We start from the raw sequence: 117,183 nt of genomic DNA on the forward strand, positions 1-117,183 counted from the left end.
AGAAGATGCTCAACATTTCTGGGTAACTCTGCCCTGCAGTGATCAGGTTTTTTCACATATCTGTGGAGCTCACCCCTGGTGTTCTTGGGTTTTTCCATCTTTACTAAATTCCTGCAGTGGCTGAGGGATGCAGTCCTGTGGGGCACATGTGGGAGCAGGGGGAGTAGGACGGAGCACATCAGTGTCCAGGGAAGCGGGGCATGTGGGGAAGACCCCATGACACCAGTGAGGAGGTGAACTCAGTCTCATCTGTGGCACCAGCCATATGAATCACAGAATCAGTGTTTGGAAAAGATCTCTAAGATCATCAAGTCCAACTGTCAGCCCAATACCACCATGTCCCCAGGGGCCACATTTACACGTTTTTTTGAACACCTACGGGGATGGTGCGCCGGGCAGCCTATTCCAATGCTTCACTGCTCTTTCAGTAAATATATTTTTCCTAATATCCAGTCTAAACCTCCCCTGACGCGACTTGAGGCCATTTCGTCCCATCCTATTGCAAGTTACTTGGGAGAAGAGACCAACACCCACCTCACTACAACCCCCTTTAGGTAGTTATAGAGTGATAAAGTCTCCCATCAGCCTCTTCTTTTCCAGACTGAATAACTCCTGTTCCTTTACCCATTCCTCAAAAGAACTGTGCTCCAGACCCTTCACCAGCTTTGTTGCCCTCCTCTGAATACACTCTAGAAATCCAACGTGCATCTTTTACCAAGGGACCCAAAACTGAACACAGTATTTTAGGTACAGCTTCACCTGCACTGAGTACAGGGACACAATTACCTCCCTACCCCTGCTGGCCCCACCATTTCTGATACAAGACAGATGCTGTTGGCCTTCATAGAATCATAGAATCATAGAATCACCAGGTTGGAAGAGACCCACCGGATCATCGAGTCCAACCATTCCTATCAAACATGAAACCATTCCCCTTAGCACCTCGTCCACCCATGCCTTAAACACCTCCAGGGAAGGTGAATCAACCACCTCCCTGGGCAGCCTCTGCCAGTGCCCAATGACCCTTTCCGTGAAATTTTTTTTCCTAATGTCCAGCCTAAACCTCCCCTGGTGGAGCTTGAGGCCATTCCCTCTTGTCCTGTCCCCTGTCACTTGGGAGAAGAGGCCATCACCCTCCTCTCTACAACCTCCTTTCAGGTAGTTGTAGAGAGCAATGAGGTCTCCCCTCAGCCTCCTCTTCTCCAGGCTAAACAACCCCAGCTCTCTCAGCCGTTCCTCATAAGGCCTGTTCTCCAGCCCCTTCACCAGCTTTGTTGCTCTTCTCTGGACTCTCTCCAGAGCCTCAACATCCTTCTTGTGGTGAGGGGCCCAGAACTGAACACAGGATTCGAGGAGCGGTCTCACCTGAGCACACTGTTAGCTTGTGTTCAGCTGTCTGTCTGCCAGCACCTCCAGGTCCAAGCAGAAGCTCTTATATTCTGGTGAGCTGGCATCTGTGTGTCAGTGGGTGGAAAGCAACGTCTCCAGGTAGTAAGAGATATCTCCTACACTTCCCTTAGCTGTGGCACATCCAGGACAAAAACACAGGTAGTCTCACACCCCAAAGCCACATTCTTTGGAGTACGAATGGCCCTCAAAGACCTCAGCAAAAAAAGAGTTGCTTCAAGCCTCAACACAGGCTTTAAAGCAATGAATCCCAGTTTTTGCTGCAGTATGGGGAATTCATGCAGTGTTTACAAACATTTGCAGGCATAGCACGGTGAAGCAAGCGCCACCAGTCCTCCAGCAAAAAGAATTATTTATTTTCTATTTCACACAGACACACTTGTGCTGTTCTGTCTTTGAGAGCTGCTGAATGACAGCAGTGAAGCAGCCTCTCCACCTGGCTCAGCCCAGGAGTTCTGGCTGTGCGTGGTGCCTCCAGCTCTGCGCAAGCACAGAGATAATGCCGGTGGCCAAATTGGGATCCAGCCTGCCTACTGCAGTGACAAATCATCCTGTAAAAAATCATTTTGTACAGGCTGTTATCTTTCTGAATGAGAGGGAGGTTGTAGTTATACTAGATAAAACCCAAACAGGCTTTTTTTTTTTTGCTGAGAAATACTAAGGTCAAGTTTACAGTTCATCCCTTTACTGTGACGGACAGAACTAGGGGTAGATATACAAGGAAAAAAATAATGAAAAGCTTGTATCTGTTCTGAGAATATGAGGATCTCCCCAAATGGTCCCATCCTTTCCTTCTCCCACCTCTGCAGCTGCCCTTGGCATTGCTCATAGGGCTGCCTGAGCAGCAGGACCACAAGGAGGATGCCGGGTCACCCTGCCCCACAGCGTGCTGGCTTTCAGCGTGAGGCAGGAGCACCAGCGAGGGAGCAGTTCATCTCCTCTCCAACCCTCTCAGCATGGAAGCAGATCCCTGAGGATTGCTGGGGGAAACAGCCCATGAAGCCACCAGCTGAAAATACTGCAGATAAATGCGGAAGCGTCTGCCTTCCCATCCACAGCATCAGTAAGAGGTTTTCGTAGCAAGCGAACAGGATAGGGATATAAATACACTAACAGCTCAGGGGAATCTGCTGCATCACCTCCGCTGCTGCAAGTGTCTCTTCAGGCTCCTGTTTTAGGGAGATCATCTCATTTCTCCCAGACAGCAGGGAGGCCAGCTGCCCTTGCCAGGGTCGGATTAGTTAAGGATGCGGACGCAGGTCAGTTTTGGCAGGGACTTACATCTTCACCCCAAAAAAGCAGCAGGGAAGACAGGCTAGCGGGATACCAGCACTGAACAGGGCTGATGCAGCTGAATGTAGCACCTGCAGGGAGACCCCAGACACAGGGAGGGCTCAGGTCCACCAGCCAGGGGCAGCTCCTAGGGTTTCTTGGGATTTGTGGAAGCAACAAGGAGTTGGGCTCTATTTTTCCCCTAAAGCATATTTCCACTCATCATCACTCCTGTATCCACACTGCCTTTGTTTGGATTGACAGGACTATCCATGTCTGAGTGGTAACTGCTCACCTGACCAGGTCAGGCTCAGCTAGGGAAAGAATATAACCCTGCAGGTCTCTGCTGCCCACCAGGCACACTGGTCCTGCCCTCCCTCCCCCAGACAGACCCAGGCAGCTCTTCCCTCCATCTAGAGACTATTGGGAGGATTAGTTAGTGAACATGACATGGTTACCTGAGACAGCCCAGGTCTGGATTCAGTGACTCTGGAGCTCCCTCTATTCCTAATGTCTGCACAAACTTTTAAGACAGAATTGCTAAACGCTACACCTAACACGTTTGCTGAGGGCCAGATGCTTCCAGCAAACAGGGTTGCAGGTGGGGAGTGCTGTCAATGCATACGATGAGCAGTTGTGAGGAAAAGGCTGGAGCCTGGCCGTCAGAAAACACAACAGTACATGTACATCTTCTCATTACTTCCCCCTGTGGAAGGTGCACGTGGTCAGGTTTGCACCCCAGGGGCTCTCCACAGCACCTCACTACGCTGGAGCTGGATGCACCAGACATTTGACCTGGTGACCCCTTCCAGGGACCTCCCCAAGGCTACCTTCACCCTGCCACCCTCTCTGTGCCCTGCAGGTGATGAGATGTGGAGCCTGTTGAAGGGCAGGCAGAAGGAAAGAGGAGACAACAGGGGCAGTGGCAAGAGGATGGGATGCCTGGGGGTTGTGGCAGCCCTGCACCCCAACACCAACTCCAGACAGGGGTTGTTTGCGATGAAGATTGGGTCACATTTGTCAGACACAGATGATTTTTATTTCTTTTCCTGCCTGAGCAGTGCCTAACTGCATGCCCATCTGTTGGCTTGCTGGCAGCTCTGAGCCCCTGGGGTACGCTGTGCCTGTGGTCAGATGGCAAGTGGCTTCATTCATGCAGGGAGCTGGCTTCAAGCTGCATCCTTAGCTGTTGGCTCTCCTTTCCCATCTCCTATGTCACCAGCTTTCACCACAAGCCAGCCCTGACCATGGCATTACGCCCTAGTGAGTGTTGCTGAGGAGCCCTACTACAGCTTACAGACCTGGTAGTATTCAGGTATTGGCCTCTTTGGGATGCTTAGAAAGAACAGCAAAGCCAGTCCCATTTTACGGAGTACTGCTGTCCTGAGTCCCAGTCCTGCTCTCACACTTAACTGGGACTTTGCCTTTTTAATGTGATAGCTTCTTTTCTATTTCCATGCCCTGCTCCTAACCTCCCAGCTCAAAGATGCAAATATCTGCAAAAAAAAGCAACCCCTGTGCAAGCATCATTTCCACGGTGTCTTATAAACCTGAATGATATTGAAATTGCCGAACCCAGGATTGCTTTGTGGTCATTGTCCAGCTGCAACTTCAAGGGGGCTGAAAGGGACGCTGTGCTAAAAGCCTTCCTCAGGAAGAAAAGAAGGAGAACAACCAGCCCTGATTAAAAGCTTTTTTTTTTTTTCTAAAGCAGTCTCTGCATGCAAAGATTTGGTTCAAGGAGCATTAAAATCACTGCTGTCAATTCAGAAAGAAGGGGCTGAAAGAAATCTGGGCCATTGGCATTGTGCGAGGGTTGCTATGGCAATCCCTGCAGAAAGGCAGCTTAATAGGCTTTCTTCCCAGGAAACTCAAAACTGCAGCTCACAGGCTGCAAAGCGGCGCGTGCAAAAATATTTTCATGAATACCATCTCTATGGAAAATTTTGTTGGCTGTTTACGTCCTCTCTTAGGAAGCAGGGTGGCAAAGAAGGTGTTTGAAGATCACCTAGCGGTGGCTGGTGACATAAAGAGGGCACAGACCACGTTGCACAGCATGGCAGCAGCAATGCAAAGGGAATGGCAGATTTCTCTGCACAAGACAGGCGTTGTGAGCAACTTAAACACACATACTGTGGGGATCTGGCTTCAGACACCAAGAGATGCTTTAGTAAACAGACAGAGCCAATGAGCTCTTTGCCCTGAATCCTTTGACTCTGCACAATGTAATTCCTGAATGTAGCAAAAGGCAAAATGATGCTGTCTCTCATCTTTTCCTCATAATATTTTAAAAAATAATGACATTACCTAAAATATTCATGAATGCTCATTGATCACGCTCTATTTTTTTCAGTGGGAACTTCAGAGAATACCAGAGAGTCAGGGCTTACCTGACAAAACCTTCAAAACTGTAGACTAGGAAAACACATTTTGCCTTAATGGAAAGGGAAAGAAAGACCAGAAACATGACACTGCAAGAGAGGGTGTCTCTGGGCTCTGGTAGACTTTCATTTCATGACATCTGGTGAGTTACATAAATCAGTCTGTGCTTTTGTTCCTCCACATCACCTGTAAGCTAGAAATACAAAGAGCAATTATTTACTTTCCTGCATGATACAGTATTAATTATTTTGGCATTCTTGAGTGCACATCAGTAATACAATGATTGTCACATATGTACATAAATGTCTTACTGGGAAAATAAAAACAGCACATTGGCTTGGCTTACAAGGATGATTTTCCTTTTTCTTCAGAGATGGATGCTTTATGCTTTGGAGCAAAGAGATCTGAATATCTCTCTGCTAAAGCCAAGGAATTCCATGTTGTCACAGTACGTAGCAGAGCTAACCAACAAGTCTGAAAAAGTCATGAGTTAGGTTTAACCTGCTATACTTTTTGCTGTAGCTCTAATTTCCATTCCTTCTGCAATTCTAGTGCTGCTCTCTCTAGATGCAGGGATAATTACTGCATGGGTTGAATCAAACCTGCACTTATTATAGCAGCTGTGTGGCTGGGAGACTGTGTGACTTAAATCATAATTACATTATATTTAAAAATTAGAAGAAACCATAGAAAAAATTACTTGGGATGAGTCAGGATAGGAAGACAATAGATAAGGGTCTGAACGTTTCACTCCCTGCTGTGTTTGCATCCATCTGGCAGAATCATGCCATTTTCCCGTGTTACATAAAGAGATTACTGACCTCAACATTAAGAGGAGAGTCTGAGCTCCTAATTTGTAGATTCAAAGTCAGGCTTACCTTATGAAACTGAAACCAGAGTAGCGTGAAGACCATGGTACATGTGCCATTTTTTTGTGGGCTTGTCTCAGTTATAGGGAAGTTTTAAAGACTAATTACAAAGAAAGGGAAATATTATGTACACACCCATAACTTCTGTCATTTAACCAAGACAAGTCAGCTGTAGGAAGTCAGAAATAAGCTGTAGCAGTCCTTCCTCTGTTACTAACAGACTGTGGTGCCAATCTTCAGTAACAATTGTAACAACACATTAATTCTTAAGAGCTGGGAAAAATTATGTATAGAGGAGTGAAGTGAGTCCCCTAAGGTTCCACAGCACATCACAAGCAAACTTGTGAGAGTAGATTTAGATGAGATATGAGGAAGAAATTTTTTCCTATTAGGGTGGTGAGGGACTGGAATAGGTTGCCCAGAGAAGTTTTGGATGCCCCATCCCCAGAGATGTTCAAGGCTAGGCTGGATGAGGCTTTGAGCAACGTGATCCAGTGGAAGGTGTCTCCGCTTATGGCAGGGAGGGTTGGAACTGGATGATCTTTAAGGTCCCTTCTGACTCAAACCATTCTTTGATTCTTGAACTTCAACACCGACCTGTTTTCTTAACTTGAATATATAACTTAGACAAACTATGAAATACTGAAAATTCAGAAGTTAGTCTGTTCTTTAAAAGAAAAGATAATGAAAAGATGATATGGCGGCAAAACTACAGCTGCTTCATTGTACCCAGGTGTGCAGTGAGAAAACTCCTACAGGCTGGTTAATTCTGCTCTTGGTAGTGATTGACTACAGGACAGAGCCTTCCATTTATGTTTCTAGCTCTTTTGGCTAATTGATACACAAAAGGCCTCAGTTTCTTGATTTTCAGGAGCCAGGCAGCATGCATCGTGCTTTGGGGCCACAGCTGGAGAAGAGACTGTAGACCTTTAGGGACATCAAGGAGGTCTCTAAATTGAAAGCTAGAGTGAATCCAATTTAAAAAAATGCAATTTACATGTGATTATAAATCATCTCTATAAAATACAGTTGTTTTACTGCCATCTTTGGCAAGCTTAAGCTTCAACAAATCCTATTCCTTGCACTTTCAAAACTTCTCATTTGCATTTCTCATTTTCTCACCTTTATTCTCCTGAAGCCCTGAATATCAGAAGAACAAAGGATTTCTGGGTTACCCAGCTTCACAGGAGCCTGAAGACTAACCTGGGACCTTGCCTTGTGTGTCTGAGAGGTTCAGTATTTGGAGCTGAAACACAGCTGTATTATCTGAATAACCAGGGCTTCAAAAAACCTAATCTTAGAGCAGATACAAGGACTTAATCCACTCTGGTTTGCTCCCTGAAGATTCAACCAAAGTTTATCCAGCGCTGGCGTGTCTGAAAGCATTCAGAAATTGCCACAAAACCTCCTTTGGAGCAGCAGCTAAAGCAGTCGGGTGATTACAATGGATGAGCTCATGCTTTTCCTTGTAACAAGCATGGCTTTGTTCAGAGCTCTGGGGATGGGAGTCGTGAATGGCAGGGAATACACCAGCTATCAGGGTCAGATGATGCAGGAGTCAGAACTCAAATTGTTTTCAGTGGTGGTTTAGTTAGGAAGGTTAAAGAATAGGTTTTACAAGTACGTTTGGCAGGAGGAGACAGTTTTGTGCAAAAACTATTCAGCTCCTTTCTTTTCCGTGGGTGAGTAGTATTTGCCCGTGCACTACAGAGCCCGTGATCTCTCCCATTGATGCCTGTTACGAAAATCTGGCTTCAAGAAGCAGAACAGCGATTTTATAGTCTGCAGTGCTGTTCTGTGGTGCAAACCAGAAGTCCTTTAATTTCACCCCTCAATTACCGTAACTACAATTTTTCCTGTAGAAGCAGTAATGTAGAACCAACACACTAATAATAAACTACTGTTTGTATATCAAAGTAGAAGATACTCTACTGCAAAATAGAAAATAAATCAAGGGATTAGCTTTAAAGACATTTAAAATATTATCTTTTATCTAGATGTGTAATCCTAAATAAAAAAAAAACGCTCTCAGGTGAAATTCTTCCCAAGAAAAACCTCATGCAGAACAATAGTGGAGACTGCAAATACCATTAAATGGCTGAAAAGGTTAAGAAGGGATTTACATGAAAACCCTATGAGACTATTAATTCAGGTTCCTATTTTGAGATCAGTTTGATGGTAGGAGATTAAGGTAAAGACAGAAATAAATTCAGAACAGATGCCAAGAGACACTAATTTACTACAGAGAATAAATATTGGAATTATTCTGCTTCAACAAAAATATTAAGCCGCATAATAAATATTTAGATAAAGGAGTATTAAGAAAGCATGGAGTTGCTGTACTTCTCCTAGGACTCCCATGTTTCAAAACAATGCAATAAATATAGCTGGATGATTAATTCTGCAGAAGTAAAGAGAGGGTGTTAACCTGAAATGAATCACGGCTCACAAACTTTATGTCATATTATTGAATTGAAGGAATTTCCTCCAGCCCAGGAACATTTTGAGTGACACCTCTGCTGAACAGCATGCTTAGAGTGCCACCTGATGGCCAAGCCTTGCAGTTTTCTCTCTCAGATGACATCAAAATGTAATAGAGCTGTCCATGATCTCATCACTGTTTTCCTAAGCTATGAGAAAAAGCTTCTGCTTGAATTACAAATGCTCGTTTGCTCAGGAAGGAGTCTCTTTGGTGTTATATTCCTACTGGCTATCATCAGTTAGATCAAGTAAACTGGCCTGCACTGGATCTTCATTTCAGTGGCTGCATTTAGGGGGCACACTATGATCTCAGGGAGTTGGGGGAGTGACTCAAATGTCACCACGCCATCTGGGGAGGCCAAGCCTGAGAGATCATCCACAGCTCCAGGTCACTCTCACATGAAATTGAGTCAGGTCAAAACTTCAGAGACCAGAGGTCAATTGATTTCAAAAGACACCTCTGCATTTTGCGGATTAAATAAAGCCACTCTCTGTAAATGCTTTATTCTGCCTTACAAAAATTACCCAGATTCAGAAATGAGGATGACTCCTTCTGGGAAAGTATTCTGGGTGAGGCAGGTAACGTCTACCAAGCTGCAGCCCGGATCTGACTGCTCCTTATTGATGCTGCAGAGAAAACGTGAGATATTTGCCTGATCTCTGCCAAGACAGCAAAAGCAGCCTCTTCCTTCAGCTCTCCACGTAGGAGTCAGACGTGATCACATCCTTGAATGCTTCACACGCACTGGTGGAAACGGGGCAACGGTCCCACCCTTTCTAGCACTGCTCTGCAGGTTTTGACAGAAGGGAAGGAGAACATTTGCTCTTCCCAGTTGTGGATTGCTTTCTGGGAGGCGATCTCCAGGTCCTCTTCCAAACAGCGGCACAATTTCAGATTAATCCTACAGAAACAGGATCTCAGTTTGTTTCATACGTAGTTTTCCTGTAGAAGGGCTCCACTTTTCCACATGCATTGGCTTGTACCTGATAAGGCATAATGCAGCCTGAGACTTCGCTTTCTAGCTGGAGTAGGCGATCGCAGAACAGCTTCAGAGGCTGTTTAAGGTGCCAGAATATAAATTAAGTATTGGTTTGGGATCCTACATAACTCTGGCTCTCGAGAGAAACTACAGGTAATCTTTGTATACACCAAGTCGTGGTTTTATCTTTCCCAGGAGGAAACAAGAAAGCAGCTCAACGTTATTTTTTTTAAATAACTATGTTTAGTCTTTAAAACAGCGTATTTCATTCCTCTGCTAGGGCAAAAAGCTGATAAGAATCCAGAGTAAGTATTTGTTATGGTACTGTTTGGAGGAAACCAATATCAAGGACAGTCTCACTTTGTTTAAGGATCCCTAGGGGCAAAACAAAAATCCCTCTAGAATCTCATATTCTCTGCAGAAAAAAATGGAAGAGGTATCATTCTTACAAGCCAGGCATAACAGAGGAAGGTGGATATCCAAGCAGTACATCACCCTGACAGTAGTAAGACACTGGAGCAGAAGCCCAGAAACAGGTGGGCTCTCCATCTCTGGAGATACTGAAAACTCAACTGCAAAAATGCCTTAAATGACTTTCCTAACTGCGAAGTCAGGCCTATTTTGAGCAGGAGGTTGGACTAGATGACCTCCTGGGATCCCTTCCAACCCAGATTATTCCCTGACTCCATGACGCAGACAAGGTTTTGTGTTCTTTCATGACAGGAAGACCAGCCCACCCTTCCACTCAGAATAGCAGGTAATGAATTTAATGTTGCCTCTCTCTCTATGGGAAGGCTGCCCCAACCTGGAGCTAACAAGTCGCTGATTCACCCAGCAGTCATGTCAGGCCAAATCCTTCAGCATCACCACTTACGAAGCTCCTCTAGCTGAGGCTGACCAGCATGAGTGCATATTGTCCCACTTTACAATGAACTCCCAGTGATCATTACCTTTAAGCAAACACAAAATTTAAAATCCAGCTGGCAAAACAATGTTTGGGGACCATACAGGACCCCCTTTACTTTTGGAAAATACTCATTAAGTGTAGGCACAATTCTTACTCATCATAACTTTCAACAAAACTTTCTTCGAACTGTGTATTAGAGCTGAGCTCTCTTTCATCAGCCAAAAGCAAGGTTTCACTAGTGGCAGCTCTCAGTTCATCCATGTGGGCCAAGCTGCTGCTCTTACCGAGCCTCCGTGGACCTTTCCTCTGCCCAAACAGCAGTTTGGTTTGGTTGCTTCCGTAAAGTCCATTTAAGACAGACAAAATATGTGTTTTTAGGAGAATTCTTCCTTCTGTTCTCTTACAGAACATTCTCTTACAGAATATTCTCTTAAGTTTTTCCTTGGGTCAACGTTACATTTACTATCAAAACTGTTTCCAATTTGTCATTGCATCCTATGGACACATGGTCCTATGAATACAATTACATTTGCAAAGTAGATCTCGGCTACACATTCTAACCAGTTTTGAATGGATAAATTTCTGATGTAACGCCTTTTTCTGCTCCATTTTCACTGTAAACTTGCCTGCATTTACAGCTACTCAGAGGTAACTGCTATGCAACATTCATGGTCTGGAAACCTCTGAGACAGACTGTGAAGGGACTCTCAGACATACCTGAGAGGACACTTGGTGTCCCCTTAGGGATGATGATTAATTAACCGCACAGATTTCAACACACTGGTACAAGTGGGAGTGAGCAACTACTCTGCAGCGCACAGCCTGTGTCCGGGCACGTGAGGAAGACAGGGCAGACTGGACCACTCCCCAAATCTGCTGCCACCGAGTCCCCCTCGGCAAGGTCCTAGAGGAACAGGGTAGATCAGTACTAACACCATCCACTGCCTACCCTCCTGATCCTGTTTTAATTACTCCTGTGCTGCCAGTCATGTTTCACGGGCTGTGAAAACTGGAGGGACCATTGCTGGTGTGACTCCTGCACAGGACAAACCAGAGTCTTTGCCACTAACACCTGCAGCAAAGGGAACTATTTTTCCCTTATTAAGTGAATATTTATCCGCTGGGACTCAAGCTTGTGACATGCTGCATCACGTAGTGTTACCAGCAAAGAAAATAAATGTGCTGTGTGTCATGTTCAGAGATTAATTAAATGGCCATTGAGTAGCCCAGCTTCCTCAGCTAGTAAAAATCCTCAGGAGGTACTGGGATACATCAACCTCCAGCAATGTGTCATGGTATCATTGGTCACCATGCTCCCTCACCAGGTTCACCGAAACATTTGGTGTCACACCCGCACTTTCATCTCCCCTCTGAGAAGTATGTGACTAGCAGAGCCACCGGCTGACACTTCATAGAATCATAGAATCATAGAATCATAGAATCATAGAATAACCAGGTTGGAAAAGACCCAGCAGATCACAGAGTCCAACCATTCCTATCAAACACTAAACCATGCCCCTCAGTGCCTCGTCCACCCATGCCTTAAACACCTCCAGGGAAGGTGAATCAACCCCCTCCCTGGGCAGCCTCTGCCAGTGCCCAATGACCCTTTCTGTGAAAATTTTTTTCCTAATGTCCAGCCTAAACCTCCCCTGGCGGAGCTTGAGGTCATTCCCTCTTGTCCTGTCCCGTGTCACTTGGGAGAAGAGGCCAGCACCCTCCTCTCCACAACCTCCTTTCAGGTAGTTGTAGAGAGCAATGAGGTCTCCCCTCAGCCTCCTCTTCTCCAGGCTAAACAACCCCAGCTCTCTCAGCCATTCCTCATAAGGCCTGTTCTCCAGCCCCTTCACCAGCTTTGTTGCTCTTCTCTGGACTCGCTCCAGAGCCTCAACATCCTTCTTGTGGTGAGGGGCCCAGAACTGAACACAGGATTCGAGGAGCGGTCTCACCAGTGCTGAGTTCATTAATCTTCAAAAAATCTTGAGGTTTTAATAGGGCCTGGAGGCAAAGGAAGCGGGGAGATGAGCCCGTCATGGTGTGTCCTGGCATTTATGGAGGAACATTCACTCAGACACAACCTCACTCAGGGCTTGTATTAACTGATATCCTGTCCTCATCAAAGGCACCGTCAGAAACAAAACTTCCAGCTGAAACACCGTGTCCTTCATGCAAGCCAAAACACATACCAGCCCTGCGAGGACTGATTTTGTAACTGACTCCACTTTTTTCCATTTGCTAAGGCAAGCAGTCTCAAGGTGTCTCAGAAAGTCTTCTGAGAAGCCTGTGGATGAGCTGGTAACCTGTACAAAGCGTACATGGACAGGAGGCATGGTCAGAGCCTGTGCTCCTTCTTCAAGCACCCCAAGGGCCCCATGGGACCCTCCATCCATTACGCCAGTAGCACAGGCTTGAGCCTACTCAGTGCCAGGGACACAGACTCCCATCTGGGGCCGTGGGGGCACATGTAAATCCTGGAGCTGCTCTGCTCATCCAGCCCCAGGCTGGCCAAAAGGGCTGTGAGAGGAGAGGGAAATATTGCAGGGGGCAAAGGTTTGTATTGGAGTGGCTGAGGGGACCAGGTTTACATTGGAGTGTTGGCTTACTTGGGTGAGAGTCTCAAGAACCTAAATAGCTCAGTTAAATGCTACTGAAAAGCATCTGTCCTGTCTGCCACTGATTTTGCTGCTTCATTCAGGACTCCTGAGCGGTTCCTGGGGACTGTCTCAACACCAGAGGAAACATTGCACTGGTTGTATATATTGTTAAGGAATTGCTGCCAACATTTCTCAAAGGGGCTTAGGAGATAGAAAGGTCTTAGGATGGAAAATACAGTGGATTGAAAGTGGAATTAACTGGAAGGACATAAGTCTGCACTGCCTCACGTGCAGTATAACGCAAAAAAATACAGCAGCAGGGTTCAGTGAAACACAAATGTATTGGTGCAGCTCCAGGCTTTGGAACAAACTTTTACTTTGCGCAGAGCTGCAGTTCCTTTTTCATTGCAGGGAACAATAAAAAAAGTCACCTGGTGGAGGTGCCTCTGTGGATAATGCAGCCCCAGGAGAGCCAGGGCCCCGTGTTCCAAGTCACTGGAAGCTCCAGTCCCCTCCATCTCCTGCGGGCTGAAGGGTCATGGAGCTAACACCACATTGGCTCGCACCCGTCACTGTCCCTGCTTGTACTGTGGCTTCCTCCTTGGAAAAGAGAAGTGAGGGCAGTGCCTTCTTTGCAAAACATGATTTGAGATCCGTGATTGCAGAAGTGCAAGTGAAAGCTAGTAGCTGCTTCCTGCTACAGCTGCCACCACCGCTGTCCTGGGGAAGGGAGACAGGGCTGCAAGACTTGACCTGTTGATTTGTTAGCAGGTGAATTTGAAAAGAATAGTTAAACACACATACAGCAGAAGTCAGGTGCCAATTTCCTTTAGTTTACTCCTCAAAATAGGCACACAAAAAATCTTTCAGATTTTGGCCGCTGGGAAAAAGCCAGGAAGAGTCTGTTTTTCCTGCCCAACCTCATCTGGTTGCACACCAGAAGGAGGAGGTGAAGACGCACCATTCTTCAGTGACATAAACCAGGTCTAATCTGTTTTATCCCAACAACGCAAATGATGTCTGCTCTCTCTCCATTCATCCACTCTCCCTTACCTGGCACTCAAAGGTGCAAATACACAGAGTGGTTACTCAGAGAAGGAAAACCCAGAGCAGAAAGACCATGACATTGCAGAGAGCATTCGTGGAAACAAGGGGACCAGCAGTTATCTGTCAGACCATCAGTGCTCACTCCCAGGCTGCTTTGAGCCTCTAACACCATAGCTCTAAAAAGCTTTGTGGCTACACAGTGAATTTGGACATCCCTCTTGAACCCTGAGCCACAATTGCACTGATGCCCACAGCAGGAGCATGAATGTCCTGCTCTTTCCTTGCAGGTGGTGTGACCATACTAAAGGATCTTAGAACACAGAATCATAGAATGCTTTGGCTTGAAAGGGACATCGAATACCATCCAGTTCCAACCCTCCTGCCATGAGCAGGGACACCTCCCATTGGATCAGGTTGCTCAAAGCCTCATCCAGCCTTGCCTTGAACACCTCCAGGGATGGGTCACCCATGACTGATCCCTGCACTCCCTGGCCAAGAGCCCTTCTCTGGACCTTCTACCATCTCCTGTTGCTTTGCAGACAGAGGGCTGCCAGGCCTGGCTGTCACTTGATCTGCTTTATCCCGGAGGCAGATCAGCATTGGCAGGGAGATGGAAAAGTATCGCCTCCCCTCTTCACTTTGGTTCAGGGAGGTTAAAATAAAAATGATTAGTGGCAAAATTTGTAGAGTTAGCTACAAGAAATCGATAGCTGCCATGTTTTTGTATTGTTTGAGACTACTCAGCAGAAGGGCAACAGCCGCTTTTTGCTTCTGAGAAATGTCTAGAAAGAAATCACCACTCAGCTATTTGGCTAGGTGCTTTTTATCGAGTGAAAAGCCATTTGCTTCACAAAGAAATGCTCCTAGATTTGCATTCACCTCATCAAGGGGGAACTGGGTACCTGAATTGCATACTGTAAAGAAAGCCAGAAGAAAAATCCAGTCCTCATACATTAAGTACTGCTGTGGGGAGACTGTGCACCAATGGGGTAAAAAAACTAGCTGATACAATATTAACAAGGGGAAATGAATGCTGAACAGTACGGGGTGGGGGGGCAGTACATGTTTGACACCAGCACATCCTCTGCGGTAAGCGCTGCACAACCCTATTTTTATCACTCTTTGACCCAAATACAGCAAACACAACACCCGGGAGCTGTCTCGACACAGCAGGGTTGGTTCTTGAGACAACGTCCCTGTGAGAGTACCTGCACCCCTCGCACCTGCCAGCTTGTGTTCAGCATCTCCGGAGACAGCGGGCAGTTTTCCAGCCTCCTGTGTCAGGAGAGACAGGATTTACCTTTCTCAGTGCCCTGGGCGACAGTAGCCAAATGCAGGCAGGTCGGTGCCTCAGAGGGCTGAGCAAGAGGCAAGGCTCAGGCTCTCTACAGTGCAGTGGGGATGCAGCAGAAAGCAGGGACACCTCCCTGAGAATTTTAAATAACGTGGCTTGGCTGGCTGGTATGACATGGCCTGAACTCACAGAGAAAGATCAGAGATCATAGTAGGCAGAGCAGCCAGGAATGAATGAACGCAAGGATAAAACACTTGATGAGGAAACATGAGAGACATTTGGAGAAGCAGTGAGAAATTTATTTATTGAGGAACAGCCTTGGCACATCCAGACCGATGAAATGTGTCTGCATGGCTGAAGACAGAAACCCCAGGGAAACCCTGCATGAACCGTGCCAGGGAGGGCTGCTGTGTAAATTCAAACCTGCCCAGGGGAGGACGTGGTTTTGAAGCTAAAGGGCAAAGCTGGCACAAGGACAGAGGGTTATAAAGCACTCATCAGCAACCTTAGATGGGATACCATGAGACTGCAGCTAGCTGGGGTGAAGGAGAACAGGGCATCAGGAGCATAAATAATCCATGTCAGGAGGAGGAGTGATGAGTTTAAGGAAAGGTTTTTTACAAACTGATGTTTGCAATAGCCAGGATCAGCAGAAAGCAGTCCACAAAGTGCCAGCCAGTGCTGGTGCTGCTGTGTGTTTGCTCTGGTCCCTACAAGGGCACAAAACAGTGCCTACCCCGTGACTAACCTGGGTATGAGCCCATACTCTGCAGCCAGTGATTTTGTGTGAAGTGGCTGCGCTGATGCCTGGCAGCTGTAGAGCTGTTTGTCCGCGATAGAGCATTGGAGGAGCTGGAAGGGTGCCCAGGGTGTGGCCAATCCCCTATCACAGGCGGCCAAGGGTCTGAAATTGCCTTCATCTGCTTAACCTGCTATAAAAACAAGATGGAAAGCAATTCTTGGCAGTGCTGCCTTTCTTGATATGCTATACTGGTAGAAGAGCAAGGCCTCCAGGTCAGTGTTTGGACTTCACAGGTGCACATCAAGCAGAAACTTGGTATCAAATTTTTCATTGTAGCTTCCTGTGGTCCGTGGCTGTTCTGGTTGTGGTAATGTTTATTTTTGTTGTGTTGAAAGATAAATCTATAATTCTATTGTCAGCGTGGAATGCTCTCACCCAGTCGGAGCTGGCTTAGGTTGGGGTTTTCAGGTCATGGGAACTATGAGGTAAAACCTCTTAGTGTCAGGCAGTGTTGATTCTTCCAAGCAAGTTGTAATGCAGTTTGCATCTTGCTTTTTTTGTTATCTCCTGCGCATGGGTTTGCACATACAAGTGACTTTGCTGGCTGAAGTAGCTGAGTTTGTGCTTCTGTGACCAGAAACAACTGAGAGACAAAAAAAAGCTACCTAAGCATTAGTCTCATGCTATTTCTTAAAGGAACTCTGTTAACCTAAACCTCTTGTTACTTGCTGAGCCTCTCAGTGCTTCTTCTACTATTTACCTTTGTGAAGGGCCTTTAAAAACTCCTTTACATCCCAGCACTTATGTTGATAAGCTATGTTTAAGAAATCTACTCAGTCTGAAAAACTCAGATACATTCCTCTACTTCCATATCATGGTTTCATTTTTGCAAATCACAATCTTTTCTTCACTAAGAGTAGCTGCAGTGTCCTGTATAAGCAATTTATCAGACATCTCACAGCCTCACATCTTCAGGAATTTAACACCAGTGGCTGAAGACCTCAACATTCTATAAGCATTTGCCAGTGTTTTCTTGGTGCTGTTAGCAGCCAGGTTGCCCTCTCCCTGTCCAGTGGCTAAGCTACTTGAAGTGAGCAGGGCTTGAAAAGCTTGAAAAACTGCAACCCCAGTAGCTTTGGAGGACCATATGTTGTAAGATGGAAGTCAGAGCTAAATTCTCAAGCTGAATAATGGAACAGAATCCTGCTAGTTCCAAATGCAGGGGTGATAATCCCTCCGACTTCCTGCACTGCCAAAATGCCATTAAGGTAGAGCTAATAAAGACAAAAGCCCTGCTGCTTTCAGTTAGAAAAGTGACAAGTCAGGTTAGAGATAAAACCCCTTAAGAAAGCTGAGACGCTCTGTTCCCTGTGCTTCACTCTGTGACAATACAGCAGCTGCTAAGTAGTGCAGCTTATTTGGGAGGTGTGTCATGCACTTCAGTTATATATAGAAAACTGCAGATTAGGTGGTGCCCTCTTTCTTTCAAGACCCTCATGAGGTTTAGGGGACCAGGAACTAGTCTGGCATCCAAGTGCAGGAGCGTGTCAGACAATAATGAGTAAGCAGAGAGGAGAAGAAATTTAATTTCTCACATTCTGCAAGGCAGCAGCCATCCACTGCGGAGAGCGAGGATCTGGAGCAATGTGCAGGAATAGAAAGCTGGTAGCATCCCTCCCCCTTCTTTCTCAAATGAAACCTGCTTCCATTAAACTGCAATTACACTGCAACTAAGAGAGCATGTGGCTTTGTGCTTCATAGCAGAACCATCCTGGTGAGATTAAGAAGTCACAGCAAGTATTAAATCAGAAAGAAAATCAAGGAGCAGCTCAAGGCACTGCTAGGTGTTGCCAAAGGTGTTTTTTTCCACCCACCAGAGGAGGAGAGATGAGACAACCTGCAGCAGAATGATCTGTTGCATTGAATGAAAGAACAATGATCACTCCCAACACACCCAGCATCTCATACTGGAAGTATCCAAGTGCCTATTGCGAAGAAATTAAGTGTTTAACCCTTTGATATGAAGAAAAGGGTAGCTTTCATCCATATCAGTTGTACGATAGGTTGCAGTTGCCTTGTTCTTGTGTATTAGCTAGTTTCTCCAAGTGGGCTGGCAGTGGGGACCTGCTAAGGAAGGAACTTCAGCCTAAAGGATGGCTTGATCTGAGGGAGAGGCAGAGTTTAAGCTAAGGTTGGCAGTCACAAGTAGGGATTATTGTGCAGGTGTTTGTACAGGAGAGTGTTTATCTCACAGAAAGGCTTTGGAGTAAGTGAAGCTAACATCTCAATATTTACATTTTAAAATTATGTTGAAAACAGAGTCAGTAATCCGTGAACTGCTTTACTCCTGGGAAATGTTGCCCTGCTATTGGTTGTGGTGTCTTATCTTCACAGTGTCTCCATCCAGATGCATCCAGGGTTGGAGTCAAAGCAGGCCACTGAAGCCAGGCTGGAAACTCCAGTTCATGGGTTTAGACTGAGACAGGTATTCAAGTCACACACGGCCACCTACCCTACTCCCCAGTGTCACCAGTCAAACTCCTCACTGTGCTGGGTATTGAACCAATACATGGAAATATTTAATTGCTAACACAGGAACCAGCAACTCAAGGGCCAGATATTGAACAAGATTTTCCCAGCCCTGTGGCAATGACTGCTACACACATCTATCTTCTGACTTTGAACTGTTATTGCCTTCCAAGCTAGAACACAGATCAGAAATATAGAGTACACAGAGAAACCTCCACCTTAATAAACAGCCTCACAATCACTAACATAGGTGATGCAGTGCACTTTCTACCTTAATCCAGATTATGAGGAAGCATCCCTACCATTGAGCTGTACAAGCCCATAAAACTCCAGAAAATGAGTGCCGGTTATTGCATGAGAAGATTAGCGTGTCACAAAGGGAAAGGCACTCCCACTTTTGCAGCTGAACATGTAAAAGTAAGGAAGGGTGTGGGAATCGGCAGAAGGCTCAGCAACAAGAAAAGAACAGAGATTTTAATGGGTTTCTAGTGAGTATAGAGCTTTGTTAGAGCTCTCTGAGCAGTACTTTGTCTTTATAAAATGTTTGGGGACTATCTCTGAATGAAGCTTCCTATAGAGGTTTCAGATTGAGTAGCTGAAATACACCTCCTCCCCAGTTAAAGACCTTCCCTCCAGTTGCCATCCTTGATAATTCAGGAAAGAGGCGTTTCCATCTGCATCCTTTCTGACTGTTGAACTTTCAGAAGATCACAGGGTCAAAAGGGAAACAAGAAAGCATCTGGGTGTTGCGGGCTTTTTGAGCGTTCACTTAGATCAATAATGCATTAGGATGCCTGGTTGGGCAGGAGCCATCTGGCATCTCTATTTACGTGATGGTGCAACAGGCACAACTCCAGTGAGCAACGGGAGCGGTTGACTTCTCGGGGGGTCTAGTTGGCACTTGGCACAGCCTTGGTCTGCGTATCACAGATGGTGGCAACCAGCTGTAGGTGGCAGGCAGAACCATGGTGCAGGCAGGAGGTTTTGCCCAGCACAACAATTAGACACTCTCACCCTAGCTGCAGGCAGACAAGAGGCAAAAGCCAGTGGCGTGAGTCCTTCACTTGATGTGTAAGATCAGACAGGTACAGGCTTATGCAGGATCATACTCTGAACATCAGTCACCTGGGTGATGTTCTTGCAAGCAAGGTATTCTTGGCTGTATTTACAGGACTGTAACAGCAAAAATATGAGAGGCAATTATGCCATGCTATTAATTGCTAATAACTCCTCAGCTTCAGTCTTGTGTCCATTTTTGGCAATAGTACTTTGAGAAGCAGGCCCACAGTGAGTGTCTATGGGAGAGCCACCTAAAAAACATTTAAAAAACACCTGATGTTACTCTGCAATGGAAGACTGAAACTGTTTGTGTGCTTAATTTATAATAGCAAATGCTAAAAGTGAAGCTGGGGAAACAGCTATGGCCTGTGAATAATAAGGAATTGGTTATTTATTACTAAAAATTACTTAACTTTCCAAATTCATGGGGATAGACTTAGAAGGAAAAAAATATCAGTAGATGGAAAGAGGAGTCAAGCTGTTAGGAAAAACTTTCAAACAATAAAAGCAGGAAAGGCAAAGAATAGGCTGCTTTCAGAGGACATGGATGCTCTGAGAAGGTTACATAGATATTGCTCACTCGTCTGTTGATATTAATTCCCTCTTTATGTAAAGGTTTTCATAAGATGATCTCTTCAGGTCCCTCCCAAGCTGATTGTGTGATTCAGTGCGTACCAGACATCTGTTTTCTGTGCTTCCTATTAAAAAAATGCCTTCGTTCGATGGCTGTGAGCTCCTGAAAAGTATGCTCCCATATAGGCAGTGAAGGTATTTCAGAGGTGCCCATCTCAATTTTCACACCCTGTGTACCAATTACACTGTAGCCTCTCTCATCACTCGTCTCCAAAGCCAGATAGGAGCAAGAAATAGTAACACAACCTGAGCTCTTGGGAGTGTTCTGAAATCAAACTCAGAAATGTCAGTGAAATCTGCTTAGGCTGTGATGACATTAGTAATGGGATAGTCAGAGTAGGAGTTTATATTATTTGCAGGGAGCAATATAAATGTGAACCCAGATATTGAATAAGGAGCTTCAAAAGAAATATCGAATAATTTTTCAGACATTCTTAAAAAAGAGTAATTGCTATGTGTGTGCATTCGGCAGCTGAATTAAAGTGAATTTCCTAAGTTAAAGTACACTTCTTAAGTTCTGAGAGCACTTAAAGAGCTTTACTTAGCCAAGTGGCTGTCATAAAATGGCTTCTTACCTGTAAAGATTCAGCAGACTCTTATAGGTACTCTAAAGTGGATGATGCATTCACTTCCAAAGAAGGGAAGGCTAAATAGAAAACACTATATGTACTAGTACATCCACAGAAGACTTAAGAATGAAGATGCTCAAGGCCTCAAAGGAGTCTTTGGGGTAATCAAGTCAAAGTAGCAGCTCATATAGCTTCCTTCAGAAATTTCTATCCATTTGTATTTCTGCCCACACCACCCATTAGCTTAAGCAATTGCTTTTTCATCTTTGATAGTCACGCCACTATTTAGAGATAGCAGTCTTATGGGGTTTTTTATCAGCTTTCATTTTGCTAGTCTACAAAATTCAGCTTTTTTAATGCTTTCCACTAAGGCAGGCTCTTCATTCTCCTCATCCGTTTTGCACCTTTTGTAGTCATTATGCTTCCCTCAGTGGGAGTGACCGCAAGTCCGTATGGTACTTCAAAGAGGGTTTCCCTACTGTCCCATATAATGACATTAATACTTCCCCTTCTGTACTGGAGACATCACCTCTGGTGCATCGTAGGAACATCTTCATCTTTATGGCCACACCACAGGGTCAGCTGTGTAGAAATACTCCAGAAAGCCCTCTGTGAGGTAGTGCTGAAAGCAATATTGTAGTCACCACTCAAATTTCCATGTGAAGTTCTATGCAGCTTCTGTGAGTCAAGATCAATTTGCCTTGCATTACACATAAATAATGCATCTGGTGGCTTCCAGTCATATAGCATCATTCTATATAGCACCATCCCGTAGTAAGCAAGTGGGAATGCAATTGCATCTTGAAATGGTGGCTATGCTGGTGTGTGGCTATTTGCTATATCTCGTGATCACAAATGGCATAGTTAATCAAAGTCCAGACCTTTTCTGTGCTCAGGTCCTTGAGATATTCAGCAACTGACTTAAAAGCTGAGATCAAGAACAGGGTTCCCATGGTTTATGCTCGTGCTGACTCAACTCCTGATTATTTCTATTTCCAGTTCTTCAGTGATGCCCGAACTGCTTAGCAAAATGTGTCTAAAACATTGTCATCTTTGACTTACGATCCTTGATTATTTGAACTCATTGATTGGGGGCCTGACCCCAACCTGCTCGCTGACTTCACAACTCAACCTCAGACCTAATTCATCACCAGACTTGTTAGGTAGTCTGGACTCCTGGTGGAGCCTGGATATTGTCACTGGACCTGCCCTCCCCTGCTCTGCTGTCATGCTGGCTCTTGGCATCTCATCCCATTCTCCATCTTGTCCCCCAGCTCCTTCATATATCCTCATGCGTATATCAGCAGTAGTATTTTTTAGTCACTGTGTTGGCTTGTTCTTCTATCTTCTTATGTTTTCTTAGCTGTTGTTATAAAAAAAAAAAAGAGTGAATCTCATAAAAGCCTTTGCAGCTCTCTTGTATCTTAAACAATTTCTTAATAATTATCAGAGCCTTGGTTCCAAAGGATGTGCCAGGGGAGATTTAGGTTGGATATTAGGAGGAATTTCTTTACTGAAAGGGTTGCCAAGCCTTGGAATAGGCTGCTCAGGGAGCTGGCTGAGTCACCGTTCCTGGAGGCGTTTAGAAGATGAGTAGCTGTCATGCTTGGGGACACGGTTTAGTGGCAGACTTTGCAGGACTGGATCACTGGTTGGGCTCCATCTTAAAGGTCTTTTCCAACTGAAACCATTCTATGGTTCTGTGAAAGATCCATGACACAGGAGTGCATGTAGCATGCATGTATTTTTTTGAGGTCTCCAGATCTGACCAAGTGAGTAAAATTGATCTTTGCCAGGGACTTCAATTAATAAATGCATCCTGAATGTAAGCTCTAAGGTTTTTACCAGGACAGAGAAAGAATTCAGCCATTGCTGAAGTGGTGGAAACAGTGTCCATGAAAGAATTAGTAACTTGGGAAGCAGCTTGTGCTTGGGAAGAACAAGATGGGCCAGAAACAGAAATGAAGAAATTTGCCACAAAACTGAATTAAAGGGTTATAATGAAAGACACAGAAAAAATAAATCAGAAACACAACAGTTCTGTAGAAATAAAAGAGAGAATAAATTGGCTTCAGCTCTGAATACAGGAATGCTGAGAAATGTCCCAAAACACTGACTTGGAATGAGGGCGTTTCAAGGCTTCCCAAAGCAGCCACTGGCTTTACTGCATTTCAGTTAATTATATATTTTTTTTAAAAATATTGTTTTCCCTCATTGTTGTAAAATTATTCTGACCTTGAACGGAGCCACATTACAACCAGTATTCTGCAGGCTCCCAGTGATCCCTGGCATACTTTAGAGGCTTCCAAAAGGCAACCGTTGTCAGTAGATTTTAATATGCCATGTGTACTTTTTCTGAGTTTACAGTCTGAAGAAGGTTGGAAATCATAGCGCATACATCATATGAGTGTTCACTTGTGTATATGTTCAGAGTTACGTAAATATTTTTTTTAGGGTTTAGTACTCCAAATAATTCAAATTTGAAAGCACATATACACAATATATCAATGTAAATAGTCCTACACTGAGGCCATGCTTCATAAGCAGTCTCCTATTTTAACTGATGATTTCGAAGATCTTTGTCATGAATTTGAGTTGATTCTCCCTGCAAAAGCTTTTAAATCTAGTTTGGATACTATTAGACCTGTCTGAATAAACTCGTGCATCCAGCCATGTGATATGATCAGCAATAGCTTCTGATCTAAAAACCACACACATGTGATTCCTTCAAACAACAATGCACGTCCTGTTAAAGGCAAAAAGAAAACTAGCAGAACTTGAAAATGTTTCCACTCCCTTTGGGCAGGTCACTCAAAACTATTGATTTTTAGAATACCCGAGCAGCATAACAGGCCAGGCATGAAGATGGTGCCATGAAGAAAGCACTGAAAATACATAGTTCAGTTTTTTTCAACTGCACTGCTACAGAAATGATGTTTATTTTTTTAGGCTTCCTTTGAAAAAAAGGCATTAAATAACGTGCCTGTACTGACTCCTGTTTCAGGTTGGACGTTTTAGCCTTGGATATGTTTGGAACTGGAAAAACTACTGACAAAAAAAAAAAAGAAAAATACTATTAAGAATTTGCTTTGGATTCAGAGAGTAGAGATTTTCAAAGGAGCTCAGCCTGTTTGGGTGTATTTGCTTGGTAGCCAAGAAAAACAGAAGCTAAGAGGCAATTTAGCTGTGGCCTATAAATATATTCAAGACTGCTTGCTAGGGGAGAAGAAAAGCTTCTCACAAGTATGTTTATGCTGGAAATTATAAGGTTACTTAATCCTCACAGCAATGATGCTTTGGAACAGCCTTTCACTGGAGGAATGAGGCAAAGCCTTTTTAAATTGTGGCTTAATTACCTGCAGGGATGACCCAGTGGTTGTCTGTGACAAGAAATGACGGAGTGTGGGGGTCTATGGGTGGGCTCCTTTTCATATAATGGCCTTACTTGACATTGTAGAAACTTTGGGATGCTGAGTATTCTGAAAAATTTGGCTTTTGCTAGGTGTCTGAAGGTGAGCAGAGTCCATTCATTAATATCCATAGACAGCGGAGCACTTCAAGGCTCCTTTTGATGTGTTATTATCTTGAGGCACCTGGATGGTAAGAAGTAGGTGTTCCATCACAGGCTACAGGTTGACTTGGATAAAAGAAGTCATGAAGAATTTTCTTTTAAAAAATGAGAAATTAATCTTGAACACACAAATGATACCTTACTCAGACTTGCTACCAATTCTTGTACTCTCCCTTCCAATTTTCCAGGCTACAACCTTCATGTTGCACAGCCTCCTGCAAGCCATGCTGATATTCCAAGCACATGCTTGGAGCTGCCATGGCCAGACACCTCAGAGAGAATCACAGAATCATAGAATAACCAGGTTGGAAGACACCCACCGGATCATCGAGTCCAACCATTCCTATCAAACACTAAACTGTGCCCCTTAGCACCTCGTCCACCCAAGCATCCCCAGGGAAGGGGACTCAACCACCTCCCTGGGCAGCCTCTGCTAGTGCCCAATGACCCTTTCTGTGAAGAATTTTCTCCTAATGTCCAGCCTAAATCTCCCCTGGCGGAGCTTGAGGCCATTCCCTCTTGTCCTGTCCCCTGTCACTTGGCCAGCACCCTCCTCTCTACAACCTCCTTTCAGGTAGTTGTAGAGAGCAATGAGGTCTCCCCTCAGCCTCCTCTTCTCCAGGCTAAACAACCCCGGCTCTCTCAGCAGCTCCATCCCTAGAGATGGGCGGCTCCATCTGGCCCAAGGGCGCACCAAGGATTACCCCAATCAGCTAGAGGTTGGATTGTGTCTGGGAGGATCGTTTAGGGTGACCCGGGATGAAAAACAATGTTGAGCTGCAGGGTGTAGACTAGGCGTAACCTCAGCAAGGCAAAAGGGAGCTTTGTAAAACTGAAATAACTCAGTCAAACAACAGCCTGACAACTTTACTAGGTTTTTGTTTTGTTTTCCTCCAGCCTTTCTTGTCTCTCTGCTTCTTCGGGTTTTTCATTTGGCCTATGGACCTCACGGTGGTCATGACCACAGATTTGGAGTTGGGTGTCTGTTCCAGAGTCGATACAATGGGGAAGATAAATAAGAAAGGATCTGATTAAGGACATTGTACTGCAGCATTGTGTTTCTTCCCTCATGAGATGCTTTTGATTAGTGGCCTGAAATACAGGTTTCACAAGGAACTCCTCTGGCAGAAGTCTGTCTGGCAAAACTAATTGTGGAGAAATGGCCCAATTAAGAAACTCATGGTACTTTTCCATTTCTAATGGTGAACTCTGCTACAATTTATGTCCTGTAGGAAGAGTTTGCACGCTCTGAGAGAGTCCTCATTATTTTTGAACTGACAAGCTATGCAGCATTCATCTGTGTTTGGCAGTCCCCCGAACCAAATGCTGCAGAGAGAAAGGGTAAGCATTGTGCAAAGCCCTCAACAAAAGCACGTTTCATCCCTAGCTTCTTCAGTTAGCAACCAGGTTTCAGCTGACATGTACATGCCTACTAATATAACTTAAAGAACCATGTACATTTTTTTTTTGTAGCAAAACAGAATGACATCCAGACCAGCCAACAACTTGTACATGCCCCACTGTGGCTCAGCAAAAGATTTCAATGTGATTTCTCAGCTTCATCTCAAACAAAGCTTAACAGTATTTCAGGGAATGTTCCCCTTAAAATCAACTTTCTCAATGAAAGCTCTCACTCAACAGAGGATCAGGCACAGAGCTCGCTAAAAAAATGTTGGCTCTGAACATTTGGTCATGTCTCTGCTGCTGGCAGCTGGTTTATACCCCCAGGCCTTCTATCCATGAACTCAGTATTGAAGTCCTTCTGCTCCTTCAAGTTCTCAGCTGAGAATTCTCCAAAGAGGAGGATACATCTATATGGAAATAAAATACAGAGATTTTCCAGCTAAACCATTTCAGGAACCAAAATTTGCCTGTCCCAAACTCTCACAGAAAAATTCTCAGCCAGGCAAATTCTCTTGTCAAGTAAACAGCTGATGAAGACAAACAGGTCAGCAGCTGGCTGAGCAACATCTAGGGCCACTGCCCAGATGATTTACTGGTCTTCGAAGAATACGTTTCCTTGAAATAAGTTATATCGTTAAAAGTGACAGAAAGAAGATGCAGGGAACTTGTTGCCTATAGGAACATTCAACTTTTATAAACCTTATTCTTATCCAATGTTTTCTGGGCAAGACTTTTCCAGATTCTCTGTAGTGCTTTGACATGACCACTTGTCCTTTTTATTGCATGGAAACTTACTATATAACACAAGTGAGCACCTGAAAGCAACCGGTTTATTTCCCGTACACGAGTCATTTGTATTGCCTTCATCATATTCCATTATTAGAGAAGCAAATGCTGGTCTATAGGAGTTGACAATGCCATCTTCTCTCCTTCCTTCTCCTCCAGAAATTTAACTATGCAGAAGATGGATCTAATAACTTAACTGCTATTAAAGGTCTTAATGTTCGCTTCCCTAATCCACGGGTGCATGACCCACACGTTCATTCTGCAGTAGCGCTAGCCCTCATGCAGTTTTTCTACAAGCTGATTTTGACTCACTAACCCCACAGAGAACTCCTTCCTCCACTTTTGTTAAAGTTTCTATTCTTCTGTTTTATTGGATTTAGCTCATAGGAGTTGGCCAAGCAGCATAAACTGCACAAAGCCAGCAGCATTCTGGGCAGAAACACAATTCCCAATTTCCATCAGCCGATACCTTAGTTCACTGCATCTTGACAAAACATACTGAGCCATCAGAACAATCATGTCAACGTGCCTCATCTACAGTTTAAAACCAGACTAGTTTAGCCCCTACTAAAGACTCTTTAACCCACGTTGACTTTCCACACAGAGAGACTTCATCCCATCCATTTTGCAAGCTCATCTGTTAAGGCAGCATCCTTCAACAGAAAAGTGTCGAGATCTTTAAACAGCCACAAGCATTTTTGCAGCCACCACCCAGCTGAAGCCCAGGAGTATGCAAAGTTATTGCTGAAGAACGCAAGCAACGCCTGATGTAGTTATAATAATGCAAGGCCAAAGGCAGAGAAAACCAAAAGGCACCAGATTTAGCAAGTAGAGGTAGGAGTGGTTTCCACACAAAGAACTTTATTTTCATAAATACAGCAGTGAAAAAGCAAAGTTTTAAAGGAGGAAAAGAAAAGAGAGAGCTTTATCTCTATATGTTTAATAGAAACCATTTTTCTAAAACAAAAATAATTCACATTCTGTTAACTCACATTCAAAAATAAACAGAGAAAGGCATCAGGGCGCAACATTCAAATGAATACCTAGTAAAAGGTAGTAATGTATTTTTATTAATAATCAAGAATATAACACTGCAATAATTAATCTTGAATTTATATATACAAATATAATATTCTACACAGCAATAAACCAAGACAAACACACCATAAGGAGCACAGACTTAATTTCTGTTAGATTGAAAAAATAGGAACCATACTTGACAAAAGTCTCCCCCAAACTGGCAACACAGAAAATCCAATTTGAGTGGTAAACAACAAAAATAAACAGTGGAATAACTAAAGAACAACTACTTTTAAAAGAAACACAATTAGCAAATAGGAATCACAATATATGATTACTTCTCCCCCAAATATCCAATCATTTATTTTGCTCTAAGGTAGATTATGCAGCACACAGAAAAGTTATGTTTCAATATAGTACTAAAACGCAGGCTTCTGCAGTTTGGTCCATTTACATTTTGCTGATTGTTTTAGCCTGCCATATCAGAACAACAAGTTGTGTCCCCCTCAATCTTTGGATATAAAAAAACAGAGAAATTACATTCTTCAGGCCAAAAGCAAGATTTTTGGAAATATGTGCATTATTTTTTTGGTTAAGCATATTTAGTTCATTACTTTCATTCATGCAAAAACTGTGAATTAATCTCCCATTCCAGATGAGGATTTTGCCATAAAATTTAAGTAGTTTATTTACTAGATTACAGAACAATGGATAAAAGCTTAATCCACATTATATCTTGCTTTACTGAACTCTACTCACTCAAAATTACATTAACTTTACACACCTGCCTTCTTAGAGACACAGGCATAACAATTCATTCAGAAAAGCTAAAAGATAAACAAATTTAAAATAGATCAGATCTGAAAACTATGCCTACTCATTTTTATGCAAGAGGTTCAAACATTTATAAAGCTACAAGTAATCTCCAAAGAACATGAACACTCAATTGTTAAACAATCTACAAGTAACCACTGCAGACCTGACAGGAATACTAAAGAAAAATGGACAATATAATTATGCTATTAAATTCTTACATTTCCTCAAAATCTAAGTGCAAATCAGCAGCTGCAGCTCAAATATGTAGAAAGCCTGAAATGAGTAAAATAATTCAGGTGTATAATGTGATAAATATTGTGTTAGCAACATAAAATATAAGTATAGATTGGAATTTCAACTAGGGGAAATTATTATTTTGAGGTAAGAAGAGACAAATTCAACAGGGCTGTATCTCTGAAGGAGCAGAGAGAATCCTCCAACAAACATTGCCACATTGTGCCTTAGGCACTGCACTTAATTGAAAAAATAGATTGTTTTTGGCAAGTAAAATTGCAAAGCAATCACCCGCATGACCTCAAACAAAATATATTCACACCCTGAAGTTACACAGCCTTTCATCAACGTCTCAAAGCATGTTATGGAGCTAATGTATTCTCTTATAGCAACAGGCACAGAAGACATGCCTGAAGTCCTCCATCTCCACATCACTATCTTCGTTTTAAAGCAGAATCCATATTTCCCAAATTGCATACTCATTTGCAGGACTCTATAGAACAATTGTCACCTATCCAATTATGTTAATTTAACATATATTATAGTAGAATTATATATATATGTCAGAAATCCAGTTTGCAAAGATTACAAATGTCTTAAGCTGCCAGTAAACAGGCCCTATATCTACAAATGACCGTGCAAGTTAGTGGTGTCAAAAAGGCACTTGTCTCTCATAGACAGTACTGTCTTCTCTCATCAGCAAAAATAAAGCTAAAAAATATTTATTTTAACATCCAAAATGGTTTTTACTCCTTAAAGGGGTGCAAATCATCATCTATAGAACAATAATTCACTAATTCAACATGAAAGAGCTAAGTGCAAAGTATCCACAATTAAATATACCTTTATAATTAATTCATTTTAATGCCATGCTCTCAAAAAAATGTCAAAAACATGCTACAGTAGAAATGTGATTGGCACTAGCAGCCATAAAAATAAGGTAGGTGCATACAAGCAAGCTTATTTATGAAGTTACTAAAACAATCAAGTGTTCCAAGGAGAGACACATTTTCCAAGACATGCCTGAAGCCACACCTGCCCAGTATGAAGTACATAATGCACATTTACATCATTAGGGACATCTCTATAGCCAGCTACGTAATTTTACAAAAATAATTTCAAGATGCTCACTCACTTCGAAGTGAATTCTGGTTTCACCAAATGTGAAAAGACGAGTTAAAAGCTAGATCTAACAGCAGAGTTTGAAAAGACACCTAAGCAACTACTAATTAAAGTTCAGTGCAGTTTTCAGGGGTTTATGGATGGCAGTGTGAAATCTTCAAAATCCCACAGTCAGTATATATGCACAGATTTTCCTCCTGAGTCTCAGTACCTTAAAGCAATTATTTGAAAGAGTTACCACCTCTGTATGTGCAAATCAGAGGGCTTGGGTATTACAAAAAAAAACCAACCCAGACATAATTGGCTTTGCCTATGTCAATGCTGATTTGCAGCTGGCATTATAGCTCCATTAAGTGAGAAATCTAAACACCCAGAAAGGTGTGATGGGTGGAATAAATCAAGTACAACCCAAAACCCAGCAGGTTTTTTGCACTTAATACTTTCTGGCAAAACAGCACATTAAGCATATACCCAGACTGCTATGAAGTTGCTGGATGGAGCCTCATACTTGAATAGTAATTTTCACGTCCAGTCTTTTTTAGACAGTTTTTCCAGTACTGTGCCATAAGGAAGTTTCAGCATCTTTGAAAAGTCTGCATTCACTGAACATTGCACAAGGTTATTAAAACAAAAAAACAGGAAAAAAAAAAAGAAAGAAGCTGTTTGATCAAGTATTAAGCTATTCCTTCAGAGAAGCACATTTCTTTGCTTACAGCAATGACCAGAATTGCTGATGGTGTACTGACAGTTGCCATGGCAAGTGGATGACTGCGTGGGATAGCAGACACATAGCCAAGTCAACTGCTTATGCAATCCCTGTGATTTAAGCAAGCACAGAACACACTACATCTATTATGTGCTGCCAACGATCTGCATAAAGTGCCAAAGGTAAAAGTATCCTTCTACGTCAGGCCATGGCTGTTTCAGTACTCCCATTCATCTGTTTTCATGTCCAGATAGTAGAGAATATTCTGTGCGAGCTTTACTGCTTGCTTTCTGGCAGCCTTACACCGCTCGTCACCTTGTGGATCAACAGCATCAAGTGCTAGAAGTTGTTTCGTGAGAAGTTCTTCCAATCTCATGTAATTTTTATCCGTTCTGTTTCCAGCAAATGAAAGCACCTCCTGCTGAATTTGAGACAGGTTTCCAAGAACAGTCCAAACTGCTTTATGAGACTGATGTTCGGCAGCAGTTTGCTCAGGATACATCTGCCTTTTTTCAAGTGCTTCCTTCAAATCAATATAGGTTATAAGAGCTTGAACTTCTACAACTGCTCTTCTCCGGGCTTCTCTAATACAGGGATTTTTTCCTGGACTTACCTCATCTAAGTGGGCAATTAATCCCTGCAGTTCTGCTTTGGATCCCAAATATAAATCAGAAGCATTCTCTGTTTTTAAAAGTAAAGAATTAACTTCCTTCATTTTCTTGCGGATGTCTTCTATTTTTATAATGGACTGATTTTGTGCCAAATCATAAGCATGAGTAGAATCTGCTTCTTCTTCCAAGTCCAGGTATTTCTGCAATTTATTGATCTCTTCCACTACTTCCTTTCTGTAATTTCTTATTTCCGTGCGACCACAGACATCTAAAGCATCCAAATCAGCAATGAGGCCTGTGAGCACACACGACAGATGCCTGCAGGTATCATTACTATTCACTCCCATTAGAAGAGCAATCACAGTCCCTCTTGCTTTGTTCACATCACACATTACAGAGTTAATTTTGGAGACAGAAGGATGCGCATCATTAGAGAGTGGCAGGGACAGCTGTTGCTTTACGCAGCTTTCTATAATCTCCTGAACAGCACACACTTTTGTCAGAGTGTGGTATCTTGCTTTGCGTAAAGAAACTTTTCCTCCAGTTTTCACCTGGGTAAGCCTCAATATAATGTCCTGAATACCTTCTTCAAATTCGTCACTTATACAGTTACCTCCTTTGTAGAAAGGTGTAATCTCACGTTCCACAAGGGACTGTGCCTCCTTGAATATAGCCTCTATTTCCAGTCTGCGCGGATGGTTTGCATTTTGTTCCAGTTCCTTGAGCAGCCTCTCTGTTTCCTGAGCAGCTCGCTTCCTGGCTTGCTGAATATCTCCCTTTCCTTCGGCATCTACAGAATCTATTTCAAAAAGCTGTTTAGTAAGACTCCTTTCTAATTTCTTGTAATCCCGATCAGTAGACAGACCACTGAAGACAACCACTTGCTGTTCAATCTCCTTGACTTCTTTCTGTATTTCATGCAACCGTTTTATGGATGGGTGTTGGTTACCCATATCCATGCTCTGCTGTTGTCCAGTTTCAGATGAACTAAAAGGGAAGTAAGAATGAGACTCGTGATTAATAAAGTGCTACGCAAGTACTTCATTCTGCCACACATAACAACTTTTCACTGAATCACTTCAGCATAATGGCTAATTTAAATATTGCCAGCAGTAGGAACAAACCGCTTGGCTGGTGTTTCACTTTGGAATCACAGAATCGTTAAGGTTGGAAAAGACATTTAGGATCATGAGTCCAACCATCAGCAGAACACCAACACACCTACTAGACCACGTCACAAAGCACCACATCTATACTTTCCCTGAACACTTCTAGGGATGGTGACTCCACCACTTCCCTGGGCAGCCTGTTCCAATGCTTCACCACTCTTTTAGTAAGTCCTGAAGCACTTCAGCGTTTGCAGCTATTTTAAATGTCTCCAGCAGTAGGAACAAAATGTTTGGCTGATGTTTCACAGCCATTCCCTGGCCGTCACACATCTTTTTCCCACTTGGGCTGTGGGGGTGATGCTTTAGAATCATAGAATCGTTAAGATTGGAAAAGACCTCTAAGCTCAAGTGCAACCATCATCCCAACACCACCATGCCAATTAAACTGTGTCCTGAAGCATCACATCTTCATGTTTCCTGAACACCTCCAGGGATGGTGACTCCACCACTTCCCTGGGCAGCTTGTTCCAATGCTTCACCACTCTTTTTCAGTAAAGAAATTATTCCTACTTAGATTCTCCAGCTACTACAGCACTGGCTCTCAGCCAGTGTCACTCAAAGCAGTGTCACCCCCAGGGCCAGAGCCACCCACTCGAAACAGTGTGACCCCCAGTGGCACAACCACCCTTTCAAAGCAGTGCCACCCCCTCCAAGCAGTGTCACCCCCGCCAGGGGCAGAGCCACTCCTAATGGCAGCGTCCCCTCCCCCATGGGCACCGTCCCCCCCCGCCCCCCAGGGTCAGAGCCACCCCCGAAGCACCGTCCTCCCCCCCATCACGGGCAGTGTCGCCCCCCCAGGGCCAGAGCCCCCCCCCCCCCCAAGCACTGGGCCCCCATGTCCCGCTCACCCGCCGCGCTGCCGGCGCTGCGCGCGCCCCGGCCCGAGCGGCAGCGAAGCGCAGCGGCCCCGCCCCGCGCGGAGGGGGCGGAGGGTGGGGCCGGGGCGGGCGCGCTCGGCTTTTGCGACACCGCCGTAAAGCACCCGACGATGGCGGCGGCGGCGGCGGGGGGGTTGGGGGTGTTGCGGTCGGGCGACGGCTGCTGCTGCACCCACCGTGTCCTCCGCCTCGCGTCCTCTTCATCCTCGTCCTCCTCTGTTGGTGGGGAGCGGCAGGAGAGCGCGGTAACTGCGGGCGGGAGCCCCGAGCCGGGTGATCGCACCTCTGTTATGCGGACAGGCTGAGAGCTGGGGTTGTTAGGCCTGAGGAAGAGAAGGCTCTGGGGACACCTGAGAGCAGCTTCCAGTGCTGAAAAGGGACACGGGAAAGCTGGGGAGGGGCTGTTTATAAGGACACGTAGCACCCATACGAGGAGAGGCTGAGAGAGCTGGACTGCTTCAGCCTGCAGAAGAAAAGGTTCCGAGGAGACCTTATAGCAACCAATAGCTGAAAGGGGCTGCAAGGTAGCTGGGGAGGGGCTGTTCCCAAGGGCTTGTAGTGATAGGATGAGGGGCAATGGATATCAACTGGAGAGGAGCAGATTTAGACTAGGTGTTATGAAGAATTTGTTCACCATGAGGGTGGTGAGGCACTTGCACAGGTTGCCCAGGGAAGTTGTGGTTGCCCCATCCCTGGAGGTGCTCAAGGCCAGGTTGGATGGGCCTTGATCTGTTGGGAGGCCTCCTTGCCTGTGGCCGAGGATTTGGAACTGGATGTTAAGGTCCCTTTCAACCCAAACCATTCTACGATTTCCCACAGCCCCTGTGGGGTGTCTGCCCATTCCCCGTTTGGAAAGGAGAGGTGAAAGCTGTCTGTCAAGAGGATAGGAGACTCCTTTTTTTGTTTTTTTAACCAGGGGTTATGTAGAAAAGGCAAGCGGTAGTGGTTATAAGTTGCTCTTGGGAAGATTCTGTCTGGATTCCGTAAGGATATTTTTCACCATGAGAACAGTTAAAACATTGGAATAATCTCCCCAGGGAAGTGGTATATTCCTCCACACTGGACACTTCTAAGGCTCAGCTTGACAGGTGCTGGGCCATGTCATTTAAACTATACATCACCTAAGAAGGTTGGACCAGATGATCCTTGAGGTCACTTCCAACCTGGCATTCTGTGACATGCCAGGTCAGCCTGCTGGGGTGGGGGAACATAGTTACAGGGAGCAGTAGGACACGGCTGTGGGAGCCAGCACTTGCTGACCCAGCCTGGAAGGACACATGGCTCTGCATGTCTGCAGGGATGCATGGAGAGCGCAGCGCTTGGGAAGACTTCCATACTGGATAGTTCCTGCCGTCAAATATTTTAATGAAATGGAGTATCAGTGATACAAAAAATCGTAGACTCATGGCATGGTTTGGGTTAGAAGGAGCCTTAAAGATCATCCAGTTCCAACCCTGCTTCTGTGGGCAGGGACGCCTCCCACCATATCAGTTGTTAAATGAAAAAAGAGAAGTTGCTTTTAAAAGCAAAATAATCATGATTTCTGCCTGTTGGGAAAGAGTCCAAGCAAATTCCCCTGTACTGCATTTCTAAATAAAAGTACGTTTTAATGTATCACCATTTTCGGTCAAGGTAAATGAATGTCCGTAATTATGGTTTCATGTTTTAAGGGTGTGTGGAGTTTTGGAATTTATTTCAAATCAGGATGTTCTTCACCACTTTAGCATCAGTTTTGGTAATGAGTTCTGCCTGTATTTTCAAGGGTCTGGGTTTCCGCCCCCCTGCACACTCCTGTAATGACTGGATCGGCCCTCCGGACAAGCACTCTAACCTGCGTCCAGTCATCTTCTACGTGCCCCCTGAGGAGTCACCCCTGGAGCGGCGGCTGCGAGAAGCACGGCAGGAGGCCCAGGAATGCAACCAGCACTTCTGGGCACGGCAGAACCGTGCCTTCCGCCAGGTGAGCCCACCACAACGCCTGGGGCTGCTTGGTGCCTGCCTGCCCGCCCAACTGAAATCAGGGCATTTGCTCCCTGTGCGGTAGGGTTCAGTTCTGCCAGCTGTTACTGGCTGGTAATTGATACCGTTTCTTTTTGTATGCACAGTTTCTTTGTGGGAATTACTTTTTTGTCATTCGTGTCTTTAAAATGACGTACAAAACTGAAGAGCTTGTATATTTTATTGCTAGTTTGTGGCATATGATTTGCCCTTTTCCTCCCTCGCGCTGGAAATATAAGGTTGTAGTTGCTCTACATACGATATCTGTTTGTGACAAGGGTGGAAGTTGAAAATGATTCTGCAGCTTTTCTTGTTTTGTCTTAAGTGAGAGAAACTATGTGTAATCACCAAGAGTAAGTGAGGAACATGCCCATTGCACTGGCACTGTACCCCAACAAGGCTAACAGCAGGAGCTTCTTAGTCATGGTCTGCCTTCTTTCTGGATTGCAGCATTCATTTTGAGACACTGACTATTCTTGGAAGAATAATAACAGTTCAGTAATTCACCATCATTTGTGATGATCTTTGGTCATCATATCCTCCCAAAACTTGCAAAGATCTCGTAGAAAAAAAAAAAAGTTGTTTTTGAATTCCATAGGATGGCTTTTTAAAGTTTGTACTTATGTACAAATACTTATTCTGTTTCCATCTAAGTAATTTCAGTTTTTTTAAGGCTTCATTTTTTTTTATGCTCAGATTCTCAGTTATGCAGTACAGCAAATCTTCATAGCTTGTCTTACAAACTTCAGGCTTGGATCCTGCCAAACAACTGTACAAACTGAAACTCACCTGTAGCTTTACTCCATAAATAAGTTGCACATGTTTCAGTAGAACACTTGCATGAATTACTTGATGCATGCAGGTAACAGGATCCAAATGACAAAGTTACCAGTTTAACTAATTCACTGGATTCAGGAAAACGTTTTGTTGGCATTTCCAGATAGTATGAGTATTGCTTATTATTTCAGAGGGTATTAAGCACTATGCTGCTGTGTGACTGAACACAATAGTTAACTTCAAGGGCTGAGTACATCAGATTCTAATATGGAAAAACGTGTTTTAGGAAAAAGAAGAATTTATTTATTCAAGACTGAAAGCCAAGGGTCTGGAAATGAGAGACAAAACAGGTTAGTGAGATCTTTTTTTATAGTTTAGGATGCATTCTGAATTCTGTTCAGCTTTGAATTTTGTTAAGGTTTTGTGCTCCATCACACATAAATCTTGAGGGTAGGATTTTGAAGTGTTTTCAGGAGAAAGATAAAAGAGGGGAGGAGCTCTTCAGAGAGATTGCATGTGGGGCTCAGATCATCTGTTGCACTGTTCTCCCTCTAATTCCTTCCCTCCAGCTGGATGGAATGCACTGAGTTCCTAGCCAAGCAATACAATCGTTCTGTAGTCTTAAGGAGGGAGGGGCTTTTTCTTTTCACACCTCTAACCCAGCAAGCTAGCTGACCTAAACACACAGAGCATTTGCCTCAAGTGCATGTTGCGGTTGGGTGGATAAATTCACACTGTTTGCTTCGGGTCCCTAGTGTGTGCAATGAATATGATATTTTTCCTTGAGGGAGAAGGAGGCAGTTTCTGAGGAGACAGCAGCTGCTATCTGCCTGTCTTTGCCTGAGCACAGTTGCTGTAAAATAGTTGCTTCTCTAAGTCATTATGTGAAACTGAAAACAAGATGCCTTTGAAACAAAAGTGAATTGGCCATTGTAGTATGGAGTTGAACATTTTATTCGTAGGATAATCTGTTTGAGTTTAGTAAAGCATCTGCTCTGATGTTTTGCTATTATTTTTCTCTTCTATTTCTATCCTGGTGATCAGTGTCTGGTTGAAAGATAATTAAGTCCTGTACTGTTTAAAAAACCACTTCTTATATGTTGCCATTTTAGTTTTGGCTTGTGGGTTTTCTTGTTTTGTTTTTTGTTGTTGTTGCTCTAATAGTGAGCATGTGCATGTCTTGGATATAGAACTATATTGGCTGCATGTGTGGATTAACTCTGTTCTGCGATACAGCTGTTTGTGTATGTATGAATATGTATGTTTGTGTATGTACTAGCAACAAACATGAACAGTTGGAACAAAACATTTTTATGTAAGCAAATCTACAATCAGTTCTGCTGATACCGGTGTGAAAAAACACATTAACTACAGGTGCTATGTAGGCAGCCTTCAAATAGTCCTAGAGTGAATTTGTCCCGTGGTATCTTTATCGATGACAAATAGAACTGATAGATTATATTTCCGTGATAAGTCTCAGGAGCTTAAAAACACATTTTGGAATAGTAACAAGTTGAACATTTGCCATTCCAGCTCCCTGTTCATCAAATTTGAATTCTCATTTTGGAAACACTGGAAGTGCCAGAAAGTTTGTATGGGAATTATCTGGTAGAGTTGAGGATATCTGCTGGTTCTCACCTGTGCTGTAGCCAGAGGTTTTAATCTTCTTTGGGAATAATCCATCTCCTCTTATATTCTACTTATGAGAGTGGCTTGTTCAAAGTCATCTCTTGTACTGCATTCTTCACAAAGTAATTGTCTACTACATTGTTAATACATCTGGTAGAACAGACACTTTATACTCTTTGCTATAAGTTACCTGAAATTTATCAACAGCAACAGGAAAAACAAGTGTGTCTGAAAACATCATGGCAGTCATGGGTAGTGTTCCTTCTGTGTTTATTGACTTGCTTTAGGGACAAATTTAAGTTGCTAATTGTTATTACTGGTGCAGTTTAGACCTCAGCCCCCATGAAAGTTTTATTTTACTCAAAGGATAGGTATTTCTCAATCTACAGACTTTTTCTCTAACTAATCTTAGACCTCATAAACATCATCACTTTCAGAAATAATAAGGGCCTAAGACTTACGTCAGCTTGAAGATGATCAGTGTTTTTAATCTGCTCCCTTGGTATATGTTAAAAAGTTGGAAGATAAAAGCATATTATCTTGTTTAAGGTTACACAGGAGGCTTGTAGGAGCAAGAAGTCAGACCTAGCTCTCCTGCATCTCAACCCAATGTTTTAATCTAAAGAATTATCTTGACATTGTTATGCCAAAACTTATTTTCAGGTCAAAAAGCAACACTGAATGCAGAAGAAATGGCTGACTTTTACAAGGACTTTCTAAGTAAAAATTTTAGAAAGCATATGCAGTATAACAGGTATGTAGAAGGTATTTATGTTGACTGTTAAACATTATATTCTAAGTGAAAGGTATAAGATCAAATTTAAAATTAGAAGTTCCCCCCCCAATTGGTAAAAGAGACCCTAAAACTATCCCTTTAGAAAAGGGTTTTTTTCAAGTGCTATTACTAGTATTTGACAGAAATTTGCATTACCGTTTCAGTCCTGCTGCTGTTTCTTGATTTAGGGGAGAGATGAATCTTATGCCTGAGATTCAGGGAGAGAAGCTCAGGCACTCAGTATTTTCTCTTGTGACATGGGTCTTTTCATGCTGCTAATTTAAACTGATAAATATGCTAATAAAACAGTTGAAATTTCTATGTAAGATTTAGTTGAATGTTAAATAAGGACTAGTAAACGTGGTTCATCTCGAAGGAAAACTCTTTATTAAGAGTAATAGTTAGTACTCTTGGGTTTTTGATTTTGCAAGCATATAGTGAAAGTGAAAGCAATTAGCCTTGAATTTGAGGGGGTTTGTGTGGTGAAGCATTATCCTGTGTAGAACATCTGCTACAGATGGGCAAGCCCACATCCACCCTGCCTCTTCCTGGCATCTGTGACATTGTTTCAGTGTAACTGTTTGCAAAACAGCTTGATGAACTGGATTTGGGATCTGAAACAACTGGAAAAGGACTTGCAAACACACATTACCCTGGCAAACAGTTGTGCACATGTGGTAGTGGGTTAGAAAGGAGAAAGGAATGAGGAGCTGGAGGAGGATAGTACTTAATCCAGCCATAGCAGTACTGCTGACTGAACATGAAACCACAGCTTCAGTTTCTTCTTTGTATTGGTTTGAAAGGTTATTTGGCTCAAAGGTGTCAGGTGCTACTGGGCTCCTAATGGTATAATGCTAGTGAGAATTCTGCTATCTCTACAACTGATCTATAACACATTGTGGTTTAGGGTTCTTTGTACATATGGTGCATATACTGTAAGATGCTACACTAAGAACAATTTTACTCTTACAAATATTTAAAATAAATGTGCACGTCTTGTCTTGCCCAGGAGTGGGGTAGTGGGTGCGACCGTAAAGCTAACAAACAGTATGAAAAGATGGAAAGTAAATAATCCTTTTCAATATGATGATTGTTGTTGAAATTGCGTATAACTGATGAGTGAGAAAGTGCATAGTTTATTTTAGAACTAGTCATCAGATGCCATTGTTGTAGTGACCTCAGGATACTATCCGGTCTTTAAGAGTTCAGGCTTTGTGCCTAAATGTGACCTTCCTTGTTGCTTCCTTCTAAAATCAGGTAGTGTCAGCTGCATCACTTCCTTCAAAGTGGACCCACACCACCCTGAAAGCAGTAGACCTTTTCACAGGCATTTGGGTTTTGAGGGGTCATATTTAAAAAAATTCTGTTTATGCATTCAGCTGTAGGTTCTTCTGCAGTGTTGCCAGGTGGTCTGGCAACTGTGGCCATTGAAGTGTTAAAACTTCCAAAATGTAGTTAAAATTTAATCAATGACTATGAATAGACACCATGAAGATTTAGTTCAGAGTACTTAGATGGGGAAATACAGTTTAGGAAATACAGTTTAGGGAAAAAAATCAAGGACATAGGAAAGACGATATGAAAGGGGAAAAGAAACAGTTGCAGTGTTAGCATGTTATTTTGATTTAACATGACATGTGAGGGGGTAGTTCAGCACTGCTTGTCAGCATGATTTTGGCTACTGTCCTTGCTGAGAGGTTAGTGTCTTGGGCTTATGTTAGCTGTGTACGTGCAAGGCTTCCCACAGAGATCTTGAGAGAAGACCAAAACACCCTGTTTAACATTCATTCCTAGTTCTACAGTAAGTGTATTTTGTTGCTTCTTGTGCAGCATTTTACAAAATGTGGGAGGGATCTTTGCTGGAAACTAGAAAGAAATTATATTGCTTTAGTTTAGTAACAGGCAAGAATTTCAAGCAACTTCTCAGAGGCTAAAAAGGGCTGATACAGTCAATCCTGTCTGTGTATTGAATTGGTTCCAGAAGTCATGCAGGCTTCTAAAAACTGTTTAAAGACATAAAGACTAATGGGCAATATTAAAGGCAACATCTTTAAAAGGTACTGCATTAGAAACATTGTTTCCTGTATTGGGTTATACAATTAGTCTTTGAAGTGTGATTTTTATTTTATTTTTTCCCACCCTTATAAGTGACCAACTGTGCCCTCTCCAACACACACATCTTCACACATGCACAAACAAATCTTACCCATAGCACAGCACTGGCAGAAAATTCTCCTAGGTAGCTTGATGATCAGCTTTACTTCTGAAACATTATTTATGTTTAGAATGATTCCATCTTTCCTGATTTCACATACAATTGGTCATAAAATGACACGTCCCTAAGCAGTACTTACAGTTAAGCTCCCAGTGGTTGTAGCCCTGTAGTCCTGAGTAATTTGTTTGTGGATGTGGATATTCACGTAGAGCTTTTCATAGGTTATTTAACTCTAATTTAGCTAATTGGGCAGGAAAATTTTTGCCACAAAGAATGGAAAATGCAGGTCATCACTGAATTGTCATCTGTGAATGCCAAAGTATATTTTAATGTAATTCTGTATATTTCTCCTGTTCTTGTTGTGTGTGCTGATGATTTTCCTGGTGTTGAAATCCTAGAGATTGGTATAAACGTAACTTTGCTATCACATTCCTCATGGGACAAGTAGCACTGGTGAGAGCTCTGAGGTGGCTTCGTTGGAAAAAGAAAAATATTGGAAATTAGTGATCACATCTCCATGAAGAATGCAACACTGGATAGGCTTGCTATAAGCAATCTGTTTATAGTGATGTTCAGAATGTGAATGACTAATGTAATCATTGCTTGAATTTGTTTGTTAAACTATGTAAATAAAAGTTGCCATTGGTCTTAATTTAAAACACTGCGTAGATTTCTTTTATCTTTTACTCCAAGAATATCTAAAATATTTCCCAACCAGAACACTACTGAGAACTATCAAAAGCTGTTCCTCATTTACATTAAATGGAATGGATCAGAGCTGTTGTGTTTTTACCACAGAGTTGTAACTCACAAAGAGCTTTGTACTGGTTTGTTTCTTTCAAAAAATGTGCTATTCTCGCCAGCTTCTCCAAGGCATTCAAACCAACTCACCTGAGGGGGATTTTTCTAGCTTCAAGGTATATAACATCAATTGGAATGAGGTTGGTTTAAGTGAATTCTTAAAATGTTAGGCCATGTATCTGTAATCTAAAACAAGTTCCATTTGTCAGAATGGTCTCCCTGTCCACATTTATACAGTTAAATATTTTGATACAGTACCTACCAAGAGGATTCTGTTAAAAACGCATGTTGTCAAATGAAGCGTGTTTTCCTTAAGCTATGCTGTAGGGGAAGTTCTGTTTGGAAATGTCAGCTCAGCGGCTGTTGACCTGTTTTTCATATCTTAAGTATGACATGATTTATTCACAGGCTTTTTCAGCTGGAGCAAAAAGAGGTTTGTCAGTATCAACTATGGTAATTCCATTGCAAGATTAAATAAATATTAATGCTATGGTAGTGGATCACGCTGTTCTATACAATGATGATATCATTGGGACTAAAACGGCCACTGAATTTTAACTGTTGTCTTATTAATATATGAAAATGGCAATTATTAGCATTTGCTGAGATGATAACCAATACTTCTAGAAAAAAATATTTGTAAATGTTATTTACTTCATCAGCAATGTAAAAGGTATGTATTTGTTAAAAAGTTACCAAATACCATGTTTCTTTAGGAAAACAAAATTTTTAAGTAGACTACTATGGATATGTACTGTAATTCTTCAGGGTTTTACAGTAAGTTATATTTTACAGTATACAACCTTTGACCAGAATGCAAATGCATGCTTAAATAAATAGTTCCAGTGTGAAAGAATGATTGGATAACATAAGAAAATATCCCTGAAAGGCAGAGAGCAGGACCCCAATGGACTGGTGGTTGATAGCCATTCATTCTGACAGCCTGCACATACGGTCCCTAAGGTAGTTTTGCATATGCGTGAAGTGGGTAAAGGTCAATCAAAGGAAGCATTTTCATCTTCTGAGCTGCTCACTTCTATTAACACAGACGTTTTTGTGTCTGCCTGCTGAACCAGGTCAGGAAATTGATTTGTGGCTAGAATTAATCCAAAGAAATGTGTGTCATGCATCAGTTGAATTAGAAAGTCTCATCATGCAGATATAAGTGGTCTGCTGTTGGCATTGGGGAGATGTGAGAATTCAGATGGAAGGTTGGATTGCACATCAGCTAATTCACAGTTAAAGCTGTTTTCTGAACATGTAATTTGAGTGTTGGTCACCCCAAATAATATAATCTGCATACAGTGGATCATACTAGGGTTCTGCTCTGAACTGCTTGTGTGTAAAGCTCATGCCTGTATGGCACTGCCTTTGTTAAGATTCTGTGGGGGGTGCTGGGTCCCTTCCTCTTAAAGTCTGTTGAAGGAGTGAGGTATTTATCTATTAGCCAAGTACTGAGCTGTGATTTAAAATATCTAATAAAGCTCTGTGTTATTAAAAATAAGCCATCTGAAATTTTGAGTCTCGTTACCAAAGTCACATACATTACTGAGGTAATTACTTTTCTGAAGCAGCCAAAAGCCCTATCATTTTTGCCAGTGTTGCATTACTTCTTTTATTTTTCTTGGAGCAGCTGTGATAATGCCAGCTGCTTTCAGATATTATTGATCATAAATCCTTTATACATCAAAGGAAGAAGAAGGAGCTGCCACAGACCACTAAAAATAAATTTTTAATGTATAAAAAGGCCTGCTACAGGAATTGAAACTAGTGAAATAGATCAAAGAGGGACTTTTCTGAGCACAGGAATAATATAGGGGGGTGTTCTTACCATTTAGGTATTTAACTCATCCTGTCAGAAGGAACAGCAGTATTTCATATCTGGTAGCGTCAGCCTGTGCCTTTTTAATCTGTCGCATGCACTCAGTAAGTGCCTAATAAAGCAACAGTATTTTGGTAGTATTAAGATAATTTTAGATAGTTTGCATTGCCTTGGGCTGGTTATGTTCTGATAGTCTGTGTAGGATTTTGCTATTCATGAAATTTCTCTACTGGAGCATTGATTTCAATAGGATACGAAAGGAGTAAGAGGAAGTGCCAAATGGGCGTTGAGAGGCAACCAACTAATGGCTGAGTTGAAGTGATCATAGCACCTTTATGTATGATTAATATCAAACTGTACATATTAAAGAAAAATGCATTTCTCGATTTCTTTGGGAGCTTTAGAAGTAATGGTAGCAGCTAGTGAGAAGATACTTTGTGTTAACTGAACATTCTTAGGGATAAAATTTAAATCAGTTCGAAAGTGGGATTTGTTATTTAGAAGCTGACCATTCCTGGCCCTGTTTTAAGGAGACTGTACTGCTTATAATTTTTAGCTTCCACTATCACTAAGCAAGATTGGTATCCTACAACATAATCGGATTTAGGCAAATAAGAACTTAATTTACATCCTGCACAGAGCCCACGGGCCAGTCCTTTGCATAAAGACTGAGAGACTGAAGTGTTTTCAGGAAAAGATAATATATACCTAAAACTGAATATGCATGAATAATATTTTCATATTAAAAATTGTATCCATTGATTGCTGTAAAGTAATTCACAGAATAATAACCTTATAACTGAGTATTCAGGTTCATTTATCAAAAAAAACAACAATAAGGGAAACACAAGTTGCTTTATTTGTTATGAGTTTATCTCTTAAAGAAGAGTTTATAAGTACATGGAATGTAATAATCCTGAAATGTTATTAATATTCACTATTATATGAACCACTTCTTTGTGCCTCGACTTTCCATTCATTAATGGATTAAGATTTACCTAATTATTGTGAGATTTAGTTGACTGATAACATTCAGATAGCAGATGCTGTGGAATCACAAAAGCAACACTTCTGGCTAGAAATACTAAAGGCAAAAAAATGCATTATTGCTTTTGAAGTGTGATCTTGCTCAAAAGAAATACTATTTTATAGTACTACCGACAGTCAAAGTGCATTTTAGAAGCCATATAGATGCTCTGAAGACACGGTTCCTGTTTCATACAGATCCTTGTGTTTTACTAGTTCATGCCAGATACCCATTTAATCCCGTTCCTTGCATTTTGCAGGCAGTCACAGTGGTTTAGCGATCTGGTGCATGCAGGTTCTCATCCTTAGGGGTGGCCCCAGGTGCTTTGTGAGCAGTGCCCGAGAGGGCAGGAGGCAGCAGGAATGACTTTGCATCTCCTGAGACTGCCAGGAGGCAGCTGGCACTCAGCCTGTGCTTAAGTAGCCCTGAAGCCGCTTTGACGAACCACAAGTTTCCAGCAGTTTCATGCCAGTTAAGAAATGGTGGCAGCCAGCAGTGCTCTGTTCACACCACTGCCTCCAAAGAACCCACTGATATGATTCAGCTGCAGAACTGGCAGTGATAACCAAAACCTATCAAGAAGCAGAAGGGAAGTTTCAGAATCATAAGAAATTCAGGTCACTATTTGTATCTCATGATTAAAAAACTTCCTGTTGACGAATGTTAGCTCTGTCTTTGTAATAAATCTCTGCTGTGGGATTTTTTTTCATATGATGATCAGTGGGTAGCACACATTGGCTGCTTTTAAAGCAAAAGTTGCATATCTTCATTTCTAGAATGATTTGAATAATTAGAAATCTAGATTGTTTGTAGGTATGTGGAGTAAGTTTTGTAAAACACATTTTGTGGACAAAGGTACATTAGAAGGCAAAATCCATGAACTGCAGATTTCAAGAGAGATCAATTACCTGTCTTGATTGCTTTTCAAGTGAATTTATTATTCTGGGGTGTCATACAGAAAATAGATTATATGAAACAGCATGCATATTCTGTAATAAACCAAGTCGAGGCTGTTCTGACTTTAGTAGCTGTAGAAGCTAAATGCTTAGGTAGAAAACTATTTATTTGTCCAAAACTGTAAGAGAATGAAAGACAAAATGGGAACTAAATTCCAATGAAGATGTAAGAAAGTATCTTCTGGATTTACCAATGTTTTCACACTTACCAAAATAATATTTCACATTTAATGTCATATCTGAAAAATCTCCAGTTTCCTCAGTCCTAAGGTAATATTCCACCACAAAAAAACAAAAAAAAAAACAAAAAAAAACCCAGAACAAAATACTAAGCTGACACATGAGTAAACAGCCACAGGTACTCGCTTGTGACAAAGGAGATTTCAAGCTCACTTCAAAGAAAAAATGAGCTCTGCCGTAGGATATTATGGAGGAATTCTAATCGACGAGATGCACAGAATTAATTCATTTGCCATGCTCCTCTGCTGGCGCTGCTTTTGTGGTGAAAAGAGGGGTCTGTTCAGTGTGACACCTAGAGATGTGCTGGGCTTGCCTAACAGTAACCACCGTATCGCAGCTGTAAATCCGATTACAGTAGGACTGAGTAAAACAGGCTGATGCTGGAAGAACGTGGCTGAGGAGCTGCCACTGGACAGGGCCTGTTTCCATCTTAGGGAGATTTTTCTCAGATTTTTGAATCATGGGGTTCACACTTTTTCTAAAAGCAGCAAAGCAGCTTATTGCTTACTGTCTTGAGTCTAGATTCAAGACAGTATAGGACTTTATAGGTATTATCTAAAAGCCACATAGCGTTGAGTGTTCAATTCTGATGTAATTAACAATGTAATCTCAACTTTTATTTCTATTATACCTTTACACATCAATGAGAAAAGCAGTCTCACTTATTTACAGTATGAATTTTGGTTTGGGGCACCACCCAACAGAGTCCACAACCAAAAATTCAAAGAAAAAGTAGGTAAGTGAAATTAATGACAGTGGTGGTAGCACAGCATTCCAGCCTCCTTTGGCTGCAAAATGGGTGGGGTAAGAACCCTCCTTTAAAGATATTTAGAGTGCTTTCTGCATTGGTGCATGATAAACCTGGCAGTATCATTTTTACGGTTATGTAGTTAATTATAAGGATGTGGGACATGTTAATTTGCTGCCCACATCAGAACCATTTACTGGGGAGACTTCTGGTCAGTGTTATCCACTGATCAAGGAAAGCCCTATTATTCCTCAGCCCGTTCCCTGTGACTCATGGCAGTTTTCAAACATATGGTGATGGTGCACTTTGTGGCCCTTCAGCATGTAATAACAAGTGTAACGGTGTGTAGGCAGAACATTTCACTTTCATGGCTAATTTATGCATATCAGTTCCCAGCTTTCTCCTAATGTTTATTGAGGCATGTTTCAGTTCCCGTTTACCGTTACATTATTTTAAATACATAGGGTTTGATAAACAGTGTAAAACTGCACTATATATCTCTTAGAAACAATTTCAATGCTTTCAGCTTTCATTAAAACCTTATTTTAAATATTAAGGAATAATTTTATCTTAGAATACTCATGTTCTAAATCTAAAGTACTGCATATGGCATGTTCCCCAGAACTTCCCCAGGAGGCTGTTGTTAACTGATGTGAGAGAGTGAAATCTTCCATGCACTAAAACACCTCCAAGAGTCCAGGTGGTTTTGGTGACATTGGTGTTTTAGAGAACTGCGGTGGCACAGATTTTTTTTCCTTGATAGAAATTACTGCAAGTTTTACTTTCTGTGAATTGTTCTATGTCCACCAAAGTCAAAGGTTAAGAAGTCTTGCTTTAAATCCCTATCTTTAATTATTTGTCCTCATAAGCACAATTGTAGCTTCTGAGTATCTGTAATGATATATGTACTGATGAGGTAACTGCCTTCTTAGCCAGTTTCTATATAAATTACAACTCACCTAAATTGAGTCTAGCCTTTTGGTGCAAGAAAAACCTTCAGAACAAGATGTGATGCAGCAGTATCTGCCAAACTTGACAAATCAATAGCATCCACTGTTTGGTTTTTTTATATACTGTTTTCTAAAATGCCAGATGTATGAGTGATTCCTTTCTTCAGAAACTGATGCTTACAGGGCTAGTTTCTAAGGCCTCCTTCCACTTGCCCTACTAATAGGCTAGGTTACAGATGGATGCCCTGGAGGGCAAAACTATCATATGGAAGCCAAGTCCTTGTGGTTGTCTAACACAGGGAGACACAGGGAGAAGGGAGTAATATAGGATTGGAACGGCACAAAGATGATTTAAAACCGTTCTCTCAACCCATTCTCACCTGGGGTATCAGACTCTGTTTGAGAGATTTTGGAGGCTGTTCACAGATTAAGTTCTTCAAGAGTATTTGCTCCTGGGCAACTGCCAGACAAGCCTGTAGAGATAAACCTTGCCACCCATCCCGTAGGAGTGAATTATGCAATCCTCTCACTAGTGGTTTAAGTCTTAAGACTTGCTAGCAGCGATATATGTATCTTGTTTTCTTTCTCATTGTGAAGACCCAGAAGAAGTGAAGAGTGTTTCCAATGCTTGGCTTTGAATTTAACACCTTTCAATGGATTTCTCTGTGAACTGGTAAGGAAATGTTTCATTAAAGCATGTAAAAAATGTAGAATTACAACAGAACTGATAGGAATTACAACACCTGAAGCAAAAGCCACAGTATATACATGCCGTGGGGAGAGGGAGGCAGCAAGGACAGATATTCATATCCAAACCCCTGGGAATGAGATCATCTCTCCTTATCCTGCATCTGCTCTATTTCCCAGAAGACAGGATGAGGCACAAAATATCTAGCACAGGCAGTTCTGTTTTCCTATTGATTTCTAGAGTGACTCTGCCCTTCTCAGCCCTGTGTGCTGTATGCCATCCATCTAGCCACAGGCGTATTCACAGAAGCCATTTTCTGTGGAGACATAATTGGTCATTGGCACAGAAACTACAGAAACATTTGTCACACTGCAGAAACATTTCCATTCCCCTTTCCCCTGGGGCAAACTATTACTATGAATTCCCCAGTCCAGTGCAGCTGAGTACTGTGTTGATCTGAATATCCTCTTAACCAAGGCAAACTCCAGCAATGAAAAGTGGATGTGAAATGGCCTCACATGAAAAAAAAAAACAAAAAAGACATTCCAATCAACCTTGGATGCCAAGTGAATTTAGTATTATTTCACATAGACTGTTAGTTGAGGAGGGTAGAAGAGCATTTAACAGAACTTAAAGGGGGATGAGGGTTTGGAAATTACTGTAGCATGTGTGGAAGAGGAAAGGGAGGTTACTGATAAATCAAACTTGGGAACAATCGTTTTCAGGAGTGACCACAGCACAAACAATTGCAGCATATTAGGCTCAAGAAAGATGAAGCAAATGGGAGCAGCGAAGGACAAACTGAATAATCAGGGAGATGTAGAATCTCTCTTAAAGAGATTAAGAGTTCTGTTTGTTTAGCCAAACAAAGTGATGGTCAGGAGGGAAGAAGGGAGTGCAGAATCTCTTAGGCAGGTGAACAGGGGAAGGACAAGCTAAGAGGGCTACCCAGGGAAGAAGCCTCTTTCTGTACAATAATTTAATCAAACACAGAAAAGAGAAGTGTTACATTAGAGAACCTACTTAGAAATGCAAACACGTGAAGAAATGGGGCTAATCACTAGCAAGGGAGAAGAGCTGGGAAGAAATGACATGATTTGGCAGAATATCTATATACATATATTACCCTTGAGACTTGAACACTGGAGGAGTGACGTTCTTGGGCAGGAAGGGCAAGACGCCTGCTTGGTTTTCAATAGAGTTTGATAATTACATTTAGAAAAAGACCAGATGAGGTGGCTATCTGTAATGCCTTTTAGACTTCCGAGACTTATTTCTCTTTCATCAGTAGGTGCAAATTTCTCTTTGGGAAAGGTCACGTACAAGCATACACTGGCATTAGCATTTCTTGTGATTAGCATACACATGAGCTTTCATAAAAGGCGGCATCTGAAAAATCACAACTTCCTTCTTCATAAATGTATCTTGGTGAGAATGAAGAGAATACATCTTCCATATCTCCATATTTCCCTGGTGCCAAGACAAGTTTATGTCTCGGTCTGTGCCTTTGCCTAACGTTGGTTGGAAAAATGAATGCCTTTCTTACACTTCCAAAAATTCACTTCTCCAAAAAAGAAAAATATCATACTGGTTAATGAAATTATCTGAGATTTACACTGGTGTGTGACTGAAATTAAAATCACAGCACTCACAGGGTTTTATTGCGGGGAAAATGCACTTCTCAAAATGAAACTCCGGATAATTTAATAAGAAAAAGGCAACTAAAAGTCTCCTTCACCATGGAAAAAACCCTACAGTGACTACCAAGATTATCAAAGCGGGAGTGTCACCTAATCTCATTGTAAGTAATCTGGCAGCAAAGCCTGATGAGTTAGCAAATCACCACAAAGGAATGCTGACAAACCCTATGGGTAGCAAACAGCGGGTGTTCAAAAAAAGAGAAGGGATAATGTAAGTAGTAATAAAGCAGGCAAATTAGGAGTGGTGATTGTTTTGGTTTTGTCTTTTAGCAAAGTGTTCCTGGGTTTGAACAGAAGTTTATGTGCTTGTAAGAGTCTGTTGGTTTTGTTTGTGGGATGAACTTTTTTGGTCAATACTAGGCTTTGTCTAAATAGAAATGTAAAGAAAGGGAGCACAGTCATAGTTGGGAAGTAAAGATAGGAGAGGATGCAGAGAAGTAATGTAACACATGCTGAATGTTCTTACTCTCCTAGTGGCCAAGATTGTGATATTCTTCCAAATAAGCAGCTTTTATTTTCTCTGAGAGATTTAATACACTTCTGCAACGGTTCAGTGACTGAGGTAGGTGAATACAGAAATAAACATAACTTCCTGTGACTCATATGCAGTGATTAATAATTCTCATAACCTTCAATGAGCAGCTGTAACCCCAAAAGAGAATAAACTCCCTGAAAAGTGAGAGTATAGAGGAAGGAATGGAGGAGCATAAGTGGAATGCTATCTTTCTTCATTGATTAGCACTAAAAGTCATGCAGAGTGAATATGGAGAAGAGTCTTCCCTGGCTAGAAAGGTGCTGGTAGGTAACTATCAGCTGACTACAGAACAAGGAAGCAAGTAAGGAAGAAAGCTGCTCATTCTTTCAGTGAAATGAGAAGGAAAGAAGGAACAGAAATTGCTGACTGAGTGGTGTAAATATGTATCAGTGAGGGCATTCCCTTGTAGAGGTGAGAACCTACTCCATGAAGGCAGAGTAAAGATACAAGTGTAATTATCTTCATAATCTTTTGCAAACCCTTAACCTACTGGAAATTTTGATGCTTAAAAGTGGGATCTTGGAAAATACTGACAATTTCTGTAAATTCATAGGGTATTATAGTTTATCAAAGGATGTAATTCTTAGCTCCTTGATCACTTACTACTTTGAAGATCACAGTGGAAATTGGGATATACCAATAAAGCTGTGTTGCTGAAATTGTGTAGTAGTTTTCTTTATGTTCTCACTAGTATTGACCTGCAAATTCTCCAACAGTTTCTAGCTTTCCAGTGGTTGCTTTAACTGTATTACCTGAGGTTTTTCATAATAGAACTATTTTAAAGCTACCTCAGTGGGCTGCTTAAAACCTTTCAGTATCTTCTGTGCTTTAACAATAGCACTGCTCTGTAATAGCTGGGAGATGAAAAGGACTCTGGTTAACAAAATGTTAATGTCCACAGAAGCATCCTGCTCTGTTCAGAAAAAAGGAACAGAAATAAACTAATGAAATGGCCTGTTAAGAGTTGAATTAACACTGCATGCTTTATTTCCTTGTTTTCTCTCTGTTGATAGAAAATGGCAGGGAAAAGCACACTGGCTTTCATCTGTTACAGCTTTCTAGAAATCCTTGTGACACTGAAAAAGGAAAATTCACTTGCATGCAAATAAAGCTTATTGACGTCGGAAGCGGGATCATGATCAGTGTTTATTTGACTCAGTACTTTAATGCCATGGCCAACAGTGGGTTCCCAATGGTAAGTTCAGGCTTCTTAACTATGGCAATGAGTCACATCGAACAAAATACAGTCCTTTTAATCCAAAGTGCCTGGACTCTCTGATGACAAGATAGCTCTGCATGCAGTAATTGTACATATGCACAAAGGACTTGGGCTAAAATTGTGTCTGGGACTGCGTACTTGACGCTTTTGACTCTTGAGCACTGAGTTTTATGTTTCCTGTTTGCCATGAAGGACTTTCTTGTAGGAAACATAAACTAAAAGCATATGCAACCATCAAGTGATTGTGATGAAAAGCCAGACAGGTTTCTGAATCTGGCCTTTCAATATTTATTATTGCCAGGATGCTTTTAAACAGCACTTTAGCAGCGGCTGAAATTATTCCAATGTAGCACTTTATTGTAGCACATATTTATAAAATGAAGTCATAGGATTTATAGACTGTAGGACTGGATTTAAAATAACTTCTGTCTCTTTTGGAGGAAAGATCCTCTAAGCCAGAAGGATTATTTTTTTGAGTATCAATGGTAAAATAAAATGACCCACACTTCTTAAATGAAGTGAACCTGAATATCTTCATAAAGGCTTGCTCTATTTATGGATGTCAGTCAAACAGAATCTCAGTTTACTACGTGTATTTCTCATACTGTTGCACCTCAAAAACCTAAGAGCTTTGTGCTGTATTAGTTGAATTGTTTGCTTTTTTCCTCTCCCACTGTGAATTACAAACCTCCGTCTCTCTTCTGGGAGGGGAGGGAGATGGGTATGTTGAGAATAAAGAATCCAGCATTGTAAATAATGTGGTTTGGGGTTTTAATATCCACTCAGATGTCTGCAGACAAACAACGGTGACCTCGTTGGTGGGAGACAAAGAATATTTTAGAGACAGCATGTCTAGATTGCTTCATTCTAAAGCAGGGCATATAGCATAACTAGTTCCCTAAGAGAAGATGGAAATGTGGGCATAGTTTTTACTGCTTGATGAACTTGGATAATTTTTATGTAGATGGGACAGGAAAAACAAGATCCAAAGGGAGAGGAACTCTTAGGATATTTCAAGTCAATCAGAAGCTTGAGGAAGAAGCATGATCATCAAGTCTCTTCTGTGTACACTCTTCTTCTGTGTGCCATAAACAGAGGGGAGTAATACTGCTCTTTAGCTCCATTGAGCTAATCAGCCTTCCTGCAGGAGGGAGCTTATAGTGTGTGCTGCTTATGTGGGAAATTGCCAGCGTGCACATACTTGATTAGCCAGCGTATTATCAATCCGGGTTATAGCTGGAGCAGTTGCTTTGTTCAGAGATGCTCAGGTCCCTCGGGTAAGCAGCTAATTGCAGGAAACCTTTTAAAGCAAATGTGTGATAGGCAGAAAGCAATGAATGTTGTTTATTCAAATGACAGGAGTGGTTCCTTTGAATCAGTTCTCTTGCATAATTATGTAATTAGGGCAAGTTCTATTTTTAATTAAATCTCTTGCATATTCATGACAATTCTCTGAACCTGTGGACCAATTGGCGTGACTCTTACTTTTAAAATGTAGTTTGTATAAAGGAATGCCCTTCAGTCTTTTCTCCCCTTACATATTACTGTACAAACACATATTTCACATATTATACATCACTAGCCTGTATTGCGTATCAGAACTGCAATATAATGTAAATCATTAATATAAAATTACCAGAGAAATGTTTTAAATGGAGATGAAGAACACAAAAAGATGTTGCTCTGAAATACTAATACCACAGTTGTTTTGTTGGACAGCTTGACTTGTGTAAGATATCAATCAGTGAGCGGTATGCAGAAAGCATACTTCAGCGCTCTCAGCTTTTCAAATCCAACAGTGACTCTCCGTATTTGCAGTCTGCAGACAATCCATGTTCCCCAACTTTGTTTTGTTTCTTGTGGGCTTCTTGCGACTCTCCCTTTTCTTCTGCCTCTTTGACAACAGCATCAGCTTTGATTCCTCTTCCATCTTGCTGCTTCATCTTAGGATTCTTGTTTTCCTACCTGGCTGTTCTCATCTCTGCCTTTTTGTAGATTTGCTCAACGTCTTAGGTGAGGGCAAACAGATGTAAGCTCTGCTTTCCTTGGGTATTTTAGCTATTGGTATTTAGGTGAGGGTACACATTTTGATTTACACTATGTCTCCATGTTTCCATTAGCTTATGATTCGTATCTTATAGATATTGCAGGAGTTACATAGGTAGTTGGACTAGATGATCACTGTAGGTCTCGTCCAACTGAACTATTCCATTCTATTTTACCTGGAGCTTGGATGATAATGCACCATAGTATCCTGCCTATTAGTTCTTTCATGAAGTTAGGCTGTCGCTGTTCCCTGATGATTTCCAATGTACATTTTATTACTTTGCTATATTTAACTGGTGTTGGGAGGTTTTTTTATCTCAGACTTCAATTCCTTCAATCTTTCATTTCTGGGATTAATTTCTACCATGGGGAATGTAACGCAACATGAAAAAAATACTGTGACTATTTATTCTCTAGTGAGAGTGAGAATGAAATTAGAAGCTGCAAGAAAATAGTTGTTGTGACCAGTGCCACTCAGTTCTCATAGAATTCTTATTTTTCACCTGTAAACCTGTAAAAGAGGAGGGATCTTTCACTCAAGTTTGATATGGAACAAAGACTAGGACATTAGCTTACATTAACAGCACATAATTAACACAAAGGGGAGACCCAGCCTTCACCACAGAATTCGTACTTCAGCCTCAGTTTCCCCTGTGTGACTTGCACTGTGAGCTGTCTGCATGCTGTAGAGCTTTTTGTGTGCATTTGTTCAACCAATTAGAATACAATTGTTTAGGTTAAAAGACCTTTAAGATCATCGAGTCCAACAGTAAATCTAACACTGCCAAGCCCACCACCAAACCACATCTGTGAGCACCACATCTACATGTCTTTGGAGCACCTCCAGGGATGGTGACTCAATCACTTCCCTGGCAGCTTGTTCCAATGCCAGACAACCGTTTCAGTGCAGCAATATTTCCCAATACCCAATTTTAAACCTCCCAGGTGCAACATATCTTCTGATCCTATTTCTTATTATTTGGGAGATGAGACTGGGAGGTTGTAGTGATGTAGGTGTTGTACACAGCGACAAGGTTTCCCCTCAGCCTCCTTTTTTCCAGACTAAACAAGCTCAGATTCCTGAGCCACTCCTCACAAGAGGGGATCATCAGCTTGACCAGTCCTACTGCCAGCCTGCTTACAGAAACAAAATCCTGAGTTTCCTTCCAGGACACTCAGCACAACCAAAAAGAAAAGCACCTACAGTGGTCCCCCACTCCGGAGCAAAAACCACCTCAGTGCCACTGGAGGGTGCCTGGAGGGAATACTGGGTTGTGCTCTCCACTGAGGCACGTTATGGGCAGACAACACCTCAATGAGGTTCAGCATGGCCTCTGTCTGTCCCCCAGGGACAGGCAGCCTGGGAGGGGACAGTCAGTGTGGGACCTGAAGGAATTCATCAACCAGCTGCTGTCCTCCTTCCTCTCTGTCCCTTGGCTGAGGGGAAGCAGCAGGGGAGTGTGGTGTGCTTTTCACCTCGAATCCTGTGTTCAGTTTTGGGCCCCTCACTACGAGGAGGACATTGAGGTCCTGGAGCGTGTCCAGAAAACTTGTGAAGGGGCTGGAGAACAAGCCTTATGAGAAGCAGCTGAGGGTTGTTTAGCCTGGTGAAGAGGAGGCTGAGGAGAGACCTTATCACTGTCTACAACTATTTGAAAGGTCACAGAGACATGGGTGCTGGTCTCTTCTCCCAAGTGATAGGCACTAGGATGAGAGGAAATGACCTCAAGTTGTGCCAGGGGAGATTCAGGTTAGACATTAGCAAGGATTTCTTCACTTGAAGGGGTTATCAGGCACTAGAACAGGCTGACCAAGGAGGTGGTTGAGTCACCATCCCTGGTGGCATTTAAAAGACAGGTAGAATCATAGAATCATAGAATCATAGACTCATAGGAAGGTTTGGGTTGGAAGGGACCTTAAAGTCCATCCAGTTCCAACCCCCCTGCCATGGTCAGGGACACCTCCCACTAGATCAGGCTGCCCAAGGCCCCATCCAACCTGGCCTTGGACACCTCTAGGGATGGGGCAGCCACAACTTCTCAGGGCAACCTGTGGCAGTGCCTCACCACCCTCATAGTGAAGAATTTCTTCCTAACGTCTAATCTTAATCTTCACTCCTCCAATTTAAAGCCATTCCCCCTTGTACTACCACTCTATGCCCTTGTAAACAGTCCCCTCTCCCCAGCTTTCTTGTAGTCCCTTCAGGTACTGAAAGCTGATCTCAGGTCTCCCCAGAGCCTTCTGATGGCTTCATACACCAGGGGTAGGCTTGGTGTCCTAGATTGGAGGATAGGGGGATCGTCATAGATTGGGGGATGGGGGATATCACAAATAGGGGTTAGGGATGGCGTCATAGATTGGTGGGGTTGGGGGAGTGTCATAGATTGGGGATAGGGATGGTGTCATAAATTAGGGGGTAGGGAAGGTGTCATAGATTGAGGGGGGAGGGCATCATAGACTGGGGGATAAGGATGGTGTCATAAATTAGGGGGTAGGGAAGGTGTCATAGATTGAGGGGGGAGGGCATCATAGACTGGGGGATAAGGATGGTGTCATACATTGTGGGGTAGGGATGGTGCCATATATGGGGGGGTAGGGAGGCGTCATAGATTGGAGGGGCTGGGGGAGTGTCATAGTTTGGGGGTAGGGATGTCATCATAGATTGGGGAATATGGATGGTATCATAGATTGGGGGGGAGGGTGTTATAGTTTGGGGGAGGAGAGGGCGTCACAGACTGGGGGATGAGGATGGTGTCATAGATTGGGGGATAGGGACGGTGTCGTAAAATGGGGGGAGGGATGGTGTCATAGATAGGAGGTAGGGAGGTGTCATAGATAGTAGGGCTTGGGGGAGTGTCATAGATTGGGGGTAGGGATGGTGTTATAAATTGATAGATTGGGGGGAGGGCATCACAGACTGGGAGATAAGGATGGTGTCATAGATTGGGGGGGTGGGGGCGTAATGAATTGGAGGTCGAGGAGGGCGTCACGAACTGGGGGCAGGGCTGGTGTCAAAGCTGGATCGGGGCGGGGCTGGTGCCCGGGGCCGGGTCGGGCTGTGCCCGCGAGGCCCAGCGGGAGGAGGCGCGGCCGCTGTCTCTGTCGCGGGGCGGTGGCGGCGGTGTCCCCGCCCGCTTCCCGAGCTCCGCAGGGTAAACGCTGCCGGCGCCGCGCTGCCCACCCGCATCCTTCCTTCCGTCCTCCTTCCCCGCACCCACCCTCAAACAAACAGCCCTTTCCCTCCCTCCCTCCCTCCGTCCCGCCCATCGCCGCAGCCTCCGCCCTCCCCGCCCGGGCCGGGGCTGCGCGCATCGCCCGAGCCTGCAACGCCGAGCGGTGAGCGGGGACCGGGGATGCTGGCGGGGACGGGGCTGTCGCCGTTTCGCCTTTTTAACGCGAACGACAAAAGGCTGCGCGGGGCGGCGGCGCCGCTGACAGCGGGACCCTCCCGGAGTTGGGGGTGGGGGGGAAAGAGGGGGGATGGTTCTTGGTGTTTTGTGTAAAGGCTCTGCTGTCACCGCGGGGAGGAGGAAATCCCCCCGGGGACGGGGATCGGCCTGGCCTGGCCCTCTTTTTCCTTCCCCGGCTCCGGGCGGTGCCCGGGGAGGGTCCGTGGGCAGCGCCCTGGCGCGTCAGCACAGCCCCGGCTCCCCCCCGGCTCCCCCCGCTCCCCCTCGCCTCGGCCTGGCTCCATTTCTGCTTCCCCCCCTCTTCCTGCTTCACCTCCTTTTTCCGTCCCCCCTCCTTTTCCCGCACCCCTCCTTTCCGTTCCCCCCGCCTCCCCCCCTTTCCGTTCCTCCCCCTTTTCCTTCCTCCCCTTTCTGTTCCCCCTACTTCCCTCCGCCTGCCCCTCCTTCCTCCTTCCCACCCTTTCAGCCCCCCCTTTTCCGTCCCCTTTCCCTTTTCGTTCCCCCCTACTTCCCCCTCCTTTCCTTCCTCCCTCCCCTCCTTTCCTTCCTCCCTCCCCTCCTTTCCTTCCTCCCTCCCCCCCTTTCCTACTTCCCCTCCCACTCTCCCCCCTCTGCTCCCCACTCCCCCTCCCCAATTCCCTCCTGTCTCCCTCTGCTCTCCCCAGGCTCTCCCCGCCGCCCTCTGTGTCACCCCTCATCCTTGGCAGGGGGGCTTATTCAGAAGCGGGGAGGGAAGAGCTGGGGTCCGCTCTGCGAATAGTGGCTGGATTTATGGGTGTAGCAGGTCACTGACTGCACTGTAGTCGGAGGCGATTCCAGACTTGGGGCTTGGCCAGGTTTCTTACACCAATTTTATAAGAAAAGCCTCGGTTAGGAACGCATTATCCTAGCAAAATGACGTGAATACATCACTAACTTGGTAACGGTACCTTTAGGGCAGAGATTAATTAGAAACACTTAAAAATCTTACTCGTTGTGGCTTCGTGTTTCTCATATTTTTTGATAAGATGGTGCTTGATTTGTAGATCTGCATAGCAGTTGTCTGTCATCAAAGAAGGAACTTCTTGATTCCTTTTTCTGTGTTCTAAGTATTTTGCAAAGTACTTTAATGACCAAATGTGACATCACCCGCTGTAATGTCAGTGCCTGGATTTTTGGAGGCTACTAAATCGATGATTGTCCTTCTGCTCTTCTTTTTTTTTTTCCTGTTAATGATTTCCATTAGTGTATATGGCTTAAATGTAGCAGCAGCATTCAAATACTGCACATGGAATCAAGGCGTGGATGTATCGGCAATATTCAAGTACTCCACATGGAATCAGAATATGGAATGGCAAAATAAAAACAGCTAGAAAAAAGTGAATATTCTTATAGTTTGCTTTGAATAGCAAAATGGTGAGCAAATGTTGTCTGTGATATAAAATACTTCTCACAGCTGTACGTGAATAGTCTTCATTTTATGTGTTTTTAAGAGTCATTTTAGTGGTGCAATTGGCGGAAGGTTTAGTAACAATTACTCTGGAAGTAGTTGTCTCTCTCGCTTCCACTTTTGTATCTGCGCTTCATCTAAATAGGAAATTTATGCCCAAGGAGTGTGCATTGGAAGTTAAAAAGGAACCTTCGAGATTGAGACAGTTTAGCATTTTAATTTAAAAAACCAAAAACACAACCAACAAAGAAATGAGAAAAAACAAACAAAAAACCCCCAGAAAGCAGCCCCGTTTTGAATGCACAGCTGCTTTCAGACATTTTTGGAAAATAGCTTTTTTTTTAATTGACTATGAATTCCAAAGCTTCAGCGAAACACGGTAGAGGATATTATAACCCTAGGATTATAGATACAATTGAAAGTAACACAGTCAGCGTTTAGTGGCAGCAGAGAGAAAGCTGATCCATCTGGTGATTCTGAGCGGAAGACCTTGCATTTTGGAAGCCACTTGTGCAATTATTTTTGTGTCTATGTGGTTTTAAGAGGACTTTTTTTTTGTTAAGTTAAAACAGTTCTGGAGAGCTCTAGGAGTTCCCTTTAGGTATGTGTTTTATATAATGCAGAACTATGTGGCTAAGTGCAAGGAGTTTAAGCTGTCAGTTCCGGAAACTCGCACAACAATGCAGTATCACTTCTGCATCGCGTTGCAGTTAAAGTTTGGCAGCCTTTCTGTTTCCGAAGGATGGTGATGGAACTGGACAATTCCAGTAATCAGAAATTCTAACAGCAATTTGAGCTTAGAGTTCCTTCACTTTCTAATCAAAGAAAACATGCTATTGTATGTAATTAAAAAAGAGAATAGTTACCCTCCAGACCTCTTGTGAAATATCCCCAATTACTGTTTGTCAAATTATTGTGACATGCTAACAGTGTCTTATTAATGGAAACTGATTTCTGGAAAGCTCTGTGTTTGACAAAAAATGGAATTGCACAGAAAATTGTTAATTGTGTTTGCAGGAGTCCTGAATACAATCTTCTAAATGTTTTTTAACATACAAGAATAAAAATAATACTGTACTGGAACTTTGGGTGTGTTAAGAGCAATTGCTGCTTCTTCTGTCTGTGAAGAACTTCCTGCAGTAATGTCAGAAAACTCTCCCTTGCGTGTTACTCATGCAGCATCCGTGTCTCTCTGTATGGATCTGTATAGGTATATCTGTTTGTGTATACACATGTGCCTACATGTCTCTTATTTAACTGGCAGTTTGGGGAAGTGTTGTAGCCTCCTATTAATTTCTGAGTCCATTTAATACAGCTTCTGTTTCTCTTGAGAGTTGGGCTTGTGCAGTTGCTCTTTCATCTCTTCCTCTCTTTGGCTTCTCTGGCAGACGTGCAATTGGATTTATTCTAGGATTAGTAGCATCTCTTCAGATACATAGCTCATCATCATTTTAAAACTTAATTCAGTGTACAAATACTTGATAAAATGTTTTTATAAGAGGAGTGGAAAATAAGGACATTTGGGTAAATTAATAAATGAAATATACTTCTGTATTTAATGTTGAAGGGCATAAGAGCCCATCGTAGCAATGGGGACGGACATAGTAGGTCTATTTAAATAAAGACCTCTTGTAGTCTGTCTTCCTTCAAGGATATTGTTCTGTATGGACCAATTCCATCATCATGGTAACGAAGTGTCTCATCACCAGCTTTTCTCTTATCCAGCCTGTATAATACATTGTGTTTCCAAAGCATTTTTTAATTGTTTTGTAATAACATTGTATTTACCTTGACCAAAGTTTAGAAAAATGTTTCTTTTCAATGTTAGTTCTCATTTTTCTTAAAATAAAAGCATGGCACATTTAATATTTAATAGCTTATTTGTGGTAACCAAGCGCCAAAGACAGACTGTTCATTCTAAAAAGAAACATTTTTTTACTTCGAAATAGAAGTGATTATAATCCTGAGCCACAGTCAGCTTCAGGTATTTTTGAGGCATTAAGGCTTTCTCAGTAATTTATTTAGTGAAATGTTTTCCTTTCTGAAAGCAGGCTGTAGAAGTAAGTGTGGTTCCTTTGAAAAATTACTTAATCAATAAATGCCTGACCAGAAAAAGCTGCACTAATGCTAGGTTATATTTGCTGAGATGTTTTTGTTGCCTTCATCTTATGGGATTTTAAATTGGGCACTTTGTTAGAGGGTCAGACAGAATTACAGACGCTTTGAGTGATGGAGGAATTATTTCCATAGGGTTTATATGAAGTGCCTTGCAGACATCAGGTGTAAGATGACACTATACTTGTTTTTTTTGTGCTAGACAATGAGTATATTTAATAATGACAAGTCATAGCAAATAGGCCAACATGAGGACTGAGGTTATGTGCTTCCAGTGCCCATAATATACTTGGGAAAGTAAACAAAGGAGTTAATCTTAGAGGACAAACACTAAAGCACCATTAACACTAGATATGCTAATTTCTTATAACGTATAAAGAAAGTTAGTCTCTGATAACTGACAGCTGACTAAATCTGAAGAAGCTAAGAAAATACAGGCAGGCGATAGTATGTGTGTTGGGTTCAAACACCAGTTTGAAGTCCAAACACCAACGAACCTGATCACCCTCCCACAAGTGAGAATTACTTTAAACGGAGAGGATATGTTGTAACTGCTCTGTAGGGTTCTGGTCTGGAACTGTTCTGAAAAACAGAGTGCTAGTGCTTGCTAGGCATCCCTGGAGGCTTAAGAAGTCATGCAGAGGTGACGTAAGGTTTTGTTATGGTGCCGATAGATGTCTTGGCCAGGTGTCCTCATTTTTCAAAGGTTTGTTATCCACCCTGTATCTTTTGAAAAGGCAGGAGGCACCACAGGGTGACTTTGACTCTTCGTCCCAGTAATTTGCCGTTACTTAGTTACATCTCCTTACCATTGTTCAGAAAAAGAGATAAAGGCAAACTAATGATTCGATTACTCTGCTTTTAAGCCTTTCTTATTCAGATGGTATCAATTTCTCTCATAGCATTTTAAGTTGTGTTTATACACTGCATATTGGTTTTAGAGCACACTTTAAAATATTACTGTGTTAAAATACTTGCTTAACTGTAGGAAAAAGAAAAGTTTGGAGTTTATGCAGAGTGCAGGTATGGAGGAATGATGCACAGCACATTTGTGAAAGCAACAGCCAGTGGGGTTTGAATTACAGCGCCTGCTTGGAGTTTGTGTGGCCATTGAATCTTGATCCCCACCCAGTTGTTATGTTAACAAATGGCCTGGAAATATGCTGGCTGATTTTTTTTTTGTGGTGTGTTGTCTTTTTTTTTTTCATTCCCCTTCCTCCGTCTGGCTGCACACGGAGCAATACTTCAAAGTGCATGGTATGTTGCTTTTAGTGAATCAGTTGTTTCAGGGTCTGTTCTGCTGTCCTCAGTGCAAGGTTGCCTTCAAAACAGATTTATCCAAACAAGACGGTTTAAAAAATAATATTTGAAATGTTACTTTTTCCTTCTTTTGAGTCTGTTTTCCAGTTAATGTGAGTTCTTGTTCTGTGTTAGTCCACCAGAAGAGTGGCGTAGTGCAGCAGGATGGTGGGAATGATTATGATGTTGGTGTTACAGCCTGTGTTTCAGGGGTTCCAAAGGAGCAGCCAGTGCCTCAGAACTAACTAAGATAAGCCGTGAGTCTGAGAAAAGGCTGAGAGTGGGCTAAAACTATGGTTCCATCCTCAACATGAGTGTACAGGGTGTTAAGGTGGCAGCATCAGATGCAGGGTTAGGGCTCCTGTACCGCTCTGTACCTCCCGGACTAGTAGAGTGCAAGCCCACCTGTGTAAGCCCTGCAGATTATGGAGTGCTTAACAAGGAAATTATTCCCAACCTTACCCAAAATCAGCTCTCTGAAACAGTGAATGATACAAGTTTTTTTTCTAAACTGTTGCATGATTTGCTACGCTTGCTATGAAATGAAATTTGCAAGGTATGAAGCACTATCAGTGTGGTGATAACAGATGATTTCCATTGGGAGTATAAATTTTGATGTGATATTTAATGGAGTAGAATTAATTCCTTCTCAATACTAAAGATAATGGCTGAACTACTTAATTGTTCAACTCTTTTTTTCTTTAGTCATTTTGGATTAGATTTGCGTTGAATTTATTTTTTTTTTAAATGGAAGGATGAGCAGGGGGAGGCCTAAAGCTTGAAGGAAGACTGCACAGTTTGTGCATCTTAATGTGAATTATTAGATAGCTTCAAAACCAGATTTGAAGATCTGTTAAACATAAAGGCTAGTGTGTGAGGAAGCAATGGTAGTGTATGTTCCTTTTATGTCTGCAGAAGAACTTGCTGGTTTTCTCATTTTAGTTCAAATAACCCTTCTCTTCAATGTCCTCAAGTGTGTAACAGCAACATAATCTTTATTAACAGTAAATTTATCAGCAAAGCTTCCCACATAGATCCAGTAATGAGAGGCAAGATGTCGCCTTCTCTGCCCTTCCTGCCTGCGTTTTTTTTAATGCTTATAGGTACACCATAAAAAGTAGATTTGGTTAAGATTGTGGGTCTGATGTTATTATGTGAAAGCTGATGGGGTTTTTAATGTATTATGGAAATCTGATTTGATGGGAACATTCCTGTGCTTTTACCTAAGTGCTATTTAGGGTTAAGAAAAATAGATAACATAAATGGATGCTTACTTTGATTAGTCAATAAACCAGTTCTTGTCTAAGAATAATGATGCAAAATGAAAGTAGAGCCAAGCTCAAAAAATGTTTTGCCTACTCTATTGGCAGCTTAAAATTACAAAACATGTAACTTTAGAACACTTTGATGTTACTGTTCTTCCCTATTCCAGTCCCAAAGAACGCTCTCACCAGCTAGTGTCAGGCTCTTAAAATTGTCTAACCGAGACTCAGGGTTCGCTGAAGACATGGTTGCACAAGTTGGCAAGCTCACGAGAAGCCGAGTGCCATTTCCACGCAGAAATGAATACTGAGGGTGAAAGCTGTGGAATTTGATAGTGATGATGGATTTCCAATTCAAACTGTCTTGACAGTATTTCTTTAAAAACACAGTCAAAATTTCCTTTCAGTCCACTTAATTTATGAAGCATAATTTGTAACTACCAAATACTAAACTATGATACATTTTTTCAATAATTATCCTTGATTTTCTCTGATGTATCATTGACTCTTGTGATGAGCATCTTTAATAACTGAGGGTGAATATGACTCTTTCAATTATTCAGCTTCTGCCTTCTGAGGCTTTTAAACATGTTTATTCTGTATTTATGTAACTACTTTTAATGCAGTCATGATTGTTTTGTTAAAATGATCCAGTGAGGTAGGCTTTGTGGTCATAAGAACAAGGCAAATCCTATGTGGCCAGACTGGTTGTGTTGATCGTTTAGTGAACAGGCAAAATGCTCTGTTTTCTTGAGGTCTGTTAGTGGCTGCTTAGAAGTATTTATTAGTGCTCACAAGAAACTAAGGAAGGCCAGCTTTGAAGAAGATCAACAGACGCTGTTTGCTGTTGACACAACAGTACAAAAAAAAAAGGGGCAACTCCCTTGCTCTAAGGTGTAGGAGACTTTATGATTTGCAGTTTGTCTTCAGAGGTTGCATGGTCATAACTAAAATTAACAAGCTGACATTACAGCTCTTTGCCCAACACTACCAAACACTGGAAAAGGTTTATGATCAGTTTTATTTTTCTGGAAAAGATTGGGGTTTTGATCTTGCACAGATATGAGGAAATTTAGTAAGTATGTTGTTTCAGATTTAGAAAAAGGAAGGTACCACAAACCTGTAACAGATGATAGTAACTTTGATTAACAAAGGGTTAATAAGCATGTATCTTCTTGAACATAGGGCTTTTTGTGTCGTTCCTCTAGACTTCTAACTAGGTCTACTAAACTGCCTTAGGCACACACCTGTCAGATTTCTCTTGCATTTGCTTCAGCTTTGACAGAGAGTAATCTCAGATGTGATAACAAATGCATGGAAGGATCTTATTTCCATCCAGCTTCATCTGAAACCTGAGATGTGAGAAAGACTTGGGAATGTATACAAAAAATAAATTTTTCTCTTAACATGCTTATGATCCATGTGAACTGATTGTAAGATCCAAACAGATGCTACTTTGCAGCAGAATAATAATCCACTGTGATTTTAGGACATGACACTATTCTGCGTGTTAATTGATATCTATTTTTAGTACTTAAGAAAGGTAAAATAGTGAGTGAGAGAGGCCAGAAGGAGGATGCTTTCCTTTGATTCCTTTCACACAAATAATGGGGGTAGGCATAGTAGCCTGTAGCGGGGTAGCCGTATCATCTGAGAGTCTCTCATCTGCTGCTGTATGTGAGCAGGAAAAATAAGGTGGGATTTGGCTGCAGCCTGCAGCGTCATGGAATTTGAGATATGGTTGAATCTGAAAGAGATTTTGGGAATAGATTGGCAAATCATTTGGGTTATCTGCAGTTAAAAGGATACAGATTTGATGGTATCATGATAATTGAGATGCTAGCTGGTAGCTGGTATTTATTCAGTGGAGTACTGTCAAGAGATTGACACCGTAATGACCTTTACTTTTAGATGAAGAATAACCTGTGTGGTTACAGGGTGTTTTTATGCCACTAAACACTATATAATCTTTTTTAATTGTTTCAGCAAGAAGTCATAATTTTAGTGAAAATTGTTTACTTCCTGCAAGAGAAGGAAGGCTGAAGGCTTAAATTGCTCTGAAGTTGTTTTTTAGCACTTACCCTTGAAATGTGAAAAATTATTTCTATTTTAAAATAGTGTTACGATTATTACTTACAAGAATGCTGATATGATTGCAAGGAAACGGTATATGCTTTATTAGTGTTGATGCAGCATGCTATAGAAATCTCAATAAAAGGACTCTACAGCAGCACAAATCTTCACATCTTGTGCTTTCTCAAAGAGAATTATCAGTATCACCCTTGCCAAAAGTTTTATAGGAGTTATTTTTGCTATCATCTCTTTTATTAGCAAATATAATTTGTTAAGCTGCTTTTCTCCTTACTGATTTTTTAGTTTTTCAAAGATTTCCCCTGAAACGTATGATTTCTTTTTGTAATGGCAGGCTACAATGTTAGAAATTACAATATTTATCAAGGCAGATGTACAGTGGCTGTGTTCTTCAGCTGAACAAGTGCATAGTTCACTTAAACACAGTTTAATGCAGTGGGTGGGCTTGCTAGGATTTTCTAGAGTCTGACGCAGTGTTTTTTCAGAAGGGGATGCTGTTGTGATGTAGAGGTAGAACACCTGGCTGTGCAGCCTCTTCCCGCTGACGCAGCCGTAACAGAAGAGCAACAGCCACACTGTTCTGGTGGAGAGCTCTACCGGTATTCAACTTTGTTGATGTTTTACACTTATTAGTCAAGCTGCCCTGTTGTGGATTTCTTCGGATATTTGTGGATTTACATTTATAAATGCTATACCTTTACAAAGTGTGAGTGTTTGCCCAGCTTGCTTACCAACACAGATGTCTTGTGGTGTTAAGGGTAGCAGTCAAATTGCTAACATGATTCTAAGCCTTTCTTGGGATTTGTGCCCTTGATATTAAATGATTGCAAATGATACTTTTATAGTCTTTACCTGGCATACCTTTTTTCTATACCAAGTGGTAGGGGCGACTTCAGCGTTAGGGTTAGCTCGAAGTTGAAGACTGGTAGGAGGAGGACAGTAAGGTTTTATAAATTCAGGTGCTTACTGGCTGGAAGTTGATAGAAGACCTGGGTCCAAGGGGTTAATTATTTTTCCTAACACCTTGTGTGTGTCCTGAAGGATTTCTCATAGGTTAAAGTTGGCTGCCAGCCATGTGCAACACCATCATCTTACCTGCCCCTGGTCAGTGATTTTCAGCCTCTAGTACCTGCTGCTAATTGCTCTCACTGAGGTATTTTTAAGGTAGCTTGTGTACATGTATGCTAAATTGCGAAGGCAGTGTCTGAGATCATATATTTGGAAACCTGAGGCAGTACAGAAGTGCAGCAGTGTTCTGTTTATAGAACTGGGTCAGCAAATGTAGCTTAAGTCTGACCTCCAAGAAGACACTCTTTGCAGGTACAGGTCAACAGTTTCTGTTCTGTAGGGGATTATACGTGGATTCATGTACAGTATGATGAAAAGGGTGATACATAGCATTGGCAGTTCAGCTGCAGTCGAGAAGAAAAAGCTGCTTGGTTTCTCTTGTGGGGTTAGAGGTGAATGTATTGGAATAAAATTCCTGAGTTCAAAGGATAATTTTAATTAGAAGGAGGGCAAGTCAAGAAGATAAAGATTACGGATTTTGTTATGCTCAGCAATATTACTTTGGGTAGCAGAAATAGCATCACAGGGCAAGAGAAATTACCATCTTAGATTAAAAAATATATATATAAGTAAGCCTTGTTCTTTCAGACTTGTAGATTTCTGACTGTAAACCATAACAGCAATATATTCAAACTGGAGAGTTTTCTATCCCAGTTCTTTCTAAGTATATAGGCATCTGTGGGTGATTCATCCTTGCCATTTCTGACTAGCGTGTGTCGCTGAGCTGCCTTGTTAGGATGGGGTGCAGTTCACATCGTGTTTGACACGCTCCTTGTGTCCCTTGGCAGGCTGCTTTGCATCTCTTCCCTTTGTCAGTGATTTTCTTTTTGTGCTCAGAAGGCCTGTGATCTTTTGAGGACTGTTTGAGCGGGCGGTTTTCCATGTTATGAAGATTAGCAGTTAAAGCAGCTCATAGTATTTCAAGATGGTGTGTTCCGTGATGTAATGAGATGTGTTCTTGGTCTGAGCAGGGAATTAATGACTCGTAATTTGTAGCTAATACAGAATGAAGCAAGTGCATGCCAGATGTAGGAGGCTGAGTGTTGCCATTTAATTAAGGAGAAACTAGTGAAATCAGGGTTAAAAGCCCTGAACAGGCTGATTATTGTTGCAAAACAGTGAACTGATAATGTCCGTATTGGAGATAGAAAAAGCTCAAAATAGCATATACAATATCTTTGTGCAGTTTGCAGTGTTTGTAGATGACAGCATGGGCAGACTCATTATTCCATAATTTTCAGCTATCCTATCTGCTATCTGTATATTCACAGGAAAAAGTTCAGGGAGAATTTGACTTCTCTCAACAGTTCAGAGACTTTGTGGGGTTTTTTGTTTTGTTTTATTTGCCTTTGAAATTGTATTTTCAATTGTGTTTTAAAACAGTAATGATCAGACACTGGCTACATTACAAAATTTATCTTCCAAGATTTTAGTACTTGAAGCTTGACTATTAAATTCTGAAAATATCAAAATACCAGTACTGAGAAAGAGAACTCTTGCAGATACATAACAAGAAAATAAAAAATGAGAACTATAATTTATTTGTTTGTTTATTTGTCTTTGAGGCCTATGTTAATCTTTGTAAAGGAAAAAACCTTGCAGGTTTCTTAGGAAAATGTTCTTCCTTGATAAGTTTTCCTGTACAAAGATGGATTCATATAACTATGTGTTTTTGTTCAAGAATTTTTTGAGATGTTCTGCAGGGAAATGGCACTTTTTTTAAAGTAGCTGAGTAGGAAAAGCTATTTATGTTTAAGAGATGCTTAAATACCAGCTGAAGAGCTTAAGTTGCTGGCTCTGATGTGTGTGTGTCTGTAGGAGAATTTAGGCACAAATTATAAAGTCAGCATTATCAGTGCAGTTGGTTTTAAAGTTTTACGTATAACAAAATGCTTAAACTGATTAAAGATAGTGCAGCTGTTTAAATCATTTGTATATGATGAGATTATCCCAGCATTTATATGACTGAAAGACGAGACACTTGGTGCTGTTTTCTCTGTATTTTCTTTGGTTCAGATTCGTGTTATTCACAATGCATTTCTTTGATTGGAGTTCATGTTATAAAATGCTGCAAAAATTTCTTTAGCAGGTGTCGTAGGACTTCATGTTGATCTCTCCAGGTTCATTACTTTTTTTGTGTTTGAAGAAAATTGCTTGTTTTTTTTTAAAGTGTTGGAAAGCATTAACTGACTTTAGCATGGTCTATGTAGTGACAAATTAACCAGGAGGGTAATACTCAAGATCTACACAGGCACATATTTAATACAATACATGAATTGCTTGAGCCAGCTCTAACTAGTCTATAACTCTGGCTTCATTGTGTATTTTTTTCTCTCATCCAAAGTTCTGTTTTCCTTGTGCATCTTAACTTTGTTTTCAATTGTAAACTGAATTAAGAAACAGTATTTGAGTCTAAAATTCCTGACCTGTAACAGGTAAAATCTGCAGTGTGGTGGAGTGTATACAGGATAAAACTGACAGGAGCTTGAGAAGCCCTGAACTATGCCCTCTTTTTTTCTGTAGGGAAAAAATAGAGGAAGAAAGAATTAACATTTTTGAGAAGTGACAATAGAAAGACATGGTAGGTTTTCTTTCTTTTCTTCTGTATGCCTGCATGTCTGCTTCCTGCACATGAACTGAATCTTTTCTTATAGAATCATACAAGTTTTGCTTCCTGGATGGGGTTTGCTGCTTCAGGGTATGCAGAACTAATTGAATGATTGTGTATTCAAATATGGTCGTGTTTGATGCATAGGTAATGCCCTTTTTCAAGATATTTTTGAGATGATCTGCAGGGAAATGACACTTTAAGAAAGTAGATAAGTAGGAAAAGCTATTTATGTTTCATAGATCCCTAAATATAGGGGCTGGAGAGCTCATAATTTAAAGTGTCATGGAAAAAGCACCATACCACCATGCTACTCATAAATAAAAATCTAATATCTTTTTAATCTCATTTTACAAAGAATCAGATCCGATAGCATGACAGGTGACGTATTTGTTATCCTCCCCATTTCTGAATTATTCTCCCAAGCACAATCTAATAAAACTCTGAACAACGTTGTCCAAATTTTCTGTAGTGTTTTATACAGAGATCACTAAAACAGACACCTTACAAAGCCTATGCAGAAGGATTTATTCCTTTCTTGTCAGTGGGAGAGATTAGGATTCTGAGAATTTTCTCTAGAGGAGACTTGTGGATCCCTCTCACAGGCTACATGAGCCTTCAAATCGATGTCTTGATTTAGCCTTTGCCTTGGCACCTGCGCTGATACAGTTGCCTGTGCTGGTAGCTCTGAGGCAGTGAAAGCTTGCAGCTACCTTGGGTTTAGGATGACGTGGCTTAAAAAACTGGCGCACCAGGCTGAGCCAAGAAGCATGGATTTGGAAAGCACTGCTGCTGTGCTGGGCTTTATGTTTGTGCCCCGTTGGGATTAAACATGCTTTTCCTTTCTTCGAAAGCTCCTGTGCTGGCTTAGCCTTCCTTGTTTGCATCTTCAGCGTATCCAGCCAGAGCTGTGGGCCTGGTTCTATGTTTGACCTGACAGCCTTTTTTTCCTTATAGCAACAAATCAATGTCCATTTCATGCCTTAGATGTGTCGTTTGGCTGGGTTTCATATGCTGGATAGGTATTGCACAGACTTTATTCTTTTTGCATGAAAGCATGACCAGGGTGGTGCCTAATGTAGTTTTTGGTATTACTTCCTCCATTTTATTTATTCTCTTTTGTAACAGTGAATTTATCTATTATTTTTGTTCATTTATCTGTATTCATCACCTATAATTCATTTAACTTCTGCTGTGGTGGTTATAGTGTGCAATGTTTTTAAACAGCATCTGTGCATCCCTTGCATGCGTGTACTCGCCTGCCTTCCATCCTTGGAGTAGAAGGACTGCAAAATGCTGAGCACACAGAAGGAATGGCTGTGCCTGTTTGGATGAGGCAGAGCAGGCAAATGATTACATATTTGTTTTGGAATATTTTGGAAAAGCTCTAGGTATTTAAAAATTACATTTCTCAGAACTTGTCTAGCACAAAATGGAAGGCCCAATTCATTCGCTGTCCGCTGCTGGGTTTATTTCTTTATGATCAGAGATTTGGTTCTTTGCATTCAGGATAGAAATTGTTAATTGAAGGCATGAAAGCATGCTGAAGCTAATTAGGGATGAGTTATATGCTGAAGTTATCATAATTCATAACAATTTCTTATTTGCATGTGCATTTTGGAAGCACTTATTTGCAAACCTGGCTCACAGTAAATTGCAGTTCATTTTTATACACAGTTTTAGCGACTGTGTGCTTTTAAAATGTCATTTAAGCATTCTTGGTGATGCTTCTCAGGTTATAAATAGGAAATGTTTAAATACCATTCTGCTCATCAGGTTCGAGTGAGTTGATTTCTGATGCTGTGCTAGATTAGACGTTTTATACAGATTTATATACTCTGTGTTACATGTGTTTGTGAATATGAAGTTCTGGTATTCAGTTATTGTAAAACCAAATTCACTGCTTCCAAAATTATCTGTGTCTTCAGACAACAGATTATTACAAAATAAACCAGTGTACAGCTCTTTTAAGATGAATGAGTGTGCCTTTTAGGTGTTGCATTGCAGGAGATCATAACAGAGAGGGTAATTTGATTGTATATATACAGAAAGAGCAACCTTTTTTATGTAATAGAAGCGTATAAGAGTATGTCCCTTGGCTGTTGTCATGAGGTGGTGCATATATGCATGTTTCTTACAGCACTATTATTCAAGATTTAAGTGGTTGTAATTTTTTTTCCTTTATTCTAAAACTGGACTTGTTTCTGTACGAAGTTTTAATACAGTTTAGGTATTCATTTTAAATGTTAGTATATTGAAGCTTCCTCAAGTGCCTTCTCATAGATGTGATAATTTATTGCTTTCAAAAAATCTTTCCTACTTTATTCTGATTTATGCTTCCTGGTTCTCTTGAAGATATAAATATGGAGCAATTCCTCGATACTTTATTTTAATTTTAGAATGGTTTTCTGCTGATATTTTTAAAGGATCAAATGATTTTTGTGTCTTTTATTTGTATGCTTATTTGTCACTTCCATAACAGCATGTGGGATAATTGAGTTACCCAAGTTTCTAAACTTGTTTGGATCTTCATTTGCATTTGGTAGAGGTGTTTACAAATATCCAGAAATTTGCTAGACTTAATGTAGTGCAGGAAGTACTGACAAAATAGCACAGTGAAATCTTTTCTGCAAGGGTTTTCATATACAAACCATTTCTTCTGGCATGAGACAGCTGTTGCAGCTTCACCAAAACAGCTGCATCTAGATCTGTCGGCAGTCAAACGTCTGTATGTGACTGTAGAGTTACAGTAATGCATGTGAAGTGATCTCAGATAGCAGTTGTTATTTTCAAGATACGTAGTGATAACGGCTTTTGTAGCGCTTGGGAAAGGGTGAGGATGGTGTTTCCTTCTTACTGTGAAAGGGTGATTTTTCTCATGACCAACTGATTGATCAACCCTTTTACAGGGTTGGATGATATTTCTTCAAGTTCTCCAAGCTCATTTTTATGAGTATTTGTAAAGATAGTTGCAGATCAGTGGCACCTGCAAATAGCTATATTTATTTTAGCACCAGCTGCTTTGCTTTTGCATAAACCAGACTCCTTGGGATGCAGCCCTGTTCTTCCACGTTCATTAGAAATTCTTCTGCCATGTTGTAGTATTTTATTTTCTGTTGTTGTTTGGCTTATGAATTAGTGTTAATACTAAATCTGGAAATAGAAACTGAAAATCTTTAAACACCGTTCAAACCCAGGACTAAAAACATTGTAAAAGTTGTGCACAGATATAATTGCATTCTGAATATACACTTCAAATCTTTATTTTTTAATGACTCCTTAAAGGAAAGCTTTATTGGGTTATAGAGAATTGCTTATTTTATTTTTGCTTTTGGATTAACTAGTGTACTTGTTTTTCAGAATGTATGAAAACATGTCCACGATGGTGTATTTAAAGGAAGAGAAGTTGGAGAAGCTTACTCAAGATGAAATCATTGCCAAAACTAAGCAAGTGATTAACGGACTAGAGGCACTGAGGAATGAACACAATTCAATTTTACAGAGCTTACTTGAAACACTGAAATGTCTGAAGAAAGATGATGAAACTAACCTGGTTGAAGAAAAATCAAACATGATTCGAAAGTCACTGGAGTCACTGGAGCTTGGCCTTAGTGAAGCACAGGTAAAATTGCAGTAGAAATAATGCATTTCAGACTTGCAATGCCTTAACATTTGCCTCGCTGAGCATTAGTAATGTGCTGGGACGTGTATGTTGTTACTGTATGTTAAGGGAAAGGGCTGGTGTAATTAATAGAGGTAGACATTGTCCATCTTGCTGTGTTACAGAACTAACTATGTATTCAGTATTAAAGCACTGAAGCTCATAACTGAACTCCATTTCAGTGAGACAGCTGCTATTTTCAGTTTAGACTTTTCCACAGCATTAGGCAGGTAATGTTAGAACAGCTCAAGAACTGAGCATTGGCATCTTAACTCTGAATTAGTGCATAGAGAGGTCTCACAGACACACAAGTAAATGAATTTGCTCCGCCGTTTGAGCTCTACCATAATCTTACATTCATGTTTATATTCCCTTGATTCTGACATTCTTTATAGTAGCTCATGCTGCTCCTGGGGCTTAAGAATCTCTAATGTTGGTTGAACTTATCACCAAACCAAAATTGAATCTAGAAACATCTTAAAGTTAAGGATTGGGTATTGATACAGAACCTGAACGGCTTTCACTGATGTGTTAAAGAAAGGACTCTGAGCTAATTTCTGTGAACTGTCTCAGTTGGTGAAGGTATCATCTGCAGAAGATGAGTGAAAAGCTGCTATTTAGGCTATTTTGTATAAGGTCAAAAACCTGGAATGATGTGATGCGGCACAGTCATCAGTATAAAATGCTGGAGTGCTTGCACAGGAGTTTAAAATGCCAGTGAGCTAGCTCTGTATTAATGGGCTTCATATTGGTCTATAACTGTGTTCAGTCTGGATTGAGTTGTGATTGATTGGTGGTTGAGAAGTTGTGTGCCCTGGATCATGGTGAATTGAGACCTGAAAGAATGAACAAGTGTGGGTTACCAGGCATGGGAATGTAAAACCCCTCAACATTCAGGTACAGGCTGTCAGGCCTTAGTATATTGTATGAGCTTTGATCCCTCCTACTGGAAGAAAGTACTAGAAGATACATGGAATAAAATGGCAATAGTTGAGTTACCTTTAATGGGTGTTTGTAGAAGATCTGTGAATGAATGAGTACCTTCTCTCTCCTAATGTGAACATGGTATTGGAACTCTGAAAATGTAGTTCTGATTCTTGCCTTTATTGGATTCAGCAGCCTCAGTTGCAAATGCTGCTGCAGCATTTGTCCCACAAAGTGTTTTGTGAACTGTCATCATGAGGAGTCGAGAAGTCTGCACCCACTGCCTTTGTCAGGAAAGCAACTACGCTTGAAACTATTGCTCTCAGAGCTGATAAGCCTGCTCTTCCTGCGTGCTTTGGGTTGCAACAAAGTAGTAATCTTTTTGATTTGCAGTATTTAAATTAAGATATGAAAATATTTCATAGATGTTTTTGTGACATGAATGTAGGTCTGATGATGCGTTATTTGCATGAAAGTGAAACTGACTTTGCTGAAGAAGAAATGAAGCTTTTTCTTTCAGTTAGTAAGATTACAAAGCATTTTAGTTTGCCATTGTAGCTTGTACAATGTTGTTTGAATGTGCTGAACTTGTTATCACAACTTTCCTAAATTTACTTTCTGATGTTACAATTGCTACTGTTGAATAAGCCAAGTAATTTAAATTATTCATAGAATCATAGAATTGCTTTGTTGGAAAAGACATTTGAGGTCGTCGAGTACAGCCGTATCTGTCCACTAGCGTGTTCCAGTGCCTGACAACCCCTTCAGTGAAGAAATCCTTCCTGATGTTTAATCTGAACCTTCCTGGTGCAACTTGAGGCCATTTCCTCTTGTCGTCTTGTCCTGTCACTTGGGAGAAGAGACCAGCACCCAGCCCACTACAGCCTCCTCTCAGATAGCTGCAGACAGGGATAATGTCTCCCCTCAGCCTCCTTTTCCCCAGGCCAAATATCGTCAGTTCCCTCAGCCACCTCTCATAAGGCTTGTTCTCTAGCTTCTTCAGAAATGATACCTGGAGTTTTCCCTGCCTTTTTAGGAAAAGGTAGTTTCTAAAAACTTTTTGAAACCTGAAATTTCAGCTAAGGACATGATCTGTCTTCCATGAAGTATTTAGTTTAAGAACACATCAAGGTAACTTTCTTTTAAAAACACATGAAATCAAGGAGATTAAATACAAATTACTTGGGGATGTCAGACTCATCTAAAAGAAGATTATATTATCACCAGTGACCCATTCATACAATGTGTGCTTTCTGAGATTGTTGTCAGCTATTCTACAACTGGGTATCAGTGGGAGATTACATGAACAGTGAAGGGAGAATATCTTCTGTATGTAGTGTCTGGCTTTCACTTAAGAAGCTCTTTTTTCATATAACTTTGCTTATTAAAAAAAACAATCCAAGTAGACTGCTTTTATGGCTGTTCTGTTTTTTGTTCTTAATGTGATTGTTTACACCCACTGAATGTCTGCACACTCAAGCTTGTGTACGTATATATAAAGTGCTTATGGGAATTGTGTGCTCAGTGACACATTTAGATCTCAGTAGTACGATTGTCCCTTTAAGTATTACCGTTATGCTGAGATGTTCATACTTATGAACTGTAAGCAGGTATATGAATCTTCTGTCTGAAAGCTACTTAAATTAGAGCTCCGTGTTAGGTTATTTTTGGTTTTGTATGCTTTAGTGTAGAAGTATTACTGCTCTGTTTCAAGTTAGTGAACAAACATTTCCATTTCAGTAATCTAAATCCTAGTTCAAATTCTTTGTGTATTTAAGGTTATATGTAGTCTTCAGGGAATTCTAGAGTCATAGAATCATTAAGGTTGGAAAAGACCTTTAAGATCATCAAGTCCAACCATCAAAACAGTTTCACTTCCAATAGTATGATGGAAAACAATCATTAGTGAAGAGCTTCCCTAGTTTAATTTCTGTATGTACAGAGGTAAAGTTGAGAGGAAAAGTGAGAACCAGATATATAAAGAAGAGAAATCTGCATGTTTTCTAGCCTTCACAGCCTTAAATAATAAAAGGCTTCTATATTAAATACAGAACTGCATTTTAGAGGAAGTATGTCATGTGAGACCTTCTGCTTTTTAGGTAATGATGGCCTTGTCAAATCACTTAAATGCAGTGGAATCAGAGAAGCAGAAATTGCGTGCTCAGGTTCGCCGACTATGCCAGGAAAATCAGTGGCTACGGGATGAACTAGCCAATACACAACAGAAACTACAGAAAAGTGAGCAGTCTGTGGCTCAGCTGGAGGAAGAGAAGAAACATCTAGAATTCATGAATCAATTAAAAAAATATGACGATGATATTTCACCATCAGTAAGTAGCCATATAGTAAAAAGCACCTTACATTTACATGTGCTGTAATCTACTTAGTTACCAAGAAGTGACAGATAAAAGCTTTTTATTTTTCTCTAACAGGAACTTGTCATTAAAATGCTTGTACCAGTGTCACATAGTTTGCAGAAAGATTGAGAGTTCAATTCATTCTTATTTTGAAACAGCAAATGTTTTACTGCCTGAAGATAATAAAATACGTATGAGAGTTAAAATCCATAAATGCTTGTTATCATATAAGCTTAAAAAAATATGAAGAACTGAAGTTCAACCCAAGAATTTCCTTTTGTAAATTGAACAGTTAAGGTTAAGTGGGAAATGTAAACTATCAGAGATTTTAAATACATAGGGGACTTGGCTCATTTTGACTGCAAGAAAAATATTTAATTTTTGTTTAGTAAAATCAATGTGTAGATTTTGTATCTGTTGAGAATTTACATTAGGGTAGGATGTTATTGAATCCCCTTTCATGACCTCCTGCCAGACATTGTGCTCATCTGCATGTTTTCAGTCGAGTTTAGCTATCTCATTGCGTTACGTATTCTGAGTATCAGAGAGACAATAGATAATATCTTAATTTACAAAAGTAACATCACTTAAAAAGACTTCCGAATTATTTGCCCTTCTTGTTGTCCTTTTATTTTATTTTGAGTAAGATGGCACTGTAGAGAAGTGTTCAGACCTTCTCATCTGTGTCTTGGAAAGAACAGTTTTTCATAACTAATTATTTCTGCAGCATAGTGATTGAAAATGTATAAAGTTTAATCATGCTTAATGGACTACTTGACTAGATCCTTCTTAACATATTGTGAGTAGTGAGACTTGTTTTGGTCAGTTGCACACAGACTTTTAACACTGCTGCAAGAGTTGCTATTTGTAGCTGAATGTTGCTAGTGAAACCTGTTTAGAAAAGGGGCAGGAGGAGGGAATATTGGGATTTTGATCTGCTAACAGTTGAACTGTAATCTGCAGGTGGCCTAAATAGCACTATTATTTGAAGTTTAATTGGCAAGTAGAGTCAAAGTAAGCAAAGCATCTTTATAATAGTTTTGCTAGCCATAGGGACAGTCTCTGTTGTTAGCCTTTGAAAATGGTCAGTTGTATATACACAGTATGAGGTTGGAATCAATACGCATATAATTATGAACTCCCCATCTGAGATCTAGTCCCATCAATCTGCTGTTTTTGCAGAGCACTCACGCTGCCACCATTGAACTTGAATGCCAGCAGCAGCAGTTGCCTTTTTCTTGTCCCTGGAAAAAGATGGTGGACAGAGAGCCAGAAAAATAGGAATGTGTTCTGCTCCTGGGTTTTTCTCCTTACTGAGATTAACATTTCTGAGAACTTCAACTATTTATATTGTGTAGACTCCACATTTAAGAAGCAGGACCAATGGATGATTTGTTTATTTATTTTACGTGATTGTGGAATTTGGAATGATATCAGATGTTTAAAATGAATATACGCTGATGGATTATGCAGAAATTTATATGTTACCGTATGGAGACTCTTGGAGTTACAAGTGTTTTATTTTGGTTTTGAACCTTACGGGTCATGATTTCAAAATCTCTTATTTGTGTAGAAGTTCAGTACTCAGAAACTGAGATGACAGAATTAAAGTTGCTGGTGCAGCTTTATTCTCCTTCAGGAGATGGATCTCCTTATTCTTTTTCCCTTGCTCATTTATAACTGGATTCTTCACTAAAAAAGTAACTGTGGGCAATTCTGTATTCAGTATCATTCAGTCTTCACTGGGTACTTTCGGTAGGTGTAACGTCTCTGTAAGAATAGCAAATGTGTTCTTGTGTGCTTAAATTGAGACTGAATCTAGGAGACCTGATTTCTATTCCTGGCTCTCCTGAAGGTGTCCTGTATTGTTTTGGGGCAGAGTATGTAAATATATTTGAATGCAAGCCCTTTGTTAAACATTTAAGAGAAATGTTATTCTTGGCAATTCCTAAGTTCTGGATGTTTTCTTTTAACATTGCTGATAAGTGGAGTATCCCATTATGCCTTAGATTTAAGTGTAACAAAATGTTTGGGTTTGGTGTTGTTTTATAGGAGGATAAAGATACAGATTCCACCAAGGAGCCTTTGGATGACTTATTTCCCAATGATGAAGATGACCAAGGACAAGGAAGTAAGCGCACTGCAAATTACAGTGTTGGTGTATTTATAGAATCATAGAATATAAAGATGCTTTTTATAAAAATGAGTCTGTGCTTGGGGTCTTCTGGGACACAGCAGAGTAGCGAATGTCTCTGCTATAATAAGAAAACCAGTCATTGATATACATTGTCTGCATTGATGTGTATAAGAACTGGCGCCTAGGTTTTTAAAGAGAGTTTACTAGCTGTTGTAAAGTTCTTATGACTGATTTTAGGTCAAAATTGGTCCCACGGTCTTTCCTGTGGGCCTCAGAATGGGAAAGGTGCCTTCACTGTGACTGATGCAGATTCCAAAACATTGGAACTTTTGATGGTCTGCCCAGGTGGTGAATTCTGTTAATGACCTTTTATAATCATCTGATTTAACATTTTGGGGCAGGTTTCAGCCTGAAGTCTTTCTCATGTAATCTTTTGTCCTTTGCTAAGGTTGTCTACCATAGTTTCACCACTCATTCTAGGAGTGTTGTTTTCAGGTCAGAAGGACTGATGAATATGCAGTGAAGTTTGAGGTAGGGGCTTGGTAGCATGATGGAAAGAAGCCATTAACAGAGAAGCCTTGTTTAGTGAAATCATAGAATCATAGAATCATAGAATAACCAGGTTGGAAGAGACCCACCGGATCATCAAGTCTAACCATTCCTATCAAACACTAAACAGTGCCCCTTAGCACCTCGTCCACCCATGCCTTAAACACCTCCAGGGAAGGTGAATCAACCACCTCCCTGGGCAGCCTGTTCCAATGCCCAATGACCCTTCCTGTGAAACATTTATTCCTAATGTCCAGCCTAAATCTCCCCTGGTGGAGCTTGAGGCCATTCCCTCTTGTCCTGTCCCCCGTCACTTGGGAGAAGAGGCCAGCACCCTCCTCTCTACAACCTCCTTTCAGGTAGTTGTAGAGAGCAATGAGGTCTCCCCTCAGCCTCCTCTTCTCCAGGCTAAACAACCCCAGCTCTCTCAGCTGCTCCTCGTAAGAGCTGCTCTCCAGCTTTGTTGCTCTTCTCTGGACTCGCTCCAGAGCCTCAACATCCTTCTTGTGGTGAGGGGCCCAGAACTGAACACAGGATTTGAGGAGCGGTCTCACCAGTGCTGAGTACAGAGGGAGAATAACCTCCCTGGACCTGCTGGTCACACCGTTGTGGGTTTTGCCTGGATGTGAAGCTGTTATCCTATAATGTGGTGTGCTAGCAGTATAATGGTTCTTAGTAGACAATTGACTTCAGAAAAAGATGTTTGAATGTTTGTTACCACTTTTATAATGAGCAGGGTTTTGCTTTATCTTTATGGACACCTACACAAGATGTACTGCATGCTTGATAGCATGGCAGTGCTGTCTGTAGCCAGCAGTGAAAGGAAGACTTGAAGAGTTTAGAATTAGTGTTGCCCGTAAACTCCATCCTGAGGTCATCCTTTCTTCCTTGTAATTTTTTAGTAGGAAGGTTGAGCGGCAAAGCTGTTTATATACCTGCATGGTCCATCTACCTTAGTTCACTTCACAAAAGACAAAGTTGACATTTCAGTAATTTCTTTGACCTCCAGGAAAAATGAAGTGCTTCAATGCTTTAATAAGCAGTGATTGTGAGTGCAGACTTGGAATTACGATTCCATTGGCATAAAAAGGCTCCCACTTGCTCCGAGAGTGTTTTTTGCTAAATAGAAAGAAGAAAATCAGGCTTGTGGCTGGAGCCCTTATCCACTGTGTTGTCTAGAATTTAATGAAAATGTGTAAGAGGTAATTTTCTCAGTCTTCCTAGAAATATCCCAGGGGAAGAGAAAAGAGGTAGAAGATCTTGGGGGAGGGGATGGGAGGGTGGGGAATTTCCACAACCAGAGGTTAGGAGCTACTTGAAAAAAAAGTGGTGAAGCCTGAGGGTTAGCAAGTAAAACCTAAAGGTTAACACTGGCTTTTATACGTCGGTGCCTTTTCTCTTGCAACTTTTAGTAGTGGCATCCAAGGTGTTTTAATCCAAAGTATTTAATAAGTATTCTAAGTGATAGCAAAGGGAAACAACAAAAAAAAAAATCTGTGTGTTTAGAGAAGGAGAATAATGGAAAAAAGGACAAATCGTTGGAGCTTTTCTGCAAGTATTTGGCTTGTCTATGCCTTTCCGTAGGGAAATACCAGTATTTGTAAGTACAAAATTATGATAAAATCTTGAGAAATGTTAATGATTTGCTGAGCTGAAAAAGTTTCCTCCTTTCTTCGTTGTTTTGTTACATTTGGCCCTTTGAGCTAACAGAAGTTTAAAATAATATTTATACAATACTGGACAGGGTATGGAGAATAAAAACATATTTTCACTGTCACTGTTCAAGACATCATGACTGCTGTGAATTACGTTCTAGTACTGATACTTTATATTGAAGAAATAAAATCAACTCAGTCTCATTTTGTGTCATTGAGCAGTAATGTTAGATGTTTTAGTTACAGTAATCTTTTCAACCACTTGAAATCTTGTGGATTTCTTTCAGTTCAACAGCAGCATAGCAGTGCAGCAGCTGCTGCCCAGCAAGGTGGCTATGAAATTCCAGCAAGATTAAGGACCCTTCATAATCTTGTTATTCAGTACGCTTCCCAAGGCAGATATGAGGTTGCTGTACCTCTCTGTAAACAAGCTCTTGAAGATCTGGAGAAGACTTCGGGTCATGATCATCCTGACGTTGCCACTATGTTGAACATACTTGCTTTGGTGTACAGGTTTGTATGTTGACATAGATAAGTATCAGTTAAGTAAATAGTTAGTATTTGGCTATTGCCTGTTAATGTTCAGGCTAATATTTCTTTACTGTTTTATTATTTTCCACTCCTCATTTTTTATTAAAAAACTCAAGAGAGTCCTGTAATGGTTACAAGTCTCACCGTACTAAAAGTCAAACAAGTTGCTGTGGTTTTGCCTATGCCTTTGTTTTGGGAGTGAAGCTATTTTTATTACTTTTTTTTTAATCTAGCGAGAGGGGATGTCTTGGTTGCCTATTTATAGTCTAGCCATATAAATTTGACAGTCGTGTAAAAGTAGTACATGCTTGTCCCCAAGCAGCAAATTACTTTGCAATTACTGGCTTCAGGTTTTGGTTTCTGATTTCTGAATGTGTTATCAATTACTCTTTTGTACTAGCATCTTTAGGCTGGTACTGAAGTTAACTTCATTTTTATAACTTTCTTTTCTGAATCCTCAGTATTGATTATGCCTCTTTAAAATTTAGAGACCAGAACAAATACAAAGATGCAGCAAATCTCCTGAATGATGCCCTGGCTATCCGTGAAAAGACTTTGGGCAAAGATCATCCAGCGGTTTGTATACATGCAATATCATATTTTTGTTGTGTTTTTCACGGATTTTTTTTCAACTTATTTTAATATTAAACTCAACAGGGAAATTTTTAAGACCTGGCTTATCTGTAAACAGTACAGGTAGGAGACCACAACGTAACACTCTTCATTTTCTCTTAAATATTTAGTGTACTTCTTGAGCATTATGTTCAATGCTGTTTCACCACAAATGACTTGCATATACTTGATTTGGGATTGCATGGATTTTCTATGGGAAATTAATTTGTGAAGAAAGATTTCAAGTTGCTTATTCAATCACTTTATTGAGCTCAGGTTGAAGGTGTACTTCTGATTTGTTTTACTGCTGCTTTTAAATGAAACATGAATCAAGCTTTTGAACTTAGTGCTTAAATTTAATGTGATGTATCACTTCATGTGGCCTATGTGAAGCAGGGCAGCTCTGAGTATAGATTTGAGAGGTAATTGCATAAGAGAACAAATTTTATTTCCACAAATTAAACGAAATTATTTAATGATTTGGGGTGTTTCCTTTCCTCATTTGTGTATGTATGCATTCAAGAGCAATAATTTCTTCATTTGCAAACTTGAAGAGGTCTCCCCGTGCATGAAAAATTTAAAAACAGCAGCGCATTGAGATGTGTGCATTTGTTCAGGTATTTGTATCAGAAAATTCCAGTGTAATTAATATTTCTCTCCTGTTGACAGGTGGCAGCAACTCTAAACAATCTTGCAGTACTATATGGTAAACGAGGAAAGTACAAAGAAGCTGAACCATTGTGCAAGCGAGCTCTGGAAATCAGAGAAAAGGTATGACGAAAAGAATACAGCTATCTTGGTGTGGATTTTTTGAGGGAGGAGTAGGGTTAAACACTTTTTTTAAGTTTTGGCTGGGTAGATATACTAGATAAACCACAGAATTAGCAATGCCCTAGTAGCTCACAGTGTCTGAAATTCCAATGAGTAGTAGATTCCAGCAGTCCTACAGAGCTGCTAAAGTACTCTGGGTATATTCTAAATTGTGTATTTTGTACCTCCCTTATCTTTTTCTTTCCCCTTTGATAGTTAAGTAATCTTTGATTTGACAAGGGCATTGGGATGAAACATGATTATGATGAATGAATAATGAAACATCATTAAAATTTTTAAGTTGATTATGTGGAAATTTATTCTGTTCCATAAGACGGAATGCCTCCATCTTCAGGCTTCTTTATATAATACACTGCATGTAATGTTATGATACTACTTAGATTATTCCTGTTATCAATTTTTCCTCAGCATTCTCAGTTTGAAATAGAATTGAGTAATTTTTATATCTTTCGGATGTAAATTTTGCTTTTGTGATCCTCTCATGCATTTCTAAATCCTGATATGATGACTGGAGAATGTTTTAATACAAGATATTTTATTTTCAGGTCCTGGGGAAAGATCACCCTGATGTTGCAAAACAATTAAATAACTTGGCTTTACTGTGCCAGAACCAGGGTAAATATGAGGAGGTTGAATATTACTATCAGAGGGCACTGGATATTTACCAAACTAAGCTGGGACCAGATGATCCAAATGTTGCAAAAACAAAGAATAACCTGGTAAGCCTTTTATAAAGTAAATCTAAGAAAAAGCGAAATTTTCTGAATGAAATGCACCTTTATTCAGCATGTATTGCATTTATTATTTATCAAGCTTCATAAATCAGTGTGCTGATGTCTTTTGGGTGTATTTTGCTTTTAGGCATCCTGCTATCTAAAACAGGGCAAATTTAAGCAAGCAGAAACTTTATACAAAGAGATTCTTACTCGTGCTCATGAACGGGAATTCGGCTCTGTAGACGGTAAGAAGCTTGGTCCCTCGCTTTTAATCTGTGTTTCATTTTTGTAGTTATTATGAAATAAAATCTGCAGGAAGTTAGTTGCATCCTGATTAAATTATCGTCTGTTTGAGGTAGAGATACATTCGAGTACTTTCATTATAAGAAAGTGTTTAGATACAGCAGTAAGATTAGATTCAAAAGGAGAGTTTTTCTTACGTGAGGTAAACTTGGTAGGTTTGTGTTGTATGGATTGTATTTCTGGCATCATTTATCTTATGCCCAACCAAAACCAATTTTGGTGTTTTTATAGGGGCAGAAAAATGTATTTCCCCTTTCCAGCCAGAAGAAAAAGTCAGTGCAGGTTTTTTAATGATATAATAAATACGTTGTTAATGTGAGTCCGCTATTAATACATTTAAAGATGTTGTGTGTTATGCTGTACATTGAATTGAAATGCATTTTATCAACTATAAATCAGTATGGAATTTCCATTGCATTCCCTGATAGTAGCATATGCACCACGTAGTACGTGTGAAAAACAGTTGTTATGATAAAAGGAATTAATGCATATTTTCTAGCATAGATCTAAATGCATGATAAAGCGATGGAAAGCAATGGCAGCATACGCTGACTTGAAAGCTTCTCAGAAGTACCCGTTCCTACATTCAGATAAGAAAAGGAGAGAATTGTAAAATTATGAAAGAGAGATGCATGTTTTATTTACCTGCTTCTTGTAGTATAGACAGTAAGGTTTTTGTGGTGGCAATAGTCTAATACTATGGTTCACAGCTTCATTTCACAAGAGTGAAAATCAAAGAATGAATAGTTTGTAGTTTTGTACTTCTATAACATATTTTCTTCTGTTCCATTAGATGAAAATAAGCCTATTTGGATGCATGCAGAAGAGAGGGAAGAATGCAAAGTAAGACCCTTGTCATAAATCTTTTTTTGGAACTCTTACTATTTAAGTTACAAATCGTTTACATTTTTTCAATGTTACTTTTGTTTTAGGGAAAGCAAAAAGATGGCACATCTTTTGGAGAATATGGTGGCTGGTACAAAGCTTGCAAAGTTGATAGGTGGGTAATTTCTTTAAAGAACCAACAACATGACAGTACCCAGTATTCAGAAATGTCAGATTAAAGCATGTTTAAAAATGAAACCAAACCAGCTGCTTCCTTAGGGCTATAAAAACTATAGTATTAAAAATTCAGTCCTCAGGACCAGGTTTCAGGAACACAGTAGCAATTTTCAAGTCCCAGGGCTACTTTAATCTAGGCTGGTAAACTATAAAAAAATTCACCACTTGTGCTTGGCAGTCCTTTGTATGGAAGCATAGGTCACCATTCTTTCTTTTTATACTGTTAGTTGGCACATGTGTTCTCCTTGCCCTAGCAAGACCTCTGAAGAGGGCCAAACGCAAAAACAAGACTGTGCAAATAACTGAGCTTTGAGTTTTCTTGCTGGCACAAGAAACAAAGTTAGACTCTCAGAATTCAGCATTATTTGAGTTTCTGAAGTATGAAGAATATTGTTTTATGTGAATGAAAACATGTACCTTAAAATGGAAGAAGAGGAACAAGGATTTCAGATTGTATTATACTTTACAGAATCATAGAATGGTTTGGATTGAAAGGGACCTTAAAGGTGATCCAGTCCCAACCCCCCTGCCACAGACAGGGACACCTTCTACAGGATCAGGTTGCTCAAAGCCTCATCCAGCCTGGTCTTGAACACCTCCAGGGATGAGGCATCCACAACTGCTCCGGGCCACCTGTTCCAGTGCCTCATCACTTTCACAGTAAAAAACTTCTTCCTAATATCTAATCTAAATTTCCCTTCTTACAGCTTAAAACTGTTCCCCCTTGTCCTATCGCTGCACTCCCTAATAAAGAGCCCCTCTCCAGCTTTCTTGTAGCCCCCTTTAAGTACTGGAAGGCTGCTATGAGGTCTCCTCTCTAGGCAAAACAAGCCCAGCCCTCTCACCATGTTCTGTTTGCTTTAATTTTGTTCCTTAACTGCCTTTATTTTAATGCGCAGATGGTAAGAAAACTCCTGCATCTGGTACCGGTAGTGTTCAGTGCGGGTTTTTCAGCATTTGAATTCTTGTATTTAACAAGCCACAGAACCTTTGTACTATTGAAATCTGCTCATTTCTCTCCGTTATGAACTCTGGGTGCAATGCATTTTGTTGGTTAGTTTTTCAAGTACTAGTTCATTCTAATGCATGAGAAAATTTTTTCTCTGCTGTTACTGGAGCAAAACTGTGACTGAGCTAATTCTTGTGCCACTGAAACAAAAATGTCTTGTTGGAGTTTGAGGCTTGTTAACAGAATATCTCCTTTTGTTGTTTAAGCGTAGTTTGAATGCATAGAAACTGCAAATAGGAACTAAGTCAAAGCTGATGAAAAGAACTGGTAATTTGTTTTGTGACTAACACATTGCACAGTAATAGTCGCTGAATGCACGAGTAGGCATATTTTCTGGAAGCTTCGCATTTATTCAGTTGGACACGCTCAGATTGAGCTCAATTTTCACCTCGAGACGCATCTGAGAAATGCAACTCCAGTTTATAGCACTCCAGTTTTTGCTTTAGTGGATCTAGAGGCTAACTTCCAGTTTCAGAGCTGTTGACTAATCAGTGTGAGCTGTTAATGCACATTGAAAGTGGTTAACAGATTTTTCCATGCACATGAAGTACAGTATAGTACATTTCAAGAAAGACTTTAAATAATTACAAAAAATGTAACATTAAGTTTTTATTAGTTTGAATTGGGAAGTGTTTAGTGTGCATATATGTATACTCTTCTTTTTTTTTTTTCCTTTAACTAGTCCAACAGTAACAACTACCTTAAAGAACCTTGGGGCACTTTACAGACGACAGGGCAAATTTGAAGCTGCTGAAACATTAGAAGAGGCAGCAATGAGATCTCGTAAACAGGCAAGTATGAAAATTTGCCTTTTGATATTTCCGCATTGTGGATGGGAGGATCTTGCTATTAGAGAAATCTATTCTAGAGTCCCGGTTTAGTCAGCTCACATCTGGCTTGCCAGTGCCACTGGAAGAAACTGTTCCTTGTCTCTATTTTCCAAGGAGCCTGCTGGAGGCTCACTGCTGCTACTTTATTTTTATTAAACATGCTTCAGGTTTTCATTCATGCATTGTGTACCGCCTGCATCATTACACCATAATATATAACACTACACACAGCACTACATTTGGGCACGTAGGAGACAATGCTGTCTTACTACCTTCCTGTTCTAGGGCAGTAAAGTAATGGAGGGCAGACAGGGTTAATGCCTGTCCCCCCGGTGTGGTAAAGCATCAGTCCCTCACAGCTCTGTCTCCTTCACACATCTTTTGTTTGCTTTAGCTGCTGGGATCTATATGCTAGATTTTTGAAAACCAGTGAAGTTCTTTGTTCTTCATCTTTCATAACAGAATCAAACAATCCAGGAAAGTGCAGTTCCTGTCCGTTAATTTCTTTTTTTTTCTTTTTTTTTAACATGGGTGGTAAATGAGAGGCAATAGCTTTGAGTCTAGAGGTTGTTTATGTGGTACATCACCTCCTCAGTAGTGATTTTAAATCATTTTATGCTTTTCGTGTTCTGTGCTGCTAAAGGGCTTGGTGCAAAAGCCATTTTGAGCCCGTGCTTCTCTGCTGTCTGAGTCTCACCACTTTTCTGCACCACACAGCCACATGGAAGTGGAAACACATGATTATTGTGTGTTGGTTTCATGCTTCTTTGTGTGTAGAATTCCATTAGAGAGGGCTGTTCCCTTCATTTAGTGGAAAGCAGCTATATAGGAACCAAGAACCCGATTTCTCCATGCCACTAGAACAACTTCAATTCTTATTTATACACCTTACTCTTAAGTAGTATTTTGGCATGATTTCCACTTTCTGCATTGCAGTAGACTTTATGGATTTGTCACACAGATCCTCTGCTGCATTTGTTGCACAGTGAAAGAGTTTTATCTTATGCATCTGATGGTGCTTATCTCTTCCTGTCAGCTAACACTGTTTATGATGTGGAGTCAGTTTATTATAAAGGAAACAAAACTGAGAATAAGTGTGATTGTTACTTTCTAGTTTCTGTGTTAAAGATTTTGCCTTTATTTTTAGTGCAAGGTTTTCATAAAAGGTATTTTAGCACTTTTTAAGATGTTTAAAGGATTGTAAATAATTTAAAGCTAGTCTATGGGCATTCTTTAACACAAAGTAAACATAGTTTATCAACCATATATATAGGCTGTTCTATTATAAGCTTGTTTTCTATTTTATTTCTTTCTGAAAAATGAATTATACAACTGTGCCAAGTATTGTATGTCAGTATTTTTAAATAACACAGCCTGTGTCATAGGTATTAGATATTCAGACACCTGCTTTGTTCTTTCCAAAGATGGGTGAATACTGCACCATTTGATAGGTGGAAAACCAAGAATTGCACAGACTGTTCATGATGTATAAATTACTTACATGTTAAGCTGCTGGCCAAATGACTTCAGGTAAGTGATGTGAACACCATGAGGCTTTCACAAGTAATAGGGAAGGAGGAAAAGAATGGCACGTCACTGAACTCTCCAACTACCAGACTCTCTGTCCACTTCATGCTGTATTGATTCCTGCAATGTATAAAGGGCAGCTCAACTGCCCTTTGAAAGTGGAATCAGGGTGTTGGTGTGTGGGTTGGTCTCTCTTCCTTCTTGATACGATTATTGTGTGTAAGTTGTAGATTAATACAGCTTGTAATAAAATAAAACCTTTTCCCTTTTTATCTAATTCTCAGGGTCTTGACAATGTTCATAAACAGAGAGTTGCTGAAGTGCTGAATGACCCTGAGAGCATAGAAAAAAGGCGAAGCCGAGAAAGCCTCAATGTTGATGTGGTAAAGTACGAGAGCGGTCCTGATGGAGGCGAGGAAGTGAGTATGAGCGTAGAATGGAATGGGGTAAGTACAGTACACAGTTTAAGAAGATAGCCTAGATAAATTGTCACCATAATAAATATGGTTGTCCATTCATCAGCCTATTGTGTTTTCAGTAGTTTCTTGGTTGATCTACTATGTATTTTGTAATTGTGCAGAATCAATTAAGAAATTAAGAATAACATGTTGGTTTTCATAATATAATGTAAAAAAAAAATATTTAAAAATTTTAAATTATCTTTTCTGTTGTCCTGAATGGTGATATTTCTTCCAAGAATCCCAAGCAGTTGTATTTAACTCTCTCGAGTTGTTTAATGCTGATTGAATGTCCTGGTTGTGGTCTGGCGTACAATTGCTTGTCAGTCGTTTCTTTTTGCTGGTGGAAGTATTCTGGCAGTTAACTTACTTTTGCTTTTGTCCTTCTGAATGCCACATTTGCCCATATTTTAAATGTTTCTTTAAAAATACTGCATCTGTTGGAGTCACAAAGAGCGCTACAGAGATTTGTTAAGTATTAGCATTTTTAGAGTAAATTAAATCGACCAGTCCAACACTAAAATAACTCCAATCTCCTCCCTACCCAACGTGTTAGAGAAAAGAACATAACTTTTCAAGCTGCTATATACAGTCCATTTTAAGAGAAAGTACCTTCACTTAACAATGTGATAGTAACTTCACATTTCTTACGTGAAATGTTAATATCACTTTTCCATACTAGAATTTGACTGCAATCAGGGCTTGTTCCTATTTGTTTTCTGTGTTTGGGCTTTACTGTGTAACACTGTCTTAAAGTAAAACCACATATATAACGTGATGACATATGCATATTTCTAACCATTGTTTTCCTTTGTTTGAAAGACAGTGCAAGCTTTCTGTTCTGCCTTTTGTAGTCATTTGCTTCTGTCACCAGCCTTCCCGTGCTTTATCCCATTGCTCGCAATGGGATGTATATTGTGCTGTTAACTAACTCTTAGCTGCAATTCTGCTGAAAATATTCTCTTAGATTACAGTAGTGGTGTTGCCTACTTTTGCTTTATGGGAGGGGTAGTAGCCTACTTTGCAATACTGAGTGTTCTGAAGCTTCATTTCTCTTACAATAGCAATCTTTTTATTTTCTTCTCTTTTTTTTTTTTTTTTTTTTAGCCACATGAGATAAAGCCTAGCATTACAAAGAAAACTTGATAAACACAAACTGCTTTAGTCTTAAAGGATAATGTTCTTTCCATCTTTGCTTTGTCTCTTTATTTTTGTTTTCTTGGCATTGGTGTTCAGTGCCAAGACAGTCAATCAGCATCTATTGTGAATAACACTGCATCATTAATAAAGCCAAAGTAAGGTTGTATAACTCTTTTTTTTAATTCTCAATTTGCCTATTCAGCATTAGAACTGTGTACTGTACTCCTCGCTTAATTTTTGCTGTACTTTGCATGACTATGTGTTCTAAATGGATTAATTTTTTGTGTTATTGACATTACTTAAACAAGCATGCAGGTTTGGGATTGAAAAGGCCTTCTGGAAAAGCAATAGAGGCAGTATTTCTAGGTCAATACTTGAATCAAACTCAATGATAAAATTTGTTGATCTGAAAACTAAATTTTGACCTCTCAAGGCAAACAAAATTCTCATTTTTAGTGTGCCGAAGTGGCATTGCTTCATTATTACCTTCGCTATTTCTTTTTTTCTGCTCTTCAGAGAAGCAATTGATGTAAAACATGTAATCCAAAAGTGGGCAACTCTCTCTCCCTTTACCCTGCTAGTGTTTTTATCTCAGTGCTGTTCTTCCCTCTGCTTTATATTCTGTAGGTAGTTTTTTATTTACCCTCGCATTCCCTCCAGACAAAATGTTCTAATTCATGAAGTATAATAGAATTTTTTTATCAGGCAGATAATTCTGTGTGTAGATCCTGGAGGGAGCCTCTCTTTTCCCTTTAAATTCCTCTGAAGTGCTCAAGCTGACTCATGTTCTTGGCTGTCAGAAAATAGGTGGCCTGTATAAAGCAGCAAACTTTATTGAAAAAATTTTGTTGGAATATTTATTGTATTAAGTGACTTCCATATGGAATGTAATCCCTGTTAAGCATTGTATGCTTTGTTGTAGTGTCTTACATTCCTACAAAAGGAACTGAAATATCTATTGAAGTAAATCCGTCACTATTAAAAAGGACGTGCTCGGTGAAGTTGTGTCGTGTATATATAAGTTAACAAAAGATGCTTGAAAATGCAGAGAAATACTTTGTCTTGAAAATTCAGGGTAGAAATCCCAAGGTTTTTATACCTTACTATGTTGGTATATAAAAAATGGCAGTGGGGATCCATAATTGGCGATTTCATAAATTGTTCTTGCAGTCAGTTGGAAGACAGATGAATCGTCGTGGTTTGATACTCTTTAATTTAAGACAATGCTTTAAGTGCAAGGAAGTATATTTTAATATTTTAAACTGTATGTCTCCAAAGACAAGCTTTTGGGCACCTGAATCCACTTTCAGGTGTGAAATGAAAGTATTTTCACTATGAAGGAGTGACCGATAAGAGTTGGTCTTTGTTTAATGAGAAGTGTCAGGTAGTCAGAGCAGCATTATAGCCGACAGCTACTGAGTACAGGAGATGATGATGGTGGAGAAGTGTAAGCAAAAGTAATAAGGTAACTCTCATTCCTAGTGCCATAAAACCTGGCAGTTAGTATTTCCCATGGAAACAGATCTCTCCGTGAGTTTTTTTTTTTTTTGTTTACACTGAATTGAGAATTTTTTTGTTATCCTGAACTCCAGTTTTAAAGGTGTTTTATTAATCATGCAATCAGTGTTTAACTTGGAAGTTTAATGTTTTTATTTGAAGCACCCAAAGCTTGTCTACTTATTCCTAATATGCCAGTTAAGATAGTAGAAGTTAATTCTCTGTACTTACCAGATTTGTCTTGCCTTTCTTCTTTGGATCATTAGCTACTATGGGTCACAGATTTAAGACCATAGGAATAATTAGCCCTTTCACTGATCTAATACTTGTAATTGGAATTCAGAGTTATTCAGTCCTGCAAAGCTGCAGTCTGTTTTAAAAAGTGTGAGTAATATATGCCATTTAGTTTGAAACATAAATACTCAGTTAGATTTTTGAAGTTCTAATCACTTGGTAGCAAGGCATTTTGCCATTTCCAAGAACAATTTTAATTGCTGTTCATTCCAGTTGCTATAGGTAAAGGCTCCCAAAAGCAGTATCTTAAGACTTTAATGGTCTCTGTGCTTACACTGAGAATGGAAAGCATTTAGATCAACCACAGCTTATATTTGAAGGGGGATTCCTTTAGCTGCCTCACTGCATTGGGGACAGTACAAAAGTTTCCACCTGGGTAATATACGCACAACAGATACGTTCTAAAAAATAGTCATGAGACTGAATTGGCACGGATCACATGGGTTCGAATTCCTTGCAGGAATAAACAGAATTTTGTCTGGAGGTGAGGGGAAGATTTCTGCCTTCTTGCAGTTTTGTTTTGAGGAAAATTCCTGACGGAAGTTAAAGCTGAAATGAATGCACCTTTCTCTCTTCCTTTCTTCTGTTGTTTCCTCCTCCCGCCCCTTTTATTTTTGCATTATATCAGCTGAGAAAAAAAGCTCTTTGCTTACTAAGTGTAATGCTAAAGCCATCCCTTCTTAAAGGTGTTCTGTATTTTGTAGAAATTCAAACCTAAAGAAGGCACAGCATCATTCATGCTCATTTGTAAGTCACGTATTCTGGTAATGGCAGGGGCCTGCACGTTGTACTTAAGGCCAGTCCACATCCTGACTCTGGAAGTAAATGGTTTGGAATGTGACCTAGAAATACTGTAAACGTAACTGTTCAAAATTGAAAACTGTTGATTTTTTCCCAACAGTTTCATTCAGTTTTTCTCTCTCCATTTCTGACAGGCCTAGATGCCTTTTGTGATTCTTATACTGTCTCCTGCATGACGGGCGTGCACCATCTTCAAGCTTTAACTTCTTTCTTCAGTACTGACTGCTGTGTTTTAGCAACCCCCTTAGGATTCTTGTCAGAGCTACACTTCCCTGTAAACTGGCCATTCCTTCAGTGCTGGTGTCTTTTTTTTGGTTTTTCTATTTCTGTACATGTGTAGCCTTGCCAGATATGTATCTAGTCATACAAAATGTTATTACAACCATTTGCTGTGTAATACATTAGTTAAAAAAAAAAAAAGTAACAATGAACTTTATAAGTAGCTGCTCACTATGGAAAAAAGGTAGTTAAAAGTATCACACAAGGTATTATTGAAATGGCATGATGGTGATCTTTACAGGAGAAAATCAAACCAAAACCCGTAAGAGTAAGGCATGTTCTCCAAGTGCTTTAAAATGTATTTAGAAACCTATTACATGGTTAACATCAATATGGAACTCTAGATGTCTTCACATATGATTCTAAAGTAGCATTGCTGTTTAGTCTTTGTGTGAGATTTTGGCAATTATGCTTTTCTCTACTAATCTTGGTGTTCAGTGATTTGTGTATTTGTCTTTCTAACTTCTAATAAACTCACTCCAACTCAGGTGTCTGTCTGCTTAGTAGTATGTTTCTTTCTTCTTTTTCAATTCTACTTTCACATCCGCCTGCGGTTTCTATGAAGTAGGAATAGGTCACTTCTAATCTTACTAAACTGTTTGGTTTCAAGAGTAAAACATTTGAAAATAGAATTGTGGTCAGTTGGAAGCTTCTTTGGATCAGCACAGCAGTATAAAACATGAATTCAATGTGTGAAAAGCTAGACTTCATCACAGAGTTTTATAGTTTCTTTGGTGACAGTTAAAATTAAGTACAGGAATTTAACCATACATGTTTCTGATCAGAAATAGTTTTGTTTAAGGATTTTAGGTTTAATTAAATATGTTTGCAAGTAATGTAGATGTTTAGAAAGAATAAACCAGTTTTTTTTTCTGAGACTGGTGGAATGCTTTTGCTTGGGGCTTGTACTTTTTTAACCACAGTGCACTCATGAAATGTTAACGTGGTGATGGTGAATTCTTTGACTGCTGTGGTGGGGCTTTGTTAATTGTTATGAATCATGGCTTGAGCATGTCTTCACATTTCAAAAATCCTTATTACAGTTTGGAAAGAACCGTTTTGTTTTGGAAAAAATATATCTATATGGAGCTGTGTGTTTAGGTAATTGTACCAAGTATATATTAGTAGCAATAAATACATTTTTCATTAATGAAATATTGTTAAACCAGATTTGGGGGAGGGCAATATACTCTTGCAGTTTCACATTTGTTCAATTTTTTTCAGGATGGCACTGGATCTTTAAAACGCAGTGGTTCCTTTAGCAAACTTCGTGCTTCCATTAGACGCAGCAGTGAGAAGCTGGTTAGAAAGCTGAAGGGAGGAAGTTCACGAGACAGTGAACCAAAGAATCCAGGGTAATTATCTGTTCTTAGCTGTGCTGGTGTGCCCTCGTTCTGTGCCCTTGCTGTAGCCTAGTGCAGTACCTAGGGCAGTGCTTTCTTCTCTGCTTAGCTAACTGCATATCATATATATTTATAGCTTGAAGAAAAACAAAATAGGAAGTGATTTCTTAAACTTACAATGAAAGTTCTGTAACCTCTGAGGAATTGTATTTACTTTTTTACAGTTTTTTTCCCTTTTTACTGCTTTAGTTGCTTGAAGAATAGAGAAGCCTCATAGAATTATTGATGTTAGTTACCTGCAAAATTTTCCTTTTCACACAGCAGTGAAGAATAATAAACTACTGATTTTTGCAATAAAAGCTTGACTACAGTAAATCCACAAGTAACATTCTTGATATACCTTAATATCTTGACATGTTCTTAATATAGCTTTATATATTGCTGTGGGTATAAAGAGACTTATTGACTTGAGCCCTTCTCAGTTTCTATTTTTTGAAAACCCAAGTTTCAGAGAGAGAGGAAAATGTTGAACCTAATTCTGCATCTCATTAATGTTTTGGCCTCAGAGAAGTCAGTGGCAACAAATTTTAAGGAATCATACTTCTCACACTTTCTACTTTATCATGTGATTATGGATTAGGAAGTATGTAATGTTAAGACATTCATCTTCCCTTGGCTGTTGCAGAGAAGTTCGTGTTAAAGTGCACTATTGTTTTTTATAGCAATTGTGAGTGTTCCCCTCGCTCCGAACATAAATGCGATCAGTTTTGCAGGTTTTTTTCCCCTGGCTGTAGAAAACTGGAACTCATTTAGTATGACAACGTGAATTGGAACTTATGCTTTATAACAGTTAAGTTAATCCAAGTTCTCTAATTTCTGATGGAGCAACTGGATCTATGAGTAATATAGTAGATGATGATTATAATACCAGAGACAGTGATCTAGAGGCAGGTTCTCAATGTGTTTTGTAATTGCTCCAATGAAGTTTTGCCTTAATGTTCTTAATGTGGCTGTAAAACATCTTCCTCACATTTTCAACTTTGGTCTAATCTGACTTTCAGAATTGTTAATTAAAATTTCACTCAGCTGCTAGAGACTTGGTGGTGGTGAAGGCACTGAATCAAATTCAAGGTCAAAACTCCCTTTGCATTTATTGATGCATTAAGAGCTGCCTCTGAGGTGATAGATTGGGATAAACTGTGAAAAACATGTAATTAGGAGAAGGAAATAATGTAAATGTAAAATGGATTAGAGAAAACAAGAAAACACAAGCCAAAATAAAATAAAAGGAATTTCCTTCTTTGTCTTCAATCTTAGCATTTTTATACATTGATTTTCTGTTTCTATTCAGTTCTGTCTTGAGTTCATACATTGTAGTTCAGATATGTTCTTGTTGAACAAATTGAATGGATGCATGTCTTCATAGCTAATTATTAATTTTCTAATCAATTTTCTGAGACATGGAAAGGTTTTCAGTTTCTTAAAAACCAAGAGTTTTATTCCTTTGTATTAAATAGAACCAACTTATTCTGCAGGTAAAGTAACTCTGTGATTATAGGTGTAGAAAATTATGCTTACATTTAGCTGAAAACATTCGGCTTTGCAGTGTCCTGTAAGAATTTCTCTGCCTTTTTGTTGCCTGCACTTCTGTAGTGTTGTTTGACCAGTATAGAAGTAGTCTACCCACATTAACATTAATTATATAGTGGGGTCTGTATCCCCAGATAATTCCTGAAATAAAGACATCAATGTGAAACGAATTTGAAAACAAAGCAATATCTTCCTTGCTTTCTCTTTTTCACAAAATATTCTTGTATTTGAGATGTCACTGTAGTTCTTAAAGAATAATTCATTCCTATAACTTTCAATAAGTGTGTTCATTGATAGGCTTTTATGTAGACATGTGGGCTGACTCTGTAAGACAACAGATTCTACAATTTCTGTTCTAGGAAGATACAGACACTTTTAATCCTAATGTATATTTGCATTTTTAAGTAAAACCACTTGAGATTCCTGGTGTTAAACACCAGCTTTGTAGATCATGAAGCTTAGCTGTAAATACTGAGACTCTTAAGAAGTCATTTTGATTTAATTTTCTGAAGAAACTTTAGTAAACAGGGTGGTTTGTTTTCCTCCTTGAGTTTAATAAAAGTGTTATTCAGTTTTTATTATGCAAACCTTTGGGGTTTGGTGTGTTTGATAGCTGAATATTATAATATTGACATAGTATACATACAAATAATTTTTGCTATGAAGTTAGCCACCGTAGGTAGTAGAAGACTTGGGAAGTTGTTTTACCCCTGTTGCTTACACTGCAATTCTGTATGTAACAATTGGCAGTGCTGGTATGGCTCTGAATGAGAGATACTAACGCAGAAATACATTAATATCTCAGCACGAAAGACAGACTTTAGTTTTCATCTTGCTTGATACAAAAGGTTGAAGAGAATAAAGAGGAAAAGTCATCAGGGAAATAGTTTTTTTAAAATCATGCAAAAGCCTTTTTGACAAAGAACAAATCTCTAAAGAACTGTTCTTTGAAACACAGAGTATCTGCAGCATGGTATCAGTTCATTCTTTCTTTGTCATATTTTAACATTCAGTTCTGCGATAATTTAACCTTGCTTAACCAGTGTTAGGTTTGGCTTTTTCACTTTCAAACTTTTGATCATGCAGCAAACCAGTTATTATTTGTAATCTAAAAGTGGGGGGAGGAAGCTTTCATTATTGCTATTATTTAGACATCAGAAAAACAACTGTGTGCTATTTGCGCAATCCTGTTTCTAGCGCAGAGGTAGTTAAAAGTGCATTTCCTAGACTAAAGTTTTGAAGTATGTTGAGTTAAAAAAAGAACAAACAACCAAAAACCCCATAAACAAACCGGTATCTCATATGTAATTAGATATTGTCTTTTAATTGGCACTTCACCAAGAACCTAAAAATACTTGTGTAATTTTTTACTGGTGGATTTTCTATTCCCTGGAATGTCTTCCATAACCTTTATGCTCTTTTTGAGAGCTTAACGTAATGTTTTGTTTCTGTTTTATAGATTAACTTACTTTGACTTCAGTATATAACCTCTGTTGTACGTTTCCTTGAATAAATGAGAGGAGTATCCTGTGCATGAGTCCTTGCTTTGTTGTTGCTAACACTCATGTCAAGTATTTAAATTGTGTGCACTGTGGCTTTTGAAATGTGCAACTTTAATGCTAGGAAAAACCTATAAGCCTATGTTATGTGCTGCTGTTGCCTGTGTTTGTTAGTATTTTGGTTCATCATTCTGCTAAGCCTTTGCCTTATGAAAGCATTTAAAACTCATGCTTGCCTTTGACTGTTAGAGTCTTACTTTAGTAGAAAGAAAAGCTGGTTAATATCTAATGTGACCTGTATGGATAAACCCGTCCATTTTATTGGAAGGCATTTGGAACTTTGCATCAGCCAGTTCTCTCTCTCAAGCTGTAGGTAGCGTTGCAGGATTAAGGCCTCATTGTGTTGTGAATAGTTCATCAAATATGTACTTGAAGTTCTCACTTAGTTGTTTTGGAGTCGCTAAGGAGGGGAAAAAATAGTGGAAAATAAAGGTATGTTGCGAATAATGTACAGACACTTTGGGATAAATGATTTCAGATGTTCCTGTTATAGTCACCATGACGACAGGAAGCTTAAGGCTAACCTTGAATTTCATTATACAGACTTCAGAATATTTTTGTTAAAATTTGTATATGTTTGAGAAATGCAGATAAATTATTACTCCTTATCTCAAACACCAGTAGATGTTACAGTCAATGCAGTGATATTTTGACTCTCGGTGTTCCTGTGTGGGTGGTAAATTTTTTGTTTCCTCATCTGTGGCTTTTAGTACAGTATTCTAGGGTGGTTGTTGCCACTGCTTAGGGCATCGTAAAGCTAAAAGCGTAACCAAAGTTAATAGCAGCAACCATCTTATTACCCTTCACTTTGAAGTGTTTAAAATTAAAGATTAAAAAATGCTTTTTGAAATAGATTCTGGAGACTTACCTAGATGAGGCAGAAAGCTCTAAACTAATGTTCACTGTAGCTTTTTCAAGTTAAATGCTACCTATGTGACACTTATTCATGTTTCACATTTTTTTCCTGAACTGTCTGAATGTTTTCATGCATTTATGAGAAGCTGCATAAACCTGAAACTGAGAAATAGGTAATTAAAAATCAGTACTAAGTCAGTGTATTAATTTGATGTGCTTTAAAAATTGAGATTTTGAGTTGAAATTAAATCAGTTGCATGAATTGTTTAAGTTCTGAGAGGATGAATTTTTTGGGGTCTTATATGTAATTTAGAACTTAATATAAACAGAATATGTAGTTATTGTAGAGGTTATCCCTCAGATCAGTTTTGGGGCATCATTTAAACTCCCTTAACTGTGTTGCTTGTTCTTACAATTGTGTTTTTAAAGCTGTGAGTTTTCAGCTGTTCTGATCGGTTTATCCTTGCATGTTCACTGTCCTGGTTGCAGCATGAAGCGTGCCAGTTCTCTGAATGTTCTTAACATGGGTGGCAAGGCTACTGAAGATCATTTTCAAGTAAGAAGCCCTACAATACTCTTACAAAATTAGATATTGTTAGTAGGGTTTGCAATAAAAGAGTATCATAAATAATAAAAGAGCAAACTCCTAGTGCTTGGTAAGATCCTTCTTCAGTAAGATGTTTAAAGTGTACGCTTAAGGCATTGTTCTATAATGCTTTCGTGGATTATGCTGAATTTTAAGCAAGTACTTAAGTCTGACCAGTAAAGAGCATTGGCATTTATGATATCAAGCAGTCTCTGGCTTTGGACCTTCTAACTATTGAAGTGGATTTGGAACTTCTGAAATCTTACATTCTTGTAAGCACCACTTAAGAATATAAGAACTCGTAAAGCCCAGTTACTAAGTAATTTTTACTTCTGCCCCGTTATTGCTAAGGGCCCAGTTATCTTAATTGCTGTACATGTTCAGGTTCCCTTAAATGCGCCTTCAGTTGTTTCTGAGGTTGTACAGGAGCATTCTCTACAAGTTTGTCTGATCTATGTTGTGCTTCTGCTAATATAAAACTTTCTGATTTTGCTTAACTGTACATGGTGTGCCTGATCGCTGCTTCCATTTCTCGTTTTACTAGTTTCTTAAATTGTCAAATAAGTGACTGATGCTCTGCGTCCTAAACACTGTTGTGCACTTCACTAACACAGTAACTGCAACTAATTTTAGGAAAATAAAATCGCTTCTGTACTAACAAAACTGTAAAGAGGATCTTTGTCACTGTTCATCCTACAGTAGCCAGAAATCCCAAACTGTATGGCTCTCGCTTTACTGTCGAGTGGCATAAAGGTGTCTTAACTATAATATCTCCAATGAATGTACTGCAGAGTTTTCTGTGGTGTGAAATGTGTTCAAAACTTCAGCCAAAAAAAAAAATCCAGGGTAAAGCATAATTCTTCACAGCAAAAGCACCAGGGTTTTAAGCATCATGCCTTAGGTACCCCTAAACTGGATCCTTACTGTGCTGTGATTCCCAGAAGAGTAGTTTGTTTGTGTGTACATTGAGATACTGAAATTAGTCCTCACTTCTTCGGAACTTTTCTGGTTCTCCCACTATAGACATTCATGGCAATTCCCATAGGTGGCCTCTTGCATTTCTGGTAAGGCTTGGCTCGTGGCTGTAGAGGGTGCATTTATGTATCAGCATAATCTTTTTCAGTGTTGCCAGTTGAAATTTCAGGGGGAAAAAGTGTTTATTAGAATACAGGAAAAATGTTCCCCTGCCCAACATGAACATGGCCAGTTCTCTGTAGCTCCTCCTATTTGCTTGTTCCTGCTTGTTAAAGCTAATAATTCTGTTTACTTGCTTGAACTATGTGGACATCTGCTTAATTTATTTGTTTGTTTGTTTCCCCTTCACACAGGAACGAAATAATTGTCTGACAGACTCGAGAGCTCTGAGTGTCAGTCATACTGATTTGGCGCATTGAGATTCTTGGACAGAAGCTAGCTAATATTCCTTTGTGAATAAAGAAGCACTGAGACCTTCAAAGCTTTGGTTCCTCATCATTATGTATAGGAACACCTAGTGGTAGATTTAATTGGTTTTCTGCCAGTGGACTGCTGTTTTTACTTTTCTAAATAGGGACAATTTTAAACACAGCATTAGTGGGTATTTTCTTCTAAAGGAAAACTATATAGACATATGTTGCTGATTGCACTGCTCCCATTCATGCTACATATGTTGATTTCTTTAATGGATCTGCATACTACAGCAGCCAAAAAAATGCAAGAATACAAACATATTTAAAGCATACCAAAATGCAAACGTGTTCAAAAATGCAGGCAAATTGAAATGTGTAGCAGTAAATATATACAGTGCTGGAGTGAGAAAAGGACAAGTTTATGTGCATTACTGTATAAATTCAAATTGAGCATACTGTATTGGTGGGGCTTCCCTTTGCACCACTGATGATTGTAATGTTAGAAACCTTAGCTGGCAAAACAGCACTTAGACACAGCTTATTTTACCACTAGACTGAGCTATTAAATCCTAAGAGGTGGCTGAGGTTACATTACGTATAGATAGCATGAATAGCAATACTCTTGACCATAACTCTGATACTTATGGATAGAAGTCTATGGGCACAATAACTGATAGAACAGTTCACATTGATCAAGAGAAATGGAAAATGGTTTCACCTTCACCTTGTGTGGCTGGCGGATACAGAAGTTTTGGACTGCAACTGTCCCAGAGCAGCTGCTATTGCTCTTAGGGGAACATCAAGCCTCAGGTTAACTTTCTTGCTTGTCCACTGGAAATCACGGTCCCATTCTCTGTTGCTGAAAGTGCTCCAACACTTCCTTACGCTGCCTTTCTCCGTAATAGCTGATGACAGCAGAAGCAGGCAACTCCACACCGAGCTGTAACACGGTGGAGCAGCTGCTGTGCGGAGGACCACCCAGATCTGAAGGGCCCAGTGGGAGCCCTAGATGGCCATAAGTGGCAAGCAACTTGTTTGACCACACACCCATGTTAAATCTACTTACAGTTAATATATATGCTGTCTGTATACAGGACTGCTGCTGAACTGAGTATGTATGTTTTAAATATTTTATAGACACTAGTGTTTCCTTTTGCTTTTCTGTAAAGCTTGTAATTTTGTTCATCTTTTGTAAAAATTCTTATTCGTGTGAAGTTGGGTGAGAAAGTAAAAAAAACCAAGCAGTGTGTGTACAAATGTATTTGTGGTCATAGTTGTGAGTTGGAAAATGCTGAACGAAATTCACTTTGGGAAAAGCTGGAATTTTCATTCAAGGTTAGCACCAACGGTAGGAGGTAAAACATGGGGACATAAGGAAGTTTTAGTATTTGACCAGGCTGTGAAAAGTCGTTGGAATTAGTACTTCGTAGAAGTATTTGACTGGCTTTACATCTGGTTTTATGTTGTGTTACAACAACTGATGCAAAAAGTTGTACATGCAATGCACTTGACTGTTTACCAGGAAGTACGTTATTAGCATCTCTCTAAAAAAAGCTGCGTATGATATACCTGCTATGAAGACAGTTTAGAAACAGTGAGATATGATGCTGCTAATATGTAGAAGTTTTAGCACAGAGTAGTGCAATTCGTTAATGAACTCGAGCAAAGACAGATTCTTGCTCAGTTATCTTAACAATATATACTCATATAATGTAGACTCTTGAGTTGTAATCTTTTTATTAAGAGCTTTTTATATAAAAATATACGTAATATATATACCTTTTTCCCCCCTAAAGCAAAACACGTTATGTGCACCCACTGGTGGGTCCAGTTCTCTGCACTGGTGGGTTCAGTTCTCAGGCTAAGCTGGCTTTGTGCAGAGAACTGTACATCAGGTGACCAGGCTGGGTGGGGACCGTGTCCAGGTGCCAGGCAGCCACGGAGACACAGGAGAGCCCTGCCTCACTTCCCGAACAGTCTGAGGTTGTGTCATCCAGCTCTCTAGCTGTGTCCGTGAGAAACTCTCGCTGCAAACACCCCTTGCCATCAATCTCTTCCCACCAGCCTGAGGGAGGAGTGGCTCAGCACCTTGTAACAGGGCTCTGCAGGGCTCGCTGTTGCACTCCCAGACCATTCTAAAAGTCTGACTTCCAAAAACCCACAAAACGATTTAGGTGCAGGACTGATTTTGCTAATATGGAATTACTTAAATTAAATAATGTGTTTTCCACATTAATCTTTTAGCTTTGAAAGAAATTTATTTTTGCAGCCTCTCAAAAAAAAAAGAAAAAAGAACTTGTATAAACATCAATAAAATATTTAACTCTGCTGAATTACAGCATACATTCATTTTTAAAATGCAAGACCACAGTATGTTGATGGTGACAGTGAGGGAGCTTTCTTGTTTAGGATCTTATTGTTGATGGCATTACTAGTAGTGTGCTTTTAAATGTTTTAAACCTTTATACAGTATTTTAAAGTGTGTTGGAATCTTAAATTGTTGAGCTACTGCTTATTAAACAGTTCTTACATTTAATGGGTTAATTATTTTTCAGAGAAGAAACAAATTTCAAGACTCCTCCTGAAATCCGTAAATGATAGGCAATGTGCTGTTCACAGTTTGAGAAAAACTTGTAAAGAACAAACCCAATTTTAAAGTCAACTCGCATTATGTTTATATCATTAGTTACTTGTTGTCAAGAGCTGGTTTGTGTACATTTAAATTTTAGGTGGGTTTCTCAGTTGGCATTTATTTAAGCTTCTCTGCTTGAATTTCCTCTGTTTCAGTTGCAGAAAGCATAAAACCAAAAAACCCAGTGGTGTAATTCCTGGGTATCTTCAGTACTGGACTAAATCAACAGCCCTGATGAAACAGATGACTAGAAGAGACCTTGAAAATTAGGAAAGCTGCAACCTTGGTAGTGCAGCTTTGGTTTTAATCTAGCATGTTTGTGCTTGCCAAGAGATTTAAGGGTGAACTTCATTAAAAGCATAATGAGGACTCCAGACGAGGCCAGTTCCTCTCGATTCTGCTGTGAGCAGTGCCTTGTTCTTGTGGAGTGTTCAGTCAGCAAGGGTTGCGTGTAGGATGAATTGTACATTGAATTGTTACTGATGGAAAGGTGCCTGGTTGGCCTTCGGTCTGTCTGGTTTTGCACAAGTCTTTAGGAATATTGTCAGTATTTGGTCTTGAGTTTAGGTGTTATTAAATATTATCATAAAATGTAACTCTTTCATGGTTTGCTCCTCCTCTAGAGGAACAGCTGAACCGCTGCTGTGGTGTTTGTGCTTGTAATACTGAAGGGATAGAACACAGCACTTAAACAATGGAAGAACAATTGAATGTTATCTAGAGTTTGTACCTTTTCTTAAAACAAACAGCACCCCCACCCTCCCCACCAAGTCCTCCTGAGTGGCAGCAAATTAGGCTTGAGAAGTATTTGTGTTTAAATTGTACCCTTTGAATCCAGTAGTTTTTAACGAGGTGTGGTTCAGCTGTAAATATGTAGTAAAAGGGACATGCACTGCTTCATTGAAAGTGTGTTTACAATACTTGATGACTTCAAGTTATTTTAGTTTTTGTTACGCAGGTCATTTATTTTGTCTGAAAGCTGCTAAGAGAATTGCATTTCTGGTAGTGTTGGTCTGTATGGAGAGAATAAATGTAGAAAAGGTGTGATGCTGTGAAGTTTACAGTTTCATTGTATTAACTTTACATTATCACAGGCTTGTGGAAGCTTGGTAAAGAAATTGGCAGGGTTTTTTCTCTACTAGTTTAGAATTATGGGAAATCTTGAACATCCACATTTGATTATTCCCCACCCCAGACCATTCCCAAGTCTCAGCATGGTGAATAGTCAAAAGTCAGTCATCTAGGAAAAGAAAACCCCAAAATAGAACCATAGAATTACGGAATGGTTTGGTTCAAAGCAAGAAGCAAAGCACAGTGCTAACATCTGATAGAGGCCAAAGGCCCGAGTTTTTAGGTTACACTCTTTGTGAAGCTGCAAAACTGTTCATTACTTACGCCTGCTTTTAAATAAGGAATATGTAGAGTCGTAGTTGGAAGTTCAGAATGTTCCAGCTACATCCAAAAGGTCGAAGATGCTCCAATGGTTGTGCTGGCACACATGAGAGAGACTAAAAATTGTATTCAGCATGGAACAAGCTTAGTAAATTGGTGTTTAAAACCAGACCAATCCTTTGGCTCCCTATATTTATACTCGAGTCACAATTCAAGTGTGGAGATTTACCGAGTCTTTAGTTTTCAATTATGTACTTGAAGCGTTATATATTAGTGGTGGTAGGTTACAGTGTGGTTAAGCCAGAGGAAGGAGTTCTATGCAATCAGGATTGGTAGTTTATGTTTTCCAGGGCCTGATTTGAAAAAGCAAAACCAAACCCTAACAATAGAAAACTCATTTGTAATGCTGAGGTATCCTTCTTGTACCACAGCTACAGACAAAATCCCATTCAGAGTTCACCTGTTTGTCTACTCCATAAAACTGTTGAAAATAAACTTCCACAAATGTTATTTGTAACAAATGGTAGTATTTTGCTGTGATTTCATCAAGAAACTTGTAACAAAACCCCTGTTTTGTTAACAGGTCAGTTGTGTAAATTCTTTACCAAGCACAAATGAATTTGGTTCTGCTTTTCCAAAGCAGTGTTTCCAGAGCCCGATATGATCTTTCTGCTGAAAAAGGCCTTTTAAAATACAGCAAAGATCTGTAGATAAATTTGAAAATGTTTATGTTGCTCAAGTGTCACTTAATGTTTCTTTTCAAAGTGTAGGAAAATATTTCAACGCAGCCTTGCAGGCTGAAGATGATGCACTTGGTACTTTCTAGAGCATAACCCTTCTTTGTAAAAATTCAATGTTTTTTTCCCCATATAGAAACAAATCTCAGTGTGAAATCCAAAGATGAATAAAACCGTGTAAAAGGAACATTCTTAGATTGCATTTATTAAAACTTAAGCACTTTTCAACGCTTCTGACTCAAGGCTTCAAAAAGGGCAGATGCTTCATTCACTTTCTGTGTGAGGGTTTGCACCCCAAAGCTGTTCCCATGGTGGATGAGCAGCATTCGTGATTTCTGACTGTGCGTGTGGGTAAGGGAAGGAAGGGGCAGACACCGCAGCTGAATATCCAACTGCTGCCAGGGATTGACTGCAAACTGCAGGCCTGGGGAGCAGATGCATTTTAGAGGTTCAGGGTTTGTGCATGATGATGAGCCAGGAAACATACGGTAACATTCTCTGACTCAGATTTAAGCCTCCAGCTGGAGAGTTAAATAACAAGGGTAGCAACAGGAAAACTTGCTCGGGTTAGGCATTACTTAAATTTGTTGGTAAAGGTGTCTTTCATCAAGCGAACTGGGAGTTTGGCTACAGACCCATCTATGACTCTTAACACTTTGGTCTCATTCCTGCAAGCATCCAGGTTGTGAAAAGAGCCATCGACCTATTTTAACACTGAGCCTCAAGATGTGTGTCTGAATGTGGTTCACAGTGAGGTGGACTCCAGGGATTGGAGCCTGGGCTTTGATGAGGCTCTTTTGTAAATGCATGACCAGGCTATCTGGCCCCCCTTCGTCAGCCGCATCCATCTCTGGCTTTTTTAAAAATCAGATTAGTACAACAGGATGAGCAACATATTGGCTGAAGTTCCTGTCCCACATAAACATGCCAGGAATGGAAGAAAACAATTTGAGAGTTACCTATGCAGCATTACTTTATCTTCATTAAAATTGTTAGGTGTGGAACATGGGGATTTGAAGACGAGGTAGCTCTGGCTCTGAGCTATAGCACGTTCACTGGTTCCTTACACTGAGTACACAAAGACAGATTCATGTTTGTATTTTATTAAAAACTGCCAGAGAACATGGGTGCGTCCAAGTACAAAGGATAGAAGACAGTTTAGAAAAGAGATCAGAGGTGATTTGTTACGCTATTCACACAATACACACAATTCCCTTCAATGACTGATGGGATTTCAGAAGGCACTGAAGTCAACTCATCCTTCCTGCTTGCTCTAGTTTCCCTTCTTCAGCTCTAAGGTGTGACTGTGCCTGTTCTTAAGAACTTCCCTGAGGCAGTCAGACAGTCCATGTCTTCCCAGGTCCTTTCTTTGTGCTGTGCTCCATTAGCCTCCACGAAGGCTTCTGCCAGAGAGTTCCAGCTGACCCAACGTACAGCTAGACAGAACTTGGCCTTTCTGCTGCCCAGCCGCGTGCTTCCCCAAGGAAAATGGCTGCTGAACTAGCTCCTTAATGAGCATCACTGGGGAAAGGCAAAGGCAGCAGCTATTTCACTAGTGTACCTGAAGAACGCAAAAGGAACATGTGTGGACCTCCCTTTTACCGAGTGATCGTCATTCCTCTGAACTGATATTTATGGAAGGTTTTCATTTGCTCCAAATCAGAACTGAGCAATGTAACTACACATAAAAATGGACTCTGGTAGACTTCTTGTCTTCTGAAAGCTTATCAAGTACGTGATACAAGTGAGCATCATACAGTGACAGCAGCAGGCACCCACGTAACACAGGCCAAGCAAGGTCTACGGCCTTAGAAAATGTGCATGAGTAACTTCATCTTGCTTTCTTTCACACCAAATGCAGCAATGACTGGAAAAAGCACGTCACAGCAGCAGTCCAAGGGCAACAGAAAAAGATGTGATGAACAGTACAAAGACTGAAAAAAAAAACCCCACCATATAAGGGTTTAAAAACAACATAAACCTGAGAAGAGCAATAGCTCCATAGATGGATGAAAACAGCTAAAGGCGCCCTTCAGAGGCACAATTCAGCTAAAAGCCTGGCAGTAAGGACAGAAGACACTCAAGGCAGCTACGCAGAAGCTGATCAAGAATGTTCTCCAGGTCCAACAAAACACAGAGCAGTGCAGGTTATTGGGAAGAACATGAACAGAGCCCTTGCTCTGAAACTACCTTGTTATATAGATTCAGTAACGGGCAAACAGAACAAGGGGTTTGTTATTTTTTTAAAAGGAAGAGGCTATAGAGGCTTTTGCTATGAGGAGAAGGCACTGGGAAGCCAGAAAACACTGGGAAAAAACCAAACAAACAACATTTCAAAAGAATCTGTAGAAGTTCTGTGAAGCTAGATATGCCCATACAGTACAAAAGCCCTGCAATTTTAATTCTTACAGTAAAAGATGTTAAAATCAAGAATCCTTCTGGTATTTTTTTAGTCCTAATTATTAATAACAAGTGGTTTAAAAATCGGATAGCTGCTTTGTGACTGAGCTGTCCTTTGACAGAGCTGCTTTGTGTTATTTCTGAGGCCCTATAGATAGAAGAATGGCTATACGTAATGGCAGCACGAGGACTAGAAACAGCATCAGGCAATATTATCTGGTTAAATCGGAGTCCCTTTGGGTCTGGAAACAGAGATATACAATTGCAGTAACTGCTCTTTCTTGATTAGGATGCTATTAAAACAAAATCAGAAATCAAGTCTCCCCTACCACTGGAATTGCCCCATCACTCTTCATTGTGCAGCCTCCACCTGCCCACAGCTTTACTCTCCGTCAGAAATCTTCTGTCCCAAGGAAAAGCTGATGAATGTGTAGACAAGGCTTGATGTAGTCATATCACTGTTCATGTATTTCAGCATCCACTTCCCTCGTCTAGGAAGGTTTCCATTTTACTAGTAATTCTTCCTGAAGTAAAGTAGCTTTGATACATTTTTGGAGCAGGATGCTTTACTATGCAAAGGATTTATTTTATTCCTTTTACACCTTCCAATTTTACTGTATAGTAGCAAAAGGATGGAGGGAGATGAGGAGCAAAAACTACTCGTAAAGTCCTCAAACTTCTAGTTGGGTGTGATGCAACTCCAGCTGATTGCACAGGCTGGGGTATCCGGCTGACCATCAGTCTCATTAGCAGCTGATTTGCCCAGGTTATTCCAAGTGATGGACAGACTCTCTTATCCACTACACTATAAAGAAAGCATTACAGATTTCTGCATGTCTGGATTTAATGTGAAATACCTTCACTTCTGTTGTAATAAAATTACACTGGAAGAAATGACCTGCTGTTTTGATATTTACTGTTTTTTGCTATATTTAAAACTACAAGTCTTTGAAGACGGAAATTACAGGGTATACTCACAAAACTATATGCTAGGCTCTCTCTACAGCAAGGTAACAACTGGAGACAAGTGCTTCTATACAGAATAATTCATTCATTCCCAGCCACAGCCATGGTGAATACCTGCCTCTCTCTTGAAGGGTGCCCTCTTGTGATAGGAAAATAGCAACTGAAAATAGTTGAATCTTAAATATTTGAAGTGTGTTGGCTCTGGATTCCACACAAGGAATACTTTGAAATGCTGGGTAGACAGAACACTGTCTATGTATTACTTTCAAGCCAAAGTTTAAAACAATTTTTTTTCCCCTCAAAAAAAAGTGCAATCTCTCAGTAAAACAATTACGGGAGGGGATTGAACCTTATCCTTCTTCTGTGTCAGTTTCTGAATCTGGAGGGCAGAACTAACTTCTTGCAAAAAACCACATTTATCTAGTACCTAACTTAGCTAGTAAATCAATATTAGAGTTAGGATTCAAACAACAAATACATAGGTTTAAACCCTGTTAATATCCTGGTGTCAAAAGATACTCTATTTTGTTCTTAAGCAACTAACAAAACCAATCAATAAGGTTTGGTCACTATGTTTTTTTAAGCAGAAAGAAAATGCACTCAGTTATATCAGAGTCAAGAAGAGATGCAAAAGTACCCTTCTGTAAACAAGTGCACTAGCCATTAACTCCAGGGAACATTTCCCCCATGACTTGCTGATTAGGTATTACCACAAAAGTGCGTAAGACAGTTTCTTCCACTTTACAGCCCATTGGCTATTGCTGATCTCCAGCAAACACAGCATTGCTGGGTAAATGCACTCTTAATACGCTCTAGTAGTTCATACTGGAGTTATAAAAAATACAGTGGTTAAATCGTGCTGTGTCTGACATTTCTGTTGCGGATGACTTACCCACAACCGCACTGAGCAGCTTCCAACTCGCTCACAGCATCGGTCACCTAAAGCAGAAAAACATTTGAAGGTGACCTGTAGTTATGCACTTGTTTTTAGCAAACAGAAGGGCAGGGAAGGGACAAAGCCAAGAAAATCCAAGTTATCAGATCACATATTAAGACAAGTTAGAAACCCCTTATTCTTTCATGGCAAACTAAAAGGGAGTTGTGAAGTATTATCTTAGCTTGATTAGCTAGATACAGCTTATATGAATTTAACTACTATTAGAGGCTTACTTTGATTAAAAAAAAAAAGGAGCAAACAAAAAAAGAACACGCACCCCTCTTCCAATGCTGTACCTGCAGTAAAAGGTACTGAAGCCCAGGTCTCCAAAAGATGTCCTGCTCCCAATGATTTCACTGCCTTTGAAAGCCTGCTTAATGGAGTGGTTTGGCTTTGCTTAGAGCCCAGAAAAAATGCACACCTCTTGACTCCCTCCGTTGTCTTTTAATGTAATGATCCTTCCACACAAGTTCTTCACAAAGTACAGCAAATTAACTCATAGGTACTTCTCTAAACATAACATACTGAACGGATTACTTTACATGCAGCATCTTCCTCAATGTTCTTATATTCACAGCTTATTTCTGTAACTACAGACCTGCTGAGTCACCTGCCATTAGAACACAGTCCTGAAGGGCCCTCTCTCAGACTGTTGTCTTTCAGTGTCAAGCAGCGACCTCATTTATCATGAGCGAGCACCAAAATAAAACTCCCATCATGGGAAGGTAGATTTAAGACACTCTCTGCTGAAACACACAGACATTTGCTAAACAAAGAGCAAAATCCAACGTATACTTCCCAAGGACAACAAACTGTCTCCACCAATACCAAAATTCAGAAAGCAGTTACAGGAAATCTCAGTTTTCCTGAAACACCAGCTGACCCTGTGAAAGATTACGCAAGAAAAAGTTGGTTAACAAATCAGGAGTAACTCGAGGCTGAAATTTAAATCCTACTGTATCTTAATGGGATCTTACTGAAAAGAAAAACACCATGTATGCCTATCAGCTGTTCAAATTTCTGCTATGTATACATTCTAATACACGCCCTTCCAGCCATGTCATAAATGTGAGGTTTTACACACTGCTTATGCTGTAGTTCTGTAGCCCCAGAGCAATCCTGCTGGCGATGGCGTTTGAAGCTAGTGTTAGGAAAGAACTCTGTAATTTTTGTTTGATGCTGTATGTATCTATTTTCATTAGCTTTAATGGTCAACCTTTGAGAACAGTAAGAGTCTATAAAAGCTTAAATGAAATTCTTAAACTTTGAGAAGGTAAAAATTACCAGTTTAAAGTACACCAGTTTAAGGAAACTTCAGTTTCCATCAGTCATTAATACTCAGTGTTAAATATGACACCAGGAAATGCGCCTACACAGAATTCCCTCCGCCCCATTTATAAAATGGTCCCTATAAAAATCAGAAGCAATTTCGGTGTCATACCTGATTAATGCACTAACTGATTAATTGTGGTTTGGGCACTTTCTTCCCTTGCTATCATCTGCCTATCGCCATATAGCAATGTGTTCTGTGTGTATGGATACACACACACATACACACAAACTGAATCTATATTACAATTTCTAATGTAATCTATTGCATAGTTGCTGGACTTAACAGTGAGTGTAGTTATTTACTTCTAAGAGTATTTTAGAGAGATGCACATACTATTAAACCACAGAGGGATTCTCTTCGTTTTACAATAACATACTCTGTAGCTTCCAGAAACTACAATTAGAACTTCAATTAATATTTCCAATGACAGGGACATGGTAAAGGTAACTCAGCTGCTGCCTGGACCACACAGCGAATAAGTGGCAAGCAGAGTAATGTACAAAATTTTCTTATACCCCCAAACTACAACTAAAAAAACCCCAGCAATCAGAATGATTCAACAAGTGCTACTTTCAAACCTTAGAGAAAAGAGAAATTCTGACATTCTAGCAATAAAGAACATGGATACTTAGGAAAAATCTAGATATGTGGGTTTGCAAGGCAAGAATACAGTACTGAAGTTGGCATCTGTTCCCCTCCAGTTCTGCTCTGACACTTTACAGGCATCACACACAGCTGCACTGTGGTGGTTATGCTGTGTCATTACCTTTTCCAGGTATCATTTCTTTGTTTCCTTTCCTCCCATCTGCTTAAACTGCAGTTTAACAACTCTGGTGTTATATTGCAAGTTAGCCAGGACAGATACCCCTGTGTATATATATTTATATCCTGCCTCCAAAGTCCGTGAAGATCTCCTTAGGAGCTGCAGTAAATCTAGGAGCACTAAGTCTACTACATTTTAACAAACACAATTACTTACAAAAATCCACGACATGTTTCATTCTAAACACTTAATATTTATCTTTCAATATCTTTCATAATAAAACACTGTAACAGACAGTTCTCTAACAGCAAATTGCAGAGATAAAGGAATATTCATTACACATCTTAGTTCACTTTTAGCCTTTTGAAAGGTCTCCTGTGTCAAAAAGCTCTGTGGTTACTGGATTATAGCAGGATTATGTACTCTTGATTTGTGTTACTACTTACTAAGTTTGCTGCGTGCTCAACAAAAATACTGTTTCCAAACCTGATCTTCTGTATGATTTCAGCTGGAACATTTGCACGCAGCCTGTGCTGTTGTTCTATGAGTTGTTGTAAACGTTTACTTGGGAATACATCTTCTGTACAAACGTAGACAGCTCCTATTGCCAAGGAAAGCACCTTCATTATTAGAACAGCTCTCTTAACAACACAAAACCAAACCAATACATTCTGCACTCCAAAGCTAGGTGTACATATGTGGAAATTCAAGTGATTTTCTTTTGTAGCCATATTGAAGCAATGATGAACAACAAAAAACCCACTCCTAGAACGTTACCGTAGTTGTCAGGTCCTTTTTTCAGTGCTCTCCACTAGGTGACACTCATCCTTCAGAGCTGTGGAACACCTGCTCACCTAACTGGGGTGACTTCGAGTATCACAACTTATCCAACCCACAAACAGTGATACTGCACAGTTTGCCCATTCTGGGCACAAATCCAAACCACAGCACTATACTGTGAAGGAAATTAACTACCCCAGCCAAAATCAGCACTACTAGTGTTTTGATTAAATTTACTCATTGTTTTCAAGTTTCTTGGGTTTAAATTTACACATGGTGGTGTAGTTAGCAACACCATTTGTAAGCCATTTTAAAAAGTATCACTTACCCATTCTCAGTCCAATTAACTCTTCCTGAAAATGGTAGGTTAGATAAAAAGCATTACATTTCAATCACACTACGCTGAGTGATGTCTGTATGTTTTTACTGTGGTTTCCGGTTAACAAGTATGCATTATTGCACAGAAAATTAACCATACACATCAAGGATGGTGGGAAAAGAAAATAGAAATACTTTATTCTGTTATTGCAGAACTAGCCAGCATTATCAGCTTACAGGGTTACATCCAAGAACTAAGTCCACTCATTAAAGTGGCTGAAGCTGCTAACACAGCTTGGCAGCTGATGTGCTAGGCAATGTGAGACTTCCTGAACATCTCCACCCCTTAATGGTCTATCCCTACGCTGGCTCTCCAGGGACTCCGATGTCCCATTTCCAGATACAACTTCCATATCTCTACAGATTCCATTGAAAAAAAAATTATGAAAATGTATCCAACAGCAGAAATTGAAAGATCTCAGGATTGTATCAAGTAAAAAGTAATGGCTAACAATAAAAATATTTTGCTGGTGGACACCTGTATAGCACAGGGTACTGAGTTCTAAGAATCTTCTATGTAAGACAAAGATAAGCCTAAGCTTAGTTTTCTTTAGGACTAAACTTGCATTGTCAACTTAACTCTCCCCAACTCCTCCACAAATTTACACAAAATGCCCTACTTCACATGTGAGATATTAAAATAAATAAATACATGAATTTCCCAACATACGGTCTTCTAAATACTTTCCAAATACTCAGAAAGGTATCAGATAAAGTAAAAAAATTACCCATGCCCACTAATTAAAAATATTGTCTTTCATGGGTGAGAATTAAAGACCTTCTCTAATTATAAACTCACGGAAAAATACTCCATCATCATCCACACCCTCCATAGGAGGTACTGAAATGTTTCCTCAATTTCTATTTCTATGCTGCTAACAACAGGTTCAAATCATACTTCAGCTCCTTTTTACTTTTCTCAGCCCTAACAGCCAATAGCATTTATCACAACAACATTCAGCCTCTGTTCTTAATTCCCTAATTCCATTAGGTATACACTTATGTCTGAGGGAACTGAGGGCTGTAAGCAGTTACAACATTTGTCAGTGAGTAAGGAATCCACTAAAGCACCAGTGATCACAGCAGCTGAAATCTGATTATGATTCTTGACCTACAATATATTAAAAAATAGGAAGTTGAACTGTGGGTATCTTCTGTACTTTTCCCACCTTCTTCCTAGCATTTGAGTGGATGGAATTCTGAATTTTAAACTGTGGGTATACATGCTGTTTTCAGTAATTACAATGACTGAAGCCATACACGATACTTGCATACACAAATGAGAACAGATGCAAAATCCCAACAGCAAATAAAGAAAATTAAAGAGAAAATGAGTCCACAGCCACTTGAGCTCATGAAGCTTACAGTGACAACAGCAGCTTCTTCAACACCATCTGAACTTCTGTGAAGCTCGGGCAAGGAAATCACAGTAAACTATTCATTACATCACTTAACTGCTTAAGGCTTTTTAAATAGCTAATTATTAGACAGTTAATTAAGTGAACCTTAACTGCCTTGTCTATTTCCCTAGGGTAATTTCTCCTAATTGGACTAATTTCCATATCACTCTCCAACAAATCAGTGCTTTACTGTAATTTAGGCTGCTAAAAGTGCTGTGCTGGTTGTTGACAAGCCTCAAAACCAACAAAAAACTAAAATACACTAAAAAAAACCCACCCTCAAGGAAGGACAAATTTTGAGTCCTATGAACATAATCTGTCATGCGCCAAACCAGCTTGTTACCAAGAATCAGGTTTTTTCTAATCTAGAATTTTAATATAGATATGAATTTTTCACATTATATTAATGTATTACTTTTGAATATGGGCATGTAAAATAAATTCAGCCAACACGCAATCGGCCATAACTGACATTCTTAGAATAGCAGAAGGATAACCTAACCTTCAGGCAAAGGATGTCCCATTTTCTTAGTTTGCTGCCAACCCCCTAGCACTGAGAATAGTAAACAAGATTATCACAAAATCAAACGAAGCAAACAAACAATAAATCTCTACTGTCTAAAGAAATGTACTTCAACATCACCACCTAAGAGAAGGGAAGTTTCTAGCAGTAAAAAAAACCCTAAAACAACCCACCATGATTTTAAATCGTAAGCAAAGATTTAGCACAGAGATTAACTATTCTACTGGCAGACTAACTTCTATTGGCAGCGCTAGACTTCTGTAATAGTTACTAAGCATTGTTGTTCTCCTCAAGCTTCCTAAATAAAAGTCTTCAAACTTAACATAAGCTTTTAATTTCCTGTATATCTCATGAGACTCAACACAACCCTTATTTATAGACCGGAGGGAAATGAAGTTTCATTTTTTAAGTGCTATGCAAACAATATCTTCTGCCATGACTGTATCCAACACATCACAAGATACCATGCAGAATTAAAAACTAAACTAATAAGGATTCCAAAGCCCCCCTTGCTCTCCAACTCCTGCAGCAGGATACTTCTGCCTCCTCTAGCTTTCAAGATCCTCAAAAATTCTGCCCTCTCAGCCCTTCTGAAACACTCCGGTTCCCTCACAGAAGCCCTGATATGATGCCCGTTCTGTCCTATCTTCCATGGAATGCTTGGGAGTGGATAGATGGGGAACACACACACGACAAGGCAATCACACCAAGAGCATAAGAAACAAGAACCATCTCCAAACACAAAGAATGAAAAGATTTGCCCTTTTGTAGTTCTACAAGGAAGAGTGTAGTTTGGTACAACAGACAAGAGTGTCATTAGGATGCTGGGCACCTTCTTCTTTACTCCATTCCAGTTTGTTCCTTTCTTTCAACATACACAGGGAGAAGTGCTGAGGCACAAACAAAAATGTATTTGCATTCAAACTATTCGCAGCAGTTAGCACCAGCACAAGGAGAGCGAACAAAATATATTTGCTTCTGCTCTGATTAATGACTTAACTTACAGCAAAGCAATGTAATCCACAGGCTAATTACTACCCTTTATGCAAGATCTTCATTTGGACATTCCATGATTTTTCCACCTGGGCAGATACAGTACAAGAAATAAAGTTTGCCCACAACAACCACTGAGCTGCCAAATTAAAGCCAGTGCTGCATGGAAGGAAGAGCAAGATCACAGCCAAAACACACCTACGGCAGACTACTAGGACATTGAATTCTCAAAAGTGATACAAGTTCCCTCCCTTTCCAAGGCAGCATACAATAATTAAACACCAAAATATCAGGAATTAGATTAATGTGATAGATGATTAAAAAAAAAGTACCAAAAAAACCCCCAAACCTGGTCACTTCAGCAAAACCAGGAAAACGGTGACTACAAAACAATGTTAACTTTCTCCAATTACATTTCCATCAATTTTACTGTGTAAATCACTTTAGTTATTGGAATAAAACTAAATATTCTTTGAAATTTGAATCTCCCCCCCAACTAGGGAATATATACCATATAGCCAAGGGATAAATCTGTCAAGCTGTTCTGCTGTGATGGTTACCTGAGGAGTCAGTAAGTACTTGTGACAGCAACAATTTTCACAGACTGTTTAAAGGTGTCTCGTTCAACCCACAGCAGCAGGCAGACAAAAACCAGCCAATAGTAATTTTGTATTAAATTATGTTTTGATACAGGATATGTCCAGCACGGTTTTCTCTCTATGAAGGTCCATCACTAATTCACTTACTACTAATATTATTGCAGAAGGATACAACACAGACTCAATACCTGCATCTACTTCAGTGCACTGACGATGTTCTTAAAGACAGTATAGTCATCCAAATGATAAACTGATTCATATTTCAATACGTACCAGACTCTAGTCCACCATATTTGTAAGGATACTGCACACAGAGGCACAGTTGCAAACTAATCTGAGTCTTCCCAGCAGAACTTTCCCCAGCAAGTTCTGTGATTCCCACTAAAGGAATGGCACCTTTTAACAAGGTATCTAGTACTGAACATCCCAGGCTTAGCTTCTGGTGTTGGGAGGTGAGATGATCTTTATCTTGGTACAGTTGAAGTGCTGCAGGGTTTTGTTGTTTTTTTTCCAATAACTGAAAAAAAGAAAAAAAATTAAAAAAGGAATGCCATTTAGTATCATTCTAACACACAACGATACAAAATAGAGGCTGTATACCAGGTTTACTTCAACAGATATTTTCTTTGTTGAAGGGAGATTTTTCTCATTCTGCCAGGTTTTCCCCACCTCCCTTTCCCCAAGGAGCCTACTAACTGAATGTCTGCTCAAAAACTGATAGTTTACGCTGAGCCCTTTCTCCCTCTCCAACTTTTTTTCCTCCCTCTGCCTCTAAGCAGTCTCTGTGGAAAGCTACACTCAAGGAAAATATTGCCAGCAAGGTTCAAGCACAGCAATTACAGAAATGGAAAGCCAGAGTAGACCATGAAACTGCATACCAGGCCTCTAGCCAAGGCCTGAAGATACATGCAAATTGCAAGGAAATAAATTCTAAGTACAGAGCTGCCATGAAGCATTTGTACAGGGGAAGCTATTAGGTCCTGCTTGGTTTAGAGTGAGGTGTTCATATCAAATCAGTTTACGTAGTTAAAAATGTACCATATACGTTTTTCAACTAGTCTTAGTCCAAAAGGAAAACAGTAAGAGAGAGATAGAGAAAGAAAAAGGAAATTTTTTGTTCCTCTAATCAAGTTTTCCAGACTGAAGAATCATTTTGTCCTGTTTCAGGCAAGCTTGACCGTGAAGAATGACACCCACCCGCTTCCATCAACCTTCAAGGTCCCAGAGGACTGTCCTTAGGACAGTTAATTAATTCACTACAGCATCACTATACCATTTGCCTTTTCACTTTCAGAATCCCATTACTGTGTCACTAAGGAGCCAAAACTATATTTTCACCCAGTGAAATACTTTCAGATGTAAATAGAACAGATTTTTTGCATTGACTGTATTACCTGTAAGCATATTGTCTCTCCTCAGCGTGTGAGAGACTTTTCAGTAAGCACTGTATATCTGCATTGGATAGCTTCATCAGTCTTTGCAAGTCTGCTTCAGAAAGATTTAAAAGCTCTCTTACTGATCTTATGTCAGCTGAAACGAGAACAATTCTTGTAAATGCTTTTGGCTAGATTACAGTCATATGCACAAAAGAAGTTTTTCCACTTTCTACTACTTGTTTACTTGTAGTTTACCTACACTGCATTCCTGTAAGCAGAGCAGGCAATGTTTACTTTGCATATATCAACACATGCTATAATATGGCTTGGAAGAGCATGGGGTAATGTCATAATTTCCAATTACTCAAAAAACTTGCTTATGAAATACTTCATTAAAGTTCTAAAATGTTACTGTACATCTATGTGCTTACACACACGAACAAAATTATGTAAAGGAAGACACTAGGTAATAGATCTATTAGTGACATATTTGTAAACCAAGTTACCTTTCTTAAAGGCAACAATTACTTTAGGATTCAAGTCAAACTGGTTCCAGTTCATTTCCTGATACAGTGCCAGGGTGAATGATCTTTTATTAAAGAGGATTTTATCAGATATACCGGGAACAAAAAAAATAAGTATCATTCAATGTGAAAGGACTGTAGGAATATTCTTTTCTTATAACAACATATTTATCAATTATCTTAGAAAAATAATGATGATTCAGTACACTGGCAGAAGTCTTCTCATGCAGCTGTTTACATCATCTGTTTACATCATAGAATGGTTTGAGTTGGAAAGGATCTTAAAAGATTATTGTGGTGGTTTGAACTAAACCGTGACAACTACCCAGTTCCAACCCCCCCTGCCATAGGCAGGGACACCTTCCCTTGGATCAGGCTGCTCAAAGCCTCATCCAACCTGTATATGTATATGCTACTAAAGGGTTCCACTAATAATACCATAGATAAGAATTACCAGTGATTTTAA

At 40.2% G+C, this 117,183-nt stretch overlaps 4 protein-coding genes and 1 long non-coding RNA gene across 11 annotated transcripts; 2 read left to right on the plus strand and 3 right to left on the minus strand.

Annotated features, from left to right (window-relative positions):
- Positions 1–30,568: 30,568 nt before the first annotated feature.
- Positions 30,569–33,073, minus strand: BAG5 (BAG cochaperone 5). The gene is made up of 2 exons (XM_069858875.1): positions 33,053–33,073; positions 30,569–32,022 (listed from the first exon to the last, which is right to left on the minus strand). Exon 2 carries the CDS (start codon positions 31,992–31,994, stop codon positions 30,642–30,644), a length of 1,353 nt encoding a protein of 450 aa, XP_069714976.1. The 5' UTR covers positions 31,995–32,022; positions 33,053–33,073; the 3' UTR covers positions 30,569–30,641.
- Positions 33,074–33,186: 113 nt separating this feature from the next.
- COA8 (cytochrome c oxidase assembly factor 8) lies at positions 33,187–41,135 on the plus strand. Its single transcript, XM_069858876.1, has 5 exons — positions 33,187–33,327; positions 34,845–35,042; positions 36,144–36,207; positions 38,150–38,240; positions 40,875–41,135. Exons 1-5 carry the CDS (start codon positions 33,193–33,195, stop codon positions 40,978–40,980), a joined length of 594 nt encoding a protein of 197 aa, XP_069714977.1. The 5' UTR covers positions 33,187–33,192; the 3' UTR covers positions 40,981–41,135.
- Positions 41,136–56,460: 15,325 nt separating this feature from the next.
- On the plus strand, positions 56,461–103,968 carry KLC1 (kinesin light chain 1). Of its 7 annotated transcripts, none has more exons than XM_069858878.1 (16): positions 56,461–56,544; positions 71,851–72,112; positions 75,175–75,405; positions 77,485–77,563; positions 80,061–80,286; positions 80,793–80,880; positions 81,586–81,687; positions 82,293–82,466; positions 82,609–82,708; positions 83,560–83,609; positions 83,699–83,766; positions 85,520–85,628; positions 87,479–87,640; positions 92,888–93,018; positions 97,500–97,566; positions 98,925–103,968. In XM_069858878.1, the coding sequence occupies exons 2-16, from the start codon at positions 71,852–71,854 to the stop codon at positions 98,988–98,990; spliced, it is 1,914 nt and encodes a 637-aa protein (XP_069714979.1). In that variant the 5' UTR covers positions 56,461–56,544; position 71,851; the 3' UTR covers positions 98,991–103,968. The 7 variants fall into 7 exon arrangements, with proteins under 7 accessions (XP_069714979.1, XP_069714978.1, XP_069714980.1 ...); XM_069858877.1 differs by lacking the exon at positions 56,461–56,544 and adding an exon at positions 68,406–68,463; XM_069858879.1 differs by lacking the exon at positions 56,461–56,544 and adding an exon at positions 68,406–68,463 and having other exon boundaries at positions 87,479–87,613.
- A 2,848-nt stretch (positions 103,969–106,816) lies between these two features.
- On the minus strand, positions 106,817–108,696 carry LOC138721597 (uncharacterized). Its single transcript, XR_011337570.1, has 3 exons — positions 108,647–108,696; positions 108,004–108,558; positions 106,817–106,950 (listed from the first exon to the last, which is right to left on the minus strand). It is a non-coding gene; the product is annotated as an uncharacterized lncRNA (long non-coding RNA).
- Positions 108,697–110,405: 1,709 nt separating this feature from the next.
- On the minus strand, positions 110,406–116,754 carry LOC138721374 (DNA repair protein XRCC3-like). The gene is given in 6 exon segments (XM_069858407.1): positions 110,406–110,519; positions 110,591–110,745; positions 115,091–115,303; positions 116,212–116,249; positions 116,251–116,347; positions 116,700–116,754. Coding segments are annotated over 6 exon segments (672 nt in total).
- Positions 116,755–117,183: the final 429 nt, after the last annotated feature.

Source organism: Phaenicophaeus curvirostris, chromosome 5, assembly GCF_032191515.1.
Source record: "Phaenicophaeus curvirostris isolate KB17595 chromosome 5, BPBGC_Pcur_1.0, whole genome shotgun sequence".
NCBI classification, from domain to species: Eukaryota; Metazoa; Chordata; class Aves; order Cuculiformes; family Cuculidae; genus Phaenicophaeus; species Phaenicophaeus curvirostris.

Excerpts from the sequence above, each read along its gene's own strand:
- COA8 (XM_069858876.1), top strand. The coding sequence starts at position 33,193 with ATGGCGGCGGCGGCGGCGGGGGGGTTGGGGGTGTTGCGGTCGGGCGAC. Across the intron at positions 33,328-34,844 it reads GGGAGCGGCAGGAGAGCGCG|GGTCTGGGTTTCCGCCCCCC; the intron begins GTAACTGCGGGC and ends TGTATTTTCAAG. Across the intron at positions 35,043-36,143 it reads AGAACCGTGCCTTCCGCCAG|GAAAAAGAAGAATTTATTTA; the intron begins GTGAGCCCACCA and ends AACGTGTTTTAG.
- BAG5 (XM_069858875.1), bottom strand. The coding sequence starts at position 31,994 with ATGGATATGGGTAACCAACACCCATCCATAAAACGGTTGCATGAAATA.
- KLC1 (XM_069858878.1), top strand. The coding sequence starts at position 71,852 with ATGTATGAAAACATGTCCACGATGGTGTATTTAAAGGAAGAGAAGTTG. Across the intron at positions 93,019-97,499 it reads AGTGAACCAAAGAATCCAGG|CATGAAGCGTGCCAGTTCTC; the intron begins GTAATTATCTGT and ends TCCTGGTTGCAG. Across the intron at positions 97,567-98,924 it reads CTACTGAAGATCATTTTCAA|GAACGAAATAATTGTCTGAC; the intron begins GTAAGAAGCCCT and ends CCCTTCACACAG.